Source organism: Festucalex cinctus, chromosome 15 (assembly GCF_051991245.1).
Source record: "Festucalex cinctus isolate MCC-2025b chromosome 15, RoL_Fcin_1.0, whole genome shotgun sequence".
NCBI classification, from domain to species: Eukaryota; Metazoa; Chordata; class Actinopteri; order Syngnathiformes; family Syngnathidae; genus Festucalex; species Festucalex cinctus.
Window position 1 is genome coordinate 20719887 of NC_135425.1, and position 104605 is coordinate 20824491.

At 35.7% G+C, this 104605-nt stretch overlaps 3 protein-coding genes across 4 annotated transcripts; all 3 read right to left on the bottom strand.

Annotated features, from left to right (window-relative positions):
* Window positions 1-33512: 33512 nt before the first annotated feature.
* cplx4a (complexin 4a) lies at window positions 33513-42262 on the bottom strand. The gene is made up of 3 exons (XM_077497336.1): window positions 41294-42262; window positions 39797-39884; window positions 33513-35400 (listed from the first exon to the last, which is right to left on the bottom strand). The coding sequence occupies exons 1-3, from the start codon at window positions 41455-41457 to the stop codon at window positions 35173-35175; spliced, it is 480 nt and encodes a 159-aa protein (XP_077353462.1). The 5' UTR covers window positions 41458-42262; the 3' UTR covers window positions 33513-35172.
* Window positions 42263-43046: 784 nt separating this feature from the next.
* Window positions 43047-54315, bottom strand: lman1 (lectin, mannose-binding, 1). The gene is made up of 13 exons (XM_077497334.1): window positions 53993-54315; window positions 52632-52786; window positions 51289-51396; window positions 51064-51125; window positions 49604-49703; window positions 49408-49531; window positions 48867-48922; window positions 48585-48717; window positions 48024-48211; window positions 47142-47218; window positions 43760-43922; window positions 43558-43682; window positions 43047-43487 (listed from the first exon to the last, which is right to left on the bottom strand). Exons 1-13 carry the CDS (start codon window positions 54255-54257, stop codon window positions 43451-43453), a joined length of 1593 nt encoding a protein of 530 aa, XP_077353460.1. The 5' UTR covers window positions 54258-54315; the 3' UTR covers window positions 43047-43450.
* A 9823-nt stretch (window positions 54316-64138) lies between these two features.
* On the bottom strand, window positions 64139-103508 carry ccbe1 (collagen and calcium binding EGF domains 1). Of its 2 annotated transcripts, none has more exons than XM_077497444.1 (13): window positions 92696-92909; window positions 90400-90661; window positions 90229-90312; window positions 76187-76239; window positions 75634-75768; window positions 74340-74477; window positions 72155-72267; window positions 70621-70717; window positions 70157-70296; window positions 69415-69450; window positions 67219-67254; window positions 66041-66319; window positions 64139-64211 (listed from the first exon to the last, which is right to left on the bottom strand). In XM_077497444.1, exons 2-12 carry the CDS (start codon window positions 90501-90503, stop codon window positions 66050-66052), a joined length of 1206 nt encoding a protein of 401 aa, XP_077353570.1. In that variant the 5' UTR covers window positions 90504-90661; window positions 92696-92909; the 3' UTR covers window positions 64139-64211; window positions 66041-66049. The 2 variants fall into 2 exon arrangements, with proteins under 2 accessions (XP_077353570.1, XP_077353569.1); XM_077497443.1 differs by lacking the exon at window positions 64139-64211 and adding an exon at window positions 103313-103508 and having other exon boundaries at window positions 65144-66319; window positions 92696-92788.
* Between the last annotated feature and the right edge of the window lie 1097 nt (window positions 103509-104605).

The window sequence follows — 104605 nt, forward strand, 5'->3', positions numbered from 1 at the left end:
TTTTTTTTGTTTTTTTGTTTTTTTTTTCAAACGACCATGTATAGTATGGCGTTTTTGTTTTAAAAAAAAAAAAAAAAAAAAAATGACCATGTATACTAAGGCGTTTTTTTTTTTTCTTTGTTTTTTTTAAACGACCATGTATAGTAAGGCGTTTTTTTAAAACGACCATGTATAGTAAGGCGTTTTTTTTTTTTGTTTTTTTTTTTTGAACGACCATGTATAGTAAGGCATTTAAAAAAAAAAAAAAAACGACCATGTATAGTAAGGCTTTTTTTTTTTTTTTTTTTTTCAAACGACCATGTATAGTAAGGCGTTTTTTTAAAAAAAACGACCATGTATAGTAAGGCTTTTTTTTTTTTTAAACGACCATGTATAGTATGGCATTTTAAAAAAAAAACGACCATGTATAGTAAGGCGTTTTTTTTTTGTTTTTTGTTTTAAAAACGACCATGTATAATAAGGCTTTTTATTTTATTTTTTTTTTTTTTTCAAATGACCATGTATAGTAAGGCGTTTTTTTTTTTTTTTTAAAAACGACCATGTATAGTAAGGCTTTTTTTTTTTTTTTTTTTTTTAACGACCATGGCGTTTTTTTTTAAAAAAAACAAAAAAACAACGACCATGTATAGTAAGGCGTTTTTTTGTTTTTTTTTCAAACGACCATGTATAGTATGGCGTTTTTATTTTATTTTTTAAAAACAACGACCATGTATAGTAAGTCGTTTTTTTGTTTTTTTTTCAAACGACCATGTATAGTATGGCGTTTTTATTTTTATTTTTTTTAAAAAACGACCATGTATAGGAAGGCTTTTTTTTTTTTTTTTTTTTTTAAACGACCATGTATAGTCAGGCGTTTTTTTTAAAAAACGACCATGTATTGTAAGGTTTTTTTTTTTTTTTTTTTTTTTAATTATTCTTTTTTTTTTTTAAACGACCATGTATAGGAAGGCATTTTTTTTTAAAAAACGACCATGTATAGGAAGGCTTTTTTTTTTTTTTTTTTTTTTTTAAACGACCATGTATAGTAAGGCTTTTTTTTCTTTTTTCTTTTTTAACGACCATGAAAAGTATGGCGTTTTTTGTTGTTGTTGTTTAAAAAAAAACAAAAAAAAAAACGACCATGTATAGTAAGGCGGTTTTTTTTTTGTTTTTTTTTCTTTTTTTTTAAACGACCATGTATAGTAAGGTTTTTTTTTTTTTTAAAAACGACCATGCATACTAAGGCTTATACTAAGGCTCATACTTTTTTGTTTTTATTTTTTGGTTTTTTTTAAACGACAATGTATAGTAAGGCGTTTTTTTTTAAATATATAAAAAAACGACCATGTATAGTAAGGCGTTTTTTTTTTTTCGTTTTTTTTTAAACGACCATGTATAGTAAGGCATTTAAAAAAAAAATGACCATGTATAGTAAGGCTTTTTTTTTTTTTTTTTTTTTTCAAATGACCATATATAGTAAGGCTTTTTTTTTTTTTTTTTTTTTTTTTTAAATGACCATGTATAGTATGGCGTTTTTGTTTTTTTTTAAAAAAACGACCATGTATGCTAAGGCGTTTTTTTGTTTTGTTTTGTTTTTGTTTTTGTTTTCTTTTTTTTTTAACGACCATGTATAGTAAGGCGTTTTTTTTGTTTGTTTTTTTAAACGACCATATATAGTAAGGCGTTTTTTTTTTTTTTTTTTTTTTTTTTCCTTTTTTTTTTTAAACGACCATGTATAGTAAGGCATTTTTTTTGTTTTGTTTTTTAAACGACCATGTATAGTAAGGCTTTTTTTTTTTTTTTCAAACGACCATGTATAGTAAGGCGTTTTTTTTTTTAAAAACAATGACCATGTATAGTAAGGCTTTTTTTTTTTTTTCAAATGACCATGTATAGTATGGCGTTTTTTTGTTTTGTTTTTTTTTTTTAAAAAAAACCGACCATGTATAGTAAGGCGTTTTTAAAAATAAAAAAAAAAACGACCATGTATAGTAAGGCATTTTTAAAAAAATGACCATATATAGTAAGGCTTTTTTTTTTTTTACAAAAAAAACGACCATGTATAGTAAGGCTTTGTTTTTTTTTGTTTTTTTCAAACGACCATGTATAGTAAGGCGTTTTTTTTTTGTTTTTTTTTAAACGACCATGTATAGTAAGGCTTTTTTTTCTTTTTTTTTTTGTTAACGACCATGAAAAGTATGGCGTTTTTTGTTGTTGTTGTTTTTTAAAAAAAACAAAAAAAAACGACCATGTATAGTAAGGCGTTTTTTTTTTTGTTTTTTTTCTTTTTTTTAAACACCCATGTATAGTAAGGTTTTTTTTTTTTTTAAAAACGACCATGTATAGTATGGCTTTTTTTTTTTTTCAAACGACCATGTATAGTAAGGCGTTTTTTTTAAAAAAAACAATGACCATGTAGAGTAAGGCTTTTTTTTTTTTTCAAACGACCATGTATAGTATGGCGTTTTTATTTAAAAAAAAAAAACGACCATGTATAGTAAGGCTTTTTTTTTTTTTTTTTTTCAAACGACCATGTATAGTAAGGCGTTTTTTTGTTGTTTTTTTTTAAACGACCATGTATAGTAAGGCTTTTTTTTTTTTTTTTTTTTAAATGACCATGTATAGTAAGGCGTTTTTTTTTTTTTTTGTTTTTGTTTTCAAACGACCATGTATAGTATGGCGTTTTTGTTTAAAAAAAAAAAAAAAAAAAAAATGACCATGTATACTAAGGCGTTTTTTTTTTTTCTTTGTTTTTTTTAAACGACCATGTATAGTAAGGCGTTTTTTTAAAACGACCATGTATAGTAAGGCGTTTTTTTTTTTTTTTTGTTTTTTGAACGACCATGTATAGTAAGGCGTTTTTTTTTTTTTTTTTTCAAACGACCATGTATAGTATGGCGTTTTTATTTTATTTTTTAAAAACAACGACCATGTATAGTAAGTCGTTTTTTTGTTTTTTTTTCAAACGACCATGTATAGTATGGCGTTTTTATTTTTATTTTTTTTAAAAAACGACCATGTATAGGAAGGCTTTTTTTTTTTTTTTTTTTTTTAAACGACCATGTATAGTCAGGCGTTTTTTTTTAAAAAACGACCATGTATTGTAAGGCTTTTTTTTTTTTTTTTTTTTTTTATTATTCTTTTTTTTTTTAAACGACCATGTATAGGAAGGCATTTTTTTTTAAAAAACGACCATGTATAGGAAGGCTTTTTTTTTTTTTTTTTTTTTTTTTTTAAACGACCATGTATAGTCAGGCGTTTTTTTTTAAAAACGACCATGTATTGTAAGGCTTTTTTTTCCGACAAAAAAACGACCATGTATAGTAAGGCTTTTTTTTTTCGACAAAAAAACGACCATGTATAGTAAGGCTTTTTTTTTCCGACAAAAAAACGACCATGTATAGTAAGGCTTTTTTTTTCCGACAAAAAAACGACCATGTATAGTGAGGCTTTTTTTTCCGACAAAAAAAACGACCATGTATAATAAGGCTTTTTTTCAAACGAAAAAACGACCATGTATAGTAAGGCTTTTTTTTTTCCGACAAAAAAATGACCATGTATAGTAAGGCTTTTTTTCCCGACAAAAAAACGACCATGTATAGTAAGGCTTTTTTTTTTCAGACAAAAAAACGACCATGTATAGTAAGGCTTTTTTTTTTCAGACAAAAAAACGACCATGTATAGTAAGGCTTTTTTTTTTTTCGACAAAAAAACGACCATGTATAGTAAGGCTTTTTTTTTTCCGACAAAAAAACGACCATGTATAGTAAGGCTTTTTTTTTCCGACAAAAAAACGACCATGTATAGTGAGGCTTTTTTTTCCGACAAAAAAAACGACCATGTATAATAAGGCTTTTTTTCAAACGAAAAAACGACCATGTATAGTAAGGCTTTTTTTTTTCCGACAAAAAAATGACCATGTATAGTAAGGCTTTTTTTCCCGACAAAAAAACGACCATGTATAGTAAGGCTTTTTTTTTTCAGACAAAAAAACGACCATGTATAGTAAGGCTTTTTTTTTTCAGACAAAAAAACGACCATGTATAGTAAGGCTTTTTTTTTTTTCGACAAAAAAAACGACCATGTATAGTAAGGCTTTTTTTTTCCGGCAAAAAAACGACCATGTATAGTAAGGCTTTTTTTTAGATGAAAAAACGACCATGTATAGTAAGGCTTTTTTTTCCGAAAAAAAAAACGACCATGTATAGTCAGGCTTTTTTTTTTTTTTTTTTTTTTTTTAAATCCTAGTTATACTTACTAAACTCATTGCCCCTCTTTCCAGTAAACAGGCTAACATCCCTGTGGTCTAGTGGTAGAGTGTCTACCTTCAGACACTGAGGTAGTGGGTTTGATCCCAGGCTGAGTCAAACCGAATGACCATGTATAGTAAGGCTTTTTTTTCCGACAAAAAAACGACCATGTTTAATAAGGCTTTTTTTCAGACGAAAAACGACCATGAATAGTAAGGCTTTTTTTCCGACAAAAAAACGACCATGTATAGTAAGGCTTTTTTTTTCCGACAAAAAAACGACCATGTATAGTAAGGCTTTTTTTGAGATGAAAAAACGACCATGTATAGTAAGGCTTTTTTTTCCGACAAAAAAACGACCATGTATAGTAAGGCTTTTTTTTTTCCGACAAAAAAACGACCATGTATAGTAAGGCTTTTTTTTTCCGACAAAAAAACGACCATGTATAGTGAGGCTTTTTTTTCCGACAAAAAAAACGACCATGTATAATAAGGCTTTTTTTCAAACGAAAAAACGACCATGTATAGTAAGGCTTTTTTTTTTCCGACAAAAAAATGACCATGTATAGTAAGGCTTTTTTTCCCGACAAAAAAACGACCATGTATAGTAAGGCTTTTTTTTTTCAGACAAAAAAACGACCATGTATAGTAAGGCTTTTTTTTTTCAGACAAAAAAACGACCATGTATAGTAAGGCTTTTTTTTTTTTCGACAAAAAAAACGACCATGTATAGTAAGGCTTTTTTTTTCCGGCAAAAAAACGACCATGTATAGTAAGGCTTTTTTTGAGATGAAAAAACGACCATGTATAGTAAGGCTTTTTTTTCCGAAAAAAAAAACGACCATGTATAGTCAGGCTTTTTTTTTTTTTTTTTTTTTTTTTAAATCCTAGTTATACTTACTAAACTCATTGCCCCTCTTTCCAGTAAACAGGCTAACATCCCTGTGGTCTAGTGGTAGAGTGTCTACCTTCAGACACTGAGGTAGTGGGTTTGATCCCAGGCTGAGTCAAACCGAATGACCATGTATAGTAAGGCTTTTTTTTCCGACAAAAAACCGACCATGTTTAATAAGGCTTTTTTTCAGACGAAAAACGACCATGAATAGTAAGGCTTTTTTTCCGACAAAAAAACGACATGTATAGTAAGGCTTTTTTTTTCCGACAAAAAAACGACCATGTATAGTAAGGCTTTTTTTTAGATGAAAAAAACGACCATGTATAGTAAGGCTTTTTTTTCCGACAAAAAAACGACCATGTATCGTAAGGCTTTTTTTTCCGACCAAAAAACGACCATGTATTGTAAGGCTTTTTTTTTTTCCTCAAAAAAACGACCATGTATAGTAAGGCTTTTTTTCCGACGAAAAAACAACCATGTATAGTAAGGCTTTTTTTTTCCGACAAAAAAACGACCATGTATAGTAAGGCTTTTTTTTTCCGACAAAAAAAACGACCATGTATAGTAAGGCTTTTTTTTTTTTTTTTTTTTTTTTTTTTTAAATCCTAGTTATACTTACTAAACTCATTGCCCCTCTTTCCAGTCAACAGACTAACAGCCCTGTGGTCTAGTGGTAGAGTGTCTACCTTCAGACACTGAGGTGTGGGTTCGATCCCAGGCTGAGTCAAACCAAATGACCATGTATAGTAAGGCTTTTTTTTCCGACAAAAAAAACGACCATGTATAATAAGGCTTTTTTTCAGACGATAAAACGACCATGTATAGTAAGGCTTTTTTTTTCCGACAAAAAAACGACCATGTATAGTAAGGCTTTTTTTCCCGACAAAAAAACGACCATGTATAGTAAGGCTTTTTTTTTTCAGACAAAAAAAACAACCATGTATAGTAAGGCTTTTTTTTTTTCGACCAAAAAACGACCATGTATAGTAAGGCTTTTTTTTTTCCGACAAAAAAACGACCATGTATAGTAAGGCTTTTTTTTTTCCGACAAAAAAACGACCATGTATAGTAAGGCTTTTTTTGAGATGAAAAAACGACCATGTATAGTAAGGCTTTTTTTTTCCGACAAAAAAACGACCATGTATAGTAAGGCTTTTTTTTCCCGACAAAAAACGACCATGCATAGTAAGGCTTTTTTTTTTTTTTTTTTTTTTTTAAATCCTAGTTATACTTACTAAACTCATTGCCCCTCTTTCCAGTAAACAGACTAACAGCCCTGTGGTCTAGTGGTAGAGTGTCTACCTTCAGACACTGAGGTGTGGGTTCGATCCCAGGCTGAGTCAATCCAAATGACCATGTATAGTAAGGCTTTTTTTTCCGACAAAAAAAACGACCATGTATAATAAGGCTTTTTTTCAGACGATAAAACGACCATGTATAGTAAGGCTTTTTTTTCCGACAAAAAAACGACCATGTATAGTAAGGCTTTTTTTCCCGACAAAAAAACGACCATGTATAGTAAGGCTTTTTTTTTTTCAGACAAAAAAAACAACCATGTATAGTAAGGCTTTTTTTTATCCCGACAAAAAAACGACCATGTATAGTAAGGCTTTTTTTTTCCGACAAAAAAACGACCATGTATAGTAAGGCTTTTTTTTCCGACAAAAAAACGACCATGTATAGTAAGGCTTTTTTTTTCCGACAAAAAAAACGACCATGTATAGTAAGGCTTTTTTTTTTTTTTTTTTTTTTTTTTTAAATCCTAGTTATACTTACTAAACTCATTGCCCCTCTTTCCAGTCAACAGACTAACAGCCCTGTGGTCTAGTGGTAGAGTGTCTACCTTCAGACACTGAGGTGTGGGTTCGATCCCAGGCTGAGTCAAACCAAATGACCATGTATAGTAAGGCTTTTTTTTCCGACAAAAAAAACGACCATGTATAATAAGGCTTTTTTTCAGACGATAAAACGACCATGTATAGTAAGGCTTTTTTTTTCCGACAAAAAAACGACCATGTATAGTAAGGCTTTTTTTCCCGACAAAAAAACGACCATGTATAGTAAGGCTTTTTTTTTTTCAGACAAAAAAAACAACCATGTATAGTAAGGCTTTTTTTTTTTCGACCAAAAAACGACCATGTATAGTAAGGCTTTTTTTTTTCCGACAAAAAAACGACCATGTATAGTAAGGCTTTTTTTTTTCCGACAAAAAAACGACCATGTATAGTAAGGCTTTTTTTTTCCGACAAAAAAACGACCATGTATAGTAAGGCTTTTTTTTCCCGACAAAAAACGACCATGCATAGTAAGGCTTTTTTTTTTTTTTTTTTTTTTTTTTTTTTTTTTTTAAATCCTAGTTATACTTACTAAACTCATTGCCCCTCTTTCCAGTAAACAGACTATCAGCCCTGTGGTCTAGTGGTAGAGTGTCTACCTTCAGACACTGAGGTGTGGGTTCGATCCCAGGCTGAGTCAATCCAAATGACCATGTATAGTAAGGCTTTTTTTTCCGACAAAAAAAACGACCATGTATAATAAGGCTTTTTTTCAGACGATAAAACGACCATGTATAGTAAGGCTTTTTTTTCCGACAAAAAAACGACCATGTATAGTAAGGCTTTTTTTCCCGACAAAAAAACGACCATGTATAGTAAGGCTTTTTTTTTTTCAGACAAAAAAAACAACCATGTATAGTAAGGCTTTTTTTTATCCCGACAAAAAAACGACCATGTATAGTAAGGCTTTTTTTTTCCGACAAAAAAACGACCATGTATAGTAAGGCTTTTTTTTCCGACAAAAAAACGACCATGTATAGTAAGGCTTTTTTTTTCAGACAAAAAAACGACCATGTATAGTAAGGCTTTTTTTTCCGACAAAAAAACGACCATGTATAATAAGGCTTTTTTTCAGACGAAAAAACGACCATGAATAGTAAGGCTTTTTTTCCGACAAAAAAACGACCATGTATAGTAAGGCTTTTTTTTTATCCCGACAAAAAAACGACCATGTATAGTAAGGCTTTTTTTTTCCGACAAAAAAACGACCATGTATAGTAAGGCTTTTTTTTTCCGACAAAAAAACGACCATGTATAGTAAGGCTTTTTTTCCGACGAAAAAACAACCATGTATAGTAAGGCTTTTTTTTATCCCGACAAAAAAACGACCATGTATTGTAAGGCTTTTTTGCCGACGAAAAAACAACCATGTATAGTAAGGCTTTTTTTTTATCCCGACAAAAAAACGACCATGTATAGTAAGGCTTTTTTTTTCCGACAAAAAAACGACCATGTATAGTAAGGCTTTTTTTTCCGACAAAAAAACGACCATGTATAGTAAGGCTTTTTTTTCCGACAAAAAAACGACCATGTATAGTAAGGCTTTTTTTTTTTCCGCAAAAAAACGACCATGTATAGTAAGGCTTTTTTTCCGACGAAAAAACAACCATGTATAGTAAGGCTTTTTTTTTATCCCGACAAAAAAACGACCATGTATAGTAAGGCTTTTTTTCCGACGAAAAAACAACCATGTATAGTAAGGCTTTTTTTTTATCCCGACAAAAAAACGACCATTTATAGTAAGGCTTTTTTTTTCCGACAAAAAAATGACCATGTATAGTAAGGCTTTTTTTTCCGACAAAAAAACGACCATGTATAGTAAGGCTTTTTTTTCAGACAAAAAAACGACCATGTATAGTAAGGCTTTTTTTTCCGACAAAAAAACGACCATGTATAATAAGGCTTTTTTCAGACGAAAAAACGACCATGAATAGTAAGGCTTTTTTTCCGACAAAAAAACGACCATGTATAGTAAGGCTTTTTTTTATCCCGACAAAAAAACGACCATGTATAGTAAGGCTTTTTTTTTTCCGACAAAAAAAAGGACCATGTATAGTAAGGCTTTTTTTTTTTCGACAAAAAAACGACCATGTATAGTAAGGCTTTTTTTTCCGAAAAAAAAACGACCATGTATAGTAGGGGTGTGAATTGCCTAGTACCTGACGATTCGATTCGTATCACGATTCACAGGTCACGATTCGATTCGATACAGATTAATCCCGATACGAATGGTCACGATTCGATACCGATTAATCCCGATACGAATTTATAAGTCGATTGTTGCGATTTTTTTCCATTCAAATTTAGAAAATACTATCAGTAAATTTGTACATGTACACTGTAAGATTTGTATGAATATATGTATCTAAAACTTGAGGCTTATAACCGTGAGCCACTGTACACAAACAGTTTGCAATCTGTTTCACATTTGAACAGCATTAAAATAAAAATATTAAGGCTTAATGTGCCGTTCATATAACATTCTTCCATGCTCAAGGTGTGAATCCTAAAAAAAAAAAAAAAAAAAAAAAAAAATCGATTCTGACGATTATTGAATCGATTCGAGAATCGCGCGATGTAGTATCGCGATATATCGCCGAATCGATTATTTTTAACACCCCTAATGTATAGTAAGGCTTTTTTTTTTTCAGACGAAAAAACGACCATGTATTGTAAGGCTTTTTTTCAGACGAAAAAACGACCATGAATAGTAAGGCTTTTTTTTCCGACAAAAAAACGACCGTGTATAGTAAGGCTTTTTTTTCCGACAAAAAAACAACCATGTATAGTAACGCGTTTTTTCAGACGAAAAAACGACCTTGTATAGTAAGGCTTTTTTTTTTTCCGACAAAAAAAACGACCATGTATAGTAAGGCTTTTTTTTTTCAGACAAAAAAACGACCATGTATAGTAAGGCTTTTTTTTTTCCGACAAAAACACGACCATATATAGTAAGGCTTTTTTTCCCCACAAAAACACGACCATGTATAGTAAGGCTTTTTTTCAGACGAAAAAACGACCATGTATAGTAAGGCTTTTTTTTTTCCGACAAAAAAACGACCATGTATAGTAACGCTTTTTTTCCGACAAAAAAACGACCATGTATAGTAAGGCTTTTTTTTCCGACAAAAAAACGACCATGTATAGTAAGGCTTTTTTTTCCGACGAAAAAACGACCATGCATAGTAAGGCTTTTTTTTCTGACAAAAAAACGACCATGTATAGTAAGGCTTTTTTTCCCGACAAAAAAACGACCATGTATAGTAACGCTTTTTTTCAGACGAAAAAACGACCTTGTATAGTAAGGCTTTTTTTTTTTCGACAAAAAAACGACCATGTATAGTAAGGCTTTTTTTCCCGACAAAAAAAACGACCATGTATAGTAACGCTTTTTTTCAGACGAAAAAACGACCTTGTATAGTAAGGCTTTTTTTTTTTCGACAAAAAAACGACCATGTATAGTAAGGCTTTTTTTTTTTCCGACAAAAAAACGACCATGTATAGTAACGCTTTTTTTTCCGACAAAAAAACGACCATGTATAATAAGGCTTTTTTTTCCGACGAAAAAACGACCATGTATAGTAAGGCTTTTTTTTCCGACAAAAAAACGACCATGTATAGTAAGGCTTTTTTTTCAGACGAAAAAACGACCATGTATAGTAAGGCTTTTTTTTTCCGACAAAAAAACGACCGTGTATAGTAAGGCTTTTTTTCCCGACAAAAAAACGACCATGTATAGTAACGCTTTTTTTCAGACGAAAAAACGACCTTGTATAGTCAGGCTTTTTTTTTTTCGACAAAAAAACGACCATGTATACTAAGGCTTTTTTTTTTTCCGACAAAAAAACGACCATGTATAGTAAGGCTTTTTTTTTTCCGACCTTTTTTTTTTCCGGCTTTTTTTTTTTTTTTTTTGTCGGAAAAAAAAAGCCTTACTATACATGGTCGTTTTTTTGTCGGGAAAAAAAAAAGCCTTACTATACAAGGTCGTTTTTTTGTCTGGAAAAAAAACCTTACTATACATGGTCGTTTTTTGTCGGAAAAAAAAGCCTTACTATACATGGTCCGTTTTTTGTCGGAAAAAAAAAAGCCTTACTATACATGGTCGTTTTTTCGTCTGAAAAAAAGCCTTACTATACATGGTCGTTTTTTTGTCGAAAAAAAAAGCCTTACTATACATGGTCGTTTTTTTGTCGGAAAAAAAAAGCCTTACTATACATGGTCGTTTTTTTGTCTGAAAAAAAAGCCTTACTATACAGGGTCGTTTTTTTGTCTGAAAAAAAAGCCTTACTATACATGGTCGTTTTTTTGTCGGAAAAAAAGCCTCACTATACATGGTCGTTTTTTTGCGGAAAAAAAAAAGCCTTACTATACATGGTCGTTTTTTTGTCTGAAAAAAAAGCCTTACTATACATGGTCGTTTATTTGTCGGGAAAAAAAAAGCCTTACTATACATGGTCGTTTTTTTGTCGAAAAAAAAAAAAAGCCTTACTATACATGGTCGTTTTTTTGTCTGAAAAAAAAAAGCCTTACTATACATGGTCGCTTTTTTGTCGGGAAAAAAAGCCTTACTATACATGGTCGTTTTTTTGTCGGAAAAAAAAAAAGCCTTACTATACATGGTTGTTTTTTCGTTGGAAAAAAAGCCTTACTATACATGGTCGTTTTTTTGCGGAAAAAAAAAGCCTTACTATACATGGTCGTTTTTTGTCTGAAAAAAAAAGCCTTACTATACATGGTCGTTTTTTTGTCTAAAAAAAAAGCCTTACTATACATGGTCGTTTTTTTTTCGGAAAAAAAGCCTCACTATACATGGTCGTTTTTTTGCGGAAAAAAAAAAGCCTTACTATACATGGTCGTTTTTTTGTCTGAAAAAAAAGCCTTACTATACATGGTCGTTTTTTTGTCGGAAAAAAAAAGCCTTACTATACATGGTCGTTTTTTTGTCGAAAAAAAAAAAAGCCTTACTATACATGGTCGTTTTTTTGTCTGAAAAAAAAAAGCCTTACTATACATGGTCGTTTTTTTGTCGGGAAAAAAAGCCTTACTATACATGGTTGTTTTTTTGTCGGAAAAAAAAAGCCTTACTATACATGGTCGTTTTTTCGTCTGAAAAAAAGCCTTATTATACATTGTCGTTTTTTTTGTCGGAAAAAAAAGCCTTACTATACATGGTCATTTGGTTTGACTCAGCCTGGGATCGAACCCACACCTCAGTGTCTGAAGGTAGACACTCTACCACTAGACCACGGGGATGTTAACCTGTTTACTGGAAAGAGGGCCAATGAGTTTAGTAAGTATAACTAGGATTTAAAAAAAAAAAAAAAAAAAAAAAAAAAAAGCCTTACTATACATGGTCGTTTTTTTTGTCGGAAAAAAAAAAAGCCTTACTATACATGGTTGTTTTTTCGTCGGAAAAAAAGCCTTACTATACATGGTCGTTTTTTTGCGGAAAAAAAAAAGCCTTACTATACATGGTCGTTTTTTTGTCGGAAAAAAAAGCCTTACTATACATGGTCGTTTTTTTGTCGGAAAAAAAAGCCTTAGTATACATGGTCGTTTTTTCATCTCAAAAAAAGCCTTACTATACATGGTCGTTTTTTTGTCGGAAAAAAAAAAGCCTTACTATACATGGTCGTTTTTTTGTCGAAAAAAAAAAGCCTTACTATACATGGTCGTTTTTTTGTCGAAAAAAAAAAAGCCTTACTATACATGGTCGTTTTTTTGTCGGAAAAAAAAAAGCCTTACTATACATGGTCGTTTTTTTGTCGGGAAAAAAAAAGCCTTACTATACATGGTTGATTTTTCGTCGGAAAAAAAAGCCTTACAATACATGGTCGTTTTTTCGTCTGAAAAAAAAAAGCCTTACTATACATGGTCGTTTTTTTTTTCAGAAAAAAAAGCCTTACTATACATGGTCGTTTTTTTGTCGAAAAAAAAAAGCCTTACTATACATGGTCCTTTTTTTTGTCGGAAAAAAAAAAGCCTTACTATACATGGTCGTTTTTTGTCTGAAAAAAAAGCCTTACTATACAGGGTCGTTTTTTTGTCTGAAAAAAAAGCCTTACTATACATGGTCGTTTTTTTGTCGGAAAAAAAGCCTCACTATACATGGTCGTTTTTTTGCGGAAAAAAAAAAGCCTTACTATACATGGTCGTTTTTTTGTCTGAAAAAAAAGCCTTACTATACATGGTCGTTTATTTGTCGGGAAAAAAAAAGCCTTACTATACATGGTCGTTTTTTTGTCGAAAAAAAAAAAAAGCCTTACTATACATGGTCGTTTTTTTGTCTGAAAAAAAAAAGCCTTACTATACATGGTCGCTTTTTTGTCGGGAAAAAAAGCCTTACTATACATGGTCGTTTTTTTGTCGGAAAAAAAAAAAGCCTTACTATACATGGTTGTTTTTTCGTTGGAAAAAAAGCCTTACTATACATGGTCGTTTTTTTGCGGAAAAAAAAAGCCTTACTATACATGGTCGTTTTTTGTCTGAAAAAAAAAGCCTTACTATACATGGTCGTTTTTTTGTCTAAAAAAAAAGCCTTACTATACATGGTCGTTTTTTTTTCGGAAAAAAAGCCTCACTATACATGGTCGTTTTTTTGCGGAAAAAAAAAAGCCTTACTATACATGGTCGTTTTTTTGTCTGAAAAAAAAGCCTTACTATACATGGTCGTTTTTTTGTCGGAAAAAAAAAGCCTTACTATACATGGTCGTTTTTTTGTCGAAAAAAAAAAAAGCCTTACTATACATGGTCGTTTTTTTGTCTGAAAAAAAAAAGCCTTACTATACATGGTCGTTTTTTTGTCGGGAAAAAAAGCCTTACTATACATGGTTGTTTTTTTGTCGGAAAAAAAAAGCCTTACTATACATGGTCGTTTTTTCGTCTGAAAAAAAGCCTTATTATACATTGTCGTTTTTTTTGTCGGAAAAAAAAGCCTTACTATACATGGTCATTTGGTTTGACTCAGCCTGGGATCGAACCCACACCTCAGTGTCTGAAGGTAGACACTCTACCACTAGACCACGGGGATGTTAACCTGTTTACTGGAAAGAGGGCCAATGAGTTTAGTAAGTATAACTAGGATTTAAAAAAAAAAAAAAAAAAAAAAAAAAAAAAAAAAAAGCCTTACTATACATGGTCGTTTTTTTTGTCGGAAAAAAAAAAAGCCTTACTATACATGGTTGTTTTTTCGTCGGAAAAAAAGCCTTACTATACATGGTCGTTTTTTTGCGGAAAAAAAAAAGCCTTACTATACATGGTCGTTTTTTTGTCGGAAAAAAAAGCCTTACTATACATGGTCGTTTTTTTGTCGGAAAAAAAAGCCTTAGTATACATGGTCGTTTTTTCATCTCAAAAAAAGCCTTACTATACATGGTCGTTTTTTTGTCGGAAAAAAAAAAGCCTTACTATACATGGTCGTTTTTTTGTCGAAAAAAAAAAGCCTTACTATACATGGTCGTTTTTTTGTCGAAAAAAAAAAAGCCTTACTATACATGGTCGTTTTTTTGTCGGAAAAAAAAAAGCCTTACTATACATGGTCGTTTTTTTGTCGGGAAAAAAAAAGCCTTACTATACATGGTTGATTTTTCGTCGGAAAAAAAAGCCTTACAATACATGGTCGTTTTTTCGTCTGAAAAAAAAAAGCCTTACTATACATGGTCGTTTTTTTTTTCAGAAAAAAAAGCCTTACTATACATGGTCGTTTTTTTGTCGAAAAAAAAAAGCCTTACTATACATGGTCCTTTTTTTTGTCGGAAAAAAAAAAGCCTTACTATACATGGTCGTTTTTTGTCGGGATAAAAAAAAGCCTTACTATACATGGTCGTTTTTTTGTCGGAAAAAAAGCCTTACTATTCATGGTCGTTTTTTCGTCTGAAAAAAAGCCTTATTATACATGGTTGTTTTTTCGTCGGAAAAAAAGCCTTACTATACATGGTCGTTTTTTCGTCTGAAAAAAAGCCTTATTATACATTGTCGTTTTTTTTGTCGGAAAAAAAAGCCTTACTATACATGGTCGTTTTTTTGTCGGAAAAAAAAGCCTTACTATACATGGTCGTTTTTTTGTCGGAAAAAAAAGCCTTACTATACATGGTCGTTTTTTTGTCGGGAAAAAAAGCCTTACTATACATGGTTGTTTTTTTGTCGGAAAAAAAAAAGCCTTACTATACATGGTCGTTTTTTTGTCGAAAAAAAAAAAGCCTTACCATACATGGTCGTTTTTTCGTCGGAAAAAAGAGCCTTACTATACATGGTCGTTTTTTCGTCTGAAAAAAAGCCTTACTATACATGGTCGTTTTTTTGTCTGAAAAAAAAAAGCCTTACTATACATGGTCGTTTTTTTGTCGGGAAAAAAAGCCTTACTATACATGGTTGTTTTTTTGTCGGAAAAAAAAAGCCTTACTATACATGGTCGTTTTTTCGTCTGAAAAAAAGCCTTATTATACATTGTCGTTTTTTTTGTCGGAAAAAAAAGCCTTACTATACATGGTCATTTGGTTTGACTCAGCCTGGGATCGAACCCACTACCTCAGTGTCTGAAGGTAGACACTCTACCACTAGACCACGGGGATGTTAACCTGTTTACTGGAAAGAGGGCCAATGAGTTTAGTAAGTATAACTAGGATTTAAAAAAAAAAAAAAAAAAAAAAAAAAAAAAAAAAAAAAGCCTTACTATACATGGTCGTTTTTTTTGTCGGAAAAAAAAAAGCCTTACTATACATGGTTGTTTTTTCGTCGGAAAAAAAGCCTTACTATACATGGTCGTTTTTTTGCGGAAAAAAAAAAGCCTTACTATACATGGTCGTTTTTTTGTCGGAAAAAAAAGCCTTACTATACATGGTCGTTTTTTTGTCGGAAAAAAAAGCCTTAGTATACATGGTCGTTTTTTCATCTCAAAAAAAGCCTTACTATACATGGTCGTTTTTTTGTCGGAAAAAAAAAAGCCTTACTATACATGGTCGTTTTTTTGTCGAAAAAAAAAAGCCTTACTATACATGGTCGTTTTTTTGTCGAAAAAAAAAAAGCCTTACTATACATGGTCGTTTTTTTGTCGGAAAAAAAAAAGCCTTACTATACATGGTCGTTTTTTTGTCGGGAAAAAAAAAGCCTTACTATACATGGTTGATTTTTCGTCGGAAAAAAAAGCCTTACAATACATGGTCGTTTTTTCGTCTGAAAAAAAAAAGCCTTACTATACATGGTCGTTTTTTTTTTCAGAAAAAAAAGCCTTACTATACATGGTCGTTTTTTTGTCTAAAAAAAAAAGCCTTACTATACATGGTCCTTTTTTTTGTCGGAAAAAAAAAAGCCTTACTATACATGGTCGTTTTTTGTCGGGATAAAAAAAAGCCTTACTATACATGGTCGTTTTTTTGTCGGAAAAAAAGCCTTACTATTCATGGTCGTTTTTTCGTCTGAAAAAAAGCCTTATTATACATGGTTGTTTTTTCGTCGGAAAAAAAGCCTTACTATACATGGTCGTTTTTTCGTCTGAAAAAAAGCCTTATTATACATTGTCGTTTTTTTTGTCGGAAAAAAAAGCCTTACTATACATGGTCGTTTTTTTGTCGGAAAAAAAAGCCTTACTATACATGGTCGTTTTTTTGTCGGAAAAAAAAGCCTTACTATACATGGTCGTTTTTTTGTCGGGAAAAAAAGCCTTACTATACATGGTTGTTTTTTTGTCGGAAAAAAAAAGCCTTACTATACATGGTCGTTTTTTCGTCTGAAAAAAAGCCTTATTATACATTGTCGTTTTTTTTGTCGGAAAAAAAAGCCTTACTATACATGGTCATTTGGTTTGACTCAGCCTGGGATCTAACCCACACCTCAGTGTCTGAAGGTAGACACTCTACCACTAGACCACGGGGCTGTTAGCCTGTTTACTGGAAAGAGGGGCAATGAGTTTAGTAAGTATAACTAGGATTTAAAAAAAAAAAAAAAAAAAAAAGCCTTACTATACATGGTCGTTTTTTTTGTCGGAAAAAAAAAAGCCTTACTATACATGGTTGTTTTTTCATCTCAAAAAAAGCCTTACTATACATGGTCGTTTTTTTTGTCGGAAAAAAAAGCCTTACTATACATGGTCATTTGGATTGACTCAGCCTGGGATCGAACCCACACCTCAGTGTCTGAAGGTAGACACTCTACCACTAGACCACGGGGCTGTTAGCCTGTTTACTGGAAAGAGGGGCAATGAGTTTAGTAAGTATAACTAGGATTTAAAAAAAAAAAAAAAAAAAAAAGCCTTACTATACATGGTCGTTTTTTTTGTCGGAAAAAAAAAAGCCTTACTATACATGGTTGTTTTTTCATCTCAAAAAAAGCCTTACTATACATGGTCGTTTTTTTGTCGGAAAAAAAAAGCCTTACTATACATGGTCGTTTTTTTGTCGAAAAAAAAAAAGCCTTACTATACATGGTCGTTTTTTTGTCGAAAAAAAAAAAAGCCTTACTATACATGGTCATTTTTTTGTCGGAAAAAAAAAAGCCTTACTATACATGGTTGTTTTTTTGTCGGGAAAAAAAAAGCCTTACTATACATGGTTGTTTTTTCGTCGGAAAAAAAAGCCTTACAATACATGGTCGTTTTTTCGTCTGAAAAAAAAAAGCCTTACTATACATGGTCGTTTTTTTTTTCAGAAAAAAAAGCCTTACTATACATGGTCGTTTTTTTGTCGAAAAAAAAAGCCTTACTATACATGGTCCTTTTTTTTGTCGGAAAAAAAAAAGCCTTACTATACATGGTCGTTTTTTGTCGGGATAAAAAAAAGCCTTACTATACATGGTCGTTTTTTTGTCGGAAAAAAAGCCTTACTATTCATGGTCGTTTTTTCGTCTGAAAAAAAGCCTTATTATACATGGTTGTTTTTTCGTCGGAAAAAAAGCCTTAATATACATGGTTGTTTTTTCGTCGGAAAAAAAGCCTTACTATACATGGTCGTTTTTTTGCGGAAAAAAAAAAGCCTTACTATACATGGTCGTTTTTTTGTCGGAAAAAAAAGCCTTACTATACATGGTCGTTTTTTTGTCGGAAAAAAAAGCCTTACTATACATGGTCGTTTTTTCGTCTCAAAAAAAGCCTTACTATACATGGTCGTTTTTTTGTCGGAAAAAAAAGCCTTACTATACATGGTTGTTTTTTTTGTCGGAAAAAAAAGCCTTACTATACATGGTCGTTTTTTCATCTCAAAAAAAGCCTTACTATACATGGTCGTTTTTTTGTCTGGAAAAAAAAAAGCCTTACTATACATGGTCGTTTTTTTGTCGGAAAAAAAAGCCTTACTATACATGGTCGTTTTTTTGTCGGAAAAAAAAAGCCTTACTATACATGGTCGTTTTTTCGTCTGAAAAAAAGCCTTATTATACATGGTCGTTTTTTTGTCGGAAAAAAAAGCCTTACTATACATGGTCATTTGGTTTGACTCAGTCTGGGATCGAACCCACTACCTCAGTGTCTGAAGGTAGACACTCTACCACTAGACCACGGGGCTGTTAGACTGTTTACTGGAAAGAGGGGCAATGAGTTTAGTAAGTATAACTAGGATTTTTTTTTTTTTTTTTTTTTTTTTAAAGCCTTCCTATACATGGTCGTTTTTTTTGTCGGAAAAAAAAAGCCTTACTATACATGGTTGTTTTTTTGTCGGGATAAAAAAAAGCCTTACTATACATGGTTGTTTTTTCATCGGAAAAAAAGCCTTACTATACATGGTCGTTTTTTTGCGGAAAAAAAAAAGCCTTACTATACATGGTCGTTTTTTTGTCGGAAAAAAAGCCTTACTATTCATGGTCGTTTTTTCGTCTGAAAAAAAGCCTTACTATACATGGTCGTTTTTTGTCGAAAAAAAAAGCGCCTTACTATACATGGTCGTTTTTTTTGTCGGAAAAAAAAATCCTTACTATACATGGTCGTTTTTTCGTCTGAAAAAAAGCCTTACTATACATGGTCGTTTTTTTGTCGGGATAAAAAAAAGCCTTACTATACATGGTTGTTTTTTCATCGGAAAAAAAGCCTTACTATACATGGTCGTTTTTTTGTCGGAAAAAAAGCCTTACTATTCATGGTCGTTTTTTCGTCTGAAAAAAAGCCTTACTATACATGGTCGTTTTTTGTCGAAAAAAAAAGCGCCTTACTATACATGGTCGTTTTTTTTGTCGGAAAAAAAAATCCTTACTATACATGGTCGTTTTTTCGTCTGAAAAAAAGCCTTACTATACATGGTCGTTTTTTTGTTGGAAAAAAAAGCCTTACTATACATGGTCGTTTTTTTGTCTGAAAAAAAAAGCCTTACTATACATGGTCGTTTTTTTGTCGGAAAAAAAAGCCTGACTATACATGGTCGTTTTTTTGTCGGAAAAAAAGCCTTACTATACGTGGTCGTTTTTTTGTCGAAAAAAAAAAAGCCTTACTATACATGGTTGTTTTTTCGTCGGAAAAAAAATCCTTACTATACATGGTCATTTTTTTTGTCGGAAAAAAAAATCCTTACTATACATTGTCGTTTTTTCGTCTGAAAAAAAGCCTTACTATACATGGTCGTTTTTTTGTTGGAAAAAAAAGCCTTACTATACATGGTCGTTTTTTTGTCTGAAAAAAAAAGCCTTACTATACATGGTCGTTTTTTTGTCGGAAAAAAAAGCCTGACTATACATGGTCGTTTTTTTGTCTGAAAAAAAGCCTTACTATACATGGTCGTTTTTTTGTCGGAAAAAAAAGCCTTACTATACATGGTCGTTTTTTTGTCGGAAAAAAAAAAAAGCCTTACTATACATGGTCGTTTTTTCGTCGGAAAAAAAAGCCTTACTATACATGGTCGTTTTTTTGTCGGAAAAAAAAGCCTTACTATACATGGTCGTTTTTTTGTCGGAAAAAAAAAAGCCTTACTATACATGGTCATTTGGTTTGACTCAGTCTGGGATCGAACCCACTACCTCAGTGTCTGAAGGTAGACACTCTACCACTAGACCACGGGGCTGTTAGCCTGTTTACTGGAAAGAGGGGCAATGAGTTTAGTAAGTATAACTAGGATTTTTTTATTTTTTATTTTTTTTTTTTTTTTTTTTTTTTTTTAAAAAGCCTTCCTATACATGGTCGTTTTTTTTGTCGGAAAAAAAAAGCCTTACTATACATGGTTGTTTTTTTGTCGGGATAAAAAAAAGCCTTACTATACATGGTTGTTTTTTCATCGGAAAAAAAGCCTTACTATACATGGTCGTTTTTTTGTAGGAAAAAAAAGCCTTACTATACATGGTCGTTTTTTTGTCGGAAAAAAAAGCCTTACTATACATGGTCGTTTTTTTGTCGAAAAAAAAAAGCTTTACTATACATGGTCGTTTTTTTGTCGGAAAAAAAAGCCTTACTATACATGGTCGTTTTTTTGTCGGAAAAAAAAGCCTTACTATTCATGGTCGTTTTTTCGTCGGAAAAAAAGCCTTATTATACATGGTCGTTTTTTTGTCGGAAAAAAAAGCCTTACTATACATGGTCGTTTTTTTGTCGAAAAAAAAAAAGCCTTACTATACATGGTCGTTTTTTTGTCGGAAAAAAAAAAAGCCTTACTATACATGGTCGTTTTTTTGTCTGAAAAAAAAGCCTTACTATACATGGTCGTTTTTTTGTCGGAAAAAAAAGCCTTACTATACATGGTCGTTTTTTTGTCGGAAAAAAAAGCCTTACTATTCATGGTCGTTTTTTCGTCTGAAAAAAAGCCTTACAATACATGGTCGTTTTTTCGTCTGAAAAAAAAAAGCCTTACTATACATGGTCGTTTTTTTTTCGGAAAAAAAAGCCTTACTATACATGGTCGTTTTTTTGTCGAAAAAAAAAAGCCTTACTATACATGGTCCTTTTTTTCTGTCGGAAAAAAAAAAGCCTTACTATACATGGTCGTTTTTTTGTCGGGATAAAAAAAAGCCTTACTATACATGGTCGTTTTTTTGTCGGAAAAAAAGCCTTACTATTCATGGTCGTTTTTTCGTCTGAAAAAAAGCCTTATTATACATGGTTGTTTTTTCGTCGGAAAAAAAGCCTTACTATACATGGTTGTTTTTTCGTCGGAAAAAAAGCCTTACTATACATGGTCGTTTTTTTGGGGAAAAAAAAAAGCCTTACTATACATGGTCGTTTTTTTGTCGGAAAAAAAAGCCTTACTATACATGGTCGTTTTTTTGTCGGAAAAAAAAGCCTTACTATACATGGTCGTTTGGTTTGACTCAGCCTGGGATCGAACCCACTACCTCAGTGTCTGAAGGTAGACACTCTACCACTAGACTACGGGGCTGTTAGCTTGTTTATTGGAAAGAGGGGCAATGAGTTTAGTAAGTATAACTAGGATTTTTAAAAAAAAAAATAAAAATAAAAAAATAAAAAATAAAAAAAGCCTTACTATACATGGTCGTTTTTTTGTCGGAAAAAAAAGCCTTACTATACATGGTCGTTTTTTTGTAGGAAAAAAAAGCCTTACTATACATGGTCGTTTTTTTGTCGGAAAAAAAAGCCTTACTATACATGGTCGTTTTTTTGTCGAAAAAAAAAAGCTTTACTATACATGGTCGTTTTTTTGTCGGAAAAAAAAGCCTTACTATACATGGTCGTTTTTTTGTCGGAAAAAAAAGCCTTACTATTCATGGTCGTTTTTTCGTCGGAAAAAAAGCCTTATTATACATGGTCGTTTTTTTGTCGGAAAAAAAAGCCTTACTATACATGGTCGTTTTTTTGTCGAAAAAAAAAAAGCCTTACTATACATGGTCGTTTTTTTGTCGGAAAAAAAAAAAGCCTTACTATACATGGTCGTTTTTTTGTCTGAAAAAAAAGCCTTACTATACATGGTCGTTTTTTTGTCGGAAAAAAAAGCCTTACTATACATGGTCGTTTTTTTGTCGGAAAAAAAAGCCTTACTATTCATGGTCGTTTTTTCGTCTGAAAAAAAGCCTTACAATACATGGTCGTTTTTTCGTCTGAAAAAAAAAAGCCTTACTATATACATGGTCGGTTTTTTTTCGGAAAAAAAAGCCTTACTATACATGGTCGTTTTTTTGTCGAAAAAAAAAAGCCTTACTATACATGGTCCTTTTTTTCTGTCGGAAAAAAAAAAGCCTTCTATACATGGTCGTTTTTTTGTCGGGATAAAAAAAAGCCTTACTATACATGGTCGTTTTTTTGTCGGAAAAACAGCCTTACTATTCATGGTCGTTTTTTCGTCTGAAAAAAAGCCTTATTATACATGGTTGTTTTTTCGTCGGAAAAAAAGCCTTACTATACATGGTTGTTTTTTCGTCTGAAAAAAAGCCTTACTATACATGGTCGTTTTTTTGCGGAAAAAAAAAAGCCTTACTATACATGGTCGTTTTTTTGTCGGAAAAAAAAGCCTTACTATACATGGTCGTTTTTTTGTCGGAAAAAAAAGCCTTACTATACATGGTCGTTTTTTCGTCTCAAAAAAAGCCTTACTATACATGGTCGTTTTTTTGTCGGAAAAAAAAGCCTTACTATACATGGTTGTTTTTTTGCGGAAAAAAAAAAAGCCTTACTATACATGGTTGTTTTTTCGTCGGAAAAAAAGCCTTACTATACATGGTCGTTTTTTTGCGGAAAAAAAAAAAGCCTTACTATACATGGTCGTTTTTTTGTCGGAAAAAAAAGCCTTACTATACATGGTCGTTTTTTTGTCGGAAAAAAAAGCCTTACTATACATGGTCGTTTTTTCGTCTCAAAAAAAGCCTTACTATACATGGTCGTTTTTTTTGTCGGAAAAAAAAGCCTTACTATACATGGTTGTTTTTTTGTCGGAAAAAAAAGCCTTACTATACATGGTCGTTTTTTCATCTCAAAAAAAGCCTTACTATACATGGTCGTTTTTTTGTCTGGAAAAAAAAAGCCTTACTATACATGGTCGTTTTTTTGTCGGAAAAAAAAGCATTACTATACATGGTCGTTTTTTTGTCGGAAAAAAAAAGCCTTACTATACATGGTCGTTTTTTCGTCTGAAAAAAAGCCTTATTATACATGGTCGTTTTTTTGTCGGAAAAAAAAGCCTTACTATACATGGTCATTTGGTTTGACTCAGTCTGGGATCGAACCCACTACCTCAGTGTCTGAAGGTAGACACTCTACCACTAGACCACGGGGCTGTTAGCCTGTTTACTGGAAAGAGGGGCAATGAGTTTAGTAAGTATAACTAGGATTTTTTTTTTTTTTTTTTTTTTTTAAAAAGCCTTCCTATACATGGTCGTTTTTTTTGTCGGAAAAAAAAAAGCCTTACTATACATGGTTGTTTTTTTGTCGGGATAAAAAAAAAGCCTTACTATACATGGTTGTTTTTTCGTCGGAAAAAAAGCCTTACTATACATGGTCGTTTTTTTGTGGAAAAAAAAAAGCCTTACTATACATGGTCGTTTTTTTGTCGGAAAAAAAGCCTTACTATTCATGGTCGTTTTTTCGTCTGAAAAAAAGCCTTACTATACATGGTCGTTTTTTTGTTGGAAAAAAAAGCCTTACTATACATGGTCGTTTTTTTGTCTGAAAAAAAAAGCCTTACTATACATGGTCGTTTTTTTGTCGGAAAAAAAAGCCTGACTATACATGGTCGTTTTTTTGTCGGAAAAAAAGCCTTACTATACATGGTCGTTTTTTTGTCGGAAAAAAAAGCCTGACTATACATGGTCGTTTTTTTGTCGAAAAAAAAAGCCTTACTATACATGGTCGTTTTTTTGTCGGAAAAAAAAGCCTTACTATACATGGTCGTTTTTTCATCTAAAAAAAAGCCTGACTATACATGGTCGTTTTTTTTGTCGAAAAAAAAGCCTTACTATACATGGTCGTTTTTTTGTCGGAAAAAAAAGCCTGACTATACATGGTCGTTTTTTTGTCGAAAAAAAAAGCCTTACTATACATGGTCGTTTTTTCGTCTGAAAAAAAGCCTTACTATACATGGTCGTTTTTTTGTTGGAAAAAAAAGCCTTACTATACATGGTCGTTTTTTTGTCTGAAAAAAAAAGCCTTACTATACATGGTCGTTTTTTTGTCGGAAAAAAAAGCCTGACTATACATGGTCGTTTTTTTGTCGGAAAAAAAGCCTTACTATACATGGTCGTTTTTTTGTCGGAAAAAAAAGCCTGACTATACATGGTCGTTTTTTTGTCGAAAAAAAAAGCCTTACTATACATGGTCGTTTTTTTGTCGGAAAAAAAAGCCTTACTATACATGGTCGTTTTTTCATCTAAAAAAAAGCCTGACTATACATGGTCGTTTTTTTTGTCGAAAAAAAAGCCTTACTATACATGGTCGTTTTTTTGTCGGAAAAAAAAGCCTGACTATACATGGTCGTTTTTTTGTCGAAAAAAAAAGCCTTACTATACATGGTCGTTTTTTTGTCGGAAAAAAAAGCCTTACTATACATGGTCGTTTTTTCATCTAAAAAAAAGCCTTACTATACATGGTCGTTTTTTTTGTCGAAAAAAAAGCCTGACTATACATGGTCGTTTTTTTGTCTGAAAAAAAGCCTTACTATACATGGTCGTTTTTTTGTCGGAAAAAAAAGCCTGACTATACATGGTCGTTTTTTTGTCGAAAAAAAAAGCCTTACTATACATGGTCGTTTTTTTGTCGGAAAAAAAAGCCTTACTATACATGGTCGTTTTTTCATCTAAAAAAAAGCCTTACTATACATGGTCGTTTTTTTTGTCGAAAAAAAAGCCTTACTATACATGGTCGTTTTTTTGTCGGAAAAAAAAGCCTTACTATACATGGTCGTTTTTTTGTCGGAAAAAAAAAGCCTTACTATACATGGTCGTTTTTTTGTCGGAAAAAAAAGCCTTACTATTCATGGTCGTTTTTTCGTCTGAAAAAACGCCTTATTATACATGGTCGTTTTTTTGTCGGAAAAAAAAGCCTTACTATACATGGTCGTTTTTTTGTCGAAAAAAAAAAGCCTTACTATACATGGTCGTTTTTTTGTCGGAAAAAAAAGCCTTACTATACATGGTCGTTTTTTTGTCGGAAAAAAAAGCCTTACTATACATGGTCGTTTTTTCGTCTGAAAAAAAAGCCTTATTTTCATGGTCGTTTTTTTGTCGGAAAAAAAAGCCTTACTATACATGGTCATTTGGTTTGACTCAGCCTGGGATCGAACCCACTACCTCAGTGTCTGAAGGTAGACACTCTACCACTAGACCACGGGGCTGTTAGAGTGTTTACTGGAAAGAGGGGCAATGAGTTTAGTAAGTATAACTAGGATTTAAAAAAAAAAAAAAAAAAAAAAAAAAAAAAAAAAAGCCTTACTATACATGGTCGTTTTTTCGTTGGAAAAAAAAGCCTTACTATACATGGTCGTTTTTTTGTCGGAAAAAAAAAGCCTTACTATACATGGTCGTTTTTTTGTCGGGGAAAAAAAAGCCTTAATATACAAGGTCGTTTTTTTGTCTGGAAAAAAAGCCTTACTATACATGGTCGTTTTTTGTCTGAAAAAAAAGCCTTACTATACATGGTCGTTTTTTTGTCGGAAAAAAAAAGCCTTACTATACATGGTCGTTTTTTTGTCGGAAAAAAAAGCCTTACTATACATGGTCGTTTTTTCATCTCAAAAAAAGCCTTACTATACATGGTCGTTTTTTTGTCGGAAAAAAAAAGCCTTACTATACACGGTCGTTTTTTTGTCGAAAAAAAAAAGCTTTACTATGCATGGTCGTTTTTTTTTGTCGGGAAAAAAAAGCCTTACTATACATGGTCGTTTTTTTGTCGGAAAAAAAAGCCTTACTATTCATGGTCGTTTTTTCGTCTGAAAAAACGCCTTATTATACATGGTCGTTTTTTTGTCGGAAAAAAAAGCCTTACTATACATGGTCGTTTTTTTGTCGAAAAAAAAAAGCCTTACTATACATGGTCGTTTTTTTGTCGGAAAAAAAAAAAGCCTTACTATACATGGTCGTTTTTTTGTCGGAAAAAAAAGCCTTACTATACATGGTCGTTTTTTTGTCGGAAAAAAAAGCCTTACTATACATGGTCGTTTTTTTGTCGGAAAAAAAAGCCTTACTATTCATGGTCGTTTTTTCGTCTGAAAAAAAAGCCTTATTTTCATGGTCGTTTTTTTGTCGGAAAAAAAAGCCTTACTATACATGGTCATTTGGTTTGACTCAGCCTGGGATCGAACCCACTACCTCAGTGTCTGAAGGTAGACACTCTACCACTAGACCACGGGGCTGTTAGAGTGTTTACTGGAAAGATGGGCAATGAGTTTAGTAAGTATAACTAGGATTTAAAAAAAAAAAAAAAAAAAAAGCCTTACTATACATGGTCGTTTTTTCGTTGGAAAAAAAAGCCTTACTATACATGGTCGTTTTTTTGTCGGAAAAAAAAAGCCTTACTATACATGGTCGTTTTTTTGTCGGGGAAAAAAAAGCCTTACTATACAAGGTCGTTTTTTTGTCTGGAAAAAAAGCCTTACTATACATGGTCGTTTTTTGTCTGAAAAAAAAGCCTTACTATACATGGTCGTTTTTTTGTCGGAAAAAAAAAGCCTTACTATACATGGTCGTTTTTTTGTCGGAAAAAAAAGACTTACTATACATGGTCATTTGGTTTGACTCAGCCTGGGATCAAACCCACTACCTCAGTGTCTGAAGGTAGACACTCTACCACTAGACCAGGGGGCTGTTAGACTGTTTACTGGAAAGAGGGGCAATGAGTTTAGTAAGTATAACTAGGATTTTAAAAAAAAAAAAAAAAAAAAAAAAAAAAAAAGCCTTACTATACATGGTCGTTTTTTTGTCGGAAAAAAAAGCCTTACTATACATGGTCGTTTTTTCGTCTCAAAAAAAGCCTTACTATACATGGTCGTTTTTTTGTCGGAAAAAAAAGCCTTACTATACATGGTTGTTTTTTCGTCGGAAGAAAAGCCTGACTATACATGGTCGTTTTTTTGTCGGAAAAAAAAGCCTTACTATACATGGTCATTTGGTTTGACTCAGCCTGGGATCAAACCCACTACCTCAGTGTCTGAAGGTAGACACTCTACCACTAGACCAGGGGGCTGTTAGCCTGTTTACTGGAAAGAGGGGCAATGAGTTTAGTAAGTATAACTAGGATTAAAAAAAAAAAAAAAAAAAAAAAAAAAAAAGCCTTACTATACATGGTCGTTTTTTGTCGGAAAAAAAAAAGCCTTACTATACATGGTCGTTTTTTTGTCGGGATAAAAAAAAGCCTTACTATACATGGTTGTTTTTTCGTCGGAAGAAAAGCCTTACTATACATGGTCGTTTTTTTGCGGAAAAAAAAAAAGCCTTACTATACATGGTCGTTTTTTTGTCGGAAAAAAAAGCCTTACTATACATGGTCGTTTTTTTGTCGGAAAAAAAAGCCTTACTATACATGGTCGTTTTTTCGTCTCAAAAAAAGCCTTAATATACATGGTCGTTTTTTTGTCGGAAAAAAAAGCCTTACTATACATGGTTGTTTTTTCGTCGGAAGAAAAGCCTTACTATACATGGTCGTTTTTTTGCGGAAAAAAAAGCCTTACTATACATGGTCGTTTTTTTGTCGAAAAAAAAAAAAAAGCCTTACTATACATGGTCGTTTTTTCGTCGGAAAAAAAAGCCTTACTATACATGGTCATTTTTTTGGTCGGAAAAAAAAAAGCCTTACTATACATGGTCGTTTTTTTGTCGGAAAAAAAAAAAGCCTTACTATACATGGTCGTTTTTTTGTCGGAAAAAAAGCCTTACTATACATGGTCGTTTTTTTGTCGAAAAAAAAAGCCTTACTATACATGGTCGTTTTTTTGTCAGAAAAAAAAGCCTTACTATACATGGTCGTTTTTTCGTCTCAAAAAAAGCCTTACTATACATGGTCGTTTTTTTGTCGAAAAAAAAAAGCCTTACTATACATGGTCGTTTTTTTGTCGGAAAAAAAAAGCCTTACTATACATGGTTGTTTTTTCGTCTGAAAAAAAAGCCTTACTATACATGGTCGTTTTTTTGTCTGAAAAAAAAAGCCTTACTATACATGGTCGTTTTTTTGTCGGAAAAAAAAGCCTGACTATACATGGTCGTTTTTTTGTCTGAAAAAAAAAAAGCCTTACTATACATGGTCGTTTTTTTGTCGGAAAAAAAGCCTTACTATACATGGTCGTTTTTTTGTCGAAAAAAAAAGCCTTACTATACATGGTCGTTTTTTTGTCGGCAAAAAAAAAAAAGCCTTACTATACATGGTCGTTTTTTTGTCTGAAAAAAAGCCTTACTATACATGGTCGTTTTTTTGTCGAAAAAAAAGCTTTACTATACATGGTCGCTTTTTTGTCGGAAAAAAAAGCCTTACTATTCATGGTCGTTTTTTCGTCTGAAAAAAAGCCTTATTTTCATGGTCGTTTTTTTGTCGAAAAGAAAAAAAAGCCTTACTATACATGGTCGTTTTTTCGTCGGAAAAAAAAGCCTTACTATACATGGTCATTTTTTTTGTCGGAAAAAAAAAAGCCTTACTATACATGGTCGTTTTTTTGTCGGAAAAAAAAAAAAGCCTTACTATACATGGTTGTTTTTTCGTCTGAAAAAAAAGCCTTACTATACATGGTCGTTTTTTTGTCTGAAAAAAAAAGCCTTACTATACATGGTCGTTTTTTTGTCGGAAAAAAAAAGCCTTACTATACATGGTCGTTTTTTTGTCTGAAAAAAAGCCTTACTATACATGGTCGTTTTTTTGTCGAAAAAAAAGCCTTACTATACATGGTCGTTTTTTTGTCGGAAAAAAAAGCCTTACTAATCATGGTCATTTGGTTTGACTCAGCCTGGGATCGAACCCACTACCTCAGTGTCTGAAGGTAGACACTCTACCACTAGACCACAGGGCTGTTAGCCTGTTTACTGGAAAGAGGGGCAATGAGTTTAGTAAGTATAACTAGGATTTAAAAAAAATAAAAAAAATAAATAAATAAAAAAAAAAAATCCTTACTATACATGGTCGTTTTTTTGTCGGAAAAAAAAGCCTTACTATACATGGTCGTTTTTTTGTCGGAAAAAAAAGCCTTACTATACATGGTCGTTTTTTTGTCAAAAAAAAAAAAAAAGCCTTACTATACATGGTTGTTTTTTCGTCGGAAAAAAAAGCCTTACTATACATGGTCATTTTTTTTGTCGGAAAAAAAAAAGCCTTACTATACATGGTCGTTTTTTTGTCGGCAAAAAAAAAAGCCTTACTATACATGGTCGTTTTTTTGTCGGAAAAAAAAAGCCTTACTATACATGGTCGTTTTTTTGTCGGAAAAAAAAAGCCTTACTATACATGGTTGTTTTTTCGTCGGAAGAAAAGCCTTACTATACATGGTCGTTTTTTTGCGGAAAAAAAAAGCCTTACTATACATGGTCGTTTTTTTGTCGGAAAAAAAAGCCTTACTATACATGGTCGTTTTTTTGTCGGAAAAAAAAGCCTTACTATACATGGTCGTTTTTTCGTCTCAAAAAAAGCCTTACTATACATGGTCGTTTTTTTGTCGGAAAACAAAGCTTTACTATACATGGTCATTTGGTTTGACTCAGCCTGGGATCGAACCCACTACCTCAGTGTCTGAATGTAGACACTCTACCACTAGACCACAGGGCTGTTAGCCTGTTTACTGGAAAGAGGGGCAATGAGTTTAGTAAGTATAACTAGGATTTAAAAAAAAATAAAAAAAATAAAAAAAATAAATAAATAAAAAAAAAAAATCCTTACTATACATGGTCGTTTTTTTGTCGGAAAAAAAAGCCTTACTATACATGGTCGTTTTTTTGTCGGAAAAAAAAGCCTTACTATACATGGTCGTTTTTTTGTCAAAAAAAAAAAAAAGCCTTACTATACATGGTTGTTTTTTTGTCGGAAAAAAAAGCCTTACTATACATGGTCATTTTTTTTGTCGGAAAAAAAAAAGCCTTACTATACATGGTCGTTTTTTTGTCGGCAAAAAAAAAAGCCTTACTATACATGGTCGTTTTTTTGTCGGAAAAAAAAAGCCTTACTATACATGGTCGTTTTTTTGTCGGAAAAAAAAAGCCTTACTATACATGGTTGTTTTTTCGTCGGAAGAAAAGCCTTACTATACATGGTCGTTTTTTTGCGGAAAAAAAAAGCCTTACTATACATGGTCGTTTTTTTGTCGGAAAAAAAAGCCTTACTATACATGGTCGTTTTTTTGTCGGAAAAAAAAGCCTTACTATACATGGTCGTTTTTTCGTCTCAAAAAAAGCCTTACTATACATGGTCGTTTTTTTGTCGGAAAACAAAGCCTTACTATACATGGTCATTTGGTTTGACTCAGCCTGGGATCGAACCCACTACCTCAGTGTCTGAAGGTAGACACTGTACCACTAGACCACGGGGCTGTTAGCCTGTTTACTGGAAAGAGGGGCAATGAGTTTAGTAAGTATAACTAGGATTTAAAAAAAAAAAAAAAAAAAAAAAAAAAAAAGCCTTACTATACATGGTCGTTTTTTTGTCGGAAAAAAAAAGCCTTACTATACATGGTCGTTTTTTTGTCGGGGAAAAAAAAGCCTTACTATACAAGGTCGTTTTTTTGTCGGAAAAAAAAAGCCTTACTATACATGGTCGTTTTTTTGTCGGAAAAAAAAGCCTTACTATACATGGTCATTTGGTTTGACTCAGCCTGGGATCGAACCCACTACCTCAGTGTCTGAAGGTAGACACTCTACCACTAGACCAGGGGGCTGTTAGCCTGTTTACTGGAAAGAGGGGCAATGAGTTTAGTAAGTATAACTAGGATTTTAAAAAAACAAACAAAAAAACAACCCTTACTATACATGGTTGTTTTTTCGTCGGAAGAAAAGCCTTACTATACATGGTCGTTTTTTTGTCGGAAAAAAAAAGCCTTACTATACATGGTCGTTTTTTTGTCGGAAAGAAAAGCCTTACTATACATGGTCGTTTTTTCGTCTCAAAAAAAGCCTTACTATACATGGTCGTTTTTTTGCGGAAAAAAAAAAAGCCTTACTATACATGGTCGTTTTTTTGTCGGAAAAAAAAAGCCTTACTATACATGGTCGTTTTTTCGTCTCAAAAAAAGCCTTACTATACATGGTCGTTTTTTTGTCGGAAAAAAAAGCCTTACTATACATGGTCGTTTTTTTGTCGAAAAAAAAAAAGCCTTACCATACATGGTCGTTTTTTCGTCGGAAAAAAAAGCCTTACTATACATGGTCGTTTTTTCGTCTGAAAAAAAGCCTTACTATACATGGTCGTTTTTTTGTCGGAAAAAAAAAGCCTTACTATACATGGTCGTTTTTTTGTCGGAAAAAAAAAGCCTTACTATACATGGTTGTTTTTTCGTCGGAAGAAAAGCCTTACTATACATGGTCGTTTTTTTGCGGAAAAAAAAAGCCTTACTATACATGGTCGTTTTTTTGTCGGAAAAAAAAGCCTTACTATACATGGTCGTTTTTTTGTCGGAAAAAAAAGCCTTACTATACATGGTCGTTTTTTCGTCTCAAAAAAAGCCTTACTATACATGGTCGTTTTTTTGTCGGAAAACAAAGCCTTACTATACATGGTCATTTGGTTTGACTCAGCCTGGGATCGAACCCACTACCTCAGTGTCTGAAGGTAGACACTGTACCACTAGACCACGGGGCTGTTAGCCTGTTTACTGGAAAGAGGGGCAATGAGTTTAGTAAGTATAACTAGGATTTTAAAAAAAAAAAAAAAAAAAAAAAAAAAAAAGCCTTACTATACATGGTCGTTTTTTTGTCGGAAAAAAAAAGCCTTACTATACATGGTCGTTTTTTTGTCGGGGAAAAAAAAGCCTTACTATACAAGGTCGTTTTTTTGTCGGAAAAAAAAAGCCTTACTATACATGGTCGTTTTTTTGTCGGAAAAAAAAGCCTTACTATACATGGTCATTTGGTTTGACTCAGCCTGGGATCGAACCCACTACCTCAGTGTCTGAAGGTAGACACTCTACCACTAGACCAGGGGGCTGTTAGCCTGTTTACTGGAAAGAGGGGCAATGAGTTTAGTAAGTATAACTAGGATTTTAAAAAAACAAACAAAAAAACAACCCTTACTATACATGGTTGTTTTTTCGTCGGAAGAAAAGCCTTACTATACATGGTCGTTTTTTTGTCGGAAAAAAAAAGCCTTACTATACATGGTCGTTTTTTTGTCGGAAAGAAAAGCCTTACTATACATGGTCGTTTTTTCGTCTCAAAAAAAGCCTTACTATACATGGTCGTTTTTTTGCGGAAAAAAAAAAAGCCTTACTATACATGGTCGTTTTTTTGTCGGAAAAAAAAAGCCTTACTATACATGGTCGTTTTTTCGTCTCAAAAAAAGCCTTACTATACATGGTCGTTTTTTTGTCGGAAAAAAAAGCCTTACTATACATGGTCGTTTTTTTGTCGAAAAAAAAAAAGCCTTACCATACATGGTCGTTTTTTCGTCGGAAAAAAAAGCCTTACTATACATGGTCGTTTTTTCGTCTGAAAAAAAGCCTTACTATACATGGTCGTTTTTTTGTCGGAAAAAAAAAGCCTTACTATACATGGTTGTTTTTTCGTTGGAAAAAAAAGCCTTACTATACATGGTCATTTTTTTTGTCGGAAAAAAAAATCCTTACTATACATGGTCGTTTTTTCGTCTGAAAAAAAGCCTTACTATACATGGTTGTTTTTTTGTTGGAAAAAAAAGCCTTACTATACATGGTCGTTTTTTTGTCTGAAAAAAAAAGCCTGACTATACATGGTCGTTTTTTTTTGTCTGAAAAAAAGCCTTACTATACATGGTCGTTTTTTTGTCGGAAAAAAAAGCCTGACTATACATGGTCGTTTTTTTTTGTCTGAAAAAAAGCCTTACTATACATGGTCGTTTTTTTGTCGGAAAAAAAAGCCTTACTATACATGGTCGTTTTTTTGTCGCCATAAAAAAAAAAGCCTTACTATACATGGTCGTTTTTTCGTCGGAAAAAAAAGCCTTACTATACATGGTCATTTTTTTTGTCGGAAAAAAAAAGCCTGACTATACATGGTCGTTTTTTTGTCGGAAAAAAAAAAAAGCCTTACTATACATGGTCGTTTTTTTGTCGGAAAAAAAGCCTTACTATACATGGTCGTTTTTTTGTCGAAAAAAAAAGCCTTACTATACATGGTCGTTTTTTTGTCAGAAAAAAAAGCCTTACTATACATGGTCGTTTTTTCGTCTCAAAAAAAGCCTTACTATACATGGTCGTTTTTTTGTCGAAAAAAAAAGCCTTACTATACATGGTCGTTTTTTTGTCGGAAAAAAAAAGCCTTACTATACATGGTTGTTTTTTCGTCTGAAAAAAAAGCCTTACTATACATGGTCATTTTTTTGTCGGAAAAAAAAGCCTTGTATGGCGTTTTTTGTTTTTGTTTTTAAAAACGACCATATATAGTAAGGCGTTTTTTTTTTTTTTTTTTTTTTTTTTTTTTCCACGTGCCAGTATCCCGACGTGCAAGTACCCCAACGTAATCCAAATTTGGAAAAAAAAAAAAAAAAAAAAAAAAAGTACAAAATAAAATAAAAAAAATAAAAAATAAAGCATCCAGCATTGCTGAAAAATACTGCATAATACACGTCTTTATTTGATCCACACATTCATATATACATTATTTATTCAACTCACTTTGTGCAGTGGAATGCTGCAGATATTATCATTTATATATACTGTTAATTTCAAATGAATGTGAGAAAATTATAACAAGCGTCTGTTGCGTCGATAACAGATCTAAACGTCTCAATTAACTCAAACACCACATACAAAAAAAACAAAACACAACAACAACAATCTAGCATAATCATTTTAGTGACGGAAAGTTCAAACACTTTTTTTTCAACAGCCTGTAAACACTCTTGTAGGAGATTATAACATTTTTGCTTGGGCCATAAAAATGATATTGTGTTATAAGTGGGAGAAAAATACATTCAACATCATTTTCGAAAAAGGTCTTTATGGAAAGTCAGGACACTTGGATTGATTCATCTAATTTTGGATTTTGGTGTCACTGTTATATATTTTTTTTATATTTGATTTCTTGAGTTGGTGGATTTAGGATTTGTTTCTGTATGCAGGTAGTTGTAGTTCATAATGAAACAAAGAAATTGGATGTATGTTTAATTCAACAACAACGACAAAAAAACATTGAAAAGGTTATTTTATATTTAGATTTTTTTATGCATTGTAACAAGTAACCAAATAAATAAGCTATTTGAGATTTTAAACTAAAATGACGATATTTGATTTATACGATGTAATATTTGTATATTTTTGAGTGTCCAGATTTAGATTTGGTGTGTTTTAATGCAAGGTAGCTGGCTGCGATCTTAATTAAAATTCAACAAGAAATTTTAATTATTTTTTGTTCTTTTTCAATGCTTAAAATGAACATATACGCTAGAGTGCAAAAGTATTTGGACCACCACTAGCTTTGCTGTTCTAAAATAAAAAAATATATATATTATTGTGGAAACAACATACAACAGTAATTAGTATGATAGATATAAGGATTAAGCAAACGAAAACAAATCCCACAAAATTTACATTACATTTTGGTATGGATCTGGATAAAGGTGCAGATACATGGTTTTTTTTTTAGTGACTGAATCATAATGTTCATACTCATGTGTTTGAGAACCACTACTTAACTCATTTACTCCCAATAACGTATAAATACGTTTTTTTTAAATGCTCTAAGTGCCCCAAAGACGTATTTATACGTTGTTTTTGTTTTTTAATGCTAGAGCATACAGAAGGCTTTGATGCAGCCTCTCAACTGCAAAGAACGGTTGCATTAATGGTAGTTATTACACAAACGGCCAGCAGGTGGCAGCAGAGCAAAGGAGATGAACCAAGGCCATCTAGAAAAAAAGCTCAATTACTTACAATTTTAAATAGATTTGTGAAAACTGATGAAACTTAGCTCTCTTCTAATGCTAATTGCTGCAAAACGGAAACAGATAGAAACATACTTTTTTTCCTGATGAAAGAAGAGACTTTAATCTTTCTTTTGATAGGTTCCAGCAATAGAACACAATATTCTGTGGGCCTTGCAAAATCAGTCAAAGTCCAGTAAAACGGCCGGGAGCGAACGGGATTGCGAAACGTGAAAATGGCTGGGAGTGAATGAGTTAATGATCGCTAGCGTTGCTAAAACAACAAATCCGATGGTGGCTTTTGCACAGTGGCTTCTTTCCTCTTCTTTTTTTCTCGTTTCTCATTTCCTCACATGACTACGCACTTTTCCTCGGCTTTGGTCTTGAGCTCGGTGACGGTGGCCGACGCCTTCTCCTTCAGCTGGTCCATGTCCATGTTCTGCAAGTTCTGAATCTGGCCCATGAGGGAGTCCTTGCCCTCCTCCTCGGTGGCGTCCTCGTCCACCATCTTGAGCAGCTCCTCGGGCACGTCCACGTCGTCGCCGGCCATCTCGATCATGTTCTCGTCCTGCTCGCTCTGCCATCAAACAACAACAAAAAATGCTTCAATGTGAGTTTGTACACAAAGTACTTGTCAGGTAGTTTAGTTAGCTCATTGACTCCCAGCCATTTTCACTGACCAGCTGTTTTTCTGGATTTTGAAAGTCCTACAGAGTATTGTGTTCTATTGCTATAAAAACATGGAACCTAACAAAAGAAAGATTAGAGTCTCTTCTTTCATCAGGAAAAAAAAAAATTATCGATTTCCCTTTTTGCAGCAATAAGCATTAGAATATAGCTAAGTTTCATCATTATTCACATTCCTGTTGAAAACATAGTTAAAAAGAGCTTGTTGCAACATCGTCCTGGTTGATCTCTTATACTCTGCTGCCACCTGATGGCCGTGTTTTTTGTAATAACTACTATTGCTTTAAGCCACCACTTCATGTCAGAAGCTGCATCAAAGCCTTCTGTTTGATCATGCATAAAAAACAAAAAACAAAAAAAAACGTCTCAATATGTTTTTGGGAGTGAAGGATAAAGTATTAAAAAATAATAATTTACATAACTTACTTGAATCCCTCAGGATCCCTGGCCAACTTCTCAATTCAGGATGTTTATTTTTCTTTGGTCCCATTTTAAATCTATCCTCGTTGTGTTGTGCTAGCATCATACTAGCCAGTGCTAAGCTAGTTTGTCTTTAATATTTTTTTTCCCTAGAAACTATAAATATTGGTTGCACATCAGGAAAAAAAGAAAGATTTTGTATATATGCCAATTTATTTCCTCAATATCCTTAGTAAATAACGGCGGTATCTCGAGGACAAATTTGTGACATATTAATATGTGTGAAGGAGTTGTGAATGAGGTGATGACCCAAATTTGTGTTGTTCGCCCTTGGCAGAATCCTCTTCTCCACTGATTGTCATCTTAGTTATTTTGGAGGCAAATGTTTTTGTCTTTTAGAAGGATTAGGCCGACCCCCCCACAAAAAAACAAACAAACAAACAAACAAACAAACGAACAAACGAACAAAAAAACCCCTTCATATCATACATTTTCTTGAAACTTTGTGAGTAGCCTATGCGAGGGAATTCCCATGAGAAAGGTAAACAACCTTTTCCCGGATTAACATAATGTTTTTTGCGCAAGTTATGAAAGCAATGCAAGATTGAATTGATTGAATGCAAGATTAGATACGCTGTAAACAAGTGGATGAATCTTTCTTAATCTGTGTTATTTCAATAATGAACCTGTTGTGTAAAAAATAAAAATAAAAACAGGTAGGAGCAGTAAGAGGAGAAAACACCATTTTTTTTTCAATGTTTTTTTTTTTAGCTACCTAATCTATTTCAGAAAACAAAAAACATGGGATAATGAAAATGTTTATTGTGTGACAATCAAAAACGCTTTTGTTCATCTTGAATAAGTAACAATGCGATACATGCTTTTTAATTTGTAATTCCAACTTTTTTTTTTTTTTACTTTGATTTGATTTATTTTAGACTCACATCCATCCCAAAAGCAAAATCACAAATATATTTTCAAAGCTCACAAAATTTTGAGACTATTACAGTACTTTTCTTCTAAATTGACATAAATAAATTGATATATTCGCTGTGACGTAATTCAAAATTTCGTGTTTTTTTAAACAAATAGTTTATCTTCAGATTTTGAAGAAAAAGAAAAAAACTTACAAAATGTGGAAACGCGTGTATTTTGTTTGCATTTTGTATTTTTGTCATTATTTGACAGTTTGTATGATTAGTTGTGACAGAATTCCAAATTCCTTAATTTAGTTTTCTGAACTTATTACCGGACGTAATGCAGTATAAAGTATATCCCATACGGTTCTCATCTGTTGCCACATGTTAAGGCGAAAGCAACTTGAATAGACTTTAAGAACACGTTTATAACCTTCATAATGTTGTGTGTACTATATTTAGGTATAAATGCTTAGGCTATATGTTCAAAATGCCTTTCATAACACCTTATTAAAAATTAATGATGGACATCTGGAAGAATGAAATATTGTAAGTCTGTAGCGTTGTAATCTTTTGGGTCCGGACCAACCCATTAAGACACTGCACTAGAACCTACTAATATGTATTTAACAATAAATAAATAAATAGAATTATTGACAATAAAACATTTTTTAAAAAATCAATTAAATTCTAATTGGAACACACCGGTAATTTCCCGTAATTCCAAATGTTTCCAAATGTTCACAAAATACATTTTGGGTGGCATTTGAGACGTGAAAGGGCAAGCTGGATTTCAAAATAAAAGCTGTTATTTTGTTGAACCCATCTATTTGCCTGCCCAGGCGAGGTCACGTGACTAAAGGTCCAATGATGGGGATTATCCACAGTCTAAAGATAACCAACATCCACCGAGTCGCACGAGACGCTAATGCCATAAGATGGAGCACAACTTCCTGGTATTCTGTGAAATGTATTTACCTCTTCAACTAACCCTTCCCCCAGTTTTCAAGAAAGAATCCATTGTATGCGTTCACTATTGTCGCAAATCTATTTCGCTTTAAATAAAGACAAAATGTCCTTTATTGTTGTGCGTACAATGTAAACATCATTCGAGCGGAATCATTCGATTTATACATAGATGTGCTTTAAAGGGCCACAGAGCGGCCATTGTTTTTTCTTTCATCACCCAATAGCGGACGAGGTCACGAGCATACATTAAAATGACACTTTAGGGTTTCTCTTTTGTTGTAAAACGCTTCATTAGAAGCTCTAATTAAATTATGGATGACATACCTTTTGTGTGCCCTCCATCCCTACTACAGGTTCCGTAATAGTCCGTGTTTTTTTTTTTTTTTTTTACCCTATGAATGCAAAATACAAAGTAGGAGAAGTCCGATCACATGGACTGACGCAGTACAAAGTGATCTCTGCTTGGGTCAACACCTTCCTGTCTAATCCGGTGACACACTTTGCACCTCCTCTTCTAATCACCGTCATGCCGACATGACATTACAGACATGGAAGATTTGGAACACCTAATGGCCAATGAATGTTTCAGTGTCGATGGACACTGTTAGATAAATTGAGGTTAACAACATTAACACATTGACTCAAAGTGTCATAATTTAGCTTGTGTCTGGGGGAAAAAAAACTACAACAACAACAACTGCCAGTAAAGACAAAAATAAATACATAAAAAAGCCTACTAGAACATCTGAACTTTAAATAGTGAAGCACATGCAGACTCCCATTCAACAAGAGTTTGAATGTGAATGAAGTTCATTCTGAGCCTAGCAAGATAGCAGTTAGAAGAGGGTGTGCACACTTGTGCAACCACATGATCTCATCATTTGTTGATTCTCTTGAGAAGAGGTTATAGGCCACATTACCGTGAAAAAAGGTTTGCAATGGTTTGTCTTGGTCTTATTTTTTTTTTTTAAATCACAAAAACGTAGCATTTGAACAGGGGTGTGTATACTTTTTCTACCAAGTGTACATGATGTCTTAATTAACTATGATTTAAGTGGTGGTTGATTTATTTTTGTTTTTCATTTTATTTTTTTCATATTTCTGATAAAAGAAAATACATTTTTTACATGACGGTAGATATGGTTGAGTGAAACAATTTAAAAATTTCATGATTTAAAAAAAAAATTGTAAAAAACATATCTTTTATTTTTTGCTTCAAATAAAAACAAAAGATGTAGCTGCTTTTTTCATTTGACAAATTTCACGTTTTATTATTTCAACTCAAATATGTAAATCACAAAAACATTTCTTCATGTTTTGAATAAAAATAGTGGACGGAATTTGGCAATACATTTTTTTTTTATTTGTTATGATTATACGCTCTGATTAGTGATATTTTTATTTTTTTATTTTTTTTGACAATTTTTCCCTCTGGTAACTATATAAACTTGATTCTACTGTATTAACAATGTATTTAACAGCAAGTACCATTAATAATTCAAATTCAAATATTAGCCTTTCATTTTATTTTCGGGTGGTGTTGAGACATGAAAAATCGATCCTTTAAATCGAATTTTAAAATAAAGCTGCTGATGAATTCCACGTTGTAGTTCCACGTGCACATCATTCACATGCATATACAAAATGGTGGTCTCCATTATTGTATTTGTATAATTAGGCAGATATGATCTGAAATCAGGAAGTCAACCCAACATTTTCTTCACCTGTTTTCTCAGTTTGGTCATGTGACATTAGCAAGCTGAGCCATGATTGGTCATTTCCTAAACAACTGTGATGTCATTTCCTGTCGACAGGAAGTGGCAAAATGGCTGCCCCCCTTAGATGGATACAAATAGTTGGATTTTGCTGCTTCATTCATATTCCACAAATGACGTATGTGACTAGTGGGGGTACATAGAACATATTATGATAAAGGAAAAACATTGTTTTGGGTGGAAGGAGGACTTTGATTGCGCCTACCTTGGGCAGCCTGTACTTTTCTCTGAGGCACACCCTCAGCGTCGCCCTCTCGGCCTTCTTGTGCAAGAAATCGGCATCTCGCTCCATCCTGGAACACATTCATTCATTCATCACATGTTGTATTTAATCTGAAAGGACTCGCAAAATGTCACATCGATTTTGTCTTGTCTTTATGTCCTGATTTTTAATGAATGGTGACCAGTGATCATATCATCAACTATTTTTGTTTTCGGTGTGTTTAAATCCATCCATTAGACAACAATATAGGATACTAATCATTGTGGCCCAATGATCTTAAAGGGATACTTGACTCATTGGGCCATTTTCAGCAGTAAAAGTTAATCATTTGTCCAGAATGAATGTGATAACTTCATTATTTATATTTATATATATTTAAAGTATGCTTGTTTGTTCCAGGTTTGACTCTTTGCAACGTTTCTTGTCGGTGAGAGTACTTTTTCCTCAGCCAATTATAGAACGGGATTATCAGTCCAGACAGGGAGGAGCACATTGAAAATCAACAAAACATACAAGTACACATGCAGCTTTTTTTTTTTTTAAGCACACTTGTTTTGTTTTAATTTAGAGCATAAACCTTAATGTTATGTAACCATAATTAAAAAAATAAAATCAAAATCAAGGCTTTATAGTTTTGCCATCAGCTCTCAGAGGACTTGATGCAACATGGGGAAATGATTGAATTCTTCCTGTTTAATTAATATATCTAATGTTAAAATAATAATAAATAATCGTAAAGTAACAGTTTCCAAACAAGAGAGGCTGATAAATCCCGTGATGTAATTTGGGTTTGACGGGATTTGCTTCATGCTGCGGGACGCCACCCCCACATCCCAAACCGCCTTGTCACAAACGCTTTTTTTCCCTCCAAATACAAATTATTCTAAGTAGGTTATGTACTGGAGACTCAGTTTTAGTATATAATTTTGTGATTGCTTACTAAAATAATCTATGGTATGTCATCCAGAAAGGCCAAAACATCCAAATGATAGATGATGGCAGATTATTGATTAACGTACAGCACAGACTCACAAAATAATGCCTGGACAATGTAAATATTTTCATCCTTGTATAAAATGGTCTACTTTCTGGGAAAAAATGGCATTTTTGTAATTTTGTATAAAGAAAATCTCACGTGAAATGCTCTATTTAAAAGGATTATTAATCCATATGCAGCATTTACATATGTGAACACTGTAAAATGAAATATTGTTTATTGATTGCATGCAATTAATTGAATCCATTTTGTGATCAAATCATGATGTGAACCTCAACAAAAACCAAATAAAAGGCCAGATTAAATCAGATTATTGGTCTACATGTAGCCAGGACAAATTAACGTATTTAAAAATACCCGATTTTTAGAGGTGACAACTTGTTCTAAAATTGCAGAAGTACATTTTTTTTTATTCCACTCGATGTGTGCAGTCTTTTTCAAGGTCAACCCGCGTTAATCCAAAATGGAGGCCTGTGACTTACTTCTCCTCCACCAACTGTTTCTGGTACTCTTCGTACTCCTCGCGCGTCATTCCCGCCGCCTTGGCCGGGTCCGTGGGGGTGGCCTCCTCCTCCTTGTCTCCTCCGCCGCCCAGGCCCATTCCCGAGAGCGGGTTCCCGATCATGCTCTTGATTAAGAAAGCCATGGCGACTCTTGGGTTGTTTTCTTGGGGGGCCGAGGAACGAGGAAAATGGCTTCTCCGCTTCCCTTTAGCTCCCCGTAGCTGTCGGGCTAACCTGCTGCTTGTCTATGCGACCAAGGACGCACTGATGACAAGCAACAAACACACGCAATCTCTCACACACGTACACACAAGGTTGTGTGCTTCTGCCATAATCTGGATTAAATCCTCCCCGGCTCCACTATGCTAAGAGACAGATGGCCTGTTTCCTATCTATTTTTAAATCAAGCGCTTACATGCTTTTTTCTTTAATTGATTGCGCACCAAAAAGCATGTTTTAAAAACAGAGTTCGAGATGGTCGCTTCGTTGAATTAGCGGAGTACGTGCGGCACTACGGTGGCGAGAGAGACGGGATTACAGGTCTTGTTTATCCTCGCTGGAGCCTTTCTCCGTGCCGTGCTGTTGTTTGAGAGGGAGACGATGATTGACAGGTGGGAGAGGGAGCCAGGGAGGGTTTGTTGCTTCTTGTTACGTTTAAAGTGTATCTAACTTATTATATATTTGCTAAAATGCTTCACACTCATATGAACTTTAAGTGAACTAATTCACACCCATTTCTTCAGATGAACTGTACCAGACAGTGTGGCTGTGTTTAAAATGAGTCTCAAAGTCTGGAACAGAAGCGAAAACGAGAACTTTCATTGCTAATGGATAATCACATGCTTACTTAAAACACACTTACATCCAAGCAGACAGATATGTTATTTTAAGATAATGCAGCTTTGCACTATTGCGCTTTCCCCACCCCTTAGTAGTGCAACGCTATTTTTTTGTAACCGGATAGGGAACAATCCCAATAAAAAGAGAGGCCGCAAGAGAAGTGCCAGAGCATCTTTGACAGTTTGTACCTGACAACTCTGCTCTCTAGTCAGGTGTGGAGTTCCAACACACCTAATTTCAAATGATCAGCTCATCAGCCAGCTCAGCAGTACCTTGATAATGATCTGATCATTTGAATCAGGTGTGTTGGAGGAGGTAAACACCTAAAACATGCTAAGATTGTGGTCATCGAGGACCAGATTTTGACAGCCCTGATCATATCTTTCACAAAATATTGGTACATTTGACGAACGTATGGACTCTTATGACCACTATTGCTTTCAGAATTTGGTGGCAACTATTGGGCAGCAACGCTAAACTTAAAATCTAATGCAGATGACAAAAAAAAATAGCCCACAATAGTTTTCAGTAAGTTTAGGGTTTAAGCTAAGGGTTATGTCATAATTTCAATATGTTAATACTTCATCTTTACTTCCTGGAGGGGTCAATTGTGGTCTGGAATAAGCGCAAGGTTTCTAAGAAAAAGACGGTAAAATTTTAGTGTTGGGTTAGTAATGGGAGGGGGTTAATCTGGATCATAATTTAGGGTTAGGAAAACAAGAAGGGAGTGGTTGGTATTGGTTGGTTGGTTCACTTTGAGTTGGGAATGAGGTCAACTGATTGCTATGATCTGTAAATGTTAGTAAAGATGACGATTGCATATTTACTAACATTTGCAGATTATTTAGTCTTCAATGAACCGTATTTTTCTAAAGCTACTTCAGCAGATGTGTCCGAGTCAGCCAAGTTTTCAGCTTTATTCATACAAAATTACACATATAAAAAAAAAAAAAAAAAAAAAAAAAAAAAAAGACACAGGTTTGTTGTCAGCAACATGCCCGGGAACAACTAAGGCAGCGCTTTACCTCTTTTTAAATAAAAATCCAAAAAGATGTGATCAGGCAAAAATACTGTCAAGATTAAGTTTTGCATGTCACTTGTTGTAAACAGCACCAAATTAAGAATGTGGAAACAAGTCATTAAAACTAAATTCTTGTACATAAATCATATTTTCCTTCCAGGTACAATAACTTAAAAAATTTGTGAGGAAAAAAAACAGGGGAAAAAACAAAACAAAACAAAATGGACATTACCTCATTTACATATTCATGAAATTCTTTTTCTTTTTTTTGGGCATCAAAAGAATTTCTTGGCTGCCGCTTCCTGTTGGCTTCTGCAGTAAAGAATAATCACAAATTAGCAGCTCATTTAAATAGCAAATAAATAATTAGATAGGAACTTACTTGTACATGATATAACACAAGAAAAGAACCGACTGGACCACGATGAAGATGACAAAATGGACTGTGGACAAGCAGGAAGTCATAGGGGGAAGCTCAGGGCACTTTTGGACCTTCTCACCGGGATTCTGCAAGACAGTCCTCATATTAATACGCAGAAGGCAAACAACGCTACGACGTGAATTGCTAACTTTTGCATCCTGACCTGAGCGCCACGTTGTACCAGGTGCTCCAAGTCGCGTCTGACCGAGTGCAGGTGCTCCTTGATGTCATTGAAATGCTGAATGCTCTCATATGCGGGCACGCCGCCGCCCTGCTGATGATGCTGGACCGAGCCGATCTGCTTCAGCGACTCGTAGAAGGCATTCCTGCAGAAATATTAAAAAAGGATGACGGTCAAGTCAAAATATGAGAAAAAAAAAGTTGCCATGTTAGGAGAATGAGGATTAGTTTTTATTTGTTTGGTTTTTTTTTGCAGGAAAACGGATCACTTGAACAAGAATAGTTCTAAAGTGATAACTACATAATTATAAAAAAAATGCATTTTTGAAAAAAAAAAAAGTCTTAATATTACAGAATAATTTGGTTACTATTAACAAAAGTATAAAATTTGTAATATTGCAATAAAAATTCATGTTACATGTTACAAGATTACATACATGGAAGCAAAAGACAAAAGAAAATTATAATGGAACAAAAAACACAATGCTACCACAAAATTGTACTTTGCGAGACAGAAAAGATGCACTATCACCAGGAAAAAAATAGTTATGATAAAAGTTGTAATGCTAGTGAATGTGGCGCAATCGGCGAGATTTACTAGGACAAATGTAGAAATGTTTTTGTTTTAGGGACATGAGAATTATTTTTTTTTCCATTGCACGGAAAATAGGGTACAAGAATGTCATGCTTTTTGAGAAAATGATGAATTATTCTGAGAAGTAGAGAAAATCATAATATTGCCAAAAACAAAAAAAAGCAAACATTACGAGCTAGATTTTCATGTTGGCAAACACGGCGCACAGTGGTTGTCACCCTTTACTTAAAAAATAAAATAAAATAAAAAATATAGTCTCCTGTCTAATCTTTTAATCCCTATTCACCAGAGGATGTATATAGCCAAAGTTTGAAAACCAGAAAATTACCATCTGATAAAACAGGTCATGATTGCCAAATTAATCTCTTATAAAAACATGTTCCAACATCAGATTACAAGGTCTGAAAGGGTTAAGAAAACGACCATCCGCCATGCTAGCAGACGGAATTAGCATGTTGGAACGATTTTGTCAGCACATTTGTTAATGTGTAATACAAGGGGAGAAAAGTTGCAGTACTACAAGAAGAAAAAAAATGCAGAAATGTTTTTATGCTAGAAGACAAAGTTATTGTGCTACCAGTAAAAAAAAAACAAAAAAAAAACACACAAACAAAAAATGTGTAGTTATATTCTTTTTGCGTAGACTTGTGAAAGATGTGAAGGACTGATTGATTAAAAAAAAAAAAAAAAAAAAAAAAAAAAAAAAAAAAAAAAGGTTTAATCCTGATTTGCATTGGGTTACGATGGTCATACAATAAATCAGAAGAAAATGACATTTCTTCCAGTCGATTAGAGGCAGGCAGTAAGCAGTAACTTTCTCTTATCATCTTAAAACACGTCTAAGACGATTAGGACGGAGGAGGGGGGGAAAAAAATGGACAAATGAAATGAAGTCCTACAGATCATCATTTGTAGTACAGACCATGTTGCGACCGTGTATGACAGATGTATTTAAAGACGCCTAATCTGATACGTCGCTAAGACATGGCCTTTTCTTCACAAATCAACAAAATCTCATTTGTTTTCATATATAATAAAAAAATAAAATAAAATCTCCCTTGAGAAAGTAAGTGAGCGTTTAATAATAAAGCCGGCATCTAATCTTCATCTACTGACCCATTTATGGCCATTTTCAAATCCAACGACAAGACGTAAATCAGTTAGCGCCTTCCAGGCTGGACTGGCCTTTTACTGCCGTCAATCAAATAATCGGTGCGACGTCTCCAATTTGAGAGTTAGGGGTCAATAATAATAATAATAATAATAACTCATGTATGCATATGGGATTTAGGCCACGTGGACAGCTTGCTTCTTTTATGATACATGACACAGATTAACGTTACATCAAGTGAAATCTTAATATCGTTCTGATTAATTTGTCATGCAGATGGCATGTTCAAATTAAGATGTAATCAAACAGTGACAGAGCCGAAAATGACATTATTTAATCATTAAAACAGCACCCCTCACGGAGGAGTATTAGGGCCACACTGAAAAGACATGGGCAGATTGCTACAAAGAAAGCGGAAACTAATAAAAAGTATATTTGAGAAATTGCAAGAAAAAAATGTTACAGGAATATTGATTTGTTATTTTTACAGAAAATAATTAATACACCCTAACAGTTTTATTTTTTATTTTTTGTGCTAAAACTGGGTCAAAATTACCCAATTTTAACAATTTTTGCATGGAAAAAAAAAGTTGGGTCAACTTGGGTCAATTTTACACAATTTTATCAAATTATACACAATTTTATCAAATAATCTTTTGGTTGTTTCATGCAAAAAACCCGATTAAAAAAAAAAAATAAAGAAAAAAAATATATATATATATATATATAAAAGAATTGTTTATATTGACACAATTAATGGTCTGGTCTGTCACTTTTTGACCCATAATTGGGCTATTTATGACACAATTTTTTTATTTTTCTTTCTTTTTGCATCTTTAATACTTAGATATAAAATATATAATAATACTTGAAAGGGTGTGACCAACTACAACTTTTTATGTGTAAAAAACTTCACGATGTAATGTAGCATATATTATCATTGAAGTATTTTATTTTATTTTTTAATAAATCAGACAGGCGGCATAGTGGGTGACTGGTTAGCACGTCCGTCTCCCAGTACTGAGGACGCAAGATTGAGTCCAGGCTTCGGTCTCCCTGGGTGGCGTTTGCATGTTCTCCCCGTGCCTGCGTGGGTCTTCTCCGGGTACTCCGGTCTCCTCCCACATTCCAAAGTCATGCATGGCAGGTTAATTGGGTGCTCCGAATTGTCCCTAGGTGTGCTTGTGAGTGTGAGTCGTCGTTCGTCTTTGTGTCCCCTGCAACTGGCTGGAAATCAGTTCAGGGTGTACCCCGCCTACTGCCCAAAGACATATGGGATAGGCTCCAGCACCCCTGCGACCCGTGTGAGGAATAAGCGATTAAGAAAATGGATAGATGGATGGATAAAATCAGACAGGCTTTCAGTCTAATACAGGGAAATCACTTTTTGCGGGGTTGTTTTTTGGCGAAAAGACCCCTTAAGTTTAAGAAGATTATAAGCGGGTGGGTATTACTGCACGTATCATGCCTTGTACATATACTTTTAAAAAACAGACTTACTTTCTCATGTATGTCATGAAAGCATGATCACGGGATTACCAGGGCGGGCAGGCAGACACCTGAGATGTGCACAGCCTGAGATTAAATATGATTTCGGGGCTTTAACTGCTGGGATTTTCCTTTTGTTTTGATCTTCAGTGGATGACAAAAGCAACTCACCTAAACTCGTTGAGGTTCCTAAGCAGATCTTGTTGGGAGGATACAACAGTGCCCAGCTGCTGGTTCGCCACGTCCAGCTAAAATAAACAACAGCATGGTAGGAGGGGCCAACATTGGAAAAATAACATTCTTTGAGCAACTTTGTTTCAATTGACAACACGCTTGTGAGGCAGGGCTGGAAGTTGAAAGTTGGAATATTACAAAACAGTAATTCAAGTTTACATTTTTACAAAAAAAAAAAAAAAAAGTTAAAAACACTGCCACCATTTCCCCCCCCCAAAAAAGTCACGTTACAAAAATTAAGTTGTAACTTGACAAGAAAGTTGTGATGTGAACACATCGTCAGAAAAAAAGTCAATTTTTTTTTTTTTACTCTAGTTTAGTCATAAATTTCCCAGAAGAAATATTTAGAGAAAAGTTGTAAGTAACATGAATACATATATTATGAGAATAAACCTGTAACGTTACGAAAAAAAAGTCCACATTTTACATTACAAAATGGAAAGTTGTTTTTGCCCAGACAGTAATTTCACAAAAATATATATATTTTTTAAAGGTAACCTTACAGAAAAAGTCATATTACAAAAATTAAATTCAACTTTTTTAAGAAAAAAGTTTAAATATAAAATTGCAATATTACTGTTGTGATTTTAGGAGAAAAAGGAGAAAGTTTAAAGAATATAGTTGTGTGATATGATGAGTATTAAGTCACAATATTCTGATAGTCACGAGAGCAGTCATAATGATGAATGTTATTAAAACAAATTATCACCAGGAAAAAGTGGCAAAAAAAAAGGTAAAAAAAAAAAAAAAGATCATGATGAAGTAGAAGTCACAATTTTGAAAACGTTTCTAACTTGAGCTTGTCATATCGCAACGCACCTGTCCCGAGCCAGTGTTGGGTCCCCTCTTGGAGATCTCATCTGTGACGATGGTCACGTAACGGCGCTGCTCATCCAGAATCATGGCCAGCTGCCGGTTGAGCTGCTTGATCTCCAGGTGGATGCGGTTCTGACCCTCAAACACCTGACGGATCTCCCGATCGTTCACGCTCTCGTACAATTCGTCAACTGCGGGGGGAGAAAATTCAGAATACAAACTAATCATACATTCAGATAAAAGTACAAAAAACAAAACAAAACACAAATCTCAAAATAAAGTCATTTCACAATTATAATGTACTGCAAAAAAAATCTATTTTACCAATTAATTTAAAAATTTGTCAAAATGTCCTTTTTAGAAAAAACAACATTGGAATAAACTTATAAAACTCACATTGTTAGAAAAAAGTCAAATATTATAACAATAAAGCCATGATAATAAAAAAAAAAGGCACTATGTTAACGAGAGCTCTATTATTATGGTAAAGTATTATATGGGAATGCACTTATAATTTTATGTATAACAAGGTCCAAAAGTGCCGTTAGCCTCCACAACACTAACTTGGCTCTCCTTGGACGTCGGGGTGCTCTTTCTGGAACTCCTCTTTCTTTTTGTCAAGCTCTTGCTGGAAGTTGTGGAATTCCTCCTGGTACTTGTCCTTGTCTTCTTTAGGAATCTCCGCTTCTGGTAGGGGCTTCAAGAGGGCCACCATTTACAAAAAAAAAATGAAGAAGAAAAGAAAAAGAAAGAAAAGCTTGAGTGAATTCAAAAGAGGCTTGCACTGACGTGTTTGCACACACGCAAGTGTGATTTGGAAAAGGATTTCCACCAAATGGAACTTACCGCCTGGCCCGGTTCCGTGAGTTGGAATACCAAGAATGACAAGACGTCATGGTCATCTGGTATGGTGAGAATACGAAGAAAACGACAACAACAACAAATTAATATGGTGGTTGCAGTTTATGAGCTCCTCCTACTCATTAAAATGAGCAAAGTCAGGGCTTTGTTTTGCAACAATGAATGATACATATTGTCGAAGCGCGGTCAAACCAGCAGCAAAATCTCAAGTGTTACTTCCTGGTAGGCTGCTACTTCCAAATATGGGCATGCGGGTCCTTCACACTGAGCGAGTGCAGTGTGAAAAGGGCCTAACTGTAGCTTCAAACAATAACAACCCTAATTTAATTCACTTCACCCCGTCTTAAAACCCAAACTCTTATTCGAAGCCCTAATTTGAAACCTTAACGGCAGTCAAACCTTGACTGAGGCTTGAAGACAAAATTTGAAAACCTAACCCTTGTTTGAAAACACTTTATTTAAATTTGACATCATCATTTGAAACGATAACCCTGACCTCCAAGCCTTTTTTTTCACCACAGATTACCTGCTACTCCGCCAGTCGCGGCCGAGACGCCGAAGTAGCCCTCGGCGGGAATGATCATGTTTTCCACCTTGGTGCAGAACTCAAAATCTTCTTTGTCGGGAGTGAACCCGTTGTTGATCATTACCTGCCAAGCACAAGATGGTTGACGTTATAGGCGACACTGACCGACCAAAACCAAAAGTGAAGTGTCACGTACCGTCAGCGTCTTTTTGTAGTACCTCACTTTGGCTCTGACGGGATACGGTTTGTTGCGGAAGTCTCGCAAACAGGTGCCCAAGGCTTGTGTGCTGCCGTCGCTGCCAAAACAATTTACCGCATCAGTAACGGCTTTTAATCAGGATCCTTCGACAATGGGGTCAAATGATGCAGGGAATACTTGCTATTTGTAGGAAAAGGAGCCAAGGGAATAGCCCTAATATGGTATTCTATATTGTATTGCATATGCAGTGGACCCTTTCATACTCGCAGTAGATTCACATATTAGTACTAGGAATGTAATGAAATTCAAACATCACGATACGATATCATGATATGAAGGTCACGATACGATAATTATCACAATATTGTGGGGTGGTTGGCGGAAAAAAAAAAAAAAAAAAAAAAAAAGGTCACATATTATGAAAAAAATTAGATAATACTTAAAAAAAAACAACAATATTGTGCTTTAGTACATAACAGTAATGCATATAAACAACTTGCAATCTCTAATTAAACACTTAATTCATTTGCTCCCAAAAACGATTTTAAATATTACCATGACCCAAAAACATATTTTTACGTTGTTTTTTTTGTTTTTTTTAATGCTAGCGCAAACAGAAGGCTTTGATGCAGCCTCTGAACTGAAGAGAATGCTTAAAGTAATGGTAGATATTACAAGAACGGCCAGCAGGTGGGAGCTGATTATAAGATATCAACCAGGGCCATGTTGCAAAAGGCTTTTTTCCTCACTGTTTTCAACAGATTTACGAATAATGATAAAACTTGGCTATATTCTAATGCTGCAAAACGGAAACAGATAGAAATATCATTTTTCCTGATGAAAGAATAGACAATATTTGTTTTGGTAGGTTCCATGTTTTTAGAGCAAAAGAACAATTTTCTGTGGGCCTTGCAAAATCAGTCAAAATCCAGTAAAAACAGCCGAGAGCGAAGGAGATTGCTTCAGTGAAAATGGCTGCGAGTGAATGAGTTAATATTGAGGCACTTACTTGCTAATGCAAGCACACATAATAAAAGTAAATAATGATTGACAAAGTCAAATGGAAAAATAGCACCATCTGTCCAGTAAACCTTATTTTTGAAGAACACAACACACTTTATCATATTAGAAAGTAAAAGGTCACCGCCAGAAGAATGGAATTCAATAACAATGAATGTATTGCTGTTTTTTTCTGTACAACTGACTTTGCGTTGATTAAATACTGTATGTGAAAAACAGCTCGCGTAAACACTGCTCGTTCCAAGACAAACTGTGCAACGGTAGCGCGGGAAAAAAAAAAAAAAGTGATTTCAAGCTTTCACTGGTCTGCGGGAGATTAGGGAAAGATCGGGGATTATTTACTTTCAAGTAAATATAATAATATTTCTTAATCTTCTTTTAAGTTGCTCAAATGTGAGGTGGCGACGTCAGAGCAACGGAAGTGTTTACTTACTTACCGTTTGTGGTCATAAGTAATTTTGCCGTTGTTTCCCACTACGACGACAACCGGGTTATTTTTCTGTAGGGGACACAAAACATGTTGCTGTTGTTTTTGTACAAGTGACTATTAATCCAAATTGTCCCTCTTGCAAGTCTAATAATTTGCTTCTCCGAGTATTATCCATAGCTTGCTAATGTCAACAACTTAAAGACACTTATCAGAAATGAATTTGTGGACCGACCTTTCCGTCATTGTCAAAGGAGTCGAAGAAAATCCCGACTCCATTCCACTTGTCAGAGGCACCGTACACGGGCCCCTGTCGGCCTTGGGATGCAGTGAACCAGATGGCCTGTCGGTACAAAACTGAAATTTTGAGTTTAAGCGTTTGGCTAAAACAAATGCAACAGTCATGTTTTTTTTTTTTTCTGATTGGAATACAACAATAAAAGAATATGGCAGAATTTTGTACCAGTTCAAGAAATTTATACACTTTTGGCCCATGTTGAGATCTCAAGGAATGATTCAAATACAATTTCAAATTGAATTTTTTTTTTCTTTAAGCAAAGTATATCAGGAATTGCTCAACACCCCATCCAACAAATGGCCAAGAAACAAAACTGACGCTCCACCATAAAAACAATAATTGCCGGTCCAAACACTCTTTGCTTGTTGCCAGCTAAGGAAAGGTGGATTATTTCTCACACAACCTGTAAGGCAACCACTGACTGGGGGAGCTGCTAGCTTGGGGCTATTTCAACTTGCCACGTCTGCATTTGTTTGTACATCATCTTATGCCGCCGGCTAAACACCATTCCACCTTGCCAAATGGAGTCATTAGAACCACAGACGTGTTCTCTTTAATTGAAGCTAATGTTACACCTTCATTTGATTCCTTTCCAGAATTAGCCTAGGCGGCTTCTTGATCGCATCGGAAATAAAACATCACAGCAAACGCTATTTCATTCAATATGTGCTACCTTTGTTAATTATTGCAAGGCTTCACAGCATTTTATACAGACTGATTTTTTTCAATTCTCTCACTTTTGGTGGGATCAGTTTTTTTCCCACCCCATTTTCCATATATTGAAAGTTTATCAGCATTTTTTGGGATAATTGTTTTTAGTTCGGCATAAATTGTACACAAAATGCCGGGCTGGCCCAATCCCCTCACAAATAGTAGGAGTTGACTGTCAAGCAAATAAACAAGTTGTTGAAATAGAGACACTGGTCCATCTCCTAAATGGATCTGAGATCGTTTTTAAAGTCGCTGATCAGCGATTGATTCCAAAATCCTGATTGTGTAAAGCCTAGCTATAGATGGTAACTATGCACTGAAATGGGGCGGTTTGATGTGAACATTATTATGACATTTACAAAATAAAACTAATTATTATTATTATTATTATTATTATTCAAATTTATATGGGCAGCATAAAGGCCCAGTGGGTTAAAATACAAAGAAGCAAACACAGTCAAGGAGGACATTAGAATAAAGTCGACGTTTCTCAGTAAGACAACAAGAGATCCAGTTAGTCGAAAGGTAAACAAATGCCTCCTGTTAGCTTACTATTAGCATTTTCTTACCAAGCCGTCGGCTCCCATTCGGCCTCTTCCGGACACCCGGAAAGTCACCTCGGCCTCCCAATGTTCAAAAGCCGCCTTGTTTATGGACCACACAGCCCCCCGCTGACTCTTGAGGGATGGCGCGATACGCACCTGGTCGGCACTGGGGATGGCATCTACCATAGAGATGACAGATGCACTTTAGAACAATTTGTATTTCATCACATTTTGAAATCAAAATACAACCATCCAACGTCCAATGTTAATGCTATTCGAGGAAGTTGGGAAGTTGGATTGATCCCATTCGGATTGTCCCGCTTCTGAAGTCAAAGCTTTCGAGGCAAATGTAAACAACAAAGATGGCTGATTATGATTAAATTAGGTTGTCGTTCAGGTGTGTGGGTTATGCAAAGTTAATTACTTTGAATAACTAATGTCATAATAAATAAACTGCGATTGGCTGGCAACCAGTCCAGGGTGTCCCCGGCCTACTGCCCAGAGCCAGCTGAGATAGGGGCCAGCACCCCCCGCGACCCTTGTGAGGAATAAGCGGTCAAGAAAATGGATGGATGGATAATAAATAAAGAGACAAATATGTATAATTGTGTAAATTATGATTTGCCATTCACGGTATGTCGGTGGGCGATGTCGTGCTACTTTTTCGCTCCTACTTCGCAAGGCGGGGGATCTCCAAGTTCAAAGGGGCATTCTTGTGCATAATTCCTGGTTTGAAATCAGAATAGTTCAACTTCCTACCTTCCTCGAATGCAACATTAGACCGCCATGTTGACTTGTGACAAATTTGTGACGGAATCGTCTATTTTATTTTTTTTATTTTTTTTAATCATTGTATTATCATTATTAATATTATTATTATACATAGTTTCAGTCCCACTTTGTATTTTAGTGTTCGGTCTGTGTACAGCATATTGCACAAATCGTTCTATGTGTCTGTTTAGCTTTTATTTTGACTAATTTTACTTGGCTGTCTGCAGCCAGGTCGACATTGTGAATGGGAATCTCTGTCCAATTGCCTTAACTGGATAAATAAACAAGTACATCAATAAAAACACAGCACTTTATAACACTGTTGCCCTTTAATTAAGCTGCACCTTATCAGTACAGTACTTGATGAATGGGTGCTGCACAGTACAGTATCAGCTACCTGACGCGCCTATCCAAAGGCTCACGTTAACTAGAGACGCAAATTATGGGGAGTCTAAAGTTTTCAGTCTTCGGACATTTAACTCATTCACCGCCATTGACAGTTATGTCAAAGATGCATGCTGGGATCTGTGTTGAGATTAGCGCCGCTAGTTCGAAGCTGTTACAAGCCATTGTGGTTTTTGCACGCCGGGAAAGCCGTTGACATCTGGACTTACTTCCCATGTGTATCCAGAAAGGGATACTGCCATCAGCCTGGACCAGATGGGGCCCCTTAAAACTGCACTTGTACTCGAAGCGGCGGTGCGGAGCCGCGTCCGCCGGGTCGGGCGTCTTCGCCAAGGCGTCCGCCACGTCGTCGTCGGCCGTCACTTGGACGACGCGGCTGTGACACAGCAGCCCCGCGACAAGAGCGACGAACAGCCTCCCCGCCGCCGAGGTCGAAGCCCGCCGCCGCCGTGTTGCTCCTCTGGGCACCGCCATGTTTCCGTGTCAGTGCTGACGTAGCGCTGTGTGCGGCAGTACACGAGCATGACGGGATGCCTGGAGGCCAACAGGGCGCCTTCTGATTGGTCCGTTGCTCTCGCTCACGCACACATGCTGCGGTGGGCCTCCGGGGATGTGACACGACACACGTTGGCTGAGCTTTCCGCTACAGTACTGTGGCAATGTCAATACATCGTGGGGCAGAGGACAAGGTGACATGTACACAGCGGAGAAAAAAAAAAAAAAAAAAAAAACATAGGTGCACGATATTCACATGAATCATTTACAGCAGTGCTTCTCAAGCACCACTTCCAAAAAGTACCAGAAAACATACCACCAAGACAGACATTTAAATACAGTAGCGTAGTTGAACAAAGTGTTGTTTTATCCCTAAAATGTATTCCTGCGTTTATGACTTCACTTGCATTTTTAGACTGTTGTTACACTGTATCACATTTTAAATATTATAAATAAGAAATATATAATGGACAATTTGGTTATTGTGAGCATCCATTCATCCATTTTCTAAACCACTTACTCCTCACAAGGGTTGCTGGAGCCTATCCCAGCTGTCTTCGGGCAGTAGGCGGGGTACACCCTGAACTGGTTACCAGCCAATCGCAGGGCACACACAGACGAACAACCATCCACACTCACAAGCACACCTAGGGACAATTCGGAGCGCCAAATCAACCTGCCATGCATGTCTTTGGAATGTGGGAGGAGACCGGAGTACCGGAGAAGACCCACACAGGCACGGGGAGAACATGCAAACTCAACCCAGGAAGGCCGAAGCCCGGACTCGATCTTGCGTCGATCTTGTGGTATAGGGTCACAGGTCAGCTGGTGACAAAAACCATACAAAAAAAAAAAAAAAGTCCTGACACTTTTAGAGCTCACTGCACTGCTCAGTCATTGGTTAAATCCATGTCACATGTTTTATGGACACCATGTCGTCAAATAGGGTCACCAATCCACAAAAACCCAGAAAGATGATTAAACAAAATCTAGCGCCATTACGTAAACAGATGTTGGTGGCAAAATGATTGTCATACGTTTTGGGTCAGCAGTGGGTCGTGAAAGCCTCGGCAGGGGATGCAAGGTGAGACACCTTTCACTTTCTGGTGACTTTCACCGGTTCCGCCCCCCCCCCCCCCCCCCCCCCGCGGACTGAGAGGGCCCCATGCAGCAGTCCTTAAGCCTGCGCGTCGTCCCCCGCAACAAAACATGACTATTGTGGCGACGCTAATCTGGGGATTTTGACTCTTCTGTCGCATGATCAGCAAATGGCAAGAAGTGATCTGTAAGGCTTTAGACTGATAAGGTTTCATGCGCTGTGCCAGTGTCATTTCACGTGAAACGCGGAGATTTTGTTTATCCACAAAATCCATCAACATGCATGGCAATTTTTATTTTTATTTTTTTTAATCATAAAACAAAAGCTCTTGCCTCATAGCCCTCTTTAAAGAGATACTTTACTTATTTAGACATTTTTGGCAGTCAAACATTAATATTTTGCCTATAATAAATGTGATATTTTCATTATTTTTCATGTACAATTGGGTACCTTTAAAAACATATTTTGCAACTTGCTGTCGACTGAAAATGAAAAACTGGTTACTAATTGCCCCGTCTCATATTGATAGTTATGTAATGATGCACAGAAATACAATTTCTGATTATTAAAATGATACAAACATGTCAAATTATCCCCAGATTTGTATTGTAAATATATACAGTATTTGCTCAAATATTGTTTAATATATAAAACGAAAACACAAAATTCTAAATTATGAATTAATTACTAAATAAAATAATTTACATTATTACTACCATATATAGATAATTACAAGTAATTTAAATGGAAATATTTTATTCATGTATTTTTGAGGATTTTTGGAAAAGTAATTTTTATTTTTTGTGTGTGTTTTATCAATTGTATGATATTTATGTGCATTATACACATTTACATAAGTATGTTGATTATTTTTTTATTTTTTTATGAAAATACACTTTTTGTATTTTTTTTTTAAAATAATGTGCATTTGAGATACAATATTTTTACGTGTACTTTGAAAATTAAAGAACATTTGAGGATACTATTGCATGAATATGTATTTTTCTCATTTTTCATTTTTATTATTTATTTGAAAACAGTGAAAAAATAAACTATAATAATAAAATATACAGTACATGTGTTTATTTAACAGCTTATAATAAATAAATAAATAAATAAATAAATAAATAAATAAATGCAAAATATTCACCAAAACCTCTCTTTCTACCATCTTAGATTGCATGTATAATTTGTTATGATCTATTTTCGTGAAAGTCATTTTTGGTTTAAAATAAATAAGCAGTTAAGAAAATGGATGGATAAATACGAACCAAATTTTTTTTGGGACACTGTCAGGTAACTCAAAAAAAAAACAAAAAGTTGTAAACCACTGCAAACTACAACCACAACACACTTTGGAGAGTCAGAACCTGTCAACTATTACAAGCGCAGTTACGCCCGGTGGCTCTAGAGCAGGGGTGTCAAACATAAGGCCCGCGGGCCGGATCAGGCCCGCAAAGGGGTTTAATCCGGCCCGCAAGATGATTTTGTAAAAAAAAAAAAAAAAGTCGGACTAATTAATCAGTCGGCCACAATCAAAATATGTAAAATTTGTAACTTCACAAACTGTCCTCAGATGAGCAATGCAACTTGTACGGGGAATCGTCATCTTGGTTCCCATTATTTTACACACAACTTAAAGTTACGGTTTGTTTAATTATTATTATTTTTAATCATAGACCCACAAACGTGTTAAATACGACACAAATTCAATTACTGGTAACACAAATAAATATGAGAAGGATTAGCGTCCTTATAACGTCATTAACTGCGCCACGCCATGCATTCTGGGAACAATATAAATATGCAAAACAGATCGATTTTAACACGTCCAGGACTCAGTGTTGCCGTGTTCCATTTGCATTTGTATTATTTTTGGAACAATATGATTACAGTTGAGCTGGCGAAAATCTGCGTATAATTGACGGCAATCATTTTTAAGCTGTATACCGTTATTTTACCGATGCGGCCCACTTGGTAATATATTTTCCTCTATGCGGCCCCTGAGCTAACATGAGTTTGACACCCCTGCTCTAGAGAATAAAATAAATACGGGTCCTCTGTGCCTTTGAGAGCAAAGTCCTCATTAGGGAGTCAAAGCTGCGCTCCTTTGAGGGCAAAGATGGGATTGAAGATGACAAAAGCCATGCTTAATGGCTCAATTTAGCCGCGCACAATGACAACCTGCTGGACGTTAATGGGTCAGCGGTGCCTGTGAAAAGCTCATCCCGGCAGCCAGCGCAAATATTTGGCCAGTCAATTAGACGCTGTTATCTTCAACATGTCATGTGTGAACCAATATAGTATGTAAAATAACATGGAATAAAATCAAGAATAAGAACAATCATTTAGTCTCTAATAGTTTTTATCTTTCAATATCATATTAGCAATCCATATACAAATCGGATTCTCTACAACACAGTCTTATTGATACTTTTGGCTTACGTCTAGTGTAATGTCGTATATCTTCACTATGTCTGACCACTACTTCATCAAATTTGAGGTCTCGGCCCGTTGCCTTTGCTCCAACCACCAACAATGCTATAACAGCCATAATATTAGTGCTTCAACTACTGCGCTGTCTGAAATATTACCCTGCCTCAGCTATTGCTGGCTTTTGACTTTCATATTCATATCTTCTTAGTACAGCATTTCAGACAATATTTGATCCTTCTGACTTGACGTAGCTAATATATGAACCAACCCATACAGTATGATTATAGACTCTAAAAGTAAAGAAATGGTTCTCCCGTATATCAACACTTTTTCGTAAAATCTGACATATTGATGTTGCTCCGACCAAGTAGCTGTATTATTAGTGCGTTAATTACTGTCTGAAATATAACCTTTCTTTTTTCTCATTTTGATCCTATTGATGATTTGAATGTAGCGTTTGAACTGAATTGATACAGGGGGTCACGATATGATACGTATCCCGATACACATGTATCCCGATACATAGCCTTTAAAGCGATACTGTATATATTTTACTACTTTACATATGTATATCCAAATGATATTTTTATTATGCTTGATGGCAGCTTGTTAGCAGCGCTTCCGGTTTACAAAACAAGAGGCAAACAATTACCATATATTTCTATAACATTGCCCAAAAAATGTTAGAAATGTGACAGAAAAGCATAAAAGCATAAAAGTAAAAAAAAAATGTATGAATAGTAAAGTATGAAAAAAAAAAGCTAAAAAAAAAATTAAAAAAAATTCCAAAAATGGAGCCCGTAAAGTAAAAAAAAAAAAGAATCTCAAAGTGTTGGATGCCGCACATTTTTCTGTTATTTATTATCTTTTTGTCCGTCGGTACATTAGACAACACTAATACACTGTTTCGTTCATCACAATCTTTAAATGTTTTGCGGCTCCAGACTAATTTTTTGGATATTTAGTTGGCCTAAAATGGCTCTTTTGACAGTAAAATGCTGACCCCTGCCTCTAAGAGGCAGAAAATTACCATATATTTCCATAACATTACCCAAAAAATGTTAGAAATGTGACAGAAAAGCATAAAAGTAAAAAAAAAATGTATGAATAGTAAAGTATGAAAAAAAAAAGCTAAAAAAAAAACAAACAAAAAAAAAAATCCAAAAATGGAACCCGTAAGGTAAAAAAAAATGAGTCTCAAAGTGTTGGATGCCGCATATTTTTCTGTTATTTATTATTATTTTTGTCCGTCGGCACATTAGACAACAATAATACACTGTTTCGTTCATCACAATCTTTAAATGTTTTGCAGCTCCAGACTAATTTTTTGGATATTTAATTGGCCATTAGTTGGGTCTTTTGACAGTAAATGTTGCTGACCCCTGCCCTCTCCGATTCCCACTGCTATCAGCTTCCTTTAAGCTCGAGGTAGCTTTTTGTGTATTGGAATGTCACGCTAAGTACAGTTCATTGTGGTGCTTTTATGATCAGGAAATTCTATTTGTTGTGACATTTCTATAGAGGAAAACAAACCAAAAATGATTAGCCCCATGAAAGTGGCCGAGTGTTGCACATGCTCACTCTTCACAATGCCCAAAGGGTCCCACCTTTGAGGGGGCTTCGCTCCAATGAGGTCCAGTGTGGCCCGGCCTGGAGTGGGTTAGCCCACTCATCGGACTTTGGCACATTCATTTCAGAAGCGACGTTCTCGCTCATTATTTAAGCAACGGCGACAATAGCATACCCCTGCCCCCCCCCCCCCCCCCCTTTAGGCTCACAAGTGTGGTAGGGGGCGGCGCCCCGCCTTGGTCTTTTCAAAAAAAGATACCCTCAACTTTCCCTTTCTTCCATTTGTCGAAACAGATTTCTTTTTTACTCTACAGGTCTCTCATTAACTCCGCTCCTGCTCGGAATGGCTTGAAGTGGGCGGGCCTTGTGAAAAAGCAACCAATTAGGGGCCTCATCAGCTCCAATTAGACGAGACAAAGCCAGAGTAAAGATAACTCAATGAGAGTGAGTGTGTGTGTGTCGATCCAGTGCTACAAAACGTGGCCATTCACAACACGAGGTGGGTGGGTGGGGGGTTGTGGGCTTCTCTAACGGGGCCAAGTGTTGTTGTGCTGGCAAGGTCCCGGGGCCCCCCAGGAGTCCCAGAAGGAGAGCCATTCAATCCTCTTTTACCTGTTTGCAATCTCTTATTATTGTCCGCCTCCACTCTTTCAATACTTCCTTCAACAAGGGGAGGGGGGGAGGGGGGATGTTAAGGGGGGTGCCTTTCACCTCATTAGAAGCGCATTTGCACTGTCTTCGAGCCGCAACAATGTATTTTTCTTTTTTCCTTTTTACATCATAATCTTCCCTGAATGGAGGATTTTTGGGGCGCTTAATTTGCCGCCCACGCTAAACGTATTCATTAATGAATTGGGTAGCACTAATTTTCTCCCATTCAGGGGGTGCATCTTTTTTTTTTCTTTTTTTTTAAATAACGAGGGGAGTTGGTGGTGGCGGGGGGAGATATAATTAGGATACAAGGGTCCACTTCAGTAAATATTTGGAATCTTTTAAGGCTTACCCTCGATTAATTACTTCCACAAGAGATTTTCGCAGAAGGAAATGAAGTGCCAACTTTCCCCTAACAAGATAAGCTTGTTGGGGGGGTTGGGGCGCCATTTTAATCAAACGCATGCTCGGAAAATGGGCTCATTACGGACACAAAGCCACAACGCGCAAACAGTGATGTCATATTTTGTCGCTTGTTTACACAAAGACGACTTGGAAAAGGCGGATAGCGTTGATCATTACGCTGATGGCAGCTGACAAACGAGAGCGGGCTAAGTTGTGTAACCACATCAAACCTAATGAAACTAAGACTGGTTGCATTGACAATATTATTATTATATTTTTTTTGTATTATGAGGCAAAGTTGTCCTCTCAAGTTTTACAAGAACATCACATGCATATTACCCTAAAATATAGTACAAGTAAGTCTTGTGTTTCGCCGCAGCAGTAGCCAAGAGAGTTGCTAGCTAGCTGTTGCGGCACTAAGCAGCACTTAGCTAGCCTTGACCTCCGACATGCGTCCAGACTAATCAAGCTTTTTGGGACCGTCTCAGCGGTTTAATCATCATTAAAATAAATAAATAAATAAATAAATAAATAAATAAATAAATTTACAAAAACAAATCTGTGATTGCCACTTTTGCTATTCAATGTGTTCATCAAAAACATTACAGAGGGTTTATTCCTAAAAGTAAAAAGCATAAATAATATTATTGTAAGCCACTGTAATAATTTCAGCATTAACACTGCGCCTAAATACAAGAACTAATAATAAAAATAAAAAACAAACTGCACCGAAATAATGACTCAATTAAAATATATTGCATATTTTAAATAAAAATGCTCATAATAAATGTTTTTTTTTTTAATGAACATTTCCACAATCTTAAACACAGCTGCATTGTAATGGAATTAAATAACAGATTTGTACTTAACAAGTTTGCTGTAATGGAGTAACAAAAAAAAATGAAGCATGCCTGAACATTTATTTCAGTGTTTTTCCACGTACCACTAGAGGGAGCACACATACCAGACTGTTTATGTGCTGCTAATTGGTACAAGGCTAAAGTAAATTAATTATTATTATTAATATTTTGGGGAATGTCAGCTCCCAGTTGTCGTTATTCACATTTAAAATAACAACAACAACATAATTTACGACAAGTTATTTTGATTACCCCAATTTTGAAAGGAAATACTTGAAATCGCTTTGTGTGACGCTGAGATCGCACCATCCACATTTTTTTTGGTGAGTGCGGACTGCTGTCTAGTGGTTTCAGAGGGGTACTGCGACTGTCCATACATTTGGGGGCATCCGGGTTACAGTATAATGACGTCATGGCACAAACCAAAAGCATACATGGTGTATTTAGTTGCCAAAGCAGCAGTAAATTTAACAAATCACTGAGGTTGGATGTCAACTCAAAGGACGAAGTTTATATTGTCTAACTTAAAGCAGTCAAGTGCTGTAAAGTAGAAATATGCTGTTGGAAAAACACATAAATCACAAGCAGGCTAGGTCATAATTTTAGACTGTTGTCATATGGGAATGAACGCGTTGCCATAATGTTAATGTGAGAGGGAAACAAATTTTGGATTTTTAATTAAAATATAGGCAACCTTCCTATTTTAAGACGATTCCTGCCTTTTGAGTCGCAAAACAAATATTTCCAATCTCGTAATGGCACTCACAGTGAACCCCGCTATTATGTATGGTGAAAATCGCCACAAGATGGCGGCAAAGCTCTACATTTGCCTTATTGAAGCACCTCAACTGAATTTGCCGTAATTCCTTGGGATCAAGATGCCATAAAATGGCGACAAAACATAACTTTTGTCTAAATGATTTTCCTCTACTCACTTCAACGTAGCTTCTTGGATGTCACATGATGGGGTCAAATCTCGAATTCTGCCTAAATATTTCAACGTAGCTCCTCAGCACCGAGATGCCACAAGATGGTGACAAAGCACTACTTAATGCCTCAATGAAGCGCCTCAACTCACTTGAACATATACCGTAGTTCCTCAGTTCTGAATTGGTATGGTGCTATTTTAAGAAAAACAAAATGTATTCTTACACTTATAATATAATGTATAATGTATGTAATGTAAAAAATGTTACGATAACAATAACAAAGCCATTGTATTCCAAAAGAAAATATTTTAATGTTAAAAACACATAATGTATTTGTTAAAAAAAAATTAAAAAAAAGTTTTGTCATTAAAATAATGCAGAATTTAAATAAAATCTGATTTTTTAATGACATGAGGGGGAAAAAGTGTTATGAGAATCAAGTTGTATGATAGCACACTTGACTTATTTTGAGGGCAGATAAAGAATATAAAAATGTTGCTTAAAAATCACAGCGCGGTTAATAAAAGGTTTCTGGTGGCGACAGTTTGACCCTGGCACAGATTATTTCCATTATTTTCAAAAGTCTCCATTTTGGAAACGCACAGCAGCACAAGTGATGAACGGCACCAAGGGGGCACTTTACACTTTTCTGGTTGTTTTTCAAGAAAACAACAATGACATTTAGCTCCGATGATTAAAACTTGATTTTTTCCTCTTCATCCAAAAGTGAGTGAGGTCAACAAAAAAAAAATTCAAACAACAACAAACTTTTATGACTTTAAAAAAAAAAAAAGTAGCTGGCTCACAACACAGCTGGAAGTCCAAAAGAGGCCCAGGACAACCTCTTGAACTTCGGACACAGAACAGTAAATATAAAAAGTGAATGTCATCATATTTGAATAGAAAATTATACTCAATAAATACTTGTGCCATACCCTCACTTACTAGTGCCCCAACATAATTATTAGTGCAACAAACACACAAATGGAGAATGAGAACACTTTCAAGAGCGACTCCAGCTCCTAATGTGGCCCAAAGATGCAAAACTAAAGTTGCTATTGTGACTTTCAGCGTGCCCCAATGTACCATTGCAATCTACAAAACAAGTTGATATCTTCATATTCTTTATACATGAGTTTTATATATGTACACATTATAGTGCATTTTCTACAGTGCATTTTAATTTGGAATGGATAAATGGCATTTCATTTCATTTAATTGGGGATAATTGATCTGATATCCGCTGGGCCCTGCTATTCGGGGGATTGGGATTGGGATCGTGACTAGTGGGGGGGGGAACAAAAAAACAAAAAAACCTTAAATCTCCAAAATATGTTTTCCAGCAAAAAAAAAAAAAAAAAAAGGGAGTTGGTTCCCCCAAAACTAAATTAAATTTAAAAAAAAAAAAACAAAAAAAAAAAAAACACTTTAATCTACAAAATATGTTTTCCAGCAAAAAAAGTGAGTTGGATCCCCCAAAACTACTATATAAAAAAAAAAAAAAAAAAAAAAAAGTTGTCTCCCAAAAATCCAAAAACAAAACAAAACAAAAAAAGCCTTTTTTTTTTTTTTTTTCCAAAATATTGAACAAAAGATTGAAAAAAAAAAAATCAGATTATAGCTAAATCTGTGGTTGGCGCCCTTAAATACTCAGACATTTCGGCCATCTACCAAAGAAAAAAAACAACAACATATTTTTGCATGTAACAAAACAAAACAAAAAAAAGAAAAGAACAAAAAGAAAAGAAAAAAGGACATTTGGTTGAAGCTTACTTTCAAATAAAATAGTCCACAGTTTAAAATGAAACATTTGTTTTACAAAGTCACAGAGATCCGCAGATGAAAGCGAGACCTGCATGTTGCAGACCCCTGGAATAGTCCTACTATACACCCCGAAGTCGCTGTATTCGCCCTGTATTCGCTATCGTCATTTGTGCTTGCTCCTGATGGCCCAAGTGATTCAACACTTTGACTTTGTCTCCCTCTAGTGGAAAACAATCCAACAACAGAGTGCCTCACAAACCATAAGAAAACAAAAAGCTTAAAAAATAATAAAACTTCACTTTGACAAAAGTTTCTATGCATACAGTGTGAATTTTTTTTTTTTTTTAGTAAAATTCTATTTTTCTCTGAAAAATATGATAGAAATATAAATTCACAGACATTTTAGCGAGAATAAAGTCATACATTTACAAGAAAAAATAAAAAAACGACATGAAGGAAGCAAAAGTAAACAATAATAAAATGGTGTTATCTCACACGATCAGGCTTAAGTGAGTATATGATATTAGTCATGTTGTTATCATTTGCGCTACGAACACTCTAAAGTGCGTAAATGATTCACACGTGTGAAGTTACATCAGCGGTGTTAAGCGGAGATTTACCACAGCACTGAGAATTATGTCAACAATCCTTTAAAAAAAACCATTTACTTTATCAACCGCCAGTTGTTATGTTGTTACTACGGCGACAAAGCATCACAGTGGACTCATCTTACACGTGGCATCGATCTATAAGATGAATATCTTGACTTCATTTAATGTAATTGTTTGAGCGATTACTCGCACATGGTCAAGATAAAAACAAGTTTTGTTCTAATACTATCATTTTGAGAGTAAAATTGTCATTTTATGACAAATTAATTACTATTATAAGAAAAAAAGATAGAATGTTATGAGAATAAACTTTCTTTCATATTTAAAAAAAAGTCAACCTTATGAGAAATCTGTCGTATTTCAATGCAAAAAAAAAAAAAAAAGTCTTAGTATCACAAGACTAGAAAAGTGTTCATTTGGGAAATATTTATTAGAATGTATATTATATTTCTATGCGGTGCCTTTTTTTCAGGAAAAAAAGAAGCTAAGGTATGCGAAAAAAATATATGAAAATAAGACTGTATTTAGATAATTTGCAAGAATTGTCACAGTATGATGGCAAAAAGAAGTATTGAGATTAGAATAACAGAACATGTCATAATTTTTGAATGACATCCTAAATGTAGATAGAAATAAATGTACACTGAGTGGAAAAAAAAAATACTTTTACACAAGGCCGTATTATGAGAAATGTTTGTACTTTTGTAAAGTAGTAATGCTGAGAATGGCAAAGCATGGAAAATGGAAACAAAACTTGCACAGAATGCCGGTCTAATGTTGTGTAAGGATTTATTTTTATTTTTTTAAATTCTATTTCTAAAAATGGCTATAAAAAATAAATATTAAGATTTGTGATTAAAAAAAGATGATAGAATGTTGAAAAACACACACAACATAAACAAAAACAACATGAATAGAATACCGTCGTAACGTTCCATCTTCTTAGTTTTAGATTTTTTTGAACCTCTGTTTTTCGCTGAAAAACGAATCCAATGTTTATCGGCTCATGCTAGAGCACTAATATAAAATGAAGTGCTTTGGCGCCATCTTGTGGCATCAGTAGGGAATTATTGACCTTATGGTATTTCATTTCTCACCCCGAGACTAATGTTCATTTATGAGAAAAAGAAAAAAAAAAAAAAAAAAAAGACTCCACAAAATTGTCATTCATCTAAAGTGACTTTAACAAACAATACTATAATACAATAATAATAAATAAAGCATTGTACGATGAATGTTATTGCTAATAATAATCATAACGAGATGATTTCTAGTAAATTTCTTTCAATTCAATGTGCTCGAAAGGACTTTAAAAATGTTCAAAAATAACAATAATCTTGCATATATCATATAAAAATAAACATCTGTGCTTCAAAAGGCATACGATACATTCTATTAATAAAAATAGTTAAATAATAATAAGATATTTACATCTTACATTGACTCTTTAGAATCCATTGCTGTCTGTTCTGCCTCGCGGCGGCTTCCTCTTGCGGGTCCTCTTGGAGTGCGACGGCGGCGGCGGAGGCGGAAACGTCTCTCGGAAGTCCTCGCCCGAGCCCGTGTCCTGGCTGTCTCGCCACGCGCCGGGCGTTACGGGAAGCTCCTCCCCCGGGTAGAGGGGCGCTCGGCCGTACACTTTGCTCTGCAGGTCGGCGATGTCGTTGCGGATGTCGGCCATGAGCAGCAGTAGGAAGTCGAAGGAGCCTGGAGGGCCCTACAAGATGACGACAAAATGTATTATAATAATTATAATATATATAATTATAATATCCATCCATATATTTTATCAATATGAATGGCTTCTCAAAAATCGCAATTTTACGATATACTGTTTATTTATTGCAAAAGAGCTTGGAAATAACAATTTTTGCATGAATGTATTTCTACAAATTTGTAATTTTATTTGAATACAATTTCAGCTTTACAAGAATGTCATTTTACATGAAGATTTTTTTTTGGGTAAATTAAAATGCATTTACTTTAAAAATATATATATATTTTTTAAATAAATTGTTATTTTACTAGGAAAAATATATAATTTTCTCAGAGTGAAATTTGAATAAAATTCTAACTTTACAAAAATGACAATGTATATTATATTGTGATATAATTGCAATTGTATGAGTTTTTTTTTCATGTATACCTGAACAATCTTTTTGAGTAACATTTTTATTTTACATGATGTTTACACAAATGTAATAAAAATGTTACAATAGTAAAACAAAATTTTACTTAAAAAAAATAAACAAAAATGTCACTTTACAAGAGTAAGTTGTAATTTTATGAAAAAATGTTTTGAGAGTAAACTTTTTATTTAATGATAATAAATAATATATTTACATGATTTTTTTTTTTAATTTTATGTGACTGTAATTGTAATTGTATCACCACAAAACCACCATTTTCAAAAGAGCCAAATTTCAATTTTAAAAGTATAACATTTTCATTTTTAAAGTAAATAGAAATACAGTTGTCATAGTCAATGTGGTCGACAGTTTTTCCTGTGCAATAATGCCGTTTATTTTTATGTCTGTCTTGTTAACGGCCCTGAAACAACAGCGCCGGATTTTTGCGACAGAGTTCATAAGTTGATGTAGGTGGCGATTGTCTTACTGGAGGTCCAACTGGCCCGGGTGCTCCTCGCTCCCCCTGGAGGGTAAAGAAACAAATATTCAGTTTAGATGAATTTGAGTATTGGGGAGCACCAGAGGAATTCATAATATTGTATTGTTTTTTTTTTTCTTTAACGAGCGAAGCGCAACTGTGAGGAATTACTGTTGATCTACGGTAGCGCTCGTTCGCCCGACCGCTGAGGTGGTTCGGCGGGCTCGCGGGGGTCACGCTGGGGCTGTGACTGTTTTGGCAGATGGTTTGGATTTGTAACTCGGAGAGACAGATTAGCATCACTCTTCCATCTATCCACACAAACATCCCCGATGCGGGAAAATTGAAGGATTCTGCGTGTAGCTAAGGCACCTGAATTGGATGGAGCACACAAGCGAGCCGCTAAGCCGAGCAAATCGGTATTAAACCGTTCCAAGAGATGTCATAACGTGGTGGGATCCCAAGTGCTGTTACATACTTGCTACATTTGACCATGAACACAAAAACAGAATCAGAATCAGACGATCAGGAATAAAAAGATACAGTTTTGGCTCATTTAAGTAGTATTCTTGCGCATGCACAATTTGTGCCAATATTGTGCACATTAATAACTGTGAATATGACTTTTAACGAATCCGTGATGTCATCGTCGAAGACCACTACGTCTGGTCTGACAAGTTCGAACTGAAGAAAACAAAAAAATGATGACTCATCGTCGTAAATCCGCGGCGTGTGTTCTATGCACACAAAAAAAATATCACAAAGGGACGATTATTAAGAAATGCTAATTTTGGCCCATGTTGAGAACTAAAACACTGGTAACGTAAAATACTAATATGCAAAATTCCCATGAGATGAGTTTTCTATTTTGGGTAGGATCATAAAAGGAGAATGGAGGAAGAAAAAGTACATTTTATGATAATATCGTAAGAAATTTATGATTTGTTTTGTTTTGTTTTGTTTACACAAAAAACTGTATTTATGATATAATAGTCATAGTATTAAGAGAAAAAAAGATCAGAATAAAGTCCAGCGTAAAAATTGTTGTGTTATATCCTCCCGACTACCAGGAAAAAAAAATATTGTCCAATCATGTTAATTTTGATATTCCCCAATCTTTGTGAAGTAACTGGAATATTGCAAAAGAAATTAAAAAAAAAAAAAAAAAAGGTTTTATTTTTAAGCTATGATGAGTCCACTACAGAGGACATTTTTTAAAACTTAAACGCTCGGCTCAAATACAGTTAAAATAATTCAAACAATACTTTAATGTGTTCTTAAGAGTCTTATGAAAAACATGTTAACAACATTTAAAGCCTAAATTTGTTCAATAAAATGTGTTGTACACTTTTCCTCTTCCCTAAAAAGTGCTTGCACTGAGGGAAGCCATTTTCTTTTATGATGCAATCAAAGGTAGCAAAGCCCGACCCCTACACATTTGGTATCATTGGAAAGCTCTGAATGTCCTCTGTAGAGCCCAAAAGTAGTTAATTCAATCGTATGCACTGGGTGGGAGATATTCAGGTGTAAAAAGGTCGATTACAGAGGACAAATATGAAAAGTTGTAGTCCCAGACCAGTGTGTGTTATTATGCATATGAGAAAAAGTTCATGAGAGTAAATTAAAACAATTACAAGAAAAAAAAATCGCAATTGTCTTTTTATGGAGTTGTCACATTCCGAAAATAGTCATACAAATTTGCAAAAAATTGTATCCTGTCGCTAAATATGAGTTTAATGCAAACGCAGCCTTCATGTGTCTGAGAAAAATCCGAAACAAGACAGAAAGCAGAAAATATCAACGTGAAGTTTGGAGCATCCCGAAGCCTTTTTGGCTTCCTGACGAGGTGAATGCTAAGCAAACTGTTCCTGTTCCCTGATGAACCCTTCCTGGAAAAAAGAAAAGAAAAAAAGCCTGAAATATTCCAGACGTGCCGCATGGGCCGCAGGGTTTTCTGAACAACGATCGGGAAAAAGTTAATGGCCACTTGAACACTCCAAAATGTGAACCCCCCCGGGGGCTTATGTTTGATTTTCAATGTAGCAAGAAAAGTGTTTGCACTTGAGTGGATGACAGACATCACAGACAATCAGTCAAATGTCTTAAATCCAATTTAGCAACTTTGACTGTGAACAATCATCGCTGACTGGCCGACACCGAACTTCTATTAATCGCAGTTGAACTCGTTTCCAAACGTAATCTCACCTTGTGTCCGTCTTTTCCTGGCGCTCCCGGAGGCCCCTGGTGGACAACGACAAAAATTCATTCAAGCATGTGCATTTTCATTGTGTTTAGCAAAGATGATACGTTATGCCTTCATAACTTATACCACTTTTTTAAACTACCCGTCTTAAGTGCACGTGGACTTGCGTCAGTATTCCAAACAACATGGACAAACCTCTAATGAGGATTAAGAGTTTCAGGCAGACGAGCATACGTCATTAAAAAAAACTCCAAATTCTCACTCAAGGGCTTTGTGAGCTTTTGGCCCAGTTAACGTCGCCAGCTCGTCTGATTGCAGGTGTTGATAGTGTCATTCATCAACGTGGCAATGCGCAACAGCATCCTGCACATTTTTGGTCCACGTCCCGGGTCGCGCTAATCAACATGAAAGGATGACGCTCGCGGGCAGACGACGACAGAAGGCCAAAGAAAACCAATTGTCAATGGATTAAACTTTCATTGTTCTTACCTCAAAAGGTCAAGGCTTAGTTAAAACGTTTCAGAGTTTAATGATTGTATTAATAACCATAAATCAACTCCACATATTTGCATGTGATCTCACTCTGAAAATGAGTCAGATGCAGTTGTGCTGTCACCATCATCCATTAGTGGGAAATGAAGTGTTACAAATATTGTTACGGAAGATGTGGGGGAAAAAAAATGTTCACCAGTATAATGTCATAATTTCAGAAGAATAAAAAAGTGGTGAAGATTATCAACTGACCACAGCTCCGCGAAGGCCTCGTTTGATGTGCGACAAGTCTGGTGTGGGCCCCATGGGACCCATAAGGCCCCTTGGTCCAGGTGGTCCCGGGGGCCCCGAGTGTCCTACAAGACCTGGCTGCCCCTCTGGTCCTGGATCTCCTAAACAAAATAAACAAACAAATAAGGATTATTTCCTGTTATTTCCTGTAGAAAGATTAAAAAGATTTTTATTAGATAAAAAAAATAAATTAATAACTGTTATATAAAATTCTACAAATCTGATTTTTTTTTATATTTGACTGTTCTTTCTGATTATTAAAAAAGGACAATCTTTTAATAAAATAAAAATTACATTTTCATAGAAATATTTTACATGTAAACCATTATGTTGATATTTCATTTGCTTAGTTATGAATTGATTTGTGTGTGCATGTTGCTGTCAAATTATTAAGGCTTTAACGGTCCACTAAGTCGCACATTTACCTGGTGGACCAGGCAGGCCTGGTGGTCCCATTAAAAAGGCAGCTGGGATTTTGTCGTTGGTCCTCTGCTCTGAAATATCAGAACTGCTTAACAGTATCTTGAGTAAAGAAAAGGGATGAAAAAAAAAACCTAGAAATTAATTTATACATAAACAACAATTGCATGATAGATAAATTACTATCTCCCTGACTAAGTCAATTACAACAAGGCATTATTATCTTGTGTGGTGGACCTAATATTACGTCCAGTATGTATAGAGCTGAAGTACCACATGACTGGAAACAATTATTCATGTGACCCAGAGTGCCACTAGTGGGAAATGCGAGTCTGCTGTTGACTTTTTCTCCTGTTAATTTGCTGTCCAAGTCGCACTTGGAGAAAGACATCAAGTGAAGTGAAATGTGTCGAAGCGTGTTTCTCCATTTTTTTTATTTATTTTTTTTTAAAATAAAGGATGAAATAAAGTAGTGTATTGCCCCTCCAGGGTGCTGTTAATGTTTGACTCCTGCAGTAAGATATAACTGTGTGAAAAAATAAACGTGGGGGTAGATGGTTTCTGCAGATCTCAACAAAGAAGACGATACAGTGAATGTAAGATAGGTGCAGTTTATCGTCTGCCTGCTCCAGATTGTTTAATTGGTACTCCGAGTTGTAGTTTATTGTACAACTGTCACATCAAACAAAAGAAAACTAGAAATTAAAAAGCTAAACTAAAATTTTCAACCAAACTTTATAGTAAATGAAGTCAGCTAGCTTGATGATAACTCAAAACGCCTTGGGTTAGCTATGGAAATTAGCATAGATATTACTGTATGGTCAACAGCGCGTTGCCACGGCAACAGTGTTTCACAATAACTCACAAACTTCGTGTTTTAACATCATGCTAATGAAAATGTTCAACCAAACTTTATAGTAAATAAAGTCAGCTAGCGCGATGATAACTCAAAACGCCTTGGGTTAGCTATGAAATTAGCATAGATATTACTGTATGGTCAACAGCGCGTTGCCACGGCAACAGTGTTTCACAATAACTCACAAACTTCGTGTTTTAACATCATGCTAACTAAAATGTTCAACCGAACTATATAGTAAATAAAGTCAGCTAGCTTGATGATGACACTAAATGCCTTGGGTTAGCGATGGAAATTAGCATAGATATCATAGTACGGTGAGTAGCGTGTTGCCATGGCAACAGTGTTTCAAAATAACTCACAAACTTCGTATCTTAATGTCATGCTAAACTAAACTGTTCAACTGAACTACATAGTAAATAAAGTCAGCCAACTGACGATGATAACACATAGCGCCTTGGATTAGCTATGGAAATTAGCATAGATATTACTGTACGGTGAACAGCGCATTGCCACGGCAACAGTGTTTCACAATAACTCACAAACTTCATGATTTAACATCATGAAGGACTACATACTATTCTAAGCAAATAAGATCCCCTGGGAGACAAACTGCTACTTAATGTAGTGGGGTTCGCTGAACAACATTTGGATTTTGAGAAGTTACACGTGGAGACGGTCACCTTCTGTTTCAGCTGCAACACGGTGGTCTTGATCTGCTGGAAGTCGTCGCACGTAGCCGAGCAGGTCCCCGTATTCATCACATTGTCGGATTTCTCCAAGACATGATGCGGCACTGTTAACGACATCTTTGTTAGGATTTGTATTTATTTATGGACCATGTTAACTATTTTATTGCCACATATAACAAAAATGTCAGCCATGCCAGCCGATTTTGAGCATGTTAACTCATCTTTCAAGGCAAACAGAATATTGTGTGCTTTTACTACATATACAAGGTGTGTACCACATGAAAGTTCACATTCCATTCTTTCATGAGAAAAAAGTATGTTTCTACCTTATTCCGTTCTTTCATAATAACCATTTGAAAATAAGTAATTTGAGTGACATTGAGCGAAAATTGAAAAGATAAGGAGAAAACAAGATGTTTGTGAAAACATACATTTTCTCCACAACAGTGACTTTTGACACTAATATTTTGTAGTTTAGTGAAGCTCTGTAAATTAGGTTTAATGTGACAATGTCGCCCTATTTCATCAGATTCCGTCATATTTCATTGTAATTTTATACACCGGCAACCCATTAAAATGCTGCCAAATGCTGGCCATAGTTAGTGGGTGTTTTTGATTCCGCAACCCAGTGACCAGGCAGCGCTGCACTTAGACATTGCACTGCCCATTGTCATTTAACGTTTATGGCGGCATACATTGTGATTTTACTAATCGTTACGTTTTTGGTGTTCAGAGAGGAAAGAGGACAAGTATTTTTGTAAACAAGAGAGAAAATATCAAATTCTTGGGTCAAAGTCTTGGGTCACTCCTTTGAGGAGACCCGTGCGCCGTAATTTTTCCACTGTCATTCCCATTTACTCCTCTGGTTGGATAATCAGAGTAACAATCGTGAAAAAAGGTCAGCATACAGAGCTTGCTTTTGTTTCCACACGCATACATTAAATGGCAGATTGACAGTGCCGGGACCACGTTGCTTTTGCTCAACCGAGGAGACACCCTCGGGAGGAAGGACCGCCTCATTGGCGACGGAATGGGCGTGAACATCTTTATTATTATTATTTTTAATCTTCCGGGTCCTTTGTGATGTTTTCCTCAAGAGCATCAAGGCAAACCAAGGAAGGACCCCGGAGTCGAAGGGTTCAAAGTTCACGCTCAGGAGGAAAAACTGTTCTGACGTGCCATGTGTAATGACTACCAGGTGCATACACACACATACGCAGAGCGGCAAAGTCTGCTTTAGATGCAGGGGCAGTGCCCCACCAAATTTTTCATTTTATGTCCCCCCCCGAGGACATGAAATGTCCTAACATAACCCTAACACTCACAACAGTACTGTTTGCATTAACGCACTCCTTTCAAATATGTATGTGTAAGATGGAGTAGTCATATAACTCAGAAAAATATCCTGACATCAGCCCTTAGAAATTCAAACAGCCTAGCGGACGTTGCTTGCATTTTGAAGCTATTGAGCATCTCCCGAAACCTTCATAGCATGCAAGACAGACAGAACATTTTGTGTTAACCTTAGCTGCTCAGAGTCCCGCTCTGCCCCACTGCTGTATGGTGTTCCACAGGGTTCCATTTTGGGGCCCCTGCTGTTTACATTGTATTTGCTGCCCCTGGGCTCCATCTTAAGAAAGCATGGTATTTCCTTTCACTGCTATGCGGATGACAGTCAGATCTATGTCCCGCTGAGTAAAAAGGACACTTTCTCCTTGAGGCCACTTTTGTCCTGTCTGGAGGAAATCAAAGTTCTGGATGGTACTGAACTTCTTGAATTTCAATGAAAAGGAAACAGAAGTTATGGTGTTTGGTCCCAGTGGTTCTTGTCCATCCCACCCCGCTGACTTGGACCCCCTGCCCCCTTATCTAAGCGCAACAGTTTTGAACTTGAGTTTTGACTCAACATGAGACACTGCATTGTTTTAGTGTTTGATGGTGTTTACAGTTATTAATTGTTTTAACTGCCTTTGTATGTCTAATTTTTACTCCATGCACACCACTTTGTATGCAGCCATAGTGCTCTTTAAAAAAAAGTTATTTATTTAATATTTGTCCCTTTCAATGTGACTCAGCTTGGCGGTAGGGCAGCGCCCTCTATTGGCGAGCCGCCACTGCTGCGCAACACAGAAAACGGTCGTGCCGCACAAACTCTGCCTAGCAACAAGCCACTGACCTTTCTCTTCTTTGCTGCATGTCCGCCCATCTTCCTGCAGGAAGAAGCCTGGATCGCACTCGCAACGGAAGCTCCCAACCGTGTTGATGCAGTGTTGGGAGCACACCGTCATGTTTGAGTCGCCGCATTCGTCGATGTCTGGATGAAGCACACTCAATTAATCATATGGGGAAGGGCTCTACTATATACAGTATATACGGGGTATTTAAAACAGATTAAGTAAACGGATAAAACTACACTAAAAACAAATATTCACTAAAAACCAATAAGAGAAATATAATAATACATGACAGCCAAGCAAACAATACAATCCCAAAACAGATCCATGTATAAAAACTAATTTTACAATAACCCCCTTCCATCCCCCTCAAAAAATGCCTTACACTACGTGACTAGAAAAAAAAAAATCATAATAATCTTCCTAATACTTAAGAGATTTGTAGTGAGAAACGAAATTACATTACACGGAACAGAAAATGGATTGAAAGAAAAAAGTAAAATCTAACAAAGAATGAAATCAAATGCTGAATGTAAATTATTGCGGTGTAACCTAACCACCAGATAAAGTACAAATATGCCTGTAGGGCTTCTAAGTGGGATAGCAGATTCTCAGCTTTGCCAACATTGTGTCGTTGCTAAATCATGTTTTATTTTATTTTTTTTTATTGTTGAACCGTCAATTAGGCATGTGCCGATTACCAGTTTGACGGTTTACCGTGGTTGCTAAAAGTCAGCGTTTCCATAACCGTTCAATACTGGCTGTCGCTGGTAAGAGTGAGGGGACTTCTAAGCAGGGCACAATATGACTGGTTGCTTGCAAAGTTGAGTAAAGTCTTTTCAAAGTTAATTGCTTCCAATTATTTTTTTTTCTTTCCTTCTCGGCGAACAGTTATGCATGGAGGAGGAGGATGGCAAATGCAAGAGGAACACTGCACAAGCACGGATGCCTTTTTGCTCTATTCATTAATGGGAATTGTCATAAAATAAATAAATAAATAAATAAAATAATGGTGCCAGTGGGTACAAGTTAGCCCCAAGGGCAACATGAGTTGCCTATGGGTCTGTTGATGACACACAGAATTAATATAGAAGAAGAATGTCAATGTTATTTATTTATTAAAACTCAACATGGTATACATTTTTTCTGAACCAAATGTTCTATATTTTAATAATAAAATAGATTGAAGGCAATGAAAAAAAATGCTTTATTTACCCAAAAATTTCTGTAAATTTAATACCGTTCTGTCACGTGATTGACAGAAAACAAAATCATATGCTTGCAAAATGGACTCACCAAGGCAGTATGGCTTCTCTCGGTTCCTGTGCCGCTCGCGGTGGTAACGATAGCCGGGGTAACATGTGCACACCACGCGGCCAAAGTGATCACTACACTGCTGCTCGCAGGGAGCGCCAGCACACACGTCGTAGTCTTGAAAATACACGGGGGAAAAGTTAGCTCTGTGAATTTGTACGTCACAGACACAAGCAGCAAATTAATCGGGCCGAGAAGGATGGTGGCTGCCATATATTTGAAATAATTGAATATATGTTAGGTTTCACCAAATTGTGCGTCCCTTGGAGCTCAATATTTATCGATTGCACATAAATAAGTGCACTACAAAATAACATCTTAAAAAAAAAAAATATATATATATATATATATATATATATATAGCATGTTGAGGCAAAATCATGTCCAATTTTGTTGCAAAATATCTTTTCATTGCTACTGGCTACAGTACACAAACTTTTTGATACAATTGTAAGCATATTTGATATTCATAATACATAACCAATAAATTGATTACCCGTAATCAAACCTAAATTATTCGGGTAGATTTGCTTACCTTCGGGAATGCACTGGCCCAGCACGAACTTGAAGCCTCGACAGCACTGCTTTCTGAAAAATGCCAAACGGAAGCAAATAACGTTGGGTATAATATGTCTATTAAATCCGCATTACGGCTGACATGTATTATTAATAAAACACAAATACGCGCAGCTGTCTGCAGGTCAGACACACACACACGAGTTTCCCGCCGACTTGGACTGGTTCCCTCACAGCGCTCTGTCCTGATCCAAAACATTACGATTATTATTCATCACCGGCTCACACGGCAAAAAGTGCTTCCAGGTGTTGCTGTTGTTCAAACAGGAAATGATACACACACAAAAAAATGGAATTACACGATGAAGTGAGCGGGGCGATACAACTTGCAAATGTATTCCTTTTGCGCTCCACTTTGAATATGATTGAGGTCATTCATTTGTTCTTATGCTATTCGTGAGATGAGGTAAACGACAGGAAAGCAGCATAGAGGAATCGACACTCACAGTCCAATTGTAATTTCAAAGAAAAAAATAATAAACAAAAGCAACATTTTGAGAATTAAATATCTAAATAGATTTACAAATATATAAATGAAACATAAGACATGCTTTACATGAACGTTTTGTTAATTTTATTTTATGTAAATGTAGATATCTTGATTGTATCCAATATCTTTAAATAAAAAAATACCTTTTATTCAATAAAATATTTTGAAATTGTAAATGTAAAATATAATCTTCACCACAACAAAAATTTATAAAGCCATCTTTTACCAACATAAAAATCTCCACATTTTATAAATAAAACAAAAAAAATCCTATATTTTATACATACAATTAATTAAATTGTTTTCTAAATTAATCGGGGAAAAAAATGTACAAAATCATTGCAATTTTAATGTTATTACTTTATGTACCGCATGGACCTTAAATAATTAATCAAAAACTTTCGCAAAGGTATACCTGTAGTTATTAGAAGGCCAATTAATTAATGACCTTTAGTTACAAATGGTAGCTGTGCACTCACTGATAATTTTGCAGATGACAAATGCTCAAGTTACTGGAGGTTATTCTTACAAAAACGTAGTTCTTTTCAGGAAGCTATTAGATGAAAACTGTAAATCAACCACATGGAGGGGAAACCACAATGTTGGCTTGAAGACATTATTTTGGTTCAACAATGTACTTTTAATGTATGTTTTCTTTGAATGTACGTCGCGAGACATGCTCACTGGAACAGATTGCAAATAATACTTGTTCACTCGTATGAAATATTCGCCAGACACCGTGACGACTTCTCTCGGCACACCGGGGCATTCGACTCCACTAAACTAGATTTTATTAGTTACTGGACTAGACGGTGAATGTCATCCCAATTAAGGGCCAAATTGATTTTCCATGATAATTGATCCTCAGTACCTTGAGCTTTAGCTTAAGAAATTTTCTACATTTTTGATACACAATGAGCACTGCATTTCCTGATTTTGGCTACACTATTGTATTGTAAATAGTCTGGGAAGGGGGACAGCACAAGTGGACACCCTGAGAGAGTTGACACAAGGACGACTTCCCGTGTGACCCGAAGAAGAATAAGCAAACAGTCGGTGGGACGATGAGACGGTAAAAACAAACTAACCCGCCATCACGAGAGAAACCAGATCCATATCCGTGTTCACTCTCCCTCAACTGCGCATCTTTTATTGAATTAGCATTAAAAGGGAAAATGCTCACACCATTGCAACATTATACGTTGTTGCCCCTTGTGGAAAATCCAAGCGAGGTTAGGAAACATCCAAAACAACTTTACAAGATTATCTTCTCCTCCTTCATGGATGATTATGTTTGAAATCATTTCTTGTGGACAGGCGTTGACACATGCTGACATGACTTCAGTCAGATGTGGAGGGAGGGGCTAATGTTTCAACATGTGTGAAGGTTAAAACAACTTAAGGAGAAGCAGATCAGGGGCCTGAAACAAATAAAATGAAACCAAACAATTAAGCATTATCTGACCCTAACAGACAAGACCGGCCGAGACTACACTTGACTTGACTAAACTTCACTACACTAGACTAGGAAGTACTAAAACTAACAAAAACACTAAAACTAAAACTCAAAAAGCCTTTTCGTTAACGGAATAGAATAAAAACAAAAATGCTTTTGGAAAAAAAAAAGAAAACTAACTGAAACTACATTTTATGTTTACAAAACTAAATTAAAAATATCTATAATCATAGTGAACGTGTCCTTCGTTTTAGTCTTTGGTAATTAATTTAATACATGAGCTTTTGGGGATTACCTTAAATGTTATATTTATTTTGATAGTAACCGGAATAAAGTCGTTTGAAATTGTGTCACACAGAAGTGACGTCATCTAGCAGCTGCCAATAGAAAAGCACTTTCAGATGACATCGCTCCTAGGCAACAAATTTGCCTGCTTGAGTTTTGGTTTGCCTGCTTTTTCATTTAACTCAGCCGAAATGCAACACTAGGTTAGAAATGTGTTATTTTTGTCATTCTGACATGGTGTTTATTAAATATTGCACACGTAATACAAAAACAAACTAATGCTGAAACTAACTAAAACTAAGCATTTTTTTAAAACTAAAACTAAGCATTTTTAAAAAAAACTAAAACTAATAAAAAAAACTAAAAAAAAAAAAAAAAAAAACACCCTGAAAATTATTTAAATGTTACTCAATTTGACAAACATAACTCAAAACGAAATAAAAACTAACTAAAATGAAAATTCCAAAACCATAATAACCCTGATAGATTGAATGAGACTACAGGCAAACAAGGTTAGACTAAACTATACTAGACTTGGCTACACTTCACTAGATTAGACCACATTATGTTAGACTTACTATAGTATAGACAAAGCTACCCTACAAGCTAGATTTCATAATACTCGACTAGGCTACAAAAGACTAAGCTACACTACACTAGCAAAAACACGCAATTCCTAAATGGTCATGATGTTATGGTGAAGCACAGTTTTTGCTACAAAACAAACATTCAACATCATATAAACCCTGGCTAAATCTGAAGAAATCCAATGATTGAGGGAAAGGTACAACAATGTTGAGCTATCCGGTTGAAATCTGATGGCGATTTGGGGAATTCTGTAGCGAGAGTTAGTTCAGGTAAGACCCCTGGAAATGGCCCAAATCCCAAGAAAACAATAATTGGAAAATGGTAGACTCATCCTGCGATGGACTTCGTGGTTGCCAATATTTTCGTACTTTCTTCTGCCGTCTCACTAAAGCAACAGACTAATGTGCACATTTCCAGATTATTTGTCTTCAAAATCTCCTGATGACACACAATATTAAAAAGACCCCCCCACCTGATTATCCGGCTCACTTTGAATGTGTGCATATGTGACATAAAATATACAACCAATTAACCCATAATTGAATTATTTCCACAAATATGGTGGCTGCCATTTTTCGCTGTTGTTTGTTATTCTTTGAATGAGATCCATTACTGTATTAAAAAGAATGTGCCTTTTAAGATATAAACATACTTACTTTTGATTGACACTGTAAGAAAGCAATCTTAAATCATTCACTGCCATTGACGGAAAAAGACGTCAAATTATGCTTTTTTTTTTTTTCTGCTGGTCTAGCAATGAATGTGTTAAAAGCAAGATCTGTGTCCATTCCTCACTTTCTATACTTTGGCCATGCTGTGTTTTCTCATGTTCACTCGTCTTTTATACAAGTCCATATTGATGCCAAACCTATAAAATGGAATTCATCCAACTTTTTTTTTTTTTTTTAATGGATTCAGCAGGTATTCCGTCTATTAAAACCTCAATGGTACCGAATGCACTCCATGCACACTCCCCTCTTCATGTGTAAAACATGCTGTTGCTACGAATGAATCTTTTTAATACCCCACATAAAAAAAAAAATTTTTTTAAAAATGGCAATGATGAGTTTATACGAGCGACGGCGTGTTGAAGGTTTATCTTCGAGGGGAACGCAGACGAAAGAATGATGAGCCAGCACGTCACATAAACCACAAAAAGTGGTTATTTAGTCACGTAACGTGTCGACTCGATGACACAAAAACAGTGAGAATAAATTCCGGGTGTGCGGAAATATGAAAAGATTTTTGTTTTCGTTTAACAAATAGTAATATATTTAATTTTTAATACATTTACATGACCTATATTTAAATTCAATTGCATGCTTGTGAAACAAAGACTTCAGCATAAACTGTCTTGGTATTTTTAAGAACACTTAAGTAAAAATGTAAACACATGAACTATATTGGCTCCGTTTGTACTGGAGGGGTTTCACATCATGTCACTTGCATATAAAACTCTTCTGTGACAGGAGAAGAAGAAATAAGAAATCAAGATGTCACCCATAGATACTGTCTTGGTATTTGTAGGTGCACCCAAGCAAAAAAAAAAAAAAAATCATGCTATGGGATACTAAATCAAGAAAGTCACCATAATCTTTCTGGCGCACTTGAGTAAAATCAACTTTCTTTTTGAAAAATGTAAACACCTTGCTTGGTCTCCACTGTAGGGGGGTTCGCATCACGTCACTTAGAAATGAACCTCCTACATGTCTGGTAAAGAAGACGATGTTATGGGATATTAAATCAGGACTTTCACCATAAACTGTCTCATCGGTTGTATGCGCACGTTAGTAAAAAACACTTGTATTCAGGTCCTGCTACCTGAAAGCTAAAGATGAGCTCAAGTTCAGCAAGTTTAAACCTGATACACAAAACACACCTGAGGACAAAGGGTATAAAGGAAAACAAAAAAAATACAAAGTAATCTGAGTCCATGTTAAGAATGTACAGAGAACCACCAGATTAAGAAAAAAAAAAAAAACAAGACACTTAGAGAGGTCAGCGGTTCATCTAAAAATACCACAGGAGCGATTTTCCCTGTTCTTACTGTAAAATTCCTTTGACGTGCTGACGTTCCCTCAGCCGTGTCCTCATTATTCCCTGGAATTATTAGATTGCAGGCTACCTTTCGGATGCCAAAAAAAAGGTAAAACAAAACTGAAGAATAGTGTTTTTCCACCAGATGATATCTTTCTACTGAGAGGGAGACAGCTGGAGAACTTTAGATGACTAAAGGCTTATTTCGCAAACTTGATGACTCCGAACAACATCGAGTTTTGCAACCGGCAAGAGTTTCTGCAACCTAACCGACCTTGGATCTTAACTATCAATCAAAATCACTAGAATTCCTTGCTTTGTATTTGCCAAATAATGCCTGACAGTTTGAAGAGCTGTCGAAACTCTGCTTCCGGTTGACCTCTTACACCCGAAAAGCTGACGTTTGACTTGAACTATTGCAACTGTCTGGTGTCAAATCTCCAAAATTACTGTTGTTTTTCCAAAGTAGTGTTTCCTAATCTTTCCAATTTAGTTATTTTTCTCTACATAACATCAGCCCATCTGGTTGACCACTGGTGTACTAGAAGATTTCTGTTTTCTGCCAGTCTGAAGAAGAAACTCATAAATTACCTTCTCATATGAGCTTGGCTAGATCAAGCCACTTATGTCAGAATCATTCCCAAAGAAATGAGCTTCTTAGTCTAGAAAAAAAAAAAAAAAAGATTATTGTGGGCTACCAATATATCCAGCCACCTGACTAGACAAAACTCTTCCACAACTCTGGTCCTCAAGGGCTGGAGTCCTTCGGGTTTTAGATGTTTTCGTCCTCCACAAATACCTGATTCAATACCTGCAATATCAGATCAACAGCAGGCTCTGCAGAAGCCTGATAACGATAAGCTTTGGCCAAGGAAGTCTTAGCAGCAATTTCGCCTTAAAAAAAAAAACCTTTACAATGGAATTATAATCTGACCCAGGATCTACTTTGGTTCCCAACCAAAGATTGGGAAAGAACACTCTCGGAAATCAAAGTACCAAATCAGGTCAAAGTGAGACTCTACAGGACAAGTGATTCACATGGCAGAATTGTGCTCAGGAAGCAAACACACTGGTTCTATTGGCAACAACTTGCAACAAATCCAGTGTGTATTGTGCATTTTGTCTTAAGTCAGCTGGCAAACAAATAAAAATTGATGCCGGATCTGTTTTGGATACCAGATTGTGAAAGGCTAGTCATGATGATCTCCCTCCACAAACAAAAACTTGAGCCCTTAAATTAATATCTTCAAAGATCCATTGGTAGCTTATACCTAAATTTTCAGATGGACATTGATAGGAAGTGGTTCACGTAGCATACAATCAAGGTTTGGGAAAGGCTGGAATCAAGGAACTCCAGAGACAAATCTCTGGAAGTCAAAGTAGGCCTTTTTGATCCAAGCTCCCACTTTATGATCATTGGTAGGGTAGTTCTTCACATCAATGTCATGGGCATTGGACCTCACACTCAGTGGTCCATTTACACTCTGTGAATTGAATGCCAACCAACTCAGCATGAAGGTTTAACAAGACAAATGCATCCCAAGGGCCGTTTGTAGCCAGCTGGTGACCCAATAAAAACCCAGTTTGGGAATACTGTAGAACAGTCTAGAGAAGCTTCAGAGATTGACGCTCCAACTACAAGTCACGCAGCTAGCAATGGGTGGGTTCACATTCAATGGCCCATTCACTGGCCACCAATCTTGACTATAGTCTGCTTTTTGTCTTATGTCAACTGACATCCAAATAAAAACTCACCCAGGATCTGTTTTGGTTCCCAACCCAAGCTTGGGAAAGACAAATCCAGAGAAACTCCAGGGACAAAACCTCAAACTGGAAGCCAAACTTCCTTTTGAGGGCCATTGACATAGTCGTTTACATAGCTGTCAAGGATTCGGATTTATTCATACTCCACGGTCCGCTCACAATCACTCTGCGATTGGCGACCAATCCAGGGTGTAGTCTGCATTTTGCCTTAATTTTTGCACTTGCCCTGTGACTGACTATAGCAACCAGTCAAGGGTGAAGTCCATCCAGTCAGCTGACAAACAAAAACTTAACAATTATCGGTTTTGGCTGCCAATCCTAATTTGGGAAACACTGTTCTCAGGTAACCCCACACCCCAAACTGGAAGACAAAAGTGAATCTTTAAAAATTCACGTGCTCCTCATTTCACAACCAGCACGCTACAATAAAAGCGCTCAGAATACACTGCGGAGAGTAACACAAAGCTATCTGCAGGTGTTGGCAGCTGTATGGAACATGGAGCAGACTATAAGTGTGCTGGACCATAGCTGGACGCCAAAACACCGCCTGTTCCTTAAAGCAGAAGCAGCTGCAGTATTCTGCACTAACAGCAAGCTAGAAGATGAAGTAATCCACAATGATACCTGTCACTTTCGGAACACAGATACAGATAGAGATAGAGATAGACAGGCTGTGTCCAAATGTCCACCCTTGTCCCCTAACCCCTCATTCACTACATAGTCCCGCTCACTACTTTCTCCTTGTCACATATCACGTGACCACCGTAACTGAATGAAAATGTTTTAAAACTATACTTCAGTTCCTTTGTTGTAAATATTTTCAACTAAAAAGCATGTATTATTTCCATTAATGCTTCACTTTGACTCTCACGCTTGCGCTTTCGCTCGCGCCATGTTTATCCATGCTCGCAATGCATTGTGGTCTATATCAACCCCGGTGAGTGAACATCGATGTTCGCTACTTTTCAGAGTGCATTCTGGGTAATTTTGAGTGCCCTGGACATTCGGTCGCCACGACAAAATGGCGTGACCCCTCAGTAGGGCACTATATAGGGCGTAGGGTGCGATAGTATAGATAGAAATAGTGAGAGAGAGTGAGAGAGAGTGAGAGAGAGAGAGAGAGAGAGAGAGAGAGAGAGAGAGAGAGAGAGAGAGAGAGAGAGAGAGAGAGAGAGAGAGAGAGATCAGCATTTGTTGCAAACATTCCAAGTTAAGAGTTTGTGATGCCTCTTGTGGTGACCAGTAAGTCACATAAAATCACATTTGTCTATATGTACTGTAATTTTACATAGAAAATGGGTAAAACAGATACTTCCATGTGGTTGTAATTCCAAAAAGAAGGATTACAGTTTTCCAGAAGCCGAATCATTTGCCTTAGATCAGGAGTGACTTCACCTAATTTGAGTGCTGGAAGAAACAGAGTAAAAAAAAAAAAAAAAGAAAAAAAAAAAAGAAGAAGAAGCTATACAAGATTAGCATTTAGCTTCTTTGCTAACTCCACTTCGGTGACTAACTCTTCGCCATGTCACTTCTATTGTGGTTGGTCACCCTCAAATAACACTATAGTGTCTACAGGATAATGTTTATGAGACTGAAGTGGCACTTTATTAAAGAGGTTAGTCAACCCAAAAATGTTTTATTGGCGCAATTATGGTCTATGCAGTCCCACTAGTATAAATACGGTATTCTGGTTAATATTACGTTAGTGGCAAAATCCAGCGTTTTTTTTTATCCGTATCAGAAGGCGGCCATTTTGCCATTTGCTGTCGAGTGAAAATGACATCACAGTTGCTCAGGTCTCAGGTAACAACCAATCACAGCTCAACTTCAGAAAACAGGTGAGCTGTGATTGGTCTTTTTTTTTTAATTGTAAATATTGAATCAGTTTAGCAATTTACCATTGTAGTCATTTTTTTTTTAGAGGATCATGTGGGGTAAATCTACTTTCACACTCAAAGTGGCATGATTATCTTCATGTGTGCTTAAGGAAAATCACAGTTAGGAATGCTGCATGGTGGTCACTTGTGTTCAAGCAGTGCAAGCAAGCAACAACCAGCATGTTATCCATTGCGTGATGTCCACATCTGTCACTAAGGAATGCTCTTTTAACACTAACATGTCCTCCCTTGCGCTAACGTGATCGCTTGCACTCCTTCTGCATCTTCCTCACTTTAGGAAATACACGTCTGGGCCAAGATTCACCTCCAGTAGGAGTAGCAATAAATGCAAATCAAGCACGCCTCCGTCGTCGACTCACAGCTAATCAATCAGAACTTCTAAAGTATAGTAATCATAAAAATAAAAATGCATGAGCAGAAATACTGTAATAAAACTTTTTTTTTTTTTTTTTTAAAGTTTGCCCACCCCTGATTGAAAGCTACATATGTAAGTCTTCAGTAACATAAGTCTGTGTGGAACAGTGATCACTGCAAAAACCTACGATACAGTGAGACCACAAAAAAGTGTCGTCATCCGAAGTCGGTCGGCATGTATTGCGTAACTCAAAACGTCACACAATATCCATTTCCAATTACAGGGCACAGTGTGTGCATACAACTGATTTCTCAGTTTATGTTTCGCTACGCCTGCAATTAATCACAATGCGAAAACTACCGACAATTTACTGTGTTTTTATTCCTGATTAATTGTGATGATTCCCATTAATTAATCATTACGCGTGTCTTTGAAGGGGAGCGGGGCTCGTTAGCTAGCCCAAACCTCTCTTCTTTCTCATCATCCTTCTTTTGCATTCACATTTCTTTTCAGCTTTCAAAGATGATAAAGATGTGATTTTATGTAAATTATGTACAATAGGAGAAAAAAAATCTGTAATCTTAGACTACAGGATTAACGTTATTATAAGAGATTAAACTAACATTTTAAGAGCACTGTACTGAATTATGATTTATTATAAAAAAAAGAAAAGAAAAAAGATTATTATTATTACTATTTTTTTAACATATATGCACTTTAGTTCACATTTGTACGTGAAAATGCAATGCGTTGAAAATAGTCACATTTTCATAATAACCATATTATTAACGGGAAAAGCCAAGATTTTTCCGGGAATATAGTTGCACTTTTAAGATAATAAAGTCCTAATATGCTTTGACACAATATAGGCACTATGTTTTACAACGTTTAATGGTAATAGATTGTGAGGATTTATTGCATCTGAATTGTCATCTGGGGTTGTTTGACTTTTCCGCGGCAGGCTACGTTTCAAAGTTACGATGGCGAGGAAGGCTGCCAACCGGTGTAAATGCTTTTCAGGCATCTCAGATTGGCATGATTGCTGTGTCTACATCTGCTCAAAGAGATGTTGAGAAACAACCTGGACTCCCTCCATCATCCTTTCTTAGCTACATTAGTAGCACAAAAAAAAATAAAAAATTACTAAGATGTCGCTAGATTAGAGATTTTTAATGCCGCTAACTTGCTAAAATAATCAGCTAACAAGAAGTTTAATAAATTGATTTTATGTCACAAAGGGCTTAAATTTTTACAAATGTTGACATTCCAAAAACTAATCAGAATAATAATCAGAATAGAACATTCTGCCCACATAAAATAGACCGAAAAAACAACTAAATAAATCAAACTCCAATGTACAGTACCTCATTGGGATACAATTATTTCCCATTGTTGCTTTAAACAACATTAGACTTGAATTAGGGGGTTGCAGTCAATGAGCGACTAAGTGGGCTTTTGATGACGATAACAGCTAGCATACGCTAACTACAGCTGAAGTGCGGGTGGGGTGGGAGGTGGGGAGGGGAATCAGGCAAGAAAAAAAGAAACTAAAAAGCTCCATAACAGCAGAATTATTTTTAAAAACAACACTGCAACCACGACACATGCCGCACATTAATTATCTTGCAGCTGTAGAGTGGAAAGTCTTTTATGGGGAAGTCTTTTTACAGGCCGGGCTAAGCCAACATCGTACACGCAATAAATCAGCGCAATCATCCTTTTCGCGCGCCCCCACTGAAGAGGAGTTATAAACTAAGATTAGAAATGTGTGCTTTTTGTTCCTGCCATTGTTGCTTAGCACGTGGGGGGGGAATTCTGGCCTTCGTCTTGGCGTGGCCATCGCTGTGACACTGAAACCGTTTCAACAATGTGAGCGTGGCTGATGAAATTCGGCGAGTATATCAGCGAGTACGTGGCCCTTTTCGACGCGATCCATTCACCTTCAGAAACGAAAATGACATCATGCTAAAAAATGAGGTGACGGTTCGCACATCCGACTCAGGGCGGCATCCAAATGAGACGAGTGGGCATTCACTCTCCGTCCGCATATCCCCCCCACCCTCCTTTCGTGGAAATATTTCACCAATATTGCACTTCACGGGGGAAAAAAAAATGTTAATCATTGGATGCTGCAAGAAAGTTTTAGAGTAATAGTGTCTTATTTTAAAGGAAATGTCATAATGTCATTCTGATCTTAGTTGCAGTATTATTAGAATGATTCTGAATTTACAGGATACAAGCATAAATTCATAATGTTCATATTGTTACTGAATAAAGGTAATGTAATTTCAAGAAAAAAATGGATAATCCGAGAGAGGTAAGAGAAATACTTTAAGAGGAAAAATATTTTATGAAGCCTAACGTAATTATTATTATGTGGCAATGTCAGAGGTAATGATCTTTTCTTTTTTTCTTTTAGGAGACATCTAAGCAAACACAATATGATTGGCTGCTTACAGTGTTGAATAATGAGCTGCCTCTTTTGAAGTTAATAGCCTCCAAGTAACTTTTTTTTCTCCTCAGTGAGCAGTTTCGCACGGAGGAGCAAAGAGAAAGAAACACTGCAAACAGATGCCTTTATCTTTTAATTAATGTGCATTCTCCTAAAAGTAAAAAAAAAAAAAAAAAAAAAAAAAAAAAAGTGCCAACAGGTGCTAGTTCGCCCCAAGGACAACATGAGTAGCTCACGGGACTGTTCTAATAATAGCTCACCAGTGATGGGACACTGAATTAAAACGGGGAAAATGTTAACATTTATTTATTTATGTAAACTTAACATGGACCAGATTTTTCTATTCTATATTTTGTTTAAAAATAAAATGGATTGTGTTCAATAGAAAAGACATTCTGTTTGTATTATTTACACAAATATTTCAAATAGGGTCATTTTAGAGCTGTCATTTTAATACATTGATACTGCAATATCTTTGCTCACGGCTATCATACATTCAGAATCTAATATTGGTCAATATCTGAGTTTTACAAAGAAAATGTACATTTTACAAGAATAAAATGTTTGTAGTCTATCAAAAACAAATTTATTGATATTAGGAGGAAAAATGCGATGAGAAGATAATTGTAGTTCCATGACAAAAAGCGGTACATACAAAAATAGATATTAAATACAGTGCTAGACAAAAAAAGTTGCACATTTCAAAAAATAAAGTACTAATTTCCAGACACCCCTTTGCTTTATAGGTTTTCATTAAATAAAACTGAAGTTTGAAAACAGAACTCTACATACGCTAATAAACCATTTATTACCACCATGAAAAGCACTATAAAAACAATTTGAAAAAATAAATAAATAATCACATGCAGAATGGAAAGCCAAGATTTAATTTTCTAAATGTTTAGCAAAGTAACAACACTTAGCGCCCGCGTCGTTGCCAAACTGGCACCCAACGCTCACACCATTTGCACTAGTAAAGCGTTTACACGGCAATTAGAACTATTTGAGGAGCAAAAGCCTTGCCCGGTCCTTCACAGTCTCTTTTTGGAGCCAATATTCAACCTGGGAGCCAGACAAAATACCAACACGGTAACTCTCAGCTCTTGTCACAATAGATTGAAAACGGCAACATGATGGGAGGTCGGCCGTGGCGCTTTGATGAACGATGTTCCGTGAGACTGCTGAAGCTCAACAGCCGAGACGACCCCACAATTCAGATATGAATTCGTAGGCTCACTCCCGCTTGGATTTCAGCATCTTTCAAAAACATAGGGAAATACCCACCCGCTAATTGTTACGTAAAGGAACAGCTAGCTGTGTTTTTAATCACTGTCAGATATTTGCTGTTTGTGCAAGACAGACAGACACGAATGAAGAAGATTTTTGGGTAAAAGGTAAAATGTCTGAATAATCCAGTCCTTTTTTTTTTTTTCTTTTTTGTGCTAACTTGCGGGATTATACACAAAGTTGTGTTTTACAAATCTTTACATTATCATACATCAAGATTCACTTTGCATAAATTAACCACGTAAAAAGATTACCGACATGTGATTGTTCACTTCGGAACATTTCGACTGTTCAGTTCCGTGAGACGACTGCATCCATGGCAACCATGATGTTTCGAAAACTTCATCAGAGAGCAATTTTTTTGTGGTCACTTAAATCTAAACCAAACATAAAATGCTTACGTTTTGGCATTGTCAGCGAAAGCTATGCGACGAACAGATTTCATAACTGCAGGATTACGTAAAAACAACTTGGACCAATTTCTGGGAGTTCTGCCATGTGGAAATGTCTGACTTCTACTACAAAGGGCCCCATTTTTGTGCCCAGCGCAAGCCTAGCGCATAGCACAGTCTAACTGTTCACAAAGGTGGAATTTTCTTTTTTCTTTTTTTTTTTTGGTATTTTCCTAGACTTTGCACAGGTAGAAAACATTGTGGTATGGAACGCAGCCGACTCACAGCCAATCAAAGCGGCTCCACTCATTCCCATTAAAATCAGGGCAGGAGAAGTGCACACAGGAGTTTGACATTGCAGGAGCAGAAATTGATTCGCTGGGGTCAAACCATTTATACAGGTAAATTGCGCAATCTCCCCTGGCGGATGATGATGTAGTGGGCCGTCCATGTGACGTAGGCAATTAGACCGCCTTGCACTCCTGAATTTTTGCTTTCGAACTGAAACTGTAAAAGATTCCTACAAAAATTTACAACAAAGTTTTGCATAAAACACCTCGACGTTAACCACAACGACGTCCCATCTGGTTGTTTGCTGTGCTAAAAGTAAACCGTTACTTTTCAATAACTTGTTGACATTCACTTTGCATAACTGACACAAATTGACATTTAAAAAAGATACAACTTCGCGCATGACCAATATAACTGATATCGTCAGCATAAATAAGGTAAATGTTTATTTACTTTTATTAAACTGCACTGTCACCATGGAAACCATGATGTTTAGTAAACCCATTTGAGAAACATCGAGTATGGACTTTTGCGCTCGAATTTTGAACCAATACAAAACGCATCCAACAAGATTCCCTAATGGTATCTGAGGATTGCTTCGATTTGCTATAATTATACATTTCTTGTTACATAGTGAATTAGATTATATCGGTCAGCTATGAGTTAATGTCAATAAATAACTAATTAAAACCAATTACAGACTCACCTGTAGCATGTGGCAACTTCCCCATTGGGTTTAACGCAGGAGTACTTGGTAGTGGAGATGTTATCTGAGCACTCTTCACTGTCACTGTCAAAATAATATTTAAAGAAGTAGCCTAACTTAACAACAAAAAACTACAGCGCTGGTCGTCTGAAAGTGTCCGCCGAACGTTACCTGAGTCGGGCGTCCTCCTGCCGGTGTGACCGCGGCGAGGCTCCGGAGAGAAGCAGCAACCAGGTGAGGGCGGCGAGCAGGCTGCGAGCGTGTCCGGGGTTCATGACGCTCCGTCGGGGTTGCTGTCACCGGGCCACCCTCTCGTGGAATGAGCTAGGCGGTGGTGGTGCAGGGGCCGTGCGTGGACACAAGCTGTCACGCAGCCAGCCACGGACCCTCCCACTCGCCATTCGCACGTTGTGGTCAAGCGAGGGGCTCTACCCTGGCGATTTATGGTGATTAGTTTTCATTATTTGACATTCATACCGCATGCTTTTTTTTTTTACTTTCGAGTGGAAGTGCAGAGAAGTTCAGGACTTGAACTCTGCTGCTACCTCGCGGTTAACAACGGAAGCTCAGCAAGAGAACAACCCCAACGACCACTTCATTAGGTACATCTGTGTGACGATTCGAGAGCCACTATGCGAAAAGTTGGCAAGTACTTTTTCGCTGCACCAGCAAACGAGCACACTTTAGTTGTACAAACAAAACTCATTTCGACATTTTCACCTGATTAAAGGGTTAATATATATATATAAAAAAAATCCATCTCAAGGGGCGGCCATTTTGCCACTTGCTGTCGACTGAAAATAACATCACAGTGCCGAAGGGCTCAGGTAACGACCAATCACGGCTCACCTGTTCGCTGTGTTAGGTCATGTGATGTTTGCATTCAAGGAAAGTGGGAAATCTAATGTATCTAATCTCGGATTGTCCCATTTCCGACTTCGGTGCATGCGTTCCAGGCGAAGATACAGCTGATTCAGATAAATTGTTTAATTCTCTGATTCATCACAATACATTTGGACCTCCAGCAAACATTCCTTCTAATTTCCTTTATTAGTTTATTGGAATAGCTTCAAAGCATTGAATACATTCCACTGAACAGGGAGATATGGCATATCTTCACACAATCAGTGTAAATCAAATTTATGTGAGATTATGTTGAATAACTAAATTAAATAATAAATAAAGATCATGTTTTACCATTCACAGTCTGTGTCTCCATTTGGGTTCGCCATTGTCAAGTGACGTCAGCTTGAAGTTGGTGGATGAAGTGTTTTGTTTTTGTTTTTTTTGTTTTTTTGCAACTTCTCAACTCTGACCTTTTGTACTTTTCTTCGGAGGAGGTTGGAAAAGTCCATCTTTGCACCTTCCTCGAATCCAGCATTACATTATTGATGTGTGATGTCAGTCAACAGCAAGTGGCAAAATGGCCACCTCCTGAGATGGATAAAAATGATTGGATTTTGCTTTTTAATTCATATTAATTTAACCACGAATCGGAATATCGTGTTTAGACCAGGGGGGCCACATCGAACATATTGTCAAGAAAATTATTAACTTCCCCTTTGAAAACAATTCTGTAGTTGGACAACTTGGTGTTTCATGGTACTCGTTGGTATTTTAGTGTACTTCCAGGAAGTAACACATGTGCTTATTAGTTGGGCCTGATGGTGTTACTACTGTAGCACAGTAGTTTACTATCTTTATAGTTTTGCCAATTGGACATTTTTAAAAAGTATATGACCACCATAAACTGTATATTATGGATTTGGAATAAATGCTCAAACTGCGTCCAGCTTTTGAGTATGTAGCTGTAGTACCGCTTCCCTCCACTGGGTGGCTCTTTCAGCCAAGAGATCAGCATCCCTCTTGCCTCCTCTTGATTCAGCAGCACCCTCGTCACCAGTGGCCACAAAATGGATGACAGCTTTTAGTGCGTCACGCCGACGACGGCGCCGAGGCTGTGCCATTTACCTTCCACCCGTTTCCATGCCTCAGCAACCCGAGCTGTCCAATAATGAGGGATGCTGCGAGGCGTCACAGGCTCATGTATAAGGGGAATAATGGGGCAAGATGGTGAGCCGTTTCCTTGTTTAGCCCCCTTCAGATAACACCAGAGCAAGCATTTTCACTTTGATGTACGTCATTGTCGTTCTTGTATATGTACCATAGCCTAAATGTGGTGCGCTATATGGTGTATTTCCTCTCCAGGGATTTATTTACTGCTCACAGTAGGCTATTTAAGAGCCCATCCAAATGGCAACTTTGCATTTCAGGGCAGTGAGTGCGGTGCCCCACCATATTCAGCAGATAGAGCTGTTGGTCTTTTTCTGCGTTTTTCTTCATCTATTGGTCAGTGTTCCTCAAACCAAGGCCCTCATTATAGGAAAAATTCACAACACATCACCAGAGAAAAATGCCACAAAAATAAAAATAAATAAATAAATACATAAATAAATCATGATCTCACCTCAGTTTACTCAAATATTGACTTCGTCCTTGTGAAATCCGGGCCTGCCAAACACAAAGCCGACAGACTTGCAGGAGGCCGTGACTTATTATTCTGTGTTGATAGATGAACATGAAGATATATTTGGAATTAGTGAATCATACATTTCCAACAATTTAAGTGAAATTGGATAAGTCCATACCAAAATTCTACCTCGTATAATCTGAGCAAAAACTACAATAATGAATAATAATCATGTGAAATAGCCCTCATTTAATATTTTGAAAAATATACAAAATATTTTATTTGAATATTTTTAGATAGTTTTAATACAAAAGAATTATGCATTTCTCATGTGCTTTTGTACAGCTGGAAGCAAAAATGGAAGGACAAACTAAAATGTAAAAAAATATACATATATATAATATAAATATATAATATAGTTGGGATGAAATCCTGATCATAACTTGTCCCCGTGCATCACCAAAATGTCCTTGACAAGCAAAGTATTGTAATTAGTATGTCATTCAAGATCAAGTTTCCAAGGGTAAATCAATACATAGTTTAAATGATAATAAATCAATTATTAATTGATGTAACGCTACAAAATATAAAAAATAAAACATTAAAAATATAAAATAAAAATAATTTTAGCCTACTTCAGATGTAGCCAATTTAGTTACTGACTCATTTTTCAAATACAGCACAGTGACCAATGAGAGAGAATCTTTCGTGACAGTCAATCAAAGTTATTCATCTCGTGTGTTACTGTTAATGCATGACGGTATTGGAGCGGTTGCCACGTGAAGAGTATCGTATATTGCGTCGACACCTTGCGGTTTGCCGTCTGCGTGTCGGTCTGCAGCACTGCAGCAGTGGCGATCTGCACGTCCCCAGACGAGAGCGGTCCGTCCGTCGGCTCTTAGCCGGCTAAACTGACGCTAACAGCCCGCGTCACCTTGTCGCACTCGTCAAGCTCGTCTTGGCGTCGCGTACGCTCACTGACGTGTTAAGAGCTGAGAAGACGTGAAAAGTGTGGGACACTCTGTTATTTTTTTATGTTTTTATATCATCACGGTCTCAAGGTCATGCAGTATCTGCTCAGTGCGGAAAGAACACAGCCGGGAGCGCTTGAACTCGTGTTAGTCTCTCTCTGTCTCTTTTTTTTTTTTTTTTTTTTTTTTCTCAAATAAAGCCACTAATTCCATTTTCATTACCCTTGACTAACTTTGCCCACGTCAGTCCTCGCTCGTTGTTCATGATCCTCTTACTGCATTATAAATCACAGCGTGCTGTGCTACCTCTATCGCTCTCTATCTGTATGGATTTTTAGATTAAAACCACTAGCGGCGTTAAAGCAAGCGCATGCATATGCATAGACTTAATTAGTCGATTCACTCCAATCAATATGGAAATAGAGCTGCCGTTTAATCATGTCTGGCTGGTAGTCAAACATAACAGAGGACTGACGGTGTGACGTTATGACAATGAAGTCACAGTGTTATACGAATAAAGTTGTAACCATTTGGGAATTGAGTTGCAAAGTTGCAGGAAAAAAAAAGTTGCACTGTTCCGAGAACAAAATCATAGTCCCATGTATTCGTCATTCACTAATTGGAGATTTTATTTTATTTTATTTTTTTAAACTATCCGATGTTATTCACTGGAAAACTCCCCGATTCTGTTCTTGTACTCAGACAAAAGCTCTGTCTAATGGAAAAGTAGTGATTTGCTGCCCTCTTGTGGCATCTATAAGTCCAAGTGTTCCAAGAATAAAGTCATAATTAGAATTAAATTTGAATTGGTGTTAATTTCGTCAACGAAAATTAAACAAAAATAAATTTCGTCAACACGCATTTTTCACCGGACTAAAACTAGATTAGACTAGACTAAACCCATCATTAACTCATTTGCTCCCAAAAACGTATAGATACGTTCTATTTTAAATGTTTTACGTGTCCCAAAGACGTATTTATACGTTTTTTTAATGCTATAATAAAATAAAAATATAAAAATAAAAAATAAATGGGGTTAAATGATTGTCCTGACTAAAACGAGACTAAAATGTTGACAGTTTTTGTTGACTAAATCTAGACGAATAAAATGATGTTTTCTTGGACTAAATTAAAGACTTAAATGCTAGATTTATAGTCGACTTAAAATGGACTACGTAAATAAAAACGGGATGAGGTTGAATAACTATGATTAAAAACTAATAAACGTGATTGAAATCGGACTAAAACTGAGACGAAATTTAAAAACGGGCGACTAAAATTAACACTAGTTTGAATGTTTTTTAATTCCGAAGTTACGAAAACAAGCTGATAATGTTAAATGAATCCGAATTCGTAGTGTTACGAGAGTAAAACCGGAATGCTACGAAGCCAAACTCGAATCAAATCGCAATGTTGTAACAACAAATTATTAATGATATGAGAATTGAGTTAGAAGGTAACAAAAGAATAAGTCACATTGCTAGAAGACTTATTTTGCAAAGTTAAAGAGTAAAGAAGATATTAATTAGTGAGAATAAAATCATGCAGTAGTATTCTCAAAATAATCGAAATGAGAGAAAAAGCCGTCATGTTAGCGTGACGAGAAGATCATTCCGTCGCACCGTTCTACTTCGCTATCCACTTGAACTACTTCAATTAATTCCGTTTCTTCTCTCCGCATTCACATGTAATTTCTGGGAACAAAGTCAGGCCCTTTCTCGTTTCTTCTTCTTCGTTGGTGAGACAGCAGGTTAATAAGCAATTTCCTTCCTGTCATTTCAACGCTTCAGTGGTTTCCCGGCACGTACACTGATACCGTCTCGCTGCTCATTGACATCAGCTGCGCAACCAGTGACTCATCTGCTGCCCAAAGAGAGAATTATGATTTTATCTTTGTAATATCATGACTTTATTCTCATTATATTACACCTTTTTCTTTTTTCCACAGCTAAGCTTAGTCTTACACTTGTTCATCTCAGCATGAGATCAGAATTGTTTTAGTGTTTTTTGTTTTGTTGTATTTGCTGTCTTTATATTATTTTATTGATATCTGTTTTTATTTATATGTCTGATTTTTAGTTATGTATCATGGTTGTTGCTCTATAAATAAAATTGAGTACGTACATAATCAACTTTAAACTCACATCTATACATACGCACATACGCACACGTAATTAAATGAACATTTGTCATATGAAATAAATTCATAATGTTCTGACAAAAAATGGAATATTGGAAAATATGGATATTTAATTTTTCCCCTCCCCTATAAAGCAATGAATATTAGACTCAAATTGAAATATTATTACAAAATGTTAAATTTGAGGGGGAAATAAAAATCTTAATATTTCAACTTAGTATGCCAGTTTCATGACATATTTTTATTTATTTTTTTAATAATAATAGGCTGGTTAACTTCTGCTTATACCATACAGTGTTCCTTCACTTTTTTGCGGGTGCTATGTTGCATGCCCGCCCAAATAGAAGTCATTAATAATAATAATAATAATAATGATAATAATAATAATAATAATAATAATAATAATAATAATAAATTATCTTTTTTTTAAGGTTAAAAGTATTTATTTGTCATTAAAAAAGGTTTACTAATTGTTTAGATGGATTACTAATTTTGTTTATGTTTAAACTAAAGTACTAAGTACTGTATTATCGCTAAACGTGCTTCCGGCTTGCAAGGGAAACAAAAACACCGAACAGTATGGAAATGTTATCCACTGCCATCCATGTTGAATTATCAAGCAGGAATGCCATAAGTTTAGTTTCATTATACTTTGTGCATATGAATGTGAATATTAATGCTTATTTTCGTCGGAAGAGTTCACTGTACTTTTGTTTGCAATGGTGCTACAGTGTATGTATGGTATGTAGCGTTTGATTTATGTTATGGACCCAAATAAAAATTGGCAATACAGTGAATCCACAATAAGTGAACACAGTCTGTACTTCAAACATTTCCTTTACTGTAAATAAAGCTTTTATGATGCTGACATTGTATTTTGATTGTCATTAAAGTTGAACATGGAAATTGTATTGTAGGGACAAGAAAAAAAGAAAATCCCTAAGCCGATTTAACCGTTTATCAGCAGCCGACATCTCGTGCCAGACTGGAAACTACCTGCACGTTACCGCACGCGTTCTGATCAATACAAACAACCTCCCGCCGTCCTTGGATTACCGCGTCTCACCCCTCCCTCCCTCCTTTGTTTTTTTTTTTTTGTTTTTATTGCTGCACGCAAATACGAGTGCACACTTTGAAATCGTCCTTCCCCTCCAGCGTTATAGCAGATGCAGATAATCGGAACAAATTCTTCCAGGCCTTTGCGACCACGTACAGAATAGCGAGCATCGTATCGCCAACAATCGGAAAAGAGGAAATGGAAAGATGAATCTGGCCTTTAAGATTGCAAGTTTGCAAGAGGCAGCCCCGGATTTGTTTTGGAATATTATAGGAACACAACAACAACAAAAGTCAGCAAACGTAGTATAAGAATGAAGTCACTGACAACGTTGATATCGGATGCTAATCTAACCGAATAGGTAGCAAGTAGCCAGGTGTCTTTTGGAGCTCGTTTTGGATGTTAAATAACCAAGTGCCATAAGCTAACATTTCTATTGCTACAAATGCTAAAATCTTCTATTATTTTTAACCAACCAATTTATTTAATGAGTTTTGTTGAAAGAAAAAAAAAAGTTTTATTCTTGTAAAATGGTGTCCTCTTGCCTGGTGTAGCAGAGGAAACTGAAGGACGGAAATGATTTCCCTACTTTAATTCCTTTGGACGGGCAGAATGTGGTTGCGGCTCGAGATGCCGACGAGCAGATGGCGGCAACGAGGCAATCCATGCAGGGAAAATGTGAATTAGGAGATTTTTTCCGGCAGGCCTCTTTGCACTAATGTGACAGATAATTTCACAGATCCTAAACAACGCTACCAAAACACCACGTCTTGGACAAAAAAAAAAAAAAAAAGGAAAAACAACACATAAAAAAACCCCATCACTGTTATGTAAGAGGATTTTCCGCCAAAGTTTTTTTTTTTGTACTTTGCTTTTCCCATGCGATTAACATCTTCCGCTCTTCCGTGACTCCCACCCAGCCTGCCGCTATTGCTCAAGGGCACCTCCTGGACTGGGGTAACCCGGATGAGGAGAGAGCTGATAAGGGCCATTGGTAGTATAGCGGTTGATATAGCTGACTCTCTAGTAGTGTCATTTGCATCAACAATCCGAATAGTTGGTGTTGGTTTAGCCAGCCGGGCTGAGGTGTCAATCAGCGGCCGCACCTCCCTGAAGTCTTTGCACTTTTCTCCTTGTGATCAATTCACCCTTCACACCTGCCACTCAAAGTTTTAAAATGTCAGAAGGAGGGAGGGGTGGAGCAATATTTTTTTTGGGGGGGGAAGTCAAACAAGGGCGACGGCTGAAAGTCAACACGAAGGAATTGAAGCGTTTCTGGGGAATGAGTCATCGCCGGACATGTATTCAGATGAAATGTGGACCACTCTTCATTGGAATTTTCAAAAAAAAAAAGATGAGGCTCGAGCCTTGCTGCCATTGAAAAAGAACAGAAGAAATAAAGCGGGAAACCCATGCTAATAATCGGAATGCCTACATCCAATTAATACTAGTGTTGTTCCGATACCGATATCGGCAGAGGCGCCGATACTGCATTAAAACAGTGGTATCGGTATCGGTGACTACTCGCAAGTAACATGCCGATAATATTAATTCCAACTCTAATATAGGTTTTGGATGCAGCATCTTGTGTCTTGCTCGTGCACAACATTCACTGGTATGTGACATGCTCACTGCATGTCGATCTAAGATATCCTATTGGCCCTTGAATGCTCTGAACCAATGGCAGGACAGCTTTTTTATGTTGAGGAAAAAAAAAAAAAAAGAACCTTAGGTATCGGTATGGTATCGGTATCGGCCGATACTGCAAAGCTGGGTATCGGAATCGGTATCGGGGGCCAAAAAATGGTATCGGAACAACACTAATTAATACGCATGCAAACGTAAGTCCCAATTCATTTAACTCACAATACGAATTGTCTGTCCTACACATGTATTTCAAAAATGTCCCATTTTTAAAAAATTAATTAACATATTTGAAAAACAATTTAAATGCATGCAGCAAATTAATAAACAATTAATTATTTTAATGACTTACTATTATTTAATTTTTATTTTTTTTAACGTTTTATTATCTGAGCATTTATTTTGAACATGAAAACAAATTTTAAAAATGAGAATCAATACTGGTAAATCAAACATTAAAAAGCCAATTTGATTCATGAAACTTTATGAATGTTTAATGTGTTGTATCAGCCAGTAATCAAAGAACATATTTTAAAATTAAACATTAAACTCTCAAATAATTTACATGCATGCTTATCAATATATATGTATGTAAAAATATTTAAGCTAATCCTAATTATTAAATAAAAACATTTTTATTTTTATATACAGTATAGCATTTACAAATAATGAATCAGCCAATGCATACAAAAATATATACACTATTTTGAAATATTTCCCATCATCACAGTCCACTTGCACTGGGGTCAAGCAGAACAGTGACCCATCAGATCCAGCAGATGGAGCTGCGGTGGTGAAAAGTATGTTGAATAACATGCACTATTTTGTATGTCGCCACCTACAGGACTGGGGTGTAACAACTTTAGCATGTCGTGACTTTTCAGTCAAAGCGCAGACGTGTTTAACATTGTTGGGCCTTGGCTGAGGTCTAATGGGTGTTTTGTTTGTTTTTTTCAGTGGAGAATTTTTGTGTGAAGGTCATCCGAGGAGACTGCATGCATGTATGAGAGGTTCTTGAGACAAATGATGACGCCATTAATTCATAAAATAAGAAAGAAGGAAGTCTTGGCTAGTGTGACCTTAATGCCTCAGATTATATCTGGATTGAAAGATAAAGGACATCTGTCATGCAGACATCCGACCAGAGCCCACAATATAACTTGAGAGTTTACAGATTCAAAAAATTACAATCTTCCGACCCGATAATTTGAAGAGGACTTGTTCAAAATATTGTCCATGCTACCGATTTGCTTAACTTTTTTTTTTTTTTTTTTTTTTTTTTTTTTAATCAAATAAGGATACGTACCACCGGTTACACTCAATAACTATTCTGATATTCTATTCCATTTAGGTCCGACATAAAAGTCATGTCATGTCATTGGTTGCTAAGAAGACTTCTTGGGCACAGTCATAACTGCCCCAAAGGCCAATTTAAAAAAATAATAATAATAAATAAAAAAAAAAAAAAAAAAAGATCATGTTGTGAATCACCACATTGAAGCATGTATCATAGTAAGCTGGTAGCAATGTAATGGAATTACATCAGATCCACATTGCATTTATTTAAGAGAAGGCTGGAAAAAAAAAATCATAATAATCAAAAGAAATGGGAGCTTATGCGGTGTAACAGACGGTTTGGGATTGTACAGCTTAACCAGAGGTCACTCTCGATTCATAACGCCAGGCAGATTTGTGCATGCGAACGTCTGAGTGACATCATCGCCAGCAGACGCTCGACACGTGGATGTACTGGCCCCGCCCCCCACGGTCATCATGATATGACGATAAGATAGTTAATAAAGTTATGGATAGCGCAAAAAAAAATAAAAAATGGAATTGACTGTAGGGTGGGGAGGATTTGTTTTAATCTGGCAGGAGGTTTAGCCGTGGCGGGATTATTTACTATTACGCAGGAAGCTTTAGGTGTCACATGGCTGTGGAGTCTGGCGTTGGGGGGGGTTTGACACTGGTCAGAGCGACATCCATTCACCCTTCAGATGAGCACATGGCACTTCTTACTTCAGTAATGAGAATACAAGTGGAACTTTTTTGGGGGAAATTAAGTTGAGAAATGTCATCATGTGAAGGGCATAAATCATAGCCCCATAAAAATATGAATGTCCATATTAAAGTAAATGGTACTTCATTTATATAGCGAGTTTCCTCCTTATAAGACCCTCAAAGCGACGACCACTCTACCACTGAGCCACGCCGCCCTCAATGTTAATTTTTAAACAATATTTTTTGTTTATTTATTTTTTATTAATTGATATTGAAAAAAAAAATGCTCATGTTTGTATGACCATGAGGCAAGCTAAAAGAGTCATAAAATCAAACAAGGTCCAAGTTAAACTTCAATTTGGTTTAAAAAAAAAAAAAAAAAAAAAGATTTTGAGCTACTTTTTTTCCCTTACTACTACGTTGCAAAAAAAAAAATCACTTGAAGTGTTTTAAAAAAAAATATTATTATTATTATTATTTTGCACAACAAACAAAATATCAGCTTTTTTTTCTTTGAAAACATTTTTTTGTTCTCACTTCTAATAATAATAATAAATTAAAAATAAATCCCTTCCAAATTGTTCATTGATAATTTTTGGGGGGGTTTGTTAAAACATCCTCATCATTATTATCATCATCACCAATCAGGGATAGGCGTGTACCGATACCAGGTATTTGAAGGAAAAATGCTATATTGGGATATAGTTTATAGGATATAGTTTATTTATTTATTTATTTTTATTCATTTATTTATTTATTTATTTTATTTTTTTTGGGGGGGGGGGGGATTTTATGCATCAATTGTTGCTTGGAATCATGGTACTGTGATAATTAACACATTGCTTGGTTAATTAATCGAATTGTGATGTTTGGATATTAACATTCCTACTTATGCACTGCAAAATATCACATCTAGTACGATGGAAGTCGAGAATGGACAACAATATACAAGACTCCGCCTTCCCTCGCTTTAGCGCTAATCTGTTCCCACCACAAGACAAGATTAAAGCTTTCCCGGGAATGCCTGGCCACAATATGAACAAGCGAAGGGGTCAAAGGGAAATCTGACCACTGATCCTTCTGCGCATTCATCAGGGTTCCAAATAAACTTTCACATCAGGGAGGGAAAAAAAAGAAGAAGCTATTTTGTAGTTAACGTACGATATGGCGGCGGCAGGAGCGATTCCTGCAGCAGCGAATTTGGCAGTCAAGATGGCAGGAAGGAGCATTGGTGCGGAAAACGAATCCTCGGCGTGGAATTGATGGAAAGTTGCGTTGCATGAAGGAGATGATGATGATGAACCGGGTGTGCTGACAGCTCGTCAATAGACGCAGAAGCGGCGGCTGAGGGGGCAGGAAACGATTGGAGATTAAACAGCCAAGGTGGTAAATGTGATAAATTTCACATCAGGATTTATTCTGTAGCATCGAACAGTTGACTTTGGCCTGTAGTAGCTCGGAATGCTAAAGGTATTACGATTAAATAGTTCGTGGTTGAGGTTGGAGTCAGCCACATAATTCGAGTGGCAAGTTTTCAGAGTTAACGATAAAGTATCGTTCACTTATTTCCCAAATGTTTTAAGTGGCCCAAAAACGTATTTATATGTTTTTTTTGTTTTGTTTTTTTTGTTTTGTTTTTATGCTAGAGCTTTGATTCAGCCTCTCAACTGCAAAGAACGGTTGAAGAAATGGTAGTTATTACACAAACGGCCAGCAGGTGGCAGAAGAGTATAAGAGATCAACCAGGGCCATGTTGCAACAAGCTCTTTTTGCCAGTGTTTTCACCAGGAATGTGAATAATGATGAAACTTAGCTATATTCTAATGCTAATTGCTGCAAAACTAAAACAGATAGAAATATGATGAAATTCCAACCGGAATGTCTCCAATGGCGTGCGCGCCCGTCATACGGTTGCACACGTTTGCCAACTCACAAGCATCTCGTATCCTCGCTGCCAAGTAAATGGCGCGCCCTCACGGCAAGGACACGCGTGATGGCCGACCCGGTGCATTAACGAGCACCCACAGGTAATCAAATCTAAGGGATACCGTGACAAAATGCGGGAATATTTAGTGCTCGTTTCACGGTCAGAGAAGGTGAAAACAACAACAACTATACACGGACTCATCAGGACCCGATGAGCAAGGACCTCTAGCTCTCATCGACCACCAGAACATTAACAAATAAGGCCTTATTAATCAATACAGTGAGGAAGTACGGAAGCTTATTGCTGCCACACCGGAAAAACAAACAAACAAAAAAAAACGTTCAATATCATCTGCTCACGAATATGCGGCATGCTAACGGAATGCTAGCATAACTTGTTCAGGATTGAGTATAGCCAAAATCGAACGGTTTCCGTTTTGATGTTGTATGCAGTCCATGCCTCAAAGATGAGACAAGATCAGGCCAGAGAGGGACAATTTTTCAAAACATCTTTTGAATATTGCCACGTCATACAGAAAAAAATACTAAAAAGTGCTTTGCACTGAGGGAAGCCATTTCCTTTTATGATGCAATCAAAGGTAGCAAAGCCCCACCCCTGCAAATTTGGTATCATTGGAAAGCTCTGAATGTCCTCTTTAGAGCACAAAAGGAGTCAATTCAATCATATGCACTGGGTGGGAGATATTCAGGTTTAAAAAGGTCCACTGCAGAGGACAAATTTGAATTGCTGGTAGTCAGGAGGAGAATAAAATATTTTTTTCTTGTAAAAATGAATGTGACAAGATTACAAATAAGATGTATGTTTTTTTTTTTTTTGTCATGTTCTATGAAGGAATGTCTGCCAAACAGCTTACCTCAGTGCTTTCCCATCCAGATGGAGAACCAACAGCGCGCCGGCATCATGTGGCTATCCCTGTCGGCCCGCCCAAGCTTCCGCTCATCGTACGCCTTCCAGGCGAGGCTCAGCCGGCTCGGGCGCGAATCGCTGCGGACCTCGCAGCTCGTTCAACTAGCGGCGATCCTAGAGGGAATCATAGTGGAGTTCGCATGTCGTTTTGTGGGCCCGGAAAGGGCACAAGGGATTGCCCCGAGGGGGGTGCCGGGTAGCAGGCTACGCTCTTTGCTAAGATCCATATGGCCCCTGGATAACTGCAGAGAAAGCTGTGTCACTCTTTGGCAGGATATCAAACCCGAAGAGTTTCATCATGCTTCTGTTGGGGATCTTCACAGGCAGGATACAGTCGGATCAATCAATTCAGAATCAACATTAAGGTCAAATAATAAGGCTTGTCACAACTACACCCCAGAGCAGGGGTCTGCAACCTGCCTCACTGCCGTGGATCTTAAAAAAAAATAAAATAAAAAATAAAAAATAAAAAAAATAAATAAAAAATAAAAAAGTAGAAATTAACTTTTTTTAAATTTTTTTTTTTTTTTACATATTTAAATTTTTTAAACAACATTCTTTAAATGATTTTGATAAAAAAAAAAAAAAGAATAAATATTCAAAAAAATGTCAGAGTACAAATTTGTAAGTTGTCGGAAAGAGACAAAAGGTAGATGTAAAAGTAAAAAAAAAATAAAAAAATAAAAAAATAAATAAAAAAAACCTAAACATATTGGAAAAGTGACCATAAAATATCCAAAAAGAGGAAACATAAAAAAATACCATATAATGTACCAGTACACAAAATTGCCAAAAAAGAAAAATAATCGGAACATTTATTAAAAAAAAAAAAAAAAAGGCAGAAAAGAAAATGTTCAATAACTAACCTTAAAATGTACAAATCAAAAGACGAAATGCAGAAAATTACCATGTCTTTGGATTTGCCAAAAAAGTTAGAAAATTCATTTTTTTTTTAAAAAGGCAGAAAAGGAAACATTCAAAAAGTATAACTATAAAAAGTCCAAAACCAACAGAAGAAATCCCAAAACTTACCATATTATGTCCACAAAATTGTATTAAAAATGGGAAAAAAAATTAAACTTTAAAAAGTAGCTAAAATTACCTTCAAATGTCCATAAAAATGTCACAAAATTGATAGCAAAAGGGTAGAAACAAACGTCAAAAATAGCCATAAAATATCCAAAAAAGTAAGGCAAGGAAGAAAATAACCATTATTAAATAATATATTCATAAAATTGCC

Bases quoted from the DNA above. Each gene is read 5' to 3' on its own strand.
- cplx4a (XM_077497336.1), bottom strand. From the start codon at position 41,457: ATGGCTTTCTTAATCAAGAGCATGATCGGGAACCCGCTCTCGGGAATG. The intron at 39,885-41,293 runs GTAAGTCACAGG...AATGTGTTCCAG, and splicing joins AAACAGTTGGTGGAGGAGAA to GATGGAGCGAGATGCCGATT. The intron at 35,401-39,796 runs GTAGGCGCAATC...GTTTGATGGCAG, and splicing joins AAAAGTACAGGCTGCCCAAG to AGCGAGCAGGACGAGAACAT.
- lman1 (XM_077497334.1), bottom strand. From the start codon at position 54,257: ATGGCGGTGCCCAGAGGAGCAACACGGCGGCGGCGGGCTTCGACCTCG. The intron at 49,532-49,603 runs GTACGTGACACT...TGTGCTTGGCAG, and splicing joins ACTACAAAAAGACGCTGACG to GTAATGATCAACAACGGGTT. The intron at 43,683-43,759 runs GTCAGGATGCAA...ACTGTCTTGCAG, and splicing joins TGGTACAACGTGGCGCTCAG to AATCCCGGTGAGAAGGTCCA.
- ccbe1 (XM_077497444.1), bottom strand. From the start codon at position 90,503: ATGAACCCCGGACACGCTCGCAGCCTGCTCGCCGCCCTCACCTGGTTG. The intron at 70,718-72,154 runs GTGACCGTCTCC...TCTTTACTCAAG, and splicing joins TGTTGCAGCTGAAACAGAAG to ATACTGTTAAGCAGTTCTGA. The intron at 70,297-70,620 runs GTAAATGTGCGA...TATTTTGTTTAG, and splicing joins AGGCCTGCCTGGTCCACCAG to GAGATCCAGGACCAGAGGGG.